This window comes from Chrysoperla carnea, chromosome 3 (assembly GCF_905475395.1).
Source record: "Chrysoperla carnea chromosome 3, inChrCarn1.1, whole genome shotgun sequence".
Classification (NCBI taxonomy): Eukaryota; Metazoa; Arthropoda; class Insecta; order Neuroptera; family Chrysopidae; genus Chrysoperla; species Chrysoperla carnea.
Window position 1 is genome coordinate 20109839 of NC_058339.1, and position 144179 is coordinate 20254017.

General features: G+C 28.5%; 7 protein-coding genes across 12 annotated transcripts; 3 read left to right on the forward strand and 4 right to left on the reverse strand.

Annotated features, from left to right (window-relative positions):
• Positions 1-19979: 19979 nt before the first annotated feature.
• On the reverse strand, positions 19980-21688 carry LOC123295717. The gene is made up of 2 exons (XM_044877149.1): positions 20678-21688; positions 19980-20362 (listed from the first exon to the last, which is right to left on the reverse strand). Exons 1-2 carry the CDS (start codon positions 21680-21682, stop codon positions 20024-20026), a joined length of 1344 nt encoding a protein of 447 aa, XP_044733084.1. The 5' UTR covers positions 21683-21688; the 3' UTR covers positions 19980-20023.
• Positions 21689-27137: 5449 nt separating this feature from the next.
• On the reverse strand, positions 27138-38507 carry LOC123295154 (USP6 N-terminal-like protein). The gene is made up of 5 exons (XM_044876385.1): positions 38377-38507; positions 37384-38303; positions 36954-37103; positions 36396-36723; positions 27138-28262 (listed from the first exon to the last, which is right to left on the reverse strand). The coding sequence occupies exons 2-5, from the start codon at positions 38209-38211 to the stop codon at positions 27718-27720; spliced, it is 1851 nt and encodes a 616-aa protein (XP_044732320.1). The 5' UTR covers positions 38212-38303; positions 38377-38507; the 3' UTR covers positions 27138-27717.
• Positions 38508-40083: 1576 nt separating this feature from the next.
• On the forward strand, positions 40084-40553 carry LOC123295817 (transmembrane protein 258). The gene is made up of 2 exons (XM_044877277.1): positions 40084-40216; positions 40279-40553. The coding sequence occupies exons 1-2, from the start codon at positions 40214-40216 to the stop codon at positions 40516-40518; spliced, it is 243 nt and encodes an 80-aa protein (XP_044733212.1). The 5' UTR covers positions 40084-40213; the 3' UTR covers positions 40519-40553.
• Positions 40554-40603: 50 nt separating this feature from the next.
• LOC123295146 (tumor susceptibility gene 101 protein) lies at positions 40604-43331 on the reverse strand. The gene is made up of 8 exons (XM_044876378.1): positions 43133-43331; positions 42980-43064; positions 42851-42916; positions 41916-42079; positions 41655-41772; positions 41143-41573; positions 40922-41052; positions 40604-40864 (listed from the first exon to the last, which is right to left on the reverse strand). Exons 1-8 carry the CDS (start codon positions 43175-43177, stop codon positions 40678-40680), a joined length of 1227 nt encoding a protein of 408 aa, XP_044732313.1. The 5' UTR covers positions 43178-43331; the 3' UTR covers positions 40604-40677.
• Positions 43332-44950: 1619 nt separating this feature from the next.
• LOC123296879 (leupaxin-like) lies at positions 44951-106721 on the forward strand. Of its 6 annotated transcripts, none has more exons than XM_044878571.1 (8): positions 44951-44978; positions 85833-86026; positions 94475-94848; positions 100060-100273; positions 103066-103329; positions 103404-103577; positions 103646-103876; positions 106433-106717. In XM_044878571.1, exons 1-8 carry the CDS (start codon positions 44966-44968, stop codon positions 106697-106699), a joined length of 1731 nt encoding a protein of 576 aa, XP_044734506.1. In that variant the 5' UTR covers positions 44951-44965; the 3' UTR covers positions 106700-106717. The 6 variants fall into 6 exon arrangements, with proteins under 6 accessions (XP_044734506.1, XP_044734504.1, XP_044734507.1 ...); XM_044878569.1 differs by lacking the exon at positions 44951-44978 and adding an exon at positions 59482-59584 and having other exon boundaries at positions 106433-106720; XM_044878572.1 differs by lacking the exon at positions 44951-44978 and adding an exon at positions 68929-68950.
• A 2620-nt stretch (positions 106722-109341) lies between these two features.
• Positions 109342-114543, reverse strand: LOC123295912 (pyridoxine-5'-phosphate oxidase). The gene is made up of 12 exons (XM_044877374.1): positions 114387-114543; positions 114161-114317; positions 113992-114094; positions 112850-112903; positions 112583-112785; positions 112360-112524; positions 112095-112102; positions 110267-110423; positions 110107-110209; positions 109889-109942; positions 109622-109824; positions 109342-109560 (listed from the first exon to the last, which is right to left on the reverse strand). Exons 1-12 carry the CDS (start codon positions 114448-114450, stop codon positions 109395-109397), a joined length of 1437 nt encoding a protein of 478 aa, XP_044733309.1. The 5' UTR covers positions 114451-114543; the 3' UTR covers positions 109342-109394.
• An 841-nt stretch (positions 114544-115384) lies between these two features.
• Positions 115385-118531, forward strand: LOC123294995 (signal recognition particle receptor subunit beta). The gene is made up of 4 exons (XM_044876189.1): positions 115385-115600; positions 115673-115839; positions 117598-117872; positions 118296-118531. Exons 1-4 carry the CDS (start codon positions 115468-115470, stop codon positions 118501-118503), a joined length of 783 nt encoding a protein of 260 aa, XP_044732124.1. The 5' UTR covers positions 115385-115467; the 3' UTR covers positions 118504-118531.
• Positions 118532-144179: the final 25648 nt, after the last annotated feature.

Genomic DNA, 144179 nt, shown 5'->3' on the forward strand with positions numbered 1-144179 from the left:
TTTACAGATTTTCGATCACAATTATAGCATAGAATTTTAATACCTAACGCAAAAATGTTTTGCATCAGACATTTCGAAGATTTGCAAATTTCATTTTTTTTTTTAGAAACGCGAATAATTAAATAACCTATTAATTACTAATTATAAGTAAGCTTCTAAATAAATGAAAAGAAATTCTTAAAGTGTAAAACTAAATTATATTAATAATTATATGTTTAATGTTTACTTTATGTCATTGAACTGTAAAATTTATAAATTTTAATATAATCATCGTTTAATTTTTAATGGAAAAAAAATTACTATAATAGGTACAATTATTTTGTGTTTATGCCACGAATATTGAAATAATGAATACGTAATTGAACACAATTCAACAAAATTCATTCATTTAAAATCAATAATTTCCTCGTAAATACTATCTATTTATAAGAATAGTCACGTTAGTATCACGTTATCAACTATGCAGACACTTGTTGATATAAGAATTAAATAAGATTCCGTTTTATCAATTCTTTATCGAAAATTTTGAAAAAACGAATTTTCAAAAGATTTAGCCTTACATCTTATTAGATATTTCTAGTGGATTTTTTACTTTAAAAAAATAATTTTTTTTGATCTGGAATAAATTTTGTATTTAATAAATCCAGCAATCAAAATTTTCAAGTGGTCTATTTAATTCTAATTAGGGTCAGATTCAATTCAATAAATGTCAGATTAAATTAAATTTTTTTTTTTAAATATATCTTTATAAATTATAGTTCATGTGTTATTCTGATGTATGAGCTATATTGCTGTACAGTTACATTAAAAACCATTCGCTAGTTTTTGCATGAAAGCGTAACAAACAAACAAACATCCTTACTTTCACATTTATAATATATAGGCGATATATAAATGGCATAATAACATTTACAGTAGATTTTGATACAGTTTTTTTAAATCAAGATAAGAAGGTTTTTTTGAATAGGATGTGTTCTTGAAATAAAAAAATATTATTGATTATAAGTATGATATTGACCATGATAAGTTTTGTGTTTTATTGATTAAATATTAAATCAGCTGTTCCATTTTTATGCAACCTTATAAAAGATTGATAATAATAATTTATAAATTCACAATCTGACATGGATTTCAAGATATTTAATGGAAATATTTGATTTTTAGTATAATTTCATAAATTATAAAAATCAGTTATTAAAATTATTGTCTAATTGAGAAGAAAAATGAATTTCATAGCCTTTGATGATAAATAAGTGTTTGTTTCCTTATAGTCTTGTAAAAAAATTTTGGTTTATATGCACAGTATATACATATAAACCAAATACATGCTTTGTAGTCATTAGTCAAGTAATGTATTATTTATAGCTTTACAATACCACGCAACTACAAAAATATATAATATATTGTGTGCAACTGATGCTTGTAAATTTGATAATATAGATATCGCTCTTCAATCATCAATACTCGAACTATAGTCGTCTTTGTTCATAAAATGATGGATCTTCGATGAACTCATAATTAAATTAAAATTTTGTTTTTATGTCATCGACAACCTTATATTTTTATGGCATTATTATAAACTACAAGATTGTCTAAATATTTTAGATAGTTTTTTATCACAATTTCTAGATTTTTTGATAAAGAAATAACCAATTGAAAAGGATAGCCTATATGATTAATCATTTTATCAGCCAACTTTGAACGATAAAATAATAAATATCTGGATGACCGAGCTTTGCTCGGTATTCTTAAAAAGACACAAATTTTATCACTACTAGAAGACCGTTTTAAATGTCTCCACACAAATACCAATTTGAATGTCCCGGTAATGTATTTTATTTCATTAACTACGATATACACCAATGGATGTCAGGAAGAGTCATATTTTGCGATGTATGTTTCAGTTTTTCATGAAAAAACGAATAAAACGGCGTTTTTTTTAAATGAAACCTTGTTAGATCGACTTATCGCCCCAAAAAACCCCTACATACTCATTTTCATGAAAATCGTTGGAGCCATTTCCAAGATCGTTGATATATATATATATACAAGAATTGCTCGTTTAAATATATAAGATAAAAAGCACGATGAAATAGGAATTTTTTGTGATTTTTGGAAACTTTGTTAATAAAAAAATGTATTTATAAAGTTGTATTGAAGTATTATTCAATCCTTGCATATACTCCTTAATAAAATTATTGTTCACATGTTTTTCAAAACTGGCTTAACTAGAACAAGAGATGTAAACAGAAAATAAGTTGAATGTTGAATAAATAAGTGGAAAGCAAATAATAAAAATTTATTCAAGGATGTTTACAGAAAACTAAGGATGTATGCAATTTTTATAAAAACAAGTGAAAACATACAATTGACTGAGTTAATTGTTGAAATACCATGTATATAGACAGTGTTGATTACTCTGTCACATTACACATAGGTTCATGTGACACATATATAACTGATATTCCCATATAATATATTCTATACAATTTGCGCATAATTTGTGCTCTCACGGGTAAACAGTGATGTTTACGAAAAAATGTTTCAAACAAAAGTTGTTTATTTTTTTACAAGGAACATTTTTTTACATTTAAACTTATGTTCTATCTCTAACGGTTTACAAGATGGGTCCTACGAACCCAAGACCCAATTGAATTATGTTGCTCATTTACGAACTCGACTTCACTTTCAGCTTGATATCTCGCTTCGTTTTTTAGTAATCGTGATGACAGACGACAGACAGACAACCGGAAATGGACTAATTAGGTGATTTTATGAACACCTATACCAAAATTTTGTTTATATCATCAATACTTTTAAGCGTTACAAACTTGGGACTAAACATAGTATACTTTGGTATATTACATATATGCATGGTATAAAAATATTCGTAGGATGAATGATTAAACAATATACACATCAAGGTGCATTAGGCAACAGACGAGCGTGCAGGCGTTATTAACACATAATTTTTCTTCAATGTTTAAATTTATCCCACACAAAAATAGGTGTCACTACAACGTCATTTTGACGTAGGTAAGTAAGTGTAGACATATAAATACTATTTAGTTCATTGTAGGTGTGACGATTTTTGTCGAATAGACATAAGTTAAAATGTTAAGAAAATGACTATTATTGTTCATCTATAAACTATGATAGTAGTAAGACAAAATTTACTATTTATAAATTTTAATTCACACGCAATTAGTCTTTTTATGCCGGATGTCTCAAATAGTTGTAATCAGGGCCGGATTTAAATTTCTGCCGCCCTGGGGCACTTTAGAAAATGCCGCCCTATGACTGAAATTTTATTTTAATAGTTTTGATATCTTATTTTAAAAAAAATAGAATAACTAATTAATTGCAGAAAATTTATTATGTATTACATATTATTTATTACTGTTCTTTTAAATTAAAATTAATTAGTATTATTTGATAATTCTCCAATTTTAGGAAAATTCATTGATCAATTAAAGTTTCTGTTATCAAAAAGACACAAAAAAAGAAAGATACATAATTTGAAAATATTTTTAATTCTTCAAAAAAAGTATATTAATTTATCAATTCCAGAAAATAAAAATATCAAATTTTATTTTTGCAAACCTTTATGGAAATAAATTAATTAAACTATTTTAATAGTTTTCACTTAAATTTCCCATATTATAATATACAAAATTTTGATTTGATACATAATGCATAAATTATATTTCTTGAAAAATAAAATGTTTATTTAAAAGAATTAGTTAATTATATATTGTATAGAAAATATTTTCTCACATTCCAAATTTTGCCGCCCTAGAAAATTTGCCGCCCTGGGCACTAGCCCCGACTGCCCCTAGTGTAAATCCACCACTGGTTGTAATAAGGTATTTATTTAGATCTACGCATGCCGACTGCGGCGCCAACTTTAATATACATGGGAATCAATTTTTTTCTGGCAAATAAAATTATATATAATTATATGGAAAAATTTTTTATATTTATAAAGAAAAAAAAGTATTTAATTATTTTTAAATATTTTGTAATTCTAATCAAGTTTGAATCGTATTTCCACAGGGCTGAGAATATGGAAACTTTTTTCGTTAAAAAGAAATTGTCGATATCTTGAGCCATCTCCCTTCTTTAAAGTGTACATTTATTAAACAAGATTTAATCAATTAATGTTTAAGAAAAAACATTTCCATAACAAAAGAGATTCCTTTTTGATTGAAGTATGTTTTGCAGCAGCAAAATATGTCCTCAAATTATTCAACCTAACAAATCAGTGCAAAATATCTGAAGGTTCAACCAAATAAAGAAATTTAAAAGATATGGTTCTGAAAAATAAAACGGCATATACACCAGGAAAACTTTCGAATGTGAAGAGTGATATTATATTTTTATTATGGCATAATTTCAAATATTAGTTCTTTCTGGCCCTTCGCATATCAAATCAAAAAATCAGCATGGACACACTTTTTCGACAATTTGAAATAGCCATACCTCCCAAAACTTACAGATTTACTTAATTTTGAAATTTAAAGTGAGTTTGTGACGTTTTTCACTGCTTTAAGAAATCGTCAAAATTTTAGAAAACTAGTACAAACAGTAGCAGGAAGCGATGTAAAGCTGCTTTTTTGGTATTATATTCCGACCCTTATGGGAGTGTGAAATTATATTTTGAAGCAAAAAAGTTGTCCTACCTACGTAATGCGTGAAAAACTGATAAAAGTCCGAAAATTTGGAGCACAACTTTTTTTATCTTGCACACTTCCCTAAGTGCTTCAAATAACATACCAAAAAAGCAGCTTAATTACATGGCGTTTTGTAATTTTAATGTAGATTTTGACTGACCGCAATAATATTATATCATTATATTCGAATGTATGTGTAATCTTAACGTAGCACAACGTTTACATGTTCTTGAAACACCCTGTCCTGTACTATATTTTAAAATATACTTTACATATTGCGCGCCAGCGACAGAAAGCACGTGCTTCTACTATAGTCACACTTCAAATACATAAGTTTAATTAATATTTATATACATTTCGTTTCTCCTGTATAGTGTTTTAAATCATCATCATACAATCTCAACGTATCAATTGTTATGATTTAGTTTGATAAAAATGTGTCTAGCTTCTATTTTATTGGCAACTTTTAATATTTAAATGTATACATGGTGATTACGGAATATTTTAATGAACTCTTCTCCGATTAAAATCAATTTCCTTGATAATTAAAAAACTTGCAATTAAAAGCGTCTTGATCGTCCGGTGGTTATAGGCTATGTACACTCACTGTCAGAAAAACTGCCACAGTTAAAACATTCTAAGCGTACGCATCATATGTTATATGTTATAATAGTAACACTTAGAATGTTTTAAAACGAGCATTTTTTGTGACATTGAGTATACATTAAAAATAATATGGTGCCTGCTAGAGCAGGGCTTCTTAAACTTTTGTAATTCACGACCCCATTTATGATTGCGAGTTTCTTGACGACCCCATACAAATATAAAAGAAAAATAAACTAATATTTTTTGATGATTTATTTATTAGGTAACAATATACATATAAATATGAAAATATATAAGTTTAGAATTCTTTTTGAAACATACAAAAATCTAAAATTAAAAATTGCACAAAAAATAATAAAATTGTATTCATTATAGTTTCAAAAATAAAAGTGAATTCTGACCGTCTTAATTCTCTCGAATATATTCAAGTAGTTGCGTGGTAAATATTAAATTAAAGTATAAGTTAAAAATTTAATGAGATAGATGTGCCTGTTTTTTATTGCATAACAAATCAAATTTTGGTGGAATGTTTAAAACTGCTGGACGTAAGACCCCTTCAACATTTTTTATCGCTGAACGATATTGGGATTTAATATGTGTTAAAGCTGTTTCTTCAGCATTAATACCTAGAAATTTTGTTGATAATTATTTCTCGGGATTATTTCGGCTTTTAGAGATTGACAAAAATAAATTTATATTTTTTATTAATTCCAATAACATTTCATAATTCATAGTAAATGTTATTCAAGTTATTATAATACTCTTAATAGAGAAATGCAGGTACAAACAATCTTTCCGAACTAGAAGATTTTATGATATATTTATCTACGATAATAACAATAATTTTACAAGTTAAAAAACATTTTCTGTTAAATTGTATTTTTACCTCTCGCGACCCCAGAATTTTGCTACGCGACCCCAAATGGGGTCGCGACCCATAGTTTAAGAAGCCCTGTGCTAGAGGATATAAAGTTATGATCGAAAACAAATTTCGATTTAATGACAATGTATTTCGTATGAATTCAAAGGGTGTAATTAGCACTTACAAAAATATATGTATTGTTATACTTAATCACAAAATTATAACCGGAAATTATGTAGTTCCCTCCAAGCTACTAAACTATTTTTTATAATTTGACAAATGAGGTATCGTTAAAAGCGTCTTGATCGTCCGGTGGTTGTAAGCTATGTGACATCACATTTAATTGAATATGGCTCCCTCTAAAGAACATAAAGTCATTAACTAAAAATAAATTTTATTTCATAATACCGTGTTAGGTATCAAATAAAAATGCGTAATTAACACTTTTCAAATATATACATACATACATGTATACTCTATCACGAAATTATTACCCTAAATAAAATAAAGTTCAAAAACTAAAACACCGACAACTAAAAAATCACGATCTTAAAAGTATGAAAAAAATAAATTTTAAATTTTATTCGTAGCATCAATATTTTTAAGCGCTACAAACTTGAGACTAAACTTATACTTTGATATATATTACATATATACAGATAAAAATGTAAAACATTCAATCAACACATGGTATATAAAATTTAATTAATACAACTATCGTTAAAATACATGTATATATATTATGCATAGTATAACAGAGTCGACCCATATTTTATAATATGATAGATTATTTATAGCGACATTTTATAAATAATTTCAAGTTATGTACGCTAATGGAATTTAAATTTTATATATCTACTGTCTTGTCTCCTTTATTTTAAGACGATCCTTCATTACCTTAGTCGGCGCGCGGTGTGTTTGAATGTTACTTTTACTAATCTACTAACACATACATGAATGTTTGGCAGACTGAAGAAATAGATCACGTATTTTGATGCAAATCACGAAAAAAAAAATGTGATGAATATACTTTCTTTAATTGTAACATCATAATTTTACAAATGGTTTTTAGAACATCTACTACGCAAGAACTGTCTTTTTTTAAACCATAGTTTTTATACCATGTATATGAAATATACTAAGGTATACTAAGTTTAGTCCCAAGTTTGTAACGCTTAAAAATATTGATGCTGTGAACAAAATTTTGGTATAGGTGTACATAAAATCACCTACTTAGTCCATTTCCGGTTGTCTTTCTGTCTGTCATCACGATTACTCAAAAGCGAACAGAGACATCAAGCTGAAATTTTTAAAGCGTGCTGAGGACGTAAAAAGTGTGGTCGAGTTCGGAAACGAGCAACATAGGTCAATTGGGTCTTGTAAACCGAGATAGAACAAAAGTCTAAATGTAAAAAATGTTCCTGATAAAAAAATAAATAAATTTTTGTTTGAAATATTTTTTCGTAAACATCATTGTTTACCCATGAGAGCGCATATTATGAGCAAATTGTAGTATTATATGGGTATATCGGTTATATGTGTGTGACATGTATGTATGTGTAATGTTACAGAGTAATCAACACTGTCTATATATGCATAAAAGTGCGTTAATTAAAAATCATAGGTACCTTTAATACCGATAACATAACCGATTTAACATAAGTATGTAGACGTTTTTTTAAGCTTCAATTTGTAAGTAAATGAATCATAAATAAATTTTTAGTGCACAAGAAATATTTTATATATAGGAAATTGTAAATTTGCCAATTTTTTCTCTTTATATACTTTTGTGAATATATATAATAAAAAATCTTTTTAATCAATTTATAACAAAGACTTTTTAGCCTAAACTATTATAAATAAACTATTAGTGCACTGTTTTATTTTATGGGATGCAAAAATAAATAGGTCAAGTATAAAAAATTATTACCAAATTAATTTATTTACAACTTGTCAAATTTTTAAGATGGTTATAACTGATAAGAACTGATGTCATTTTAAATTTGGCAAGTTGAAAATTAATATTTGAAAAGCATGGAATTCGACATGCACTTGATCCAGAATGAAATAATTATTGTTGATTGAAAAAGACATTACATGAAATCATTGTCAAGCAAAATCGAAAGATTATACGAATCTGATGATCCATCTATCTACATTTTTGCAGACCCGGAACATCGCTAATCTGTAGGTTTCAATCAGTTCAAAATCTACAGTAAAATATTATTTATGATTCAGTGAAAAAAACATCGAATGAGATTCTTCCTGGTATCTTAAAATAGATGTAATAAATGTTTTTTTTTTTAATTTTAAATTATTGGAACGGAACCCTATATAAATAAAGTATTTATTAAATAAAAAATTACACCTGTTGGAAAATTTTTTTTAAAAATAATTTAATACAATTTATGTTTACCATTAAATTATTAAAATCGATGATAATAATAATACTATGATAGTTTTTGAGAACTTAGGGCAGTATTCTGGTCTAGAAATTTGAATTTGATTTTTTCTGTGTGCATATTTTCAAAGGTTAGTTAAACGAATTTTTCAAAATTCAAATTATTTGGTGCCAAACACATACATAAGAAAACAACAGTGGCTTCTTTCAAAATATTTATCATTTGACTGAACAATATAGTTATTTGTTTATTATTTATTTCGAGGCTATCAATTTAAGTAATTGGTTTTTTTTACTGTTTTCTTCACAACTCAATTCCATTATTCCTGATTTTCGATACGAAAACATCCAAGGTGAATATTTATTTATTTAAGAATGTGTCATACACATACAAAATGTGTACAAAGTGGTGCATACAAATATTGCACACACACACAATATTAAGTTTCATGGGGTAAATTTTTAAATTCATTATCGCTACAAATTGTTAAGAGTTAACATCCAAATTTTGTACGGTGGCTAATATTATTATAAAATCAGAATGTCTTAATAAATTTTAAATATGAGTCCCAAATTCAGGATCGATGCTTCGTCTACCATTTTCAACAGCGTAGCGTCCATAACCGGCTCAGTAGTTCAAGCAGCGAAAATGTTAACAAAAATAGTTAGTGGGGTGGGAAATTGACCACACTATCATCGCTTGGATAAGAACGAAGTAACCAACTCCACCCACATCATTAAATTAATTGAATGTGTGACTGAATATTCGAATAAGTTAAATAAATAAAGATTAAAAATAATGATGGCCTCTTATAGATGTGGTCTGAGAAACGGAGGTCAAACCACTTTATTATTATTAATTTGAAATATGAACAATTGTACATTTGGCTTAGCTTCTGATTACCAATGTTTAAATCTGATACTTTGCACAAACGATCCGTGCCGTCAGTGGCGGATTAAGGTGTAGACTGGGTTGCAAAAAATATGCCAATTTATGGACGCGAATTCAACAATTTGTTTGGCCTTCAGTATATCTACAGATTTTAACTATTCACGACAGTCGACTAGACAACATAAAATAAATCTTAAATATGCCATACCTATATTACCAGTATTTCAACAAGAAAGAGACATTTGTTTAACTATCTACTACTACAATAAAATCGTTTTCCGTCCGTTTATACTCAAAAATATAGGATTCTATACCAAAGTATCCTAAAATGGATACTTTAGATAATACCTATGATACTTGAGTTATTTTGAAAGACTAAACGCCTAAACGAATGAACCGATTTTGATTTTTTTTTCTTTTGAAAGATAATTTCAATGTAGTTTCAAAATCGACACAGTTTGGAAAAGGCTTTAAGGAAAAACCTACTTCAATGGAAAGTGTTCTTAGATATGTTTCAAGTGCGAGTTTATGGTTTCGTACCCGAAAAATTTGTCGGGGGGTTTCTTAAACTTTTTAAATTATTTATTTAAATTTAATTTATGAAACCCTTCCCATTTTTATCAACGAATGAAAAAAACAACGAGTATCGAAGCTACGTTCAATTCACAGCAAGAAAACACACCCATAACACCTCTTTCTTATACGCATTGCTTAATGTATACATACGTACTCTCTCATACTCATGGAAGATATAAATTAAACAATCAGTTTAATAAAGATTATAATTATTATTTTACAAAAAAAAAATAGAAATTAAAATTATAATATCTACGTTTTTTTCTAACTTTGGAATTTGTGCAAAGTCATTATATTTTAACTTGACACGTATTTAATCATAAAATTTTCATTTTCGTCTCAAGGTGGAATATGATCAATGATATATTAAATTGGCAGAAATATTTTAATATATTTTGCAAAAAAAATGTTATTTAATGTAAGGGGTGTGGAAAACTATACGCTTTATCTCTTTATTTGAAAAAGGGTTCAGAATTTAATAAGGTTTTATCATCTCAGGAAAGGATCAACTTTTGTAAATTAAAAGAAACACAACAATTTGTAGCCTAAATGTGGTGCAGTTAAACCTGGCAATTCATCGACAGAGTTTTGGGTTGCTGAAGGTTTTAGACAAACAAATCATTTACCTCCTCATAGTTCATACTTAAGCTACATTCAAAGTTTGCCCTTCATAACTATATACATTTTTACTACAACATAATGAAATTATCGATTTCTTTTCGCAACGAAAGACCGCTATCTACCCGTATGATAAGGTATATTCTCATACTTGATCAAAGTCATTTTTTATTCTACAAGCATGATAAAGAAAAATGTAAAAATTAATCAAACATGCGGATATTTACAATACAAGAATTGTCTTTTTTTATTGATAAAACAAGCCAGATAAAAATTACATAAATTTTTTTAACTAGTTATTATTATTTATTACGTATATTATTGCTTCTAGACATGTGTGGTCTTATTTTATTAATAAATTAATTCAGTGGATAATTCGTATTATTAACAGAATTTATTTTATAATTATTAATTAAATTAATTATTTAAAACAGAAAAAAAATTGTATTATCAGTATGTGTGTAGTAAAAATGTGTAGTAAATACTAATTTATTTATTAATCAAATTAAATAAAAGAAAAAAAGTATTTACAGTTAAGATAATAAACGTAAAGAATTATATTGATTAGAAAAAAACCATGTGTGGTTTCAGAATTTTATGGTTTTGCTGAGACAGATTTCCTGTTCGGTATCCCACAATTCCCTTAGTCTAGAAGGAAGTATTTAAATGGATTTTTATTTTCGTTACTATGATGTACTAAACTTGCAACAATTTTCATATATTTCTTTGTGATATTATAATTGCATAATCGTTGATAATGTTTAAAAAATCGAAAAAAAATTTTTATCTCCAATTTATTAATACTCAGTATATAAGGTAATTTTGACCTAAAAAGTACAAAAATCGGGTGCATTTATTGACTGATCGAGTAGTTTCTGAGATACATGCTAAAATCGATCCAAATATTGCGATATCTCAGAAACTCTGCATCCAATCATTAAATTAACGTAATTGTCTCCTACCATGAGCTCATATTATCATTTACGGAATTGCGAAACCCTTTAATGTTTTATTTTCATATATGCTTAGATATTTTATTTATGGCATGGTGATGTATAGATATTTTACATGGAAAGTACATAAAAATATTCGACTTTGATAAGAGTTGTGAAATTATAAAAACCTTGATAAAATAAATAATCACAGTAACATGTGGCAAATTTTTAATATCGACATATGTTATCCAATATACATAAATATTAAAAATCCATATTGTGGGTGTCAAAATCGTAAAAACACTCTTAAAACAATTACTTGAGACTCAAGACCGTAGAAAATTCAATGATATGGAATGCTTATTATTTTATAGATGACTTATGATAACGTCAATTTTGAATTATTATAGTTATGGATCCTAAACCCATGATAAAATAAGTGAAAACAAACAATTGACTGAGTTAATTCTTGAAATACCATGTATAGATAATGTTGATGACGCAATCGTTGGTTTTTTTACGTCATGTAAGTAAAGAAAGGTAGCCACTCTTAGATAGCCACACAATCATAATTAATATTTCCATTTAATGCATACTATAAAATTTGCACCTAATTTGCGCCCTCGTGGGTAAACAGTGACGTTTACGAAAAAATATTTTCAACAAAAGTTGTTTATTTTTTTATAAGGAACAATTTTTACATTTAAACTTTTGTTCTATCTCTAACGGTTTACAAGATGGATCCTATGGACCCAAGACTTAGTTGATCTATGTTGCTAATTTTCGAACTCGACCTCACTTTTTACTATAAAAATTTCAGTTTGATATCAGTTTTCGTTTTTGAGTTATTGTGTCCACAAACGGACAGACCGACAGACGAACAATCGGAAATGGACTAATTAGGAGATTTTATGATCACATATACTAAAATTTTGTTCATAGCATCAATATTTTTAGGCGTTATAAACTTGGGACTAAACTAAGTATACACAAATTTGTTTTTGTGGTTGATTTTTAACTTATTATAGTCTGGTTTTTCCAAAAAAGTGTTATTCAAACTTGTGCTTAAAATAGAATGCATTCAAAATTAACTATTAATATATGCATAAAAATATTATGGAGTTATTTTTTAATGCATATAATTATTTTAAGAACAATTTTAACTTTGAATAACAATTTTTTGGAAAACCCAGGCTATAATAAGTACAGCCACAAAAGCGAATATAAACATTTTTGGTAAGGAATCATTTTATTATTATCACTATTTTTTTTTAATATGTTGTTTAATATAATATGTTGTTTGTTCTATGTAATTAGAATTGGCTAATTATTATTGGTAGAAAATAAAACTGATTAACTTAATTAATGTTTGAATAAAATCAATAGTTTTATTAAATTAGTAGTAACACACTAAAAAATTTTATCTGAGTTCCAATTACATAATTGCGTAGTTGAACAAAATTTAATTTATCACTGTCATTTGCGAAAGTTCCAAAAACAAAAGTTCATAAATTTTAAGGATCAAAGCCGTAATATTTAAAATCCAAAATGTAATATTAATTTTTACGAAACATTAAAAAAGCGATGTTGATATTTTTTATTGTGGTATAGTGGAACCTCGATAAGTCGACCCTCAAAAAAAAAGCAAAAATTTAAGTTAATGAGTTTTCGACTTAAGAAGAGGTTCGCGATACAGAGGATTTCATTGCTTTCCAGCACATCTGGTACCAATAAAAAGGCACCTTGCCACACAGAACGTGAAAACATGGCTTTTTGTGAGAACAATTAGGTGGAATGATAATTTCGCGCTTCGGACCGATGAGTGTTCCGCGTTGATACTGTGGCATCATACTCCTAGACATTTTCTTTTGGGATACTGTAAATATCAAAGCCTAAATGGGTAAGCCTTGTACGATTGAGCAACTGGAAGCCGACATTATCCACAAAAATCATTCGAAATGCTCGGACGCGTCATTAAAAATTGGACTTTATTCTCCAAATACCACTCGAAATGTACATATTTTTTTAGGTTTGAAGAAAGTACCCCAAGTATCAAATGAATCACCCATTATCAATACATAGCATCCGTCTTAATAAATCAATCAATCATTCCAATATTAACTAAAACAATTGATGTAAAATCGTTCTCATGAACTCGTAAAATAAATAAACAAAATAGTAACTTTCATTGAATACGTTAAAATAAAAATCAATGTTAAATAGTGATGTATTTTAATATACCTAATATTTTAATAATCAGGGCGCCGAACCACCTTTCGTATAGCTGACGAATATGGCGCAGACATTAACAACAATTTGGAGAAGGGTGTATGTGTGTGTGTGCGCGCTCGAGGTGGACAAGTATCGCGTGAACAAAAAATAATATCGACTTCGTTGGGATGCCGATCGAATTGTATTAGTGGTACTATCGTACGAAAAAAATTTCATAGCATTCAGTCGAGCCATTTGAGTAGGTTTTAAATTTTTTATTATTTAGTTGGGAAGTTATTCGAGTGGATCTCTAGATTCGCACTAGACTATATCCATGGCATCTTTATAACAATTTTTGACACTACTTTAGAGCTAAAAACCTTCGAAAATTATATAAAAATATGAAAAAGAGTCACCCTATTAGCTTAGTTGGTTAAGGCGTAACCAATTCCGTCCGCGGTATGCTTAGGTTAGCGGGTTCGATTTCCGCCGTCGCAACAAAATTAATTTAATTAATAGTTGTGATGGGCTGGTGTAGTGCATGGTATATGCATGAAGTAGGTGCATTCGGCCTCTGAAATTGAGGAGCTGATAAATGAAATTATCAGCGGAAAGATGGTAAAACACATATATATGGTATAACAATAGGCTCTATAACCTAACCTAACCATGTAAGAAAAACTTTGGTGCAAATTTGATATCCATTAGCTATAAAAAGTGGTTGGGCGCCTAGATTATATTAATATAAGTACTGTATAATAATACAACATTAGTTTTTCCATTTGCTTGTATTTATTTTATATATTTCTACTACTTATCTATTTCTGGATCGAATTTCATTCATTTGGATATTTTAAACATACTCACGTTCATTTACGTAAATATTGCATCAGATTCTATAGAATTAACAACGTACAACTAACTGTATTTTATTTCTGAAAACTTAAACAATAAATGCCTTTCTTATCTTTTTTTTTACCTGTGTCATCACACCTTTTTTATCTGAATAGGCAAAATTAAGTATGTATAATAATATTTTGCAGGTAACAAAAAAATGTGTACGCATAAATTTACATACATGAGATGGTATCAGGGAAAAAAACGGGATTGTCACATGTTGTTTTAATGCCAGTTTTTCGCTAACTATCACTTGCTTAATCCCGGTACCAGGATTCCAAATGCTGGAAACCTATTAGAGCTAGGTTAATTTTGATCAGAAATTTGAAGAGTATGACCCATATTTAGTAGGATTACATACTTGGTTTGTCAAAATTGTATAAAATTTGGATGTGATAGAGCAAAATTAAATTATTTGGATTTTGATAACGTCATAAAGTTAAAAAAAAGCGTCTTATTGATAACACAGGCTAATTTGATCCTATTTTATTCGAATTTTTTTGAAACCCACTAATATTGGGTCATTTTTTTCAGCTGTGATGCCAGTTCTTCGCTAGCTATCGTTTTTGTGCTTAATTCCGGGAACAGGATTTAAAATTCTAGCAACTTATTAGAGATAGGATAATTTTTATCAGAAATTCGAAAAGTATGACCCAAATTTAGTAGGATTACATACTTGGTTTATCAAAATTGGATAAAATTTGGGTGTGATAGAGCATAAATAAATTTTTTGGATTCCGATGACGTCGTAAAGTTAAATAAAAGCGATTTTTTTGATAAAACGAAAAACAGGCAAATTTGATCAGATTTTATTGGAATTTTTTTTGATACCCACTAATTTTGGGTCATTCATTTCAGCTGTGATGTCAGTTTTTCGCTAGCTATCACTAATGTGCTTAATACCGGGACAAGGATTCCACATTCTTGAAACCTATTAGAACTAGGTTAATTTTGATCTTGAATTTGAAAAGTGTGACCCAAATTTAGTAGGATTACATACTTGGTTTATCAAAATTTTCAGTATGGTACTTTTTGATTCCTTTTAATGGCAATACCTCCGATATGGCAATACTTGAATAAAGAAACCAAAAATATTTCGACGTTATACATATCTCGAATAATTTGGCTATAATTTACATTTTTTCAAAATAATTTTACGAACTTTCAAATTGTATTGCATTTTTTTAGACTGTCTTTGGTTTTTACCTGTACCTTCATACAATAAAAAAAATTTATATTGTTATTAAATATGCCAATATTTCAAGAAAAAAATAATAAATAATGCATAATTGAACTTTGTACATTTTATTTATTTTGAAAAATTTTTACTCAATATTTACATATTTTTATTATGAAACTAAATTTTTTTACATTTATTTAAAATTTTTGTGCATTTAACATAAGTCAAAGTCTTTCACACATGATTCGTACTTTTAAAAGTTTTTTCTATCTCAACACATTATACCACTTAATATATGAGGATAAGACTGTACACTTTAATGGAAAACGGACATTACGTATTTCCATTTGAAAAAATAGAAAGAAACGAAAAAAATTACACAAAAGCCGGGGCTCGAACTCGAGTTCATCATGTATGGCCTTATGGGAAGTACATACACAAAAATTTTGAAATCCATTGAAAATTGGTACGTAGCTTCAATTAGTGAATTTATTGATTATAATTTCATAATAAACCCATCCGATAATATTAAGGGGGTTAAATGGATCAATTAACGGGGAAATTTTATGTTTAGGTCTCAAAAAACGGAAATATTTGAAGAAAAATGCCTGCCATATTGTCCTTCAAGAACCTTTTTGTTTTTTTGAAACTTATTTGTAAAAATAATACAAGCACTGATATTCCACACTATATATAAATAGGGTATTTCAACAATTAATTCAATCAATTGTTTATTTTGACTTGAACCGACACCATAAATTTATTTCGAAGTGTAGTTTTATTTCCGATAAGGAAACGGAAGGATGACGCAATAGTTATAACTGAAGTCGTTTATAAAAATGCTAACAGACACGAAGTTTCCGGAAAATGAATTCAATATTTTTACTGTACATACGCACAGTAAATGAAAAGCTTTTAGAAACTTAAAGTAAATTAGTAAACGGAGAACTTCTCTTTTTTATCGCTTTTGTGCAAACGCGTTGCATAGTATACAAATTCGATTGATCATAACATGAAGAAAGGGATAAAATACCTGATTTTAGCATAATTTATGAATACCCATATTGTAGCGATGATTAATACTTTATTGGGTAGATTGTACTATATTTTGACCCTTCTGGCGTTGCAATTAAGTTAGACCGAAGGACTGAATTGTAAATCACTAAAAAATTTCAAATTAAAAGAAAAACTATGGACATTTTCCAAAATTCAGAAAAACAGCCAAAAATCGAATAAGAAAAACTTGCCAAACATATTTTTTAACTAGACAGAAAAAACACGCGCTTAAAAAATTTTTAAAAAAGATTTTAGAATGTAAATAAATGACCTAGACAATTCAAAAATTAAAATAGTTAAAAATCTTAATTTGATTGTATAGTGTAAAAATAATGTGTTAACCTTTTGACTATGTGTCTAGGTAGTAATTATTTTAAATATCCTTGAACTACTCTCTCCAACATATCATTTCATACTCATAAAAAAAAAAAACCAAGACAGCTTTTACCAAAAGATGAATAAAAAAAGGTTTAATGCAACATAATATCTCATAAATTATTAAAGCGAACCTTGAAATATTAGGGATTCCTTACTTTAAAAAAACTATTCCACACATTAATTGGCAAAACGCCTAACAACCGTAATCACAGCACGCATTAAATAATTTATTAATTTAACAAACAAAAAAAACGGTAAATTTCAATTAAAATTTAAGTAATAAACAATAATTAAATTGTTGAAAAAAAATTTCAAATCAATCAAATCATAACGGTTCAAAAATTTAATTAACAAACCTTTTAATCACTATTGTAAAAGCACAATAATTTAAAATTACCAAACATCAAAAATCAACCACGGTTATATGCAAATAAAACAATACTAATATCATGATGGTATTTATATCTCACCATCACGAAACACGAATAGTGAAAATATGATGCAACTTTTCGACCCTTTTACACAAAAATTCTATGCGGTCTACCTACCCCCTTCCATATAAACAAACACTAACAACTTTTAGAATACGAAAAGTAATGTAAAATTTTAAATATCATTTTTTTTCATTGTTAGACAACAATTTTTTCTTACAGACGCAATCCGACATGTTATAGAAAATAGTTTCTAAGACACATAAAAAATCAATTTTTCTATTGTCATTCTATATTATTAAAACTATATACAATCAAACTTTCAATCTATCTATACACGTGTTTAAATATCGAATTACATTATTAGAATAAAATTTTAAAAATAATAAATGAACATACCGTTTTATAATTAAAAATCAATATCCATAAAACATTTACAACAATATTTAATTGATATTCACTTAAAAATAAATAATTTTATTATAAAGATTTCAATGTTGATATTTATAAATATATTCGTATGGTAGTTTATATGAATGAAGCACATGCAAAACTGTCGACGTCTGAAAAGAAACCGCCACGATAAATGTGAACTATATAGCGCATGCGTTTAATAGTATGGTATTGCGCCCTTGAGTTTATTCATCATGCAGCATGTGTGTTTTAAAAGATGCCGTCGTTAAAACATTATGATGTAACAATAATTGCAGGTGAAATAATCGTGATATATGTTACCTGCAGAACTAATATTGTTATTATGTAAATTTTGTTGAAGCCAATTTTTTTTTATAGTAAAATAGAATCATGCTGTACCTATACATTGTTGATAATTATACATCATTGATTACATGCGTGCGTTTATTAACCAACACTGACCATATCAAACCGGTTTGTTCTCATTTAACTATCGTAATGAAAAAAAAGGCCGGTGTTTTTTGGCACTTAAAACTCATGCATTCTCTTTATTCCATCTTATGCTAAAAAAGGCATAAAAGTGGTAACAATCAATTACGTATTTGAATATTTTATCATTTAAAATCCTTGCCGTAAAAATTTCAGAATTTGTTTTAAAGCGATTAAAGTAACTAATTATGAAGCTATAAACAAACATAAAGACTACAAAGCAATCTAAATAATACAATTAATTTAATATTATATTGGTAGAAGCGCAGGTCATATTTAAATGTAATTGTAAATATATATGTTAAAACATTTATCTGCGCTCCCACCAACTTATTTAAGAAAACTGATAACAAAATAATCTTTAAGTGGCTATACAAATCAAACATAAAGAATCATCTCAATTAAACAGCTTCAAAAGCAGTAGTAATATTTAGGTGGGGTAGCAAAGACATACGCAGACAATTGCATCAAACTTTTAACTCCTCTTATGACCTCTATATTATACTCGTTTTATGAAACATTTTTCTTCCTTTTTAAGCAAAGATGCTATTCCTCTGTTTAAACCGTTGTTACACGAATACGTATAATAAATTAAATTCAGTTTTTAATTATTTTTATTGAAAAGAAAATATAAATCTTTTTAGAAAAATTACAAAAACAATTCTTAAAATCTTACAAGAGTAGTAATTTGTTTTTTAAACGGATCATTTTGTGCCACTTGTGTCAAAATTTTACTTAATTCAGAAAAAAACCTTCCATTATTTCTTTTTACCTTTTTTCCCTTTCTTTACCTTCCCCTTGTCTTTTCCTTTTTTCGTACTAGAGCCGTTTGGCTCGACCATCACAGGTGGATTACCACCAAAATGACAATAAAAGTATTGAGTTTCCTTTGACTCTACCATTGGTTTTTGTATGAAAGGTCTCGGTTTTGGTACAACAATATCGAATTCAAAATCCGCAGGTTTTTCTCCAACACAAGTTCTTTCTAATTGTAATGCAAAGGTTTCATCATTTAGATCTGTAATTTCTGTATAAACCATTTCGGAAAGTTGAATGTACAACAATAATGCAAAAAAAGAATTTTAATTATAATTATCAAATAAGAAATCAAACAACCATGTTGCTATAGATAGAATTAGTATTTTTGAAAAATGAATTTATTTAGTTGCTAGGCAATTTGTGAGACATTCATGGACACAGCTTTGCATCTATCATTACTACATCTTGTTTTTTCTTATTTGAATACAACATAACTGTTTCTTGAAAACTCCATGCAATAATTAAAATAACAAATATTTCAGTTTTTATTTACAAAATAAAAAATTATCATTAACAAGTCACTTTTAAAATTGCCAAACAATAAGTCAAGAAAATCCATAAAATACGGTAATTAAAATATAAAAATTATTTTTTCCCTTTCTTTCCTTTTTTTCCTTTACCCCCTTTTTTTCCTTTTGCACCTTTTGTTGGTACTGGTTCAGTCACTGTAGTCGGTGGTCCAGCATCTTGCTCATCATACTGAGTTTCACGTGTTTCTAATTTGGGAGGCGGTTTTCGATCAATTCCTTTCGGAGTTCTAAGCTCCAATTCTAAGTTTGATTTCTTTTCCGTGCCCTCAGATTTTTTTCCTATACGTAGGACGAAAACATCTCTATGAGGATCTTTAATTTCTGTAGTTTGTAGCCCTCCCACAGGACGTGGTGGTTGGACTTTAACACCTTGATTGTCACAGCAATTGTTAACCTAAAATTTGTAAAATTAGTGGGCAAATGATTATGAACTTTAAAGTGAAAAAAATAGAAAATCAAAAATTGAATCTTTTCCGTTCTTTTGTATTTCAACAATGAATGTTAAACCCTTTCCTCGCAGTTTATATTGTTTGTAGATTATAATAGGAATGGTTTTTTTGCTCTCTCATGTATCGAGGGGTATTTAGACGTATCAGAGTCTTCCTCAAGACAAACTTTTGGGGTGAGCAACTGTGACGCAAAGTTTCAGTATTGATTCTTGCATTTCAATAAAAAAGATAAAGACGTTCTTTTTTTATTTTGTTTGTACCTTAAAATTCAGCGATGGTGGATTTGGACCTTCAGGAATCGCAGATATACCAGGAGTATTTGACGGACAACACTCTCCTGCTGTATTTGCATCTTGAGTACAACAGCAGCCTTCTTCAGTTTCCTGCACAATTTTCTTTCGATCTTTTAATACACGAATAGTTAGTGCATTTCCATTCATTTCTGCTCCAATTTCTTGATAACATCGATTATCGGGTGGTGGTGGCGGAGGTATACAGCAAGGTGCTACTGGTTGATAGCATGAAGGGTTGCAGCCATCTCCTTCGCAGCACGGCGGAGAAGGTGGGCAATTTGGTATTGCACATGGTTTACCACGTATCGCATCATTCCAATCTGTACAATTTGGTGGCGAACATGGTTTATCATCTTTTGAAGTTTTTCGATATCTATACATAGAACTTCCTTGATTATCTTTAAATAACACAGACCTATCTTCCAAGTTCATTTGAAATTGTGTAACGATAAGCTTTCCAAAACATGATATACGAATAAAAACGCTAATAGTTCCCATTGGCGTTTCTCCAGGGCCAATTAATTTGAAAGTATCTTTTATTACTTTGGCTGCAGGTTGGCCCGTGGAATTACCACTAATTTGCTTTAATAACTCATTAAATTGATCAACAATCTGTATATCAGTCTCTCCAACGGGCATTTTGTCTGGCATAGCATTTCCTTCAAGTTTTTTAAATACATATACATGAATCGAGAAATCTTTTACTGCTTGTTGAGCTTGATCAGGTGTTAAAGAAAACAAAATTGACTTTCCACTCTTAAAAGTTCCACCCTCTGCTGCGTAATTATTTTTTGGAGAAAAATCTGCCTCGCAGACATCTAATGGTGCATTATTCAAAAATTGAAATTGTACGCAACTTTCACCGTACAATCCAGCCAATTGACTTTGGCGTGCAGCAGTTGGATCGATATGTACTTTATCTACTAAAAACTCGAGGAGGAACAAATTTTCCGTTGCTGCATTTGCTACCATTTTGTATATTTTAGTATTATTTACACAATTTAATTTAATTATTCATTCATTTTGATTCAAATAAAAAATACGAAAATTTTTTTAAATGAAATTTGACATATTTGTTTAAAAAACTAATTATGTAGGCTTGGTATCCAAGAGCAAACTAGCTGTTGTCTGCCCGCTTTGCTGGATTGAAAAACTGTGTGTCCATGACATCATTTAGTTCAAAAATTCGATTTTTTTATAGTACAGGCAAATTTAATCCGATATCTGAATGGAATTTTTTTGAAACCCACTAATTTTGGGTCAAATTTTTCATATATGATGTTAGCTTATCGCTTCACTTATGTGCTATATACCGGAACCAGAACTCCACATTCTTGAAACATATTAAAATTAGGTTAGCTTTGACCAAAAGTTTGAAGATTATGACCTAAATTTAGTAGTATTACACATTTGGTTTATAAAAATTTTTGGATTTTGATGACGTCATTAAGTTAACTTAACGAATTTCCAGTAAAGTATAATAATATAAAGAAAAACGAATTGAAGGATATAATTTTTATTATGTAATTACAAAATGTTTTTATAATAACTTTAATAGAATTCTAGGCAACGAATATCATAGTCTTCCTAACATGTTAGAAATAAGAAAAATTGATGTCGATGTCTTAAATATGGAGATTATTCGATTCGGAATGCGAAGGACGAGCACTTTATATCCACGCCTGGGGAGAGTAAAGTAGATTGGAGAAGTTGTACCCAATAGAGCACGAAAATTATTCTGTGTTTAAGAATTTATAGATTTTTTTCTCACATTTTGTCTCTTCATTTTCAATTATTAGCAAACAAAAGTATCTTCATTTTCCAACCCGAATTCAATAAGACCTCGATAATATATTTAAGAGACCGATATGTGTTTTTCTTATTTTCAACCTATAAGATAGAAGACTATCAACACATTGTTCTTATTGAGTATTGATTTTGCCAACTATTTCAGTTTTATTTCGTTTATAAATGAAATTCATAAATTCATACACACCATTTTGTTTTATTTAAACTTATATATCAATATCTTTTCAAATTTCATATTAAAGACTATGCAAAATACTACATTAACGTCATCTATAACAAAACCTTATCAAACCTCACATTTTATCAATAGTAAAAATAAATACGTTTTTCTTTTTATCATAAACGAAAATTTAAATTGTTAATAATCAATTGATTCAAAGGCAGAGCATGGGACAAAATGAGGGGACTATTCAACATCATGATTAACATTATACAACCTTTTCAACCTTAAAATCTAATTTTTACAGTTATACAATCAATTTGTAATACCTTTACCTAGTTTTAAGTTGTAACCTTATGATGAAGCTTGACGCTGGCTTTAAGCGTCAAATTATTGTTCCGCCTTGCTGAAAAAAACAGAGTTTTGCCCAGCATTAGGCGTCAACTAACGCAAGTTAAAACTTCATTGAACTTTGATCTTCAAATAACTTAGTTTTTAAAAACAAGCACATCTATTATTGCGACACTGATTCACATCAGGCTTACAACTGCGTTTTTGGAGTCGCTGACCATCGAAAGCTGACTTGACTGACTTGTCACAGTCTCTCTCAAAGAAATTGGAATTTAGGAAATTTCATTGCCATAGTTTGTATTTCAGTACTGCAACTCTTGCCGTGAAAATCCGTTTTTAATAATGTCATATTTAGTTCCAACTTTTTGTCACTACACTCGTCCATTGTATAGAAACATCAACAATATTGTTGCTTGCAGACGCCATATTGACAGTGTGTGGGCTTCAGTACCAGGGGGGAGATAGTGAAACTAAATTTAAACGGCTAGGTTAGACAAGCAGCTAGTCTTTATCAATCCAAATCATTTGTCTAACTGTAGGATTGATTGTTATATATCTTCTAGGCTGCTACTTGAACGGCGACGTTTAGTAAACAAGCTATGCTGTTAATTAAACGGCTAATTAAGCTAGTTGGCTGAGACATATTCATTACCTTATTGCTTATAATTTGCAGACCAACATGAGTAAATTTTAGCTGACGATACCTATAGTGTTTTGCACTGTCCTTTAATATAGGTACACTTTTAATTCAATACAAAAATAAAATAATAAGTTAAAGAACTACTTTTAGAAAAAATACATTAAGCACATTTGTCTTTTTTTTTTTAATTGCAACAGGAATAACAAATTTGTTTTCATTTTTTTTATTTATTTTGGCAATAATTAATAAAGCTAAGTAAGTTATAAATTTGTTATATTAAAATAAAATTTACAATTCGAGTTTTAATTAATAATAATCAATAATAATAAATGTTTGGCAGAAACCAACAAGTAAATATTTTTAGGCAAGATATATTATTTTTTTCATATTGTCAGTAAATTATATAAACTTTCAGTTTATTTAAATTACGTTAAAATTTGAATATTGAGCTTTTTTTTTGAGTCCTGCTCACTATGGTATGCAGACAAATACTACTTTTTTAGTTAAAACATTTAACTAAAAACTATTGAATTAATGATTTTTTTTAATAGACTAGAGGCGTAAAAAATAATAAATATCTTTTATTTAGATTATCTTTAAAGTTAAATAAATAGTTAATTAATTATCTAGTCCTTGTTGATAGTAAAAAATCAAAATTAAACAATATTACATTATTACATTAATCTAAATAATATATGATAAACAGGAATGAAATTTTAAAGTTTTTGAGAATATTGAAACGAGTCATGAATTTTTTTACATGATTTTTTCCAGTTCCTAGTTTAAAATGTTATTTAACTAGCCAATGAGATGATTATTGAAGCAAAGGTGGTTGACTAGGTCGATAGCAAAGTGGATTTAAAATGTAAGACATTCTATTTAACGAATTTCAAACTAATTCGTAGTCTAAACTACCTTTAAACTCTAAAGGCTGTTAGATCTAAAACTTACAGCTTTTATTATAAAGACGGAATCAATACCAGAATCAGGACCGAACTTACAAAGGTTACTTAAAGTTCTTTCGAATTAGAATATAAAAATTTTGTTTAATTTTCATAAATCGTTTCAACTGTTTAGTCGTTCAATTTAAGTCATGTAATTGTGAAAATTTTTCAAAATGAAAAAAATTAATAAATCGCAAAGAATTCATTATTTACGTATAAAGAAAATAAGTTTAAGGACACATTACTGCAATTAAACAATTTAGTATTCACCAAATTTTTCACACATGATAAATCAAGTTCCAAAAATAATATTTAAACGTTTTCTTTTAAATAAGTTTTTTTTGTATATTTAAACATTTACAAGAAAATAAAATTATTTATAGTATTTATTTTTTTAATATCAATGCTTTAACCGAATAATTCCAAATATAACATAATTAATACTTTTACCAATACTGTAAAGCAAACACCCTAAGTATCAATCTGCGAAATTGCATTAAATAAAAGAATAGAAACACAGGATTGTTTAAGTGTAAAAGCCTCAAAACTATTTTTTGATAGTCTAACAGGCAGAATAAGGTCGACCTTCATACGGTATGAACAGGTAAGTTAATATAAGTAATTTCAACGATCCGTTAACCAAACAAAATGGATATCAGAAGAAAGATAATTTAATAATTGAAAATAGACATGAACACTTTTCGATAAACAAGCTATCATAAGCGTGTATATCCATAAATAAAATTTCATTAAAAAATATGATTCATCTGGTTATCAGGTAGGTGAAGCTCGACCTTATAACGTCTCCTAGGTACTATGAGCCTTACAGCAACTAAATTAATGCAAATAAGTATCTACGTAGAACGACAAAGCAATATTAGAAATATATTTTGCATTTATACTTTTCTATATTGCACAATTTTGCGGACTTAAACGTGGTGGGTGAAAAGCAATCTAGAATTATTCAGTTAAATGAAGAGTTAAACATATGAACCTCGAACACATTATTCAACAATATATTTTTTTTAAATTTGTAAACTATACATTAGCCATTTTGTTAAATATTGCATAAAAATTATTTACAAACGACTTTTTTTTATAGATAATATTACTTTTGTTTTTACTGTACATTCAATTAACGATTTACTTTTTTTTTTACTGTATATAATGACCGACGAACTAATTTTATTATTATTCTTTTTATACATTTTAATATAGTACGACTAAATTTGTTATATCTAAATGACATGGCTGGACAGTATTTTAATGTATATAAACATATTTCTAACATTTCTCAAATTTATATGAGAAATACTATAATACCCATTTAATTACCATTGGATTGTTTTACTAAATTTAAAATTTATTATTACTTTTATCATGAATTGACAAATTTCACTGATATTTCAATTTAAATTCATAATCGAATAGACTTACCGAGTACATTAATTTCAGAAATCATACAGAAAAATAATTGTTAAGGTAGAACGATCAAGCTTCCCAATCAACGGTAACGATAAGTGAGTTCGTTTGGGATAAATAGATTATGATGAATTTTCACGAGATTTTAACACTAAGATGTCAGAACCATGATTAAAAAAAATGTAAACTATATTTGTTAGGCTGATTTTTCATTGAATGAAAAGACAAAAGATGTATGATATTTGTAATATGATATACATACTTTCCATTTTTACTTTTTCACTAGACTTTGGGAATTTATAAAAACTTAAATCGGATTTTACGCTTTTGAAAATTTGCACATTCAGATGAGACAAAAACATTTGTACATCACATTTTCTTGATCGAACTACCTAAACCATTATTTACGAAAACAAAAGAATAAACTTTTCTATTATTTTATGAAAAAAAACTCCTTAAACTTACTATAAAAAATAAATAATATTTTTCAAAAACATTACACTTTACGATTCATCACTGCATCACAAGAATAAATTGTTTATGAGATTCTTCTTTTTTTTTTCTTTGTAAAATAATTTTCAGAAATATATTTTGTTTCAGAATTCAAATAACTTACTTAAGAGCCATTCATCTACAACAAATGAATTAGGAAGGGATAGAGTGTTTCTAAATAAATGTACAAAATTTCAAGAATAGCATTTCTAGATAACTCTATAACAATTTACTCATTTTATGCTGTTTCTACAAATTTTTTTTTTCTATTTTAAATACATAGCGGTAAATTTGTCTTTTAATTTAAGGTTGGTTAATGGATTATTAACATAATCCATTTTTAAACATTTTCGGATATATTTAGAAACACCTCTATATTAAATAATTACGGAACAACACTATTATCTAATATTAATAACTTATTTCGAGTATATTATATTACTTTCCTCTTTAGAAACGAGTATAATTATACTTATATTTCAAAGTTGATAACAATTTATAAAACATATTTTTGAAATAAATCATATTTGTACACTCACCACCATAACTTTTAGAACCAAAAAACATTGTCAAAAGGGAAAATTATAAAAATTTTGTTATTATCGAGTCGACAAAAACTTATCACAAAAAATAATTTTTTGTAATATTAACTTTTCTCAGAATAATTAAAGAACCACGCATATTTTATATCTCACGATCTCGGTCATTTGCCAAAAATTGATTAGTCTGATCAAAAATCCATACACTGTGGTAATTTTAAGTAATATTTTAAATTGGGAAGCATTTTTTCACAGCTCAGAAAAGTAATTCTACGGAATATTAATCAAATTAAAACATATTTTATAAAAACATCAGACTTCATTTTATCGGAAAGCCCTTTTAATTCATGTTTATGCGTACGATTCTGCATGAGTGCATCTGTGTACGTACGTGAATCAATGTCGCTTACATCGAAAACATGCAATAAAATATGCCTGAAAGTTTTCTAAGTCTCGGTAGAATTTTAACAAATCGCAAAAGATCCTATCTTCACATCAAAACATCTGGAAATATATTAATTTTTAATTTCTACCCGTTAGACTTTTTGATCAGAGTCATATAAAACAGTACAATTTTAGGCAAATTGATCGATACCACTGTCTTTGTCGTTTTATAACTGTGTTGATCAATGAACTCTAACCATAAATAACTATTTCAAATCAATTTCTGGGCTATCAATTCTAAAATGTTTAATTTGATTATGTTCAACAAGTGGAGTTTGTAGATCATCCTGTGTAGTATCAATTCGTATCCTAATACGATTATCATCTGTAGTATTAAGAGTTTTTGGTGGTGATCTCGTTATAATTATATCACCATTTTGTGGCGATGCAGTTGGTGTGATATTATTATCTAATGGTGACGTATAAGGAACATATATCCTAAGAATATCTGGACTAGGTGCATATGATGGACCTGGTGTTGCACGTGGTGTGGAATGTGTTGATGGAACTCGCTGTATACTACCAGTAGCGCCACCATCAAAACTTGTTGCTCCAGTAGACCCATCGGACATGTTACTATGTGAATCTAAACTATTTTCATGTGCATGAGATCGGGTTGCCGCTGAGAATACAGATAAATCTGCTGTAGATGTAACACTTGTGTCTGCCAACGAACGTCGTGAACTGCCATGATGACAGTCTAGGAGCGAACTGGTGTCGTCCATGCTTGGATCAAATGAAAATTTGGATCCTATAAAGAAATTTTTATGTGGACATGGATTTTACTCTTTCAGCTACGATTATAATTGTGTATATTTTGAAAGCAGTGCTAAAATGTATCTAGATAACTAATTATTTCTCGGTGAATCGTGAACTAGTACCTATCATAAAATTTCAAATTCGCCTCAATGTCTAGATCAATTTTTTAAAATTATAAATACGTATTTCGACTACAATGCAGTCATCATCAGTATGAAATAGCTAATTCATTCAAATAATTAAATAATTTCACCTAAAACAACTTTTAAAATTTGAGAAACAAGAGTTAACATATAGAATAAACGTATATGATGGAATGTCTTTATCTAAATACATTTTACAAGTATGTATGACAGCACTGTTTAAAAGATATTCAAACATTCTTCTTATTAATTTGTTTTTAAACAGAAAATGAATTAAATACATTTTTAGGTAACAAAAAGATCAAATAATCCCATATACCATTATATTGTAAATTAATTATTAGGATGCAAATCAATTTTTTTTAAATTTTATTCCAAATAAAATAAATAAGGGGATGCAAAATCATCTAAACTAAAATTGTAATGATAAATGTGCAACATTGTCTATAACTATAATACAATCAGGTTAAAAAATTCGGAAATAATGCTGGAAATTTGTTTTGATCATTTTAATTTTCATGTCTCATTAATCATACTAATTTTAAGTCTATCCTTGCGAGCAATGTCTTAAAAGATAAAAAGATCAAAAACATTTTTAGCATTCAACAACTCATCGATCGCACAGTGTATAAGTGTATAAATGATTAAACACAGATTTGTTTATCATTTGAATTATTTAAATTGAAGGATCTTGTTAAAAAAAAGAAAAAGAAAGTTTAATATTCTTTACAACTTCGGTTTTTTAAGAAACGGTACTGACATATTATTACTGTATACCAATTATTCATGCATACCGAAAATTAAAGCAGTTTTCATTATTAAACAAATAATCTTAGTTGAGCCCAAATGCTTTACAGTCAAGTAAACAAACATCAATAAAAGGGATGTAGGCTAATTAATTCACTCTATACATTTTGAATTACGTAGTCTTTTAACAAATATGTGAGTTTAAAAATGATGCACTTTGGATTCTGGATGTTAAATGATTCAAACAGTATATTCAGTAATTCACAGTTAGTTAGCTCTAATTATTTCAAAGGAGTTTTAAAAAGTTAATAAAGAAAAAGTTATTAAAAAGATACTGTAGCGTTATTTTAAATATCAAACCTCCATAATAAAATTTTCATTGAGAAAATGAAGTTTCTTTTTTTTAAAAATGAGGTAAATAATCATTTTTAAACTCACATCATTAAAAACTTGGCGGAATTCAAAATGTACATTACTTGATTGATTAGTATCGTATGTAATTTATACGTCACAGCTAATTAACTTAATTAGTAATTAAATTAACAGCCTTTTTACTAAAGCGACGCCATTCAACTGGGAGCTTGAACGATATTCAGCTATTCAATCAAACAGCAAGGCAAACGACATGAATCGATAACGTTTATCTACTTTCTTTTCCGACTGAGACATATATATTAAATTTGAAATCAATCAGAATTGTTTATTAGGGGTATTGTCTCTATTTCAGTCCCTCCAGAATTCGACATTTTTCGTCAATTCTACCATATTGAAAATTTTAAACTATCTACATTTAAAAAAAAAGTACAATTAAAATAGTATCAACGGGTTTGGAAATAAAAGATTTTCTACATTCTCTGGCTCTACCATATACATAATATTCAATTAAAATGTGATAATTAGCTTCTTTTTTACGAATCGAACGCCCTGTGTCGGTTCCGTTTCCATAAAATCAAAATTAAGCGAAACAAGAAGGGAGCTTAAAATTATAAAAAAATATACATATATTTAAAGATTTACATGCAATTTACAAAAGCATACTTCTATTATCACAATAAAATTAAAGTATGAGATTAATAAACATTAAAGTTAAAACTAAAAATAATTATTTGTGATTTTCCTAAATTCTACGATGTTTTTATAATTCTCTAGGATCATTCAACATATTGTGTGCACTAGGATTTCTATGTAGTGTCAAATGATACGTTTCAGAAGAAGGTGGTGGACGCATGCTATGTTTAAATATTGTAAACTCTACTTTTTCACTGCTTGTATAACCATTTGACATCCTCTGATGGTTGCAAAAAGGTAATGTTTGATACTTGTAATTAGATGTTGAAGAATGTAATAAATCTTCAAGAGATACTTTTGAAAGGCTTTTAACATCTGTATAAATATTAAAACAAAATATAAGTTATTTATTAGAAATAATAATTGTCTAATACTCAAAAAGGCAACCCATAAGAATGGGTATTCAATCATTTGAAATTGCACCAATTTTCAAAACATCCAAATTTCTCAATAAAATCATTTTATCTGAAGTGAAAGTTCTTTATAGGTAAGTAGTTTCAGTCAGGTAAACCTTTTCCATCGGGTCCCATAAAAATCAACTGACGAGGAGTCGATTCCTGAGTCAAATATCATTTTTCCTCAACTATTTTATACTAAAGAAGGTAAATAACGATAACAAGTCAACAGCAGCCAATAACCATGCGTTTCAGACCGATTTTGTTCCTTATAAGAAAGTCTGTCTACCTGATAAGAATGCATAGCACACTATTTTTCTGTTTAAAATGAAGGAGGTTGTATAAAAGAAGTTTCACTTCAAGTACTTAATTTGATGTTTAACACTTTAATTAAAAACCCTGGAACCTTCACTTCCCACCCCTTTAGATTGAAATTAAAGATTATCCATCACCTTTTTAAATAAAGCTAGAAAGTGGAATAAAAGTGGTGTTAGTAAAAAAAACATATTTTTGTTAATAGAAAAATAAATGCATTAAATATGTTTTGTGAAAAATCATGTATTTGTGTATTGATTTTTTTGCAAATAATAAAATATATAATTTTTATTTCTTAAGTTGTTCATCACTTCAATTAATTAAGTAAAAATAATTTTAAATACCGAAATAATACTTAGATTGACAAATCCTTTTAAAAATGTGCCAACTGTTATTTGAAAAGATGCAAATGGAATGTAAACAATACTGTTGAAATAAATTTGTAATAAAATACTTTGTGATTTCTTTGAATATTCACATTCACATTATGTTTGTATAGTACAATTACTTAGTGATTTCTCTTCGAACTAATTCTATGCAAATTTTATATATTTAGATAAAATGAGCCAAATATGAAATTTTAAATAAAAAGGATTCAAAATGCTTTTCCGTTGGGGTGAATCTTAATGGAAGACTTAAACATTATTGTTATTAATACTGCCGTGTTGTAGCGACTTTTAAGAAAATCTCGTTTTCAGCTGTTTTAATTGTTTCAAGTAAATTACTCAAGGGGGCGGAGAAAAATAAAATAACAAAAAATAATTTCTGAAGAAAATATTTTTTAGGAGCATCGTTGCCGAAGATACAATTGTTTTCAGGTGCATTTGAAAGTAACTCTGAAGATATGACGCTCTAATATGGTCCTCATTCTAGTTTAAAAATTCCTGTGTACCATAAACTAAATATATCCAAGCTTTTTGTCTCGTAGACCACTTGGCAATTTTTGACCAATTTGGGAACCACTATAATAGAGGCTAGGCAAACCAACCTTGAGCTTTATTTTGCTGAAATGTAATTTTGCACACTATTAGTAGACAACCTAAGACTAAAAATTACTCTAAAGAAGTGATGTCACAATTGTAACCTTTGGTTGTCTACCTAAAAATAACTTTTTCACAAATAGCTTGAAAACTATATTTTAGCTGAAAATAAATTCAATGCAAAGTTTCAGTTTTTTACAAATTTTGGATTTTTTCTACGATAAAAATGTTCTAAGATATACTACTTTTAAGCGAGTACTATTTTCATTTTGTGCAGTTTTGTGCAATAACTCGAAAATCTTACATATAGCCGCTATAGAATTAGTTTTAAAAGATTGAATACTTTTGGACACCAAGTGATCGTATTAATAAATTTATAAACAGAGTTTAAGATAATACAATTATTAAAGTGACGAAATTAAAATCACATCATTGATTAAAATAATTAAAAATATAAAAATATTACGCCTAAAGAAACAAATAAAAATTTGTTTATGAATGCAAAAGTAAAATTAAAATAAGGGGTAGCAAATTTCGTCTAAAAAAATAACTTAAAATTTTAACTATAAATATTGCACCGAAATAATTAAATTAATCCCATTAGAATTGTAAAAACAAAAAATTAACCTAACTGAGTATTTCTAACAAAAAAATTTCAGGCGTAAGTCCGATAAGAGACGCGACACCTATAACCCTTTTTCATCACTCAAATATCCTTCACCACACTAATTATGTAACAGTTATTATACAAATAATAATCCTATTGAAATCACGCCGTTCAAAGTTCGACTTACACCTGATCAAGGTTTATTAATTTCCAAAATTTAAGAAATTTTTGTACCTTGAATATGGTTAACTGTACAGTGTACATATAACTTTACTTATTTCTAATGGTATGATTCACTTTTGAATAGTTTGGCACCTTTGAATATTTTTCTGATTAGTAATACAATGGATATATTTTACTATGTGAAATTTAGTTTTCTTTACTCTTTAAACAACAAAGGCATATTATCAAAAAAATATACTTCATGTCATCAAGGTATATTGCGAAATATAATCTCGCCATCTGTGAGTGAATGATACGAAGTTATCAGCAATCTTAGTCGATAATGTTGGTGTACAGATAGACACATTTATATGAATGTGTTGGTAAAAATAAATAGAACGTGAGACACCACGGTTTTAAAAAAAATGATGAATACATACTTGAAAATTCGTGAGTGGCTTCCTTTTGACAAAACTATCAAATTTCCTTCTACGATTTTTTTCGAAAAGGCTGCGTTTTCAAATGAGCATGATGACGTCATATTTGAGTTATAGTTTTGAAAAAACGCAACAGGGAATTTGTTTGGAAAAGGCTTCGTTTTCAAATGAGCATGATGACGTCATATTTGAGTTATAGTTTTGAAAAAACGCAGCAGGGAATTTGTTGGATACTATGGCTACTTGATAACATTAGTAATTATTAAACATAATTCAGCAAAAATGAACTATGTACGTACTTAAAAACAAAGTACTTAAGTACAGCATGTTCGAGGTGGTATACAAGCTCATCGGTGAAGTATTTTTCCGAGAGGCATTTTTATATTAAGCAATACCTTTATTAGTTGAAGTTATTAGAAAGAAACATATCTATTCACTGGAAAAACATATAACGAGTTGAAGAAAAGTAAATTTCATATAGCCATCAATCGACGATAGAGAAAATTTAAAATTTAGTTCGTTTGTAAAGGTTATAATTTTATTTGTTATAAATTTCAAATTATATATTTACATATTATTTAAGGAAACCCAAAATTAAACCGAATATTAGATGAATGTTGGATGAATTTATATGTATGTTTCATTTTTATATGGCCCACGCCAATTGTTTGTGTGTGTTGTGTTATGGTTTTCTTTTCAATAATCTTAGTTTTTTGTGCGCACAATTGTATGAATTAAATATCTAAATTTAATGCATGGATTTGCATTTAAATAATTTTAAGAGTTTTTTTAACATTTACAATTATAAAAATATGGTGCTATAGTTTATTTTTTACATCAAAATTCCATAGTTCCTTACGAATTTAAAAAAAATTATATTTGATACTTTGTTTAATAAACACAATACAATGCAAACAAATTCTCTTAATGTTTAAGAGTAGTCATTGAAATATTAATTATTGTTGTATTAGTTGTTGAAATATTATTTCATTCTTTTATTCTTAAGAGTAATTACTACTTACTACTACTTAAAAAGTTTTAAATTACGAATGTAGTTGTACGTCTCATGATTTTATCAAGTTCAAATGTACAAAATAAACTATATTCAATAATTTAAATTAGCAATACATATTTTATGTAGTTACTATTAAAATTTTTATTGACGTAAAATCATTATTTGATTGCCGTGGAACTTTTGGTCTTGGGTACTTTTATTTTTCGAAAATCCTGGTAATTTTCTCAATTTTTATTGTTTACACCCAGGTACTTTTTGTTATTCCACTGTACCTGGATGTAAACAATGAAAATTGAGAAAATTGAAAGGATTTTCGAAAAATAAAAGTACCCATGCCAGGTAGAATATGAATACCTATAACATATCCAAATTTATAGAGTAAGAGTATAATCGCAGAGTTTAAAATTCAATTGTAACTTTAACATTCTTATCTGGATAACTGCTTAAATAAATTTTTCCCACCAATGAATATTTAAGAGAATTCTTAAAAAAATTATAAAGTTTCATACCAATCAAAGAATGATTTCACGCCAATCAAAAATGTATATAGAACAGTCTTATAGTCATAAATGACGCATTCTGAGCAACATTTGGTTACTACCTTGTTACGATACAAAGGTGTACTTTTAAAAGGTATTATTCTATTTTGCATTCAATATCACTGTATGTAAAATATAAAATAGAATACTACTTGTTTTTTAAGATACGCCTTTTTGTTCCTACATTGCCATTGGCTCAGGTCACTGTTGTACTGATATCAAATATGAGTCTACATCAGTTAGAGCAAATTTAAACATATGTAAAACCAACTTAAAATATTGAAAGCAAATCCATATTTAATAATAATTACAGACTCTTTTCATAACAAAAATTTTTCTATCACGATTATCGAATATAAATTTTTGATACTGACATAATTCATACAAATTTATTTAAACTAACGAAATCCTACTGTACAAATTAAATTGACGAGATTCTAGAATATACACACGTGTTCTGCATCTATCTAACAAGCATAATAGCACCGTCTATTTCAATATTATAGAGTTGGAAAAATATTAGTCTTTGAAAAACTTATAAAAGTATAAACATTGAAAAGTTAGAAATTAGTCACATAATAATTAGCTTATGGCATAAAAAATTATTTATCAGCTATATTTGATATTACGTATACAAAATTTAAAATACTCATTGACTCATAATGTGGGAATTTTGATAACGGAGTTATCAATTTGCGTTTGTTCTACGCACATGATCAAATTAGACAGAAGAAATCAAAGAAGTGAAGTGAACATGATATAAAATACTAAGCAAATTTAAGGAACTGAAACCTGCTCAAACGGTGGGATAAACTAATTTTTATAATGATGTCGAAATAATCAACATAGATTATTAAAAAGTCAAAGAAACTTATAATCAAACGGTGGGATAAAAAATCAATTTTCACAATTGTTTTAAAATACTTTTCATTCTGATATGGAAGACTATAATTATATTATTATAATTATTATAATGATTATTATTAAACTATTTTATTATACAGGGTTACTACAAAAGATTAACCATATTTTGAAGTGTTAAAATTGCAAAAAGGTATTTGTTTGTACCAATATTGTAACGAAACAGTATATTTTCCAGTTTTATTTACGTTATTGCATTGAGTGTCTGTATGATTGTGTAATAACGTGAACAAAACTTAAAGATATGCTCTTTTCATTAACGTTAACCATTTGTAGTAGCCCTGTATTACTATTTTTAATTAAGAAACGTAATCGTGTTTCTATTATACACTAAACATTAATTTTAGCGTAAAGGGGGCAAAATTTCATTAATACTACAGTACTTAAACATAGGCTTATAATTAACCAATTAAATATATGGCAGCTCCTCTCACGATACACTCAAGATTATTTCCATACTGAAGATTGTTAAATAAAGTTTGTTAAAGATTCAATGGTAAAATATGGCAAAATATGAAATAATTATTTGAGAGTCTATACAGAACCTAGAGCTATGTTCGGGGAACAATTTATAGAAAGAGAGTCAATAGACAAACCTTTCCACAGTGTTAGCGTTTCTGTTAAGTTAGCATTACGAACTCTATAATATGAAATAGTACCGTATTAAAAATAAATAATAAACACACCTACAAAAATAAATTCTATAACCGTGTGCATTCAATATCACTATCATACCTATCAAAAATGCTAGAATTATCATGACTATCAATGTCTGAACTATCCACTGATTCCGTACCTGCCAAACCGCTGCTATTATCTCCCACCGAAACATGTGAATCACGTTGTGTAATTGTTGTCGCTGCTACTTCGGCTGCAGCTTTTTCACGACGTAATTGTACAACGGCTTTTGTTGCATTTTCCTTGGCAGTAAATTCTTCTGCCCGTCGTCCAACTTTACGTTCGAATGTTGGCTCTGTAAATTTACCAAATGGTTGTTGTGGTAATTCATTAGGCATTGGTGGTCCAGGATAATCCAATTTTGCACGTTTTAATTCTTCCATTGATCGTTCTAATGTTGTTATAACTGTATCATCATCGTATCCAAAATCCTTATATAACTTCACCTAAACAATTAACACATCAGATGTAGAAAAATGCTACTGAAAAATTGTATTTCAACAATATACTCGTAAATTCTAATAAATCTTGGACAAAAACTCCACCTAAACAATAGTTCCTTATTTAACTATGGATATTGTAAATTATATAAATAATTAATATTCTAGAAAATTTATCGGAATTAAACGTAACAGACAATTTATTAAAAGCAAATGTAAAGAAAAATTATACGAACTTGTATAAATTGCACAATTAAATCCATATCATTCAATTTCATAATATTCCGTTTATGCAATTTTAAGACTGTGTAAGCCATAGCTGTTATAGCCCGTTCACCATCAAATAAATAAATATCCCATATTCGTAAACATAAGCTAAAGGGAACCTGCAATAAAATATTTACAATATAACATCAAGATATTGTTTGTTTAACGTTCAAATTGTAGATGAAAAGTTACTTTCCGCTGGCCTGTAAAACTAATCAAAGAGACCATAAAAATACCTATCGGTTTTATCTATGGAAATTGTTTGTTCTGGAACAACTTTATTAAACATGCAGAGTATATTAAAAAACTCCAGGGAAAAGTTTCATATTTTTGTCTTTTCATTTACAGACTGGCAGTAAGTAAGCTTTTGCAGAATATATAAAACAAAACAAGACTTACTCTTTCTACAAAACAAACGAAGAACCATTTTAAAGAATACAAAATTGCATCTAAACCATATTTATCAAAATGTTTTTTTAATTTGGGCATAAATTTTGTAAGAATTTTATCATGATGTTCAAGAAACCTAGTTAATTTTGGAAATCCTTCAATATAAAGGCCATGCATTGCATATTTTTTATCAGTTAACAGTACAGATAATGCCCAAAATGCGTCCTCTTCATCCATATACATGAGTAAAACTCCAGCTAATCCGGACATACCTTGACAATAGCCCACTTCCATATTATACATACCATAAGCGACAAGTACATTGAATAAAGATCTTTGTTTTAAACTATAACGTTCTCTATAATCAATATGCTCACGAAACTGACGATTCACATCAGAATCAATTTGTCGTGCATCCGTTGACCATAGTCGTGCTAACTTCAGCATATTTTGATATACTCCAACATTATCTTTTTTCTGTTGTTCTAAATTTAATAATTTGCACCAAACTTGTGACCTAAGTGAATCAGGTATTCCTTTATAAATTCTTCTATGTAACTTATCTTTAGTGGCAGGTTTATCCCAATTCTTCAACATTTTCATCCATTTTGCTACCCTAACCATTTCAACTTCTTTCATACGTTTCTCATTTGGCTCAATCTTTTGAGGTAGACGTTCATCATGGATGAATCCATAACGATCCGCCTTATGATATACCTCGAATCCAGGATCCTCCCACGCATCAATCTGTGCGCCCGGTTCCCTACCTCGCTCATAGCGCTGAAATATTTTTTCTCGCTCTTCAGCTGATCTTTTTAAAAGCTCGTCTTCATTCATTCCACGCGTACTAGCAACTTCAATTTAAATCTAAACTGCATGCCGATCAACTCACTATTCTTTTTCCAAATCCGTGGCTACGTCTACTGACACTTGTATAAGTAAAACACTAGGATTTTAATAGGCGGATCAAAAACTTATCTAATGTTAACCAAACTAACAAACCTTGTTATGAATGTAATACGACACTAAACTCATTTTTGAATTAAACCAATTCACTTTTTATAGAATTTTAACTGATTAAACATCGTTTAACATATGAATATTATTTGAATATATTTGTACGAAATTTTTCACTATTTTATTATTTAGGAATTGTGGAACTATAATGTGTATTTGATAAAAAACAAGACATTTCATTTACTGTATTGGATTTACATGTACGATATTTGTCTATGCTGTCATACCGACAGATTAATCAGGCAACTTTAATGCAGTGTTGCCAACTCTCAAAATTTTTTCCCCCTAGAGCTCCAACCAAAAACCCCTAAAATCCCCTAAAATACAATTGCTGCGAGATTCCCTTAAAAAAAAAAAAAAAAAAAAACATTATTATAAAAATATAAATAAATGTTATTAATAAAATAAACAATTAAGTATTATTACATTAATTACATAATCGTTTATAAATAATTAATCAATAATCAAATACCAAATTGAATTATTTAAATAATATAATTATTCGTTTTTTAACCTGAAAACCTTAAAAAAGTGAATATTCGAAGTTGAAAAAAAAATCCCTAAAAATACCCCTAAAAATATAACACCCCTAAAAAAACCCCATTAGACTTTTTAAACCCCTAAATTTGGGGGGAAAACCCCTAAGTTGGTAACCCTGCTTTAATGCCATTTGAGAACATTTTAGTTCAGTCCATAATAATAGAGAGCACTGTAATTAGAAACGCAACAGTGTACAATAAATTTCCATGGGCTTGTAAAACATGAATTCGAATTGTGTACATCTCTACACCTACGTCATACATGTAATAAGTAGTTTTTAAATCTATTTCGTTCATTAAGGTTTCATTTTCAGAACCCTAATCCAAGTTTTTAGAACCCAAAAATCTTATTGAATTAAATATGTTATACTTTACCTGTTTGGAAACCTGTCAATTAGACACAAATATCTAGATATGCCGACAAAAACAAAATTTCCATATTCATCATATAGCTAACTAGTACTATTTAATATCTAATAAACTGATAACATGTAATATGCATGTGTCCATTTTAGTGTTATGGAATTTTAATCATAAATGGTAAAGTTAATTTTTACGTTAGTTTTCAATAGAAAATAATTCAATTTTCAAAATAGACTTTGAAAAGCCTGAATATCCAGGAGTTTGATTTGATATCGCATACAGACGAATTTCGTAAAATCTTATGGCACGTTGATATAACAATATAAAATTACCATGATCAGTCATATATTTATATATACATACTATACTTGAAGTAACGAAGATATTGTAAACTTATGACACAATACTGTAGTCCAGTACTCTATGTTAATGATCCATACTTTAATTCAATTTTTTCAAATTAATTTGGGCCCAGCCGAAGATTTTAAAAATAATTTTTAATTGATATTCATTCTATATGAATACAATGTTTCGAAGTAATGATAATTTATTCTGTTATTAACATTAAAAAAATTATCTTATAATTATGAACAACAAAAAGGGCGTACTTTTGCATTTATAAAAAAAGTTTAGTTAGAAGTAGAACTTTTTCTAACAATTTAAAATTTTCGAGATAAAATAAAGATCGATTTATAAATTATTAACGTTTAGCTTATAAGTATACTTAAACAAATATCCATCAACTGTAACTGTTAAATCAAATCATATTACAAAATTTAAACTTTCGCGCCATGAATACGTGTCAAATATTGTTTTGTTACAATTTTACATGAAAATCAATTGTAAATTGGTAGAGGTTAGCTTTCAGGGAGTAATCGACACGTATATTTAAAAAGTACCGGAATTAAATTATATAAAAAATGGTAATATATTGTATAATTAAAAATTTGTAGCATACTTTTTAATATATAGTTTTAAATTTAAGGTTCAACAAGAATTAATGACACGATATGTATCACCGGTAAATCCGGCAGTTTATCCACATTTGACATTAGTGTTATTGGGAATTGGTGTATTTTTCACTGCCTGGTTTTTCGTTTATCAAGTTACAAGCACAAAGAAAACTCGAGATATCTTCAAAGAATTATTATTATCATTAGTAGCAGCTTTGTTCTCTGGTTTTGGTGTATTATTTTTACTACTTTGGGTAGGGGTTTACGTATAAAACAAACCAAAAAATGTTGTAACATAACTTTTATTAATTCTATGAATATAATTATTTCTTTATAATATAAAACTTGCATAAATCATATTTGTATTTTTATTTATCATCATTAGAAATTAAAAATATGTATTTATATCATCATCCTTTGAAAACAATCCTCTAACCAGCAAGACCTGCTTTTTGCCGACATTTTTGCATTAATGCTCTTAACATGAATTGTTTGTGCGATAATGTTCTAACTTGTTTTAAGAAAACATCCAAATCAATGACACCACGACGTAATGCTTCATCCATATAGTAAATTGCATCCTCTGTTGCCGCTTCTTCGGCGAATGCATTCAACAACCTTAAAAATAACGATAGATTAAAAACAGGATTTGAATTACAAAAGAGAACATATTACTGTTTATATAACGGAGTAGTAGTAGTTACAGCATCTTCAACATTAAATTCTTCAGTACTAATTTTTTCAATAGCTGTTTCTAATTCTTTTTCTTTCTCTTGAAGAATTTGAAGATTTTTATCCAATTCAGCCTAATAAAAAATAATTTTGATAGTAGAAAGTGCGGATTTTCAATTACTGGACATTTTCAAGACTCTACTATACATAAAAATATTTAATACCTGTTCTGTATCCAAACGTTGTAAAATATCTTCTAATTTCGCTTTTCCTTGTGTCAATTCTTGTTGAGTACGCCGCAAAGTATCTAATTCTGCTTGATTTTGCATAAATTGTTCCCTTAAACGTCGTTTTAATTTATCTTCAACTGCAGAAAGCAATGATGCTCGTATATGTTCTTCAGTGATAGTTCCAGTTCCAGTCGTTGCGTTTCCAGATAATGGTGGTGACTGGCCAGCGGGATAACTTGGGTAATGTGAAGGGTACGCATTGCCATACATTGAATAAGATGGAAAGTTTGTATTTGCTGGCGGCTGTGTTGGGTATGGAGGATATGGTCCAGAGCCACCATAAGATGTTGTTGGTGGATTGTATCCTCCACTAGGAGGATATGGCAAATAAGACGATGTAGATGTTGGAGGCATCGGCATATACGCTTCAAAAATTTCAATTGTTAAATTTTCTCTATGTTTAACTAACAATTTCAAACGACATAATATACTATATCTAAACTTACATGTTGCTGGATAAGGCGGCATACTTGAAGGCTCATTGCGTGACTTAGCATATACAGGAGGTTGCTCACCAAAAGTCACAATCATGACTTGAATTAAACTTAATAAATCTGAAGCATTCTATAAAAAAAATGATTTATTATAATTTACAATAGTAATAGTAAAGGAGCTAGCAACGATTTTGAGAGAGAATAGGGTATTATCGTTAGTCAAAAATAAATCATGAAATTTGTTTATATATTTTAGTACCGATAGTTACTTACTGGTGTCCAATCGTGTAAATATGGTAAATAAATTTTTCCATTATAATCCACGTATCTTGATATTTTAATCTGCATATCTGCTGTAGGTTTTACGTAACAAATTGGCGGATTAAATGGATGCGTATTAACTAACCATATACAAACAGGAATGTTATACGATGCACCTAAAAATAGGGTATATTCATGAAATTTATATTTGGTTCAAATATTTTTCTTCCTTAACCTTAATGACTGGACATTTCAACTAAACCATTATTTTAGTAAATAATATCTTTTTAATTACTTAAAATTAATTGATAAAAGTACAAATTTAGTGAGGGCATTTAAAAATTTCTAAAACGGAAATTCAAATTTTTATACGGACGTGACATCATAGTACGGGCTTGTCAAATTTGTTGACATACTGTGTGATATTAATTACTTACATTTTATAAGGTATTTCATTAAATCATATTATTCTACGGCTCTTTATTAGAAAACTTAATAATAACGAGTGTAACGTCTGTGTTGTAAATTAATTTTTTTAAAGTGTAAATTATACATTGAACTGTCACCAATTGACAGATCACGTACTTATACGTCAACAACAGAGAGCGCCAAAAAACTGCGTTTAAATATCTCAAAATTATAATGTATTTTAAATATTTTTTTACACTTAAATACAGCATTTTTAAGCAGTATTTATATTTTTTACTTTATTACAACGGTGTAAACAATGAATTAAAATTTTAAAAAAATACATGAATATTCCCTATTGATTAAAAAATTGACTACTGAACATTAAAGTTAAAAAGTACTCCGTTAATATACGTTGAAAATACACAATCATGTTTCCGGTTATTTAATCAAAATATTTATCAATGTATCGGTATCCAGTTTTAAATTTTAGATTTAATTTATATCTACTATTTAATATAGAGCAATAAAAACAATACCTTTGTACATCACCGGAATTGTACCAGCTAAATTTACTAAGTCCATTTTCGTTCCATCATTGAAGACTAAAACAGAAAGAGAAATTAAAATAACTAAATAACTAAAACAATTCTCTCAAAAATACTTACCGTATGGTTCTAAATGGGCAGCTAATCCATTGTAATGATTTAATACACTCAATATTTCTCGACGAGTTACGTCTGGGTTTTGATACTAAAAATACACATTAATATTAAACACACGGTAATATTAATACATAGATGTGCAAATGTTCAACTTACCCTTACAAGACATTGTTTAATTTTACTCTCATCTTTTGCTAACATTTCCAATTAATATGTTTAATAACTTTTATTTAAGTTTAATATAAAGAGGGGTAATTATTCAATTACGAAGTTTAATGAACAACAGAGACCTGTCAAATTTTTAATTAATACACGTTTACACCATAAATTATAATAGTTTAAAAAAAAGTTTTATGGACTAAATTTTTAGAAATAGATATTTTGATTAAAATTTTTAATATTATCCTAAAATAATAAACATAATAATTGTTTTAAATCACTTCAACAAGTTTAGTAATAAGTTCCACTATTATGAATGACTAACATCAACATGACAATTGTTCTTTCAGTGTCGATAAAATAGACATCTGGAAAAAGAATTGAAAAATACTTTCATATCAAAAAGAAATTAAATAATCTGTAAAAAGTTAATAAAGTTTTTCAAATTTTATCTCGAAAACTAAGAACTGGCCGAAAATTTACAATAGTACTTTTGGGTTTAAAATTAGTCAAAATATATGAAAGTAGTTTTTATTTAAAAAAAGACTGCTCAGTCGTGAACTGTGACTGAACGGTCATCTAAATAATTCGCAGAGAATGTATCGGTTAAGGTTTACTGATATAGTCTCTGTAATTCGTGTTTAAACGGTCAAAAAGAAAAGGTAAAATCTGGATAAAGCCATCGTAATAACGTTCAGCAAACTTTATGATATCTCATACTTAAATTGTTTAATTTTAAAATTCGGTCACTCTTAATGAGAAACCCTTTATATCAAATTTAATTTAAACAAGTGAAAACAAACAATTGACTGAGTTAATTGTTGAAATACCATGTATAGACTAAAAAAGATATAGCCACACACACATAACTGATATTCCCATATTAAAACATACTACAAAATTTTCACCTAATTAGCGCCCTCGTGGATAAACAGTGATGTTTACAAGAAAATGTTTCAACAAAAAGTTATTTATTTTTTTATAAGGAACATTTTTTACATTTAAACTTTTGTTCTATCTCTGACGGTTTACAAGATAGGTCTTACGGATCCAAAACCCAATTACCCTATGTTGCTCATTTACGAACTCGACCTCACTTTTTACGTCTTAAGCACACTATAAAAATTTCAGCTTGATATCTTTTTTTGTTTTTGAGTAATCGTGATGACAGATGGACAGACGACAGACGACAGACAGACAGACAGACATATGGAAATGGACTAATTAGGTGATTCTATGAACACCTCAACCAAAATTTTTTTCCTAGCTTCAATATTTTTAAGCGTTGCAAACTTGGGACTAAACTTAATATACTATGTATATTTCATATACATGGTATAATGAATTAAAATAAAAGTTATCATTGAAGCATTTTTACGCAACATTATCAATTAATTTGAAAGAAACTCGATGATTGAAAACTAATTATTTATTTCACTGGTTTCACTGTAGGCTAACGTGCTATAAATAAAACCGCTGTTGTAAAAATAATATACTTGCAAAAACATTGCAAACATGAAAAAGCAATTGCCTATATAAACAAACAATCAAAACAACTTGATAGATGTTAGTGACATTTCACTCTTATAAATGAAATTCCAATAATAGTTTTTCTCTTAATTTGGACTTTATTGGATGGTTAAATATTTGTTAACAAATAATGCGAATATATTTAATGGCATCTCTGTCTAATCAACGTTAATGTTATGATTTGGCAGCTAATCAGAAAAATTTTGTAATATTTTTTTAAGGCTTATCATTATGAATTTATAATCGGTTGTGATATAATTAAGTGTTGTTTAGTGTCTTTTTAATAATTTTATAATAAAAATGGATGATTTAGGTAAGTAACCTTTTGTATTCAATTGTTTTATTAAAAATAACCTATAAAAGTGATGTCATCAGGCTATTTATATGTGGATACTGTGATTGTAAAAATGTAAATAAGACGACAGTTTGTTTTCATGAATGTATTCAATTTGAAATTGAAAAATTATATTGATAGGTTTAATAGAATTATAGTAAATAGAATATAGATTGGTCACATGTAATCAGTAATAATAATGTAAATAGATATTTTCATTGATGAATTTTTGTAAGGTCATTTGAGTTTATCATCTGTTTGATGTGATTCATTGAAAATAGTAATTTGCATGATTTTCGAAACAATAGACATTTTCACATTATAAATAAAATGTTGAATCTGAAGATATATTTTTGATATCGCTATTTAATGCTTTTAATTATCAATTTGTGTACCTACTTATAGGCATAATTGAAGTTTTCAACCTTGTAAACGAAGTTTAGGCTTAGTTTTCTAAAATATGTTGTACAAATCGTCACAGCTAAAAATCTTAGGGCAGATTGGGGATTACAGAGTTTAGTTTTAGGTTTTAGAAAGAAGGATTATTATTATAATATCAATCAACGCACTCAAGTCTTCAAACTGGTACTTCTGTTTTATTAACATTCCTGAATTTGAAATTTTGCCTTTTACCCTTTGATAAATCAATTCTAGAGTTTGCTACACTAAATTAAAAACCAAGACCAAGAATCTTTTGATGTTTGAAAGGTAACTTCGTCTTTAACCAATTGGGGGGCAGTGAATACTTTTTATTTCCATGGGTATTTACTCAGAGTGGGTAATACGAAAGATGGGTCTGTGTAAACTCGCTAAAATTGTTCAGGGGAGCAAATTCCTAATATTGGGTCAAAATAAGAAAGTCACACGAACAATTTTGTCACAAAAATATACAAGAAAAGTTATACTTTGTTGGTTTGACTTTGAGCTGAATGAATAAGTCCATAATTTTATGTAACTTGATTTTTGACAAACATTTTTGGCATAATGTTATGTTAAAACACCTACAAGATGGTATATGTTGAATGAATGAATGAAAAACTTTGTTATGGACTAATTTTAGCATTTTTTTAGAGCTCATGTTAATTTTATTATGTCATGAAGGTTATTGTGCTTGATTTTTTCTATTATTAGATCAATAATTTTACATATAAAACAAAATTAAAAAAAATAAAAACTGCTACACTTCTTGAGTTACTTTCAAAAAAAAAAATCACTTGTTCATAGACGCTTTACAATTTTTGTGCATACATATTATAGGAAAAGTTGATTCTCTAGTAAGAGTTGACTCTCTCTAGGTAAAGTCGATTGTTACTGGTCTTTTCAGTAAAAGTTTATTGAAACCGAAAACGGAAAAGTGTTGTAAGTGATCAACATGTACTAGTCAGAGTTGACCATAGCTTGGTAAAGTAGACTATCACTGTCTTGAGGTAGTAAAAGTTGACTTTTTGCAAGGAAACGATCTACCAGCTAATAAAAGGAGTGTCTCAAGAGTAACGGACGTCCTTGTTGCATCAGGTAGCAAATAAAATTTTAAGACAAAAATCTTCTTTTCCTTTTTGTTCCGATGCACGGATAATGAGCTATTCATTAAAATAGGCAACCAATCAGAAGCACGTTACAGCGGGGGTTGGGTGTAGTTAGAAACTAAGAGAGTGAAACGCGAAAGCTTCAATGTTGTACGTATACATACGTGTTAAATTGTGTGAATGTGTAGGAAGGGGTGGATATCCATGTATCGGATCAAAAAAATGGAATAAGACTTTTCGTCTTAGAATTTTATTTTCTATCTGATGCAACAAGGGCGTTCCTGGGACACCCTGTATAATCAAAAAAATTAAAATCTAATAGAAATGTTGTAGACTAAAATTGTTACAACAAGGAAAAAAATTTATGGCATTAAGTCTGAAAACATGCCAATTTTTTAAGAAGTTCATACACATATCGAGCTAAAGACCAAAAAACACTACATTTTAGGACTGGTACTTAAGTCTTTCGTTCGATTGATTTAGGAATACGTAAGGTTTTTGTTCCAAATAGGTATTTGCTCTATTTTGAACTTCAGTGTTCAAATAGATCAAATTGCTTAAAAACAATTACTGTAACAATTGCTGTACAATTCTCACCTCTTTTGAAGTTCAACCGCAAGTCTGTCTTCTAATACCACATAATGAAGAAGTAATATCTTCGGCAGAATCAACTCCTGTGAGCTTCTTATTCCGTATCCTCTTTGTGTTCTTATCACATTCTTCGACCATTTAGAGTTTCAAAGCTTGCTGTTTATATTTATTAAAATATTTCCCTTCCTGCGAAAATTATATGAATTAGACTGTCATACATTTGATTAACTGTACAAATATCAATATCATCGAACTTGATTGCATACTTACGCATACGCCCCTTTGTAACCTCATGCCTGTATATGCATGCCTACTTTGCCTTGTGGATTGTCCATGTATGCCACGAAGTGTAATACACAATACTGGTGCTTTAGGTCGGAACTTGACTGGCGCACTATCGTGCACCTATATTTCGAATAAGAATAAGAATAGAATGAATCATCAAATAATATAAATTAATATTACTACCAGTAAAGTATAAATAATATTTATAAATCCATGTCCAATTTTGAAAGTAGATTATTTAATCGAGTTTTATTAAAATGTTCCATATAAAGTCATAACAAGCCTATATCATATTTTTAACCTTCTCATCCATCGTTCAAGTAATGCGGTCAAGTTTATATTTAAACATTTGGACAAAATTATAAATATATCTACCAAATATAATAATTTTACAAGTATATTATATACCTATATTTGTGTTTTTTAATTATTTGGAAATTGTGTTAACACAGATGTGATTCAGAAATCATTATCAATTTTATACTACAAAGAGCGAAAAATATGGTTTGATTCAAAAAAATGATACAACCAACATAAGGAATATAGTCTAAATATTGCGTGGACCTTCCTTTATTAAACATTAAAACAATAAAAAAATTACTCTATGGTAATTCAGAATCCAAAAAATTTAATTTTGCTCTATCACATCCAAATTTTATCCAAATTTGATAAACCAAGCATGTAATTCTACTAAATTTGGGCCATACTTTTCAAATTTGTGATCAAAATTAACCTAGCTATAATAGGTTTCCAGAATGTGGAGACCTGGTCCCGAAAGTAAGTACATAAGTGATAGTTAGCGAAAAACTGGCATGACAGTAAAAAAGAATGACCCAAAATTAGTGGGTTTCAAAAAAAATTCCATTAAAATCGGATCAAATTTGCATGTGTTATCAAAAAAATAAAATTTTTTAACTTTATGACATCATCAAAATCCAAAAAATTTAATTTTGCTCTATAACATCCAAATTTTATCCAAATTTGATAAACCAAGGATGCAATTCTACTAAATTTGGGCCATACTTTTCAAATTTGTGATCAAAATTAACCTAGTTCTAATAGGTTTTCAGAATGTGGAGACCTGGTCCCGGAATTAAGTACATAAGTGATAGCTAGCGAAAAACTGGCATCACAGTGAAAAAGAATGACCCAAAATTAGTGGGTTTCAAAAAAAATTCCATTAAGATCGGATCAAATTTGCCTATGTTATCAAAAAAATCGAATTTTTTAACTTTATGACGTCATTAGAATCCAAAAAATTTAATTTTGCTCTATAACATCCAAATTTTATCCAATTTTGTTAAACCAAATATGTAATCCTATTTAATTTGGGTCAATTAATTCATTTTTAGTGCAATATAGCATGCTTTTAAGTTTTTAAACTAGTAATTTTTATCCATACATTTACGGGAGTAAAGAAAATAACAAATGTTTTTTTGTATGTAATTTTGGCGATGATTGTAGAAGTTAATGAGACACGTTTTTGAGTTTTGTTAAGAACTCAACCTTGAACTGTTAAAGCAACTCAATCATCAAAATCAACAATGTCAAGTTACCAATGTATTCTTTCTATTAAACTTTTTATAAAAACGATTTTGCAGTATTAATAATAATTGAATTATTTATGCCAATGTCTATCTTTCACTGGTGATTCAGGTTGCTAATGTACCATTGATTACATCAATATGTTTTAAACAAACAATTAATTTTTTTTATTATTTACCTTCATACAGAGTGGTTTTTTAATCCGTGCCGTATTTTATAACCGAAAGCTCTAGAATTGGTCCCAGTTCTTCTCTTGTCATTTCTTCTTTTATGCTCGTAAAACCGAAGATAAGCATTTACGGACTCATCGTTTTTAGACCGAAATGCTTGTTTCGGTTAATGCTTGTTTATAATGTTTTAATCTCCTGTTTAGGAGCTTCGATGGCTCCAACGAGTCGATCAAACCTGATTTTGTGTCGCGCACTGACCAAAAATTCTTAACACCAACCCATATGAGATTGTCTCAACCTCATTGCGAGATCATATATGGCGAATGGTACACGAATGTGATACAACTACCGTACGGGCTTGAGTGATGAATTTGACACAAACGCATGAGTTGCCAAAAACCATAAAATATGGTAAAATTTGAAACCAATGTAAAAATTTGGTTACAAATATAAATAAGTATACTAATAAAAGGTCCAGCGGATGAGAAGTAAGCAGTGTCGACTTTTAGTGTAGAATATGAAGGTAGTGACCGTATAACTTTAAACAATAATTATTATGTATTACAATAATAATTACTTCATACAAAAAGTTCATTATATTATGATTACATGTAGTGTGATGTCGTTTGTGTGATCGGTCCGCGAATATATCACCAATAGATTTATTTTAATCATGAACTGATGACTGTAAACAAAACAACGTGCAACGTGTTTTATTTTAGTGTCTTGACTTAACACTTTAATGTTATTATTAATAATATAGTGCAGATTATGTGTATTGAATAGTAAAAGTGTCATTTTTAATAGGTTTTTCTATTTATGATATATTTGTGATTTTTTTTTAAATAATTTATGTTATTAAATGTTTAGTGTATTTATTGTGAAATTTGTAAGTGATGTGTTCGTTTAAAATACATACAGGCTGATTTTTTAAAAAGTTTCCAACTAATTTTTTCCAAATTCGATTAGAATATTAAAAAACGGTTAAATACTGGTCTCCTTATCTTCGGGAGTAATAATAAAAAAAAAAAAACATAAGGGATAAGCTTTTATTGTTCCTACTAAAAAGTAGAAAATAATTTTTCTATGAGTCACTCATACACGACCATTTTTCCAATTTGAAATATCGAGAATGAATCGTAACTCCTCAAGCTTTTACGAATAGTCGTGTATAAGTGAAATAGAAAAAATTATTTTCTACTTTTTAGCATAACAAAAGCTTGTCCCTTAAAAAGTATTTAGAAGAACAAAAATACACATTTTATTCATTCCCTCCAAAAATAGTACGAGCCGCATTTTACCGTTTTTGATATTCCAATCCGTTCAACAAATGACCATGTATAAATTAATGGTAGTATTATCAATTTGATTGTATGAAAACTGAAAACTTTCAAAGCTATTAGATGGATTGTCAATAACGGTGTTTTATAGTTTGTTCTTGATTTTCTTCCTGAACCATCGATACGCCGAATATGATTCTCAGTTACTTTCTATTCTCCAGGCATACGAGAACCGTGAAAGGATTACGTTTTGCTACCTTTGATCTATATTTTTAAAAGAAAAAAATCGCTGATCGAACTAAAACACAACATAAACTAAATATTCAAATATAATCATTGCTAAATATAAACTAAATTTTCAAAATAGCTGCAAATGTAGCAGATTAAGCTCAGAAGTGCATTGAAATAAAAATGAATGTGTGTGAATTCTATAATAGGAAAAATCAGCATATATGCGCTAGGCAGATATGGGAATATATTTTTCTTATAGTGTAGTCAAGTATACAAAAAGAAAATTTCAATTATGTGATTTATAAAAAAGCTTATCTTCAATCTACAGTGATGGGAAAAAATTTCGACGTCCCTCAAATTACTTTCAAACGGTTCAATATAAAGGACTGAAATTAATATAAGTTTATGGGGATTGTAAAACGGATTGTTTAACGACAATACCATTAAGGCAGCTTAGAGAGGCAGAGGGTGGTGAAATTAGTTTTTTTGCGAAATAGAACAATTTCATGAAAAATGGTCGTAGCGATGTATGACACCTACAAATGAGCCATCACTCGACCATCATACGTTTTCGCTTCCGTTTGAAAATAATTTGAGGGCTGCGAAACTTTTTCCCATCACTGATCATTTATCAAAATTTGTTATCTGAAACCAATCAAGGGGTACCTTTGACGCCGTTTTGTTGTATTTTCGCTACTCATCTCCTCTATAAAAATCTCGCTCTAAAAATCTCCTGAAAACCTAAACAAAAGTGCGTTCTCATTTAAGTAGAATACTTGGGCTCTAAATTAAACCAAAAAGTCTATTAATCACTCATAATTTTGATTCTAGATTGCTGAATTTGTCAGTGCAACTATATTGATAACTATAGCTATAAAACGAATAAAAATTTTTATCTGCGATTGTCAGAAGTGTATTTATCTTTTTGACCTTAATAATTACTGTAATTAAAAGCATAAACAAAAAAAATGAGTAAATCATATTAATTATGTAAAAAACAGGTCTGGTGTATTTAAATCTGACATCAGAAATTAATTCGATGAATGTCAAGTGTCTGACGTAATTTACTTATGTTTACAATATTTTCCATTAATATTTAAATATATTTTATTATGATCTTTTTACAAATAGACAATAAAGAATATTATACAAAGATAATTGCGTTTACAACACCGTAAATTACTTATTAGACACAGCACACATATATCGAAAAATTTTTTTCTTATTTTTCGTCTACATTCATGAAGTTATAACAAAATTAATGATCAAAGTTGAAAATAAGATAAAAATAATTTCAACCCTAAATCTACCCTGCTCTTACATCCTTTATATGGACGGAGCACTTGGTTTTTTTCTTTTCTATGCTATTGCTTAAATGTTTATTTTCTATTAAAAAAATTTTTTTTTAAATTTGTTTTCATTAATTCCAAGTGAAAATTATAAAAAACTTTCAAAATATGTCGTTTTTTGAGATTCCTCCATAAGAGCCAATGTATTTTCTATCGATTTTCAATGACTTTTCTTAAAAATTTGCATGGATACCTATGCTGAAATTTTAACCACATATTCTTTGAGTAAAAGTCTGTGTACTTTTTATATTTTTTCCTCGGAATATCTTTAATAGTCATATCTTTACTAAAATCAATTTTTATAAGAATTCTGCAATGTCTGTTTAGAGAATTTTTGTTTATTACTTGTAAATTGATTATGATACATGCGGTATTAGAATCATAATATTATGGGTATTATTAATAAAAAGTATAAATCGAATTCCAACAACATAAAGATATTAGTTAAAAATTGGATAAATGCCCAAATTAATGTATATGGAAAGTAACTTTTGTACAGCAAACCATTTATTAAATCATAATAAGCCAAAATAAATATGTTTGAATCATGTATTTGATTTGTACCCGAACATAAATAATTTATATTTCAAAATAACGATTAATTTCCTATTTGATTGGGGAAAAAGTTTTTAATAACAAAATTAAATTTTTAATCAAGGTTATGATTTATTACAAAAATCGATTTGTGTTCTAAATAAATTGTGTTTTTTACATTCTTAATAATTGTGCTTGTATGAATTATACATGGCTAAAAATGATTAATAAAATATGAAGTTCACTTAAAAAATGTTCAGCGATATTTGTAGTACAGGTGTTGGTAGGCTCCATTGTTTAAGTGCCTTAAATACTTTTGTCAAAAACCCAATAGTTGAGGAGTGCCCAAGGATTGGCACTATATAAACAGTAAAGTAAAGGCATTATTGAATAAAGTAGTTTAATGTTTTAATAATTCTCAAAGATATTAGGTTTTCTGAAATTTCGTCGCTATAGTTTTTATCTGAATACTGCACTTCCATTGTACTTTTAACACAGTAAACCGTTATGTAAACGCAGTAAACAGATGTGCACACCAACAATATTGCTGCTTTCCGACGCCATATTGACAGTGTGTGTGTTTCAGAGCAAGGTGGCAGAAAGTGGAACTAAATTAAAATGACTTGGATAGGAAACTAGTAGTTAAACGTTATTGACCATAGTCCTAAGCCTAGCTGTTTGATTGAACGGCTAATTAAGCTATTTGGCGGTGACATATACATTATGTTGAATTATAGTATAATTCAATATAATGTAAGAGGTATTATTTTCTTCAATTGAATTCTAAAAGATAATAGAAAATTGCGTCATAAATTAATGACTTTTGACACCGTAGGTGTTTAATAAAAATTATGCTAAGTACATTTATTATTGTATTTTGTAACTACATGAAAATTATTTTGTTCTAAATTTTGTGATTTACATAATCAGGCTGTGATAATAGTATAAATACTTTACAAGGTTTCTAGCAGTGCATCTCTAAAAACCGTAAAACAACGTTGCAATACATATAGAATCCAAAAAATATCTAGAAGTAAATTGTTCTTATCGAATGAAGTCATATTTCGCTTAAATAGAGCACACTTAATAATTTCATCCTAATTAACGCTTTCAGAGCGTATTATTATTTTATTTAGCTATTTAAAATTAACATTAATTTAATTATTTTAAACTTTTATTATACTTTGTTTTAAATCAGTAGGGGTACCCTTAAAAAAATTGCAAAAAATCGAAAAAATTTTTGTATCTCCAATTTCGATAAAACTCAGTATATAAGGTAATTTTGACCCAAAAAGTACAAAAATCGGGTGCATTTGTTGACTGGTCGAATAGTTTTTGACATGCGGAATAAAATCGATCCGAATATTGCGATATCTCAGAAAATCTGCATCCAATCATTAAATAAACCCGATTTTTATACTTTTTGGGTCAAAATTACCCTATTCACCGAGTTTCATCAAAATCCAAAACAAATTGTTTTTTTCCGATTTTCACGATTTTTTCAAAGGTACCCCTTAAAAAAATTGCAAAAAATCGAAAAATTTATTATACCTCCAATTTCGATAAAACTCGATATATTAGGTAATTTTGACCCAAAAAGTACAAAAATCGAGTGCATTTGATGACTGGTCGTCTAGTTTTTGAGATCCGGATTAAAATCGATCCAGACATTGCGATATCTCAGAAACTCTGCATTGTAACTTGCAAAAATTTTAAGTAATTAATTCAAAAATGACGAATTTTCATACAAACTATCATCCCCTTTTTTTTTTATTTAAACATATCTCATTCGGAGTGTGTGGTTTAAGTTTTACCGTCGATAACCTTAGTTTTGATAACAGTAATCGTGCTGTTAACTTCTAATGATGGTGTTATAATAATATATTTACGCAAGACACTTATATTATAAGTAGATGATATTTATTTTAATTCTATTTTCAGAGTTGATGTTAATGTTTATTTAATGTGGTTTTTTTCTAATTAATGTAAATAATTTAAGAAATTCATCTGTAACCATTTGACAGAACAGTATGATTCATTTTGTTTTACAAAAATATTGATGCTACTTTTAAAAAACTTATTTTTTTACTTAAAAAAATTTTGTGCTCATGTCACATTAGTGCTCATGTCACATTACCTCTATGTACAGATTACAAAATCTAATTTGATTATTATTGATATTATTTTTTATTACAAGTGAAAACAAACAATTGACTGAGTTAATTTTTGAAATACTATGTATATACAGTGTTGATTATTCTGTTTCATTACACATACATAAGTGTCGCAAAAGAATACTATGTATCTGTATTCTTTGGTGCCGCACATATATAATTGATATACCCATATAACACATACTATACAGTGTGCACATAATTTGCGCTCTCACGGGTATAAACCGTGATGTTTACGAAAAAATGTTTCAAACAAGTGTTGTTTTTTTTTTTTATATGGAACATTTTTTACATGTAAAATTTTGTTCTATCTCTAACGGTTTACAAGATGGGTCTTACGAACCCAAGACACAATTGACTTATGTTCCTCATTTACGAACTTGACCTCAATTTTTACGTCCTCAGCACGGTATAAAAATTTCAGCTTGATATCTCTTTTCGTTTTTGAGTAATCGTGATGACAGACGGACAGACAGGCGACAGACAGACAGACAGAAAGACAACCGAAAATGGACTAATTAGCTGATTCTATGAACACTTATATAAATACTAGCTGTTAAACCCGCTTCGCTGGGTTGTTGCACATTTAAATATCAAAATTGTTAAATGAAAGACTTTTTTTAATTCTCTCTGTGTGTACGGAACAGTAAGATTTTTTTGGCCGATCCCAATATTATGTCTACACTCTCTGTGTGTACGGAAAAGTAAGGGAAAGATCGATAGAAACCCATGGAACATTCCAGAATATTCGAGAAAGTTCTAGAAAATTCGATAGAAATCCATAGAACATTCCAGAATGTTCGAGAAAATTCTAGAAAATTCGATAGAAATCCATAGAACATTCCAGAATGTTCGAGAAAATTCTAGAAAATTCGACAGAAACCCATGGAACATTTCAGATTGTTCGAGAAAGTTTGATAAAATTCAATAAAAATCCATACAACATTCGAGAATATTCGAGAAAGTTCTAGAAAATTCGATAGAAATCCATGGAACATTCCAGAATTTTCGAGAAAAATCGAAAGACATTTGCGCCAGTAGCGCCATCTAGTGAAAATTGTACTATTGACAGTGGCGCCATCTATTGAAAATTATTAGAACTAAAAAATCGAAAGACATTTGCGCCAGTAGCGCCATCTAGTGAAAATTGTACTATTGGCAGTGGCGCCATCTATTGAAAATTATTAGAACTATTTTTTAAAATCTATTTTCTATGAATTCCTAGATCATTTTTAATTCCACCCCCACCAAACTCCCTTATTCACAATGCACCCCCACCAAACTCCCTTATTCACAATGGGAGCCTAAGGGCTACCCAATGACATAATCCCCTACCGAAGGTCAATGGTTAGTTTTAGGGAAAATCGGGGACATACAAACAAACAAACAAACACTCTCTTTTTATATATATAGATTCAAGCGTTACAGCGTTACTTGGGACTAAACTTAATATACTATGTATATTTCATATATACCTGGTATAAAAAACGGCTATTACGCTGTTGGTATACCTCTAATATCTAAAAACAGATGTAGATTAATTTTATGGTGTAAGTGACAGTTAATACAATATAAATTATATTAATTCATATATGAATTGTATTTATTAAATGTAATTATCATATATTAAATTTATTATTACATAAACTATCTCTTAAAACAGAATTTATTGTTGAATATTAAACGAAATATTATTTGAAACTGTACGCTTTTGTAGTGAACTTTATGCGTTGCGAATTTTCAATTATTTTGGTATTTTTATTAACTATAAAGTGTAAATTTTAAAGTGAAATTGTGTACGTATTTTCTGTTTCTATAATAATATACACTTTGCTTGAAGTGAAAACGTAAATAATTTTAAAAGAAAGTGAAAGATAAAAAGTTTTTTTTTTTTCACTTAACGTTAAATTAACGCATATTTTGTTTTTTGTTTTCGAATTTTTTTTTGTATAACTTATGATCGCATATATTTTTTTATTTGAGATTGAACCAAACATTAATTTTAGAAAGTTTGTGGCTTAATAATTAATACAGCGGTCAATAATTTTTCCCATTTATTAAAGCCCTCGACACGTTAATCGTTAATTAAAGAATTTTACTAATCAAATCCTTACCTACTATACTTTCATATTGCTAGTACTTTTTGGTCTTAAAAATTATAAAAAATAAACTAACCCGGGCGAAAAGTGCAAAATAATTTTAATTATAATGTAAAATTTAATGTTAATATGCGTGGGGTGCACACAACATGTATTCTAAAAAGTAGTGCCTAACAGATGCCGAGCAATCCACGGTTTGTAACATTAACATAAAATTTTACACTAAAATAACATATGAAAATTAATGTAATAATAATAATAATGGAGTTAAACCTCCGTTTATCTGGCATTTACACCTATAACAGATTCCACCCACATTATTAGTTATTAAACTTCATTCAAATTTACAATTACAATTTTTGATGTGGGTAGAGTCGGCTACTACGTTCTTATCCAAGCGACGACAATGTGATCAATTCTTCCGCTGCCTGGATTCGAACCCGCAACCTAAGTTTAACTAGACAAACGGTCAAAGTCTATCGCCTTAGACCGCTTGGTCACTTAGGCTCTAAAACTTAATGTAAGAAGCTAAAACTTGATGAGTCCATGTAGTAAAATAATTATTTTTTACCAAATATCTTCTTTAAAAAGGAAATGATAACATTATTAGTATTTTCCTCTTGTTTATTGAAATAATAAAACAACAAAAATACCGAAACATATACACGCAACACGTATGTGTAAACACACGCGAACATAAAATATGTCTGCTTTTTTTTCATCATCATCCCACCTCTTCTAATTTTGTCACATTCGTTAAAATTAAAATCTTTGTCTCTGTATGCTGTAATATATTTTGTTTATAATATGTGTTGTCTTAAAACAGATTCGCGATCAAGTTTAACTTTACCGGTCGGTCATATGTAAATTTTTTTTAAAATAAAAACAATATGGACTTTTATTATTTATTTATTTGTTTAATTTAATAATTAATTTAAATAGACGTTTTAATTACTTTTATAAGTGAATGTTATGTATGCTCTAGAAATTTGATCATTTTGTTTTGATAATAAAATTACGATACTTAAACAAAAAAGTGTATTTTTAAATACAGTGAGCTTTTAAAATATTGTAGGTGGAATTATTTCTCATGATTTTCGATTGGTTAATTTAGTGTTTTTACATTTATCACATAGTCACTGTTTTTTAAATTTTTTATCAAAATATTCAGTTTTGTTATATGTGCATTTTTATGTTGGTTCGAGTGTCACCCACGAAAAAAAAATTTCTGAATAAAAATTACACAATGGAAAAGAAAAAATTTCTATTAACATAGCGAAAGTTTTACTTTAAAATTTAAGAAAAGTCAAAATAATAATTTTTAGTGCAATTAGAGAAGAGAAACAAATAGGAATCAGTGTTTTTCTTACTAAACCAGAATGGCCACGGAACTGGAAAGTCGGGATTTATCGATGACAATATCAGGGGGAAATTTAAGAAGTACCAGAATAATTTAATGGAAATTTAATTCGATATTAAGTTAAAATTATAGTGGCCATTAATTGTGTTGAAAAAATAAATATAAAAATAATAATCATAAAAATTTTAAAGCAGGGAAAATTATGTTGAATTTTACTGAAATACCGGAAATTATCAGGAAATTTTAAAATTCGATTTTGTGGCCACTCTAAAAGATAAATCGAACTTTTTGATTATATATACATTTAGATATGGAGAAAAAAAATTTATTCTAGTTTTTTCCGGTCGGCTTTTCTGGTTTATTGCATACAATTTGTGTCTTTCAGAATATTTTAATTAATTCAAGTCAAATAAAAAATACTGAGGAACATTTCGGCAATAGACAGTTTTCCCATCGTTCCAAATAAAATTTAAAACACCAAATTTATTTGTCATACTCAAATTACCATTTGCGTATGATAAGTAAATTTGCGCACCCAATAGGCAACTATCTATTTTATTGCAAGGAAACTCGTGCAGAATGAGAGAATTAGCAACAAAATTTCGATTTTTTTAATATCGAGAAATTAAATTTATTTTTAATTGAAGAAAAATTGAAAAAAATGCACTCGAACCAGGACTCGACCCCGAACTTCTTCTCCCAGAAGTCTGGGTTCGAGTACTGGTTCGAGTGTATTTTTTTCAATTCTCTTTAATTAAGATTACTAGACAAGATATTTGTCAATATTTTGTTTACGCTGTATGTATCATATTAAAAATCATCAATTATAATCGAGACACCATGATGTAAATAAAAATATCGTATACATGATTAAAAGTAAACAAAAACAAAAAGTAATAAATTTATTTAATTTTACATTAATGACCGAAAAATTTTAGTTATAAAATTATAAATTCTAGAATAAAGAAAATTAGATTGATATTTCTATCTTCAATTTAATACGAATCATCTTTATATAATTTTTTTATTAGTTCATTGACATTAGCCTGTCATATTAAACTGCAGTTTTCATACACAAATTGATGTGGTATATAGTTTATGCTGAAAATATGACGTGATAACAATTATTTTTTACTATCGTAGAACAGAAAATATATTGACGATTGAATTAGTGAGTGTATTAAATATTGTGTTGTTATTGAAGAAACATGTTATGCCACATGTGTAACACGAATTTTGATGACACAAGGTCACATCAAAAGTATTTTAAATAGATAATGTTTTTGAAAATTGTATCGTTTTGTGAATGAGTTTTCATCTATTATAAATAGCTGTGTTATATTTGTTATCAATATGGATCGGACTATGTATGGAAAAGTGTTGCCTGGAACTTATTATCCATATCGATGTACGCTTAAAAATGGATGTGAATCACCTGGATGTAAGCTTTATTTATATTATTTTTTTGAAAATTTATTTAAAAATTATTGTCTTATGTTTTATTTTATTGTTTGCTGTTCTAAATACACAAAAATCAAAAATATAAAAAATATTTACTCTCATAAAGAAGTATTTAACAAGTGAAAACAAACAATTGACTGAGATAATTGTTGAAATACCATGTATAGTCCCTACCTTGGGTCCTACCTTGACCTAAGTTGCTCTGTTCGTTTTTAAGATTTCGCGTCGACAGTCGAACGGAAGGACGGACGTACAGACAACCGAAAATGGAATAATTAGGTGATTTTATGAACACCTATTGGTCCAGTCATTATAGTAAGTTCACCTCGGAATTCGAGATACCCAGCTGTAAGTCTGTAAATAGTTGTATATTGACACCCTAAAAGTTATAAATATTATCGAAGATAATAAATGAGAACTCTAGGATATGTCGAAATAAATTTCGATTTTTGCCCCAATTCCTAGATCAGTTTTTTGTATTTTTAAAATACGTATTTTCGACTACCAAGTAGTCATCATCAGTAAGAATTAGCTAGTGAATGTTACTCTTTGCTAATTTGGTGGCGGACTGCACACTGTTACATTCGTGTTTTTACAATTTATACTGTTCACAGTATCTGTCAAATTGTAGTGTCAGTGGCGCTAGCCAATCAACTGCCATCAGTTGACTAGTCTGGCCAATGAGCATGATACTTGTGCGCAGGTCCATTCGAGTATTTTTTGACGTTTAAAATAATAAATTACAAATCTAACCTAAATTAAAAAACTATAAATAAATCATAAAAATAAATAATCCTTTATTTATTATACCAACTTACATATTTTCAACCATACGTCAACAAATTAACAAAAGAACTTGGAGAACATAACCTAAAAATAGCACCCATTAGTCGAACAAAATTAAAACAATTACTTGGAAATCCCAAAGATAAAATCAACATGGAACAACAATCGGGAATATATTGCATTGGATGTCAAAATTGTTCGAAGAAGTATGTAGGTCAAAGTAGAAGACAAATTATCACAAGATTCAAAGAACATATGGGCCATTTAAAATATGGAAGAATTGAAAAATCATGTGTAGCCGCTCACGTTATCGAAAACGACCACAAAATCGACAAATCAAACCTTAAGCTCTTAAAATCAGTACCCAATCCTTGCGAATTAGACGCTTATGAAAGCATCTTCATTCAAAAGATGGGTAATGAAGCAATGAACTTGGACAAAGGACCTATTCCAAATTCGGATTTAATAAAAATTGCAAAATCAAGGTTGAATTTCTAAAAATTGTCAATACGTTATAAAAATAAAGGATTATTTATTTTTATGATTTATTTATAGTTTTAATTTAGGTTAGATTTGTAATTTATTATTTTAAACGTCAAAAAATACTCGAATGGACCTGCGCACAAGTATCATGCTCATTGGCCAGACTAGTCAACTGATGGCAGTTGATTGGCTAGCGCCACTGACACTACAATTTGACAGATACTGTGAACAGTATAAATTGTAAAAACACGAATGTAACAGTGTGCAGTCCGCCACCAAATTAGCAAAGAGTAACATTCACTAGCTAATTCTTACTGATGATGACTACTTGGTAGTCGAAAATACGTATTTTAAAAATACAAAAAACTGATCTAGGAATTGGGGCAAAAATCGAAATTTAACCCTAAAAGTTGTCTCAAAACCTACATATGGTAGGGTGTAAGCAACTATTAAATTTCAAGGTCAAAGGTCACAAAAATCGGTTTTTTGCGCTTTTTTGGAAATATCTCATTTCCTATGGGTTTTTTGCTATTTGTATTTATTATCAATATTGTAGAATACAAAATTCTCTACAAATTTTGTTTAAAAAAATTTTTTATACGGTGAACCGTTTTCGAGATAGAAGGCGGAGAGCGCGCGGTCACCGCATCACTTCAGGTCAACCGGTGCCTCCGGTCGAAAACGCGCCATATATAGTTGATGAACTATCTATAAATCAATGATTATAAATATTTGTCAATTTTTATTAACTATTATATTATATTTTATCATTTTCTTCATGCATTAAATCTATATCTATTCAATAATACTGATAACCGTTTACTAAAATTAAAAAATAATTAAGAGAAAAACTTAAATCATAATATAATTATATTCCCATTTGACAAATTTGAATGACTGACAAATTTGGATGAACTAGCTGCAGCATTTGAGGAAGAAAATTGTTCGGCCCAGAGATTATTAGAGAGTGGAACTCAAACCTTATTGGCAGTCTATAATGCTCCGAAATCTGTGAAAAGTCTCGATCATCTTCGTTATACGCATTACGTCAAGTCTACAAAACTTAATAAATCTGTGCAGCTTTCAAATATTCCACCAACAAGTGCAGCTGCTCATCAACATTTCAACCGTGTATATTATCAAGTTCAAACTTGGTTAGGACATGATTTGGAACCCCAGGTATGGGGTTGGGCAATGCGAAATGATTTTCTGGAGCCTATCATGACAATTTTACCACCTGCTCCAGAAGATTTGCTAAATACAATTTTCTGCAACTGCAAAAGTGGTTGTGGTTCGCGATGCGGATGCAGGAAAGCGGGCTTGCAATGCTCTTTAGCTTGTGGCCAATGTAATGGGCAAGCTTGTCTCAAGGCTCTACCATATCAGAGCGACATTAACGAAGATGGAACCTTTGATCCCGAAATCATGGAAGAACTTGAGACAAATGTCGTTGAAGACGATAATGAAGACCAGTTTGAAATTTACCAGCAGCCAGAAGACGACGATGAAGAGGAAGAAGATGTTTAAAATTATAAATTGTAGTTTTTGTACCCTTTATTCCATTTTTTTACTTTCAATAAAAAAAAATTTATTCAATGATATTTTTTAATAAATAGATTAATTCATAATTTATTTGTTTTTTTTTTCATCATGTAAGAAGTTATTAATATTAATTAGGTTAAAATTCAAATATAATTATTATATTTTCATTAACAATTCTGTAATTACATGGGCAGGTAAGTGTTGTTAAATAAATTAATACTGAATAAAAAGTGGATAAGTTAGGAAAAAAATGATAAAATAAAATATAATAGTTAATAAAAATTGACAAATATTTATAATCATTGATTTATTGATAGTTCATCAACTATATATGGCGCGTTTTCGACCGGAGGCACCGGTTGACCTGAAGTGATGCGGTGACCGCGAGCTCTCCGCCCTCTATCTCGAAAACGGTTCACCGTATAAAAAATTTTTTTAAACAAAATTTGTAGAGAATTTTGTATTCTACAATATTGATAATAAATACAAATAGCAAAAAACCCATAGGAAATGAGATATTTCCAAAAAAAGCGCAAAAAACCGATTTTTGTGACCTTTGACCTTGAAATTTAATAGTTGCTTACACCCTACCATATGTAGGTTTTGAGACAACTTTTAGGGTGTCAATATACAACTATTTACAGACTTACAGCTGGGTATCTCGAATTCCGAGATTCTTACCTAATTTAAGCTTAAATGACTGGACCAAAAATTTTGTTGGTAGCATCATTATTTTTAAGCGTTACAAACATGAGACTAAACTTAGTATACCTTGATATATTTCAAGTATATACATGGTATAAAAAGAGAAAAAACAAATTTCATCTTCCAATATAATCTGTATTCTGTAGTATATCAACTTTGAATTTACTTCAAAAACGTTACTTCAAAAAATGATCAATGATTTCGGAAATTTTATTCTCCAACAAGAGAAAAAACTAACCAGAGTGGACAACCGCTCTCAGTGGACAATCTTGGCGACAAAGGAGGCTATGTGTTATTTTTAATTTTTTGTGACACTGAGTTTATATGGTATAGTAAATGTCTGATTAAAATTATTGAAAAATAACAATAATTAAACTTGCTGCATTAGAAATTGTAAAAATAAGAGCCACAAACAATGCCACCAATGACATTGACAACGATACACACTTATATCATTGAAAATCATACCTGTTGTAAAATTCTCTTTTAGTTGAAAATATTTTAAATGTCGAAAAAGGAATTACGATGAAACCTCCTTAAGCCATAACACGCCATGTTACATGTGCTTGCTATACCTATAGTCAATTTTAGTCTATAATGAGAAAATATTATATATCTTTAAATAACTTAAATAACATCAATTACTTTTATCGGTCTTGATAAAATGTATATTATGTGTTTTAAAATAATGTTTTTAACGAAAGATCACATCATTCATTATTTAATTTTTATTTATTATTACTGTAATTTAAAATATTTAAGTCATACCACACATTCTTAACATCTAATAAATTTACGTTTAGTATTATAGCGTGTCTACTTTTTATTCTTTCGAATTTAATTAATGACTAGCTTTTACCAGCTCGTTTTGTTTGACAATTCTAAGTCTGAATATTTTACAGCGAAGAATTCCAACTGTGTGAAATATTCAATTCAAATTCAAGTGTGAAATAGTAGCCTGATCTATGCCGAAAAAAAATTTAATTACTCTATACAAATTTCATTCAAAGCGAGTGAAAAAATTCAATCAAAACCTGAATAAATCCCATCAAAATCCTTAAGAATTAAAAGAATGCGAGGAATAATTCAAGAAAAGATATCCTATTTTGAATAAAAATATTCGTATTTCAAGTAACCTATTTTCAGAGTTTATGAGTAATATGTTTATGTTGGTTTATGCTTAATCCGTTAGCACTCCCGTTAATCGTTCACTAATCTTTATACGCGTGATGAGAGACGTGCTCAGGCGTTGTACACATGCGTCAAATATTCCGCGGATTAAATATTCTTTCACCTTGTAATTCATAATCTCTACATAATTATACCATGTATATATGAAATATACATAGTATATTAAGTTTCGTCCCAAGTTTGTAACGCTTAAAAATATTGATGATACGAAAAAAATTTTGGTATAGGTGTTCATAGAATCACCTAATTAATCTATTTCCGGTTGTCCGTCCGTCCGTCCGTCTGTGGACACGATAACTCAAAAACGAAAAAAGATATCGAGCTGAAATTTTTACAGCGTACTCAGGACGTAAAAAGTGAGGTCAAGTTCGTAAATGAGCATCATAGGTCAATTGGGTCTTGGGTCCGTAGGACCCATCTTGTAAACCGTTAGAGATAGAACAAAAGTTTAAATGTAAAAAATGTTCCTTATAAAAAAATAAAAAACTTTTGTTTGAAACATTTTTTTGTAAACATCACTGTTTACCCACGAGGGCGTTAAATAGGTGCAAATTTTATAGTATGTATTAATATAGGAATATCAGTTGTGTGTGTGTTGTGTATTTAAAAGCGAATATCTTTTGTTATTTACGTGACGTCAAAAAAACAAACGATTGCGCATCAACACTGTCTGTACATGGTATTTCAACAATTAACTCAGTCAATTGTTTGTTTTCACTTGTTTTATATAAATTTATTTTTTAATGCACTAGCTAGTTAAAAATAGTTTGATTACGTGATTATTGAATGATGTTTGAGAGTGAAAATATTAGAGCAAAGAAATAATCTAATTTATTTATTTTAACTAATTTCACCATATTTTTATGACAAGTTTTTTTTTTTTTTTTTTAATTTACTGAGTATGCTTTATATTAAACTAACGAAAGTGTACGAACAGGCTCAAAAATATCCGAAGCTAATATTCTTTTGCTTACACCTTTACTCTCGCGATGAGAGAAGCTGCCATAATTTCTGAAGGGCTTATTTTTAAAAATTGTAGGTAGTCTGCCGGGTTAAGGAAAATATGCAACATAAGATACACAAAATTAAAAGATATAAATTTTAAAAAAAAGTTATTAACTTTTACCAAGCTCAGTTGGTAAAAGTCTCAGCTTATATTAATTGATGACCATAATTAATGACAGGAACTAATGAAACACATGGTAAAAATTATATACGATTGTTGTGTTTCTAGACGATAAACATTATGTATAATACTAAAAGTATACAAACATAAGTCAAGTGTGATCGTTGATATATATTTATTATAATAATTTGTTCACTATTTTAGACTGATCTCACCGTCACCAGTGCGTAGAAAATATCCGGCGTTTATCATGGGATTTCCAATGAAAGGAATGTCTTTTATCTTAAACACACCGTAAAGTCTTTCAACCTTTCTAAAATAAAGTTGTGTGTTTAAAATGTATTACATATTGAATGCATAGGAAAATTGTTCTTCATGTATAAGAAATAACATCTTACTTGGCATATTTTAAGTGTTATTATTATACGCGATGTTCTTACAGTGTCATTAACTAAATCTCTTATTTATGAGTTAAAAAAATATTCGAAATGGTTTTTTTTGATTAAGGAGGTCACCCTGTGTGGCAGCCCAAAGTTTTTATAATTTATTAATTATAATTTTAAGATTATAGACCCATCGGAGCTGGGAAAAGATTACAAACATAAATGTTGTGGGACATGGAATGTTAGACAGTAGTGAAAAGTTAGTGTGACGTTTAAAAGGCAGCACAGTGTATTTTAAGGGGAATTTAGACATCGGTGTTCGAAGATTTAAAGAAATGGGCTATATATTTAAGAATTTTTTTATTGTTTAGGGACAGGAGGTATGATATATTAATAGGAAGTGTCACATTTTGGGATTTGAGGTTTCTAATAAAGTGTGGCTCTTCTTAAAGGGTGGGAGAAAATTACTCTTTAAAAATTTTTGTAGCCGTGAGAACTTTTCAGAAATATGAATATCCAAGAAACATTTTAGGGAGGGTTAGAGACAGTTTCACTGAAAGCCACTTTCCTATCTGATATTGCGGGGTCCTTTAATTTGGGACATCATTCACTTGGTTGGTTATCTTCTGGTGAGAAGGAATTGCTTTCTCTTAGGTATAAATTCTTAGTTTTCAAGAAATAAGAATCTTATTTAACAGTTGGAACAGTACAATTCATTGATTGAATTGTAATTAAAATTAAAGTTTTCATAGACTCAAACCATATGAATAAGACGATATACATGCGATGCAGACATCTTAATAAAAGTTTGTAACTGATTGAATAGAGGTCAGTCATTGTACGTTTCTGTGAAAGTATTATTTATATCAAATTTTTATTAATAAACACTTTGTTGTATTGTAGGTAAATTGAACAACTGATTGTTGTGATCAAGGAATTTGATTTTATTTGGATTGGAAAAAACGATAGTTATTTTTTACAATAAGCAACTATTTTCATTTTTCATTTCATAAAGTAAAACTAAAAATAAAAATGCTAAACAAATAATTTCTTGTTTTTCTAATTTAAAAATTCGATAGATCAATGTTGGAAAAATTTTCTTGAATCATACATAACAGCACTCTCAATCTAGTTGCCATTCAACAAAAAAAAAAAAAAACAATCAAAATCAGTTCATTCGTTTAGGAGCTACAAATCTCATTTTTGTCGAGACTATTTATTAATTTTCTTCTAGACTATTAATTATCATATTTTTTTCTTCAAACTATGTAAATAAAACAAATTTGACACTTGGATAGTGCTAAGAACGTGCTCTAAGGCATATTTTATTAGTATGGAGTAGGTGCTATCCGGTGTTCAGTATGCAAAAATTTACGAGGGTATAGATTTTGAAATAAATATAGTGCTATTTATTTCAATAACTTGAATTCTTTTAGGCTATTTATGGGAAATTGCATGCTATCGGCTAGATACGAATGTGTTTTTCTTAGTGGGTGTAGTTTGTCAATACTTGAAGTTATTGATTTCATGCAATTGTGCAAGAAAGCGGAAATAAGTGATGGCAAATGAGGTGAAGTTTATAACGAAATAGTCTTTATATTTAAAATTACAGTTGCCCAGCGAAGTTGCCCAGTGGGTAGAGTTTCTGAAATATCGCAATGTTTGGATCGATTTTAGTCCGTATCTCAAAAACTGTTTGACTAGTCAACAAATGCACCCGATTTTTGTACTTTTTGGGTCAAAATTACCTAATATACCGAGTTTTATCGAAATTGGAGGAACAATAAATTTTTCGTTTTTTTGCAATTTTTTTAAGGGAAAAATCGAGAAAATCCGAAAAAAAAAATTTGTTTTGGAATTGGATGAAACTCGGTGGATGGGGTAATTTTGGTCCAAAAAGTATAAAAATCGGGTTAATTTAATGGTTGGATACAGAGTTTCTGAGATATCGCAAAATTTGGATCGATTTTAGTGAATATCTCAAAAACTAATCGACCAGTCAAAAAATGCACACGATTTTTGTACTTTTTGGGTCAAAATTATCTTATATACTGACTTTTATCGAAATTGGAGACAAAAAAAAAATTTTCCTTTTGAAAAAATCGAGAAAAACGCAAAAAAAATTTTGTTCCAGAATTTGATGAAACTCGGTGGATGGGGTAACTTTGATCCAAAAAGTTAAAAAATCAGGTTAATTTAATGATTAAATGCAAAGTTTTTGAGATATAGCAATATTTGGATCGATTTTAGTCCGTATCTCAAAAACTATTCGACCAATCAACAAATGTACCCGATTTTTGTACTTTTTGGGTCAAAATTGCCTTATATACTGAGTTTTATCGAAATTGGAAATAAATTTTTCGATTTTTTGCAATTTTTTAAAGGGAAAAAACGAGAAAATCGGGAAAAAAAATTTTTTTTGGAATTTGATGATACTTGCTGAATGGGGATTTATGATCCAAAAAGTATAAAAATCAGGTTTATTTAACCAAATATATTTTATTAAACATATATCATATCGTCCAGCGCTCCGATAGTTTTGACTACAAACCTTTTCATAAATGTCCGGTTACATACTCAATTTTGGTTAGTATCTCTTCTTGTGGTTACACAGTTCTGTTTGGATTATTAAGAATTAAAATGCACGAACTATGTAATGTAAGTACACGCATGACGTCATATCTTCATATTTTGATTATTGAAATTGAAATATAAAATAAAAGTGGTTTATAGTGACGTCACAATGTGGTAAATGTATGTACATGTAGGCGAGACGACGTTTTGCATTTATGATGATAACTAAGTGACACATGTGATCAAATATCAACATTACTTGTACTTGTTAAACGTTTAATAATATAATTTTCCAGAAAAGTTAATTATATCATGTTTTTTTATGTATAATAAAGCTACTGGATAATATTTTTTTATTTATTTTTATTACAAATAAAATATTAATGAAAACTTTGCACACGCTTCTTTGTTCTACTTAATTTTGAAGCAAATTTCATTGTTTTATAAATTGTTTTAAATTAATCATCAACCATTGTTAAGTTAATTGTTTTTTATCATTGTACAATTAGTTGTTTGTGATTTTTTAAATTGTAGTTTCTTTTTTGGAAAATGACTGGTAAGTTTTCAAAATTTTGTTTGTAAACAAACTTTACTAACGACTCAAAAAAAAAAAAAAAAATCAAAATTAATTTCAGTTATTATTATTACTTTTTCTCAATTTAGATTAATTAAGGATGTTCCCTCGCCAGTAATAGAAAAAAATAAATTGGTAGATAAGGATCCGAATTCTTAGTATGTTGTAGTTAACGATACATTTAAATAATATTTTATTAAGGAAGTTCCCTCACCAGCAATAGAAAAAAATAAATTAGTAGAAAAAGATCCAAATTTTTAGTATGTTGTATAGTTAACGATACATATTATTAAATAAAAAAAAAATTTGGGTATCTTATCGATCAATTAAGAGAGTAATTAATTAATTAAAAATACACTAAATAACATACCATCCTCATATCATGCTATGTTATGTAGTGTATTTTTAATTAATTAATTACTCTCTTAATTGATCGATAAGATACCCAAATTTTTTTTTTATTTAATAATATGTATCGTTAACTATACAACATACTAAAAATTTGGATCTTTTTCTACTAATTTATTTTTTTCTATTGCTGGTGAGGGAACTTCCTTAATAAAATATTATTTAAAGCTTTATTATATTAGCTAAAGCTAAAGGGTAGTCCATTTTAAAATATTATGGCTTATAAACCCCTCGAAAGACGATAATCGAGGAAAAATTTAAATATAAAACTTTTTCTCTGTCACTTCTAGGGGTGGTTTAAATGGGGTTGGAACGACTTTTAGTTGCTTTTTGACCTCAAATTCATGATCAGCGACTCTGAAAACCATAGAGAGACGACAATTTCTTAAATTTTCAAATATGTATGTTCTTCCTAAAACGTCCATCTTGGTGATGATGGCAGAACTTTATTAGTCTCTAAAATATTCCAGAATTCACTTTTTAAGGCTATTTTATCCTAATAACAAATAACCTTTTCATGATATTTGGTAAATTCTCGATTTATAATAGAAAAAAGATAATTGTCATCTACTCTTCTAAATAAATAGTAATCATCCTACATCTTTAATTAGGAACTGGTTTTATCCACCTGTTAAATTTTGGATTATTATGTATGGAATTGGATTCCACTAAGCGGAATTGAGTACGCAGAAGCCATTGAGTAAATTTTAAAATTTCTAATAGATGGATACTCCATAATATTTCTAACTTTATGTTCCCGGTTATGGATTCATGCTTATTATATAACGCTACGTTTGGTAGGAAGTGAAGGTGTAATGTACACGATTTTAAAGATTCAAAAATGTAGTTTGACGAAGATATGTAGAGGGGCTGTGAAAAATGAACTGGGAGACACAGACACAAAATTTCAATACATTTGTGATAGTTATAGTACCATTAATACGGCGGCGTGTCATTGTAATTATTGTGAGAAAACGATTATCACATCACTGCTTGTTGGGGCTTGATCGCAGGATGGTTAAAAGAACTTTCCTAAGCTTTACTTTATTTATTGCATGCTAAAATAGTCACTATACCACCGCAAAGATACCTCTTTGTGACGGTATTGTAGCATGATGAAACACTTCCATCGGTGCATAAATGTTGTATGGGTACTGCAAGAACTCATTTAGACGAGCTGTTTTAGAATAAATTCGCTCAACGGTGATTTTGTATATGCAAGTTTGACTAGAGCCGCTCAATCACAAACAGATTATATTTACTAGTAAAAATTTATTGAAAAGTAGGTACTTACATATTATAGGCCTACATTGCATAGTACAAAAATGTTGATATGATCACCTACACACGTGTTGCTGTGGTCTGTTTAACCCACTGTTTTAAAAAAATATCTGTTTACTTATATGGAAGACAAATGGAATAAATTGTGTCATATTTATGTTGAAAGCATAAAGCATATTCCGGCAAATACTGATTTGACGAAGATTAGAATAAGTGCTGTAACAACTATATTAGCCTTGTTACTGGGTTGAATTTTGCATTTCATTCTAGCCAAACGGCTTTTTGTCCAAATTAAGTACATAGTCTAAGGTAACTTTTACGAAGTGTAACTATGTGCAATTCCATGACCGGAGGGATGAGATGCCTAATTTTGGCCCTTAATAAAGGTACTAGTAGAAAATAATGGGTAGTAATATAATATTATTACTTGGGGAATTGATTTTATGAAAGATTCGAGGTTGCAGTAACTTAACTCCAACTATTCCCACAAATTTAACTGAGTACTATATTACTTTAAGAGAGGTAAATGACAATATGTCTAAATTTTTCAACACTTGCTGTATAATAGTGAAATACCTGGAATAGTTAATAAATACAAACAATCGTTTTCAGTTTTCACCTTTTGAACACGCTTTTATTAGCTTGGTATGTATCTGTATCTTTGTAACGGAATGTTTGAACGTGATTTTCAAAACGTTATAAATTATCGTTAATTAATTTCGATCGATGGATTTCGACAGTTAAGATATTGTTATATTCGCCTTATAAACCCAAATGTTCTTAGATAAGTGTTTGAGAAAAAGGAAGATTTTGGCGCGAAATGTTAATGCGTTACTAAAAAAAATTAACCAAACCTACTGAGTAAAATATCAATATAAATATAAGTTATACGCTAATTAATGACAAACGGGAAACTAAAAAAATTTACTTTTTTTTAAAATTACGCTCCAAATAATATCAGAAATATTAAAATAAATTCAATAATTATATGATTTGTTTCAATATAAATTTTCTTCAATTAAATAAATGAATAAAAAATCAAACATTTGCGTGTTTTACATATAATAATAATTTTAGCATGGATCAATTTACATATTATAACAATCCCACAATATTTTACCATAATTTAATTAGATGATAACCTTCATGTTTTTCAAAGGTTTTCACTGATATATAGGTAACAAGAACACACAGGTAACATTAATTTATCATTATAATACGTTCGTTCTATTCTTTTTTATTGATAGCCAATATTATAAATATCTATTGATTGAAAGAAAACGTCTTGCATGAATAAATTTTTTTTTGTGTTCTAATTCTTCAGTTGATTATAAACAATCATTTTGCATGTGTTTTAATATTTGTGTTGCTTGTTGTGTTAGAGTGTTCAATAATTGTGTCATTGATTTGTTAAGATTGAAAACAAACATATCAATTTGTGTCATACTAATCAATTAGTAATTATTTTATATAGTGATGATCATTGAATTAATTAAGTGAGAATTTGTAATTTATTAATTACAGAATTTATCTTTTATCTAATTGCAATTTAAATTACTAGTTCTTGAAATCATTGATATGTGATATTATGATTAAGCAGAATTGTATGGGTTTTTAACAGTTCAAGAGGTTTTAGTGCAATTTCACTGAAAATTAAAATTTTTATTATGAAATTAAAATATTTAATGACCACATTTTTAAGAAATTATAATTTGGAAACAAGCTTAAATCGTTCAAACTAATGTAAATCAAATTATCAGAAAAGCTATCTTTGAGGAAGGTTAGTGTTTTCAGAAGTTGGTTACACATTATTAGAAATTCTTATAAGAAAATCTAGACATTCAACACGAAATTTATAAAGCGTAGCGTATAAAATACGGAATTAAGATTACAGAGAGTGTAAACTTCTTAGTAAGGCTGGCGATTTTCAGCGACCAAAAGCAGCGTAAAGCTATTCATTCAGAGAATGAATAGCGAAATGTTTACTTGAATAAAAAATGATTTTTTTTGGAATCACATATATCATTTTTTCTTAAAAAGTTACATTTAAATTTAACTCTAAACCATATTTCGCCACATCCTCGAACTAGATTCTTAATATAAAGAAAACCAACCACACGATAAGAACTTTTATATTTGAATTTAAGTGACACAGACAGTAATGATTCATTCATGCTTATTGTCAGTTTTATCAAAACAATTATTATCATTTGAAAATGTATAATAAAATTAAAAATTAAAAAAATCAAAAACCAGACTGCATTAAATAAAATATAAAATACAAGTCTAGTAGTTTACAGAGCGACTTTAACAGTCGGGGCCCATTATTGGAAAGATTTGAGTCGGTCTAGATTTTAAAGGCCTGACGTGAGTCTGTTAAAGTCGCTACGTAAACTGCTGGATTTGTTTCAGATTTTATTAAACAGTCGGTTTTTAGTTTTTCAATTTTTTATCTCAGCTTAGACTTAGTGTCTTATAGTCTGTAATTTTGTAATCCTCATTTAGTTTACTTTCTTTTGATTCCCTATTCGATAGATTTGGTTAATATTTTTTCAAGTTACGGCTATTTCGCGCCAAAAATCCACCTTTTTTTAAACACTTTTCTAAAGATACTAGGGTTTTTAAGACGAATAACGATATCTTAACTGTCGAAGTCTATCGAGCCGTTTGGAAGACACGAGGTAGTAAAGTTTACAATCAAATATGCAATACTTTACAAAATACGCGCAGAAAAAATAATCACTCCTTGAAAGTCGGGTAAAAATAAATACAATATTTACAAAATATACAAATGGGTGTGGAATCTTTAACCGGAAACTTAACGTTCCATTGATTCATTTAAAATATCATGAATACTTACAATAGTACAAGTACTCTCTCATTATTTATGTAATATCAAAATTATTATAATAGTGACAAGTATTCTGAGAACTTGCTATTGATTATCAATGGGTTTGTTGAAGAGTAGATAGTTATTTTGATTAATAATAATAAATAATTATGTAATTAAATACAAACAAGAGGCCCTTGATTGAGGGAGTTGATTTTAAGTTTTACAAAATAAATAATCACATTTACAGTTGAATTACAATAACAGCTTGATGAAAAAATCAGGATTTTTGAACAAAATTTTCGAAGTGAAAGCTTTTGTAGGCGCGTTGATAGACGATATGTAATATATTTTACCCTACCAAATATTTTAAAATATTATGGTTTCGCGTCATCAACATGCTTTGAATATAGCTACAGATATAACATCGTAAGCTGTGAAACTAAAACTTTTTTCAATCGGAAATCGACACCTAAGTATTAATAATTAAAGCTGTAAAATTACCTATTAACTAAGTGATTATGATCTTTGGTAACTTCTGATTATTATTCATAGATGGCGTTTGATTTTTATGATTTGTTTTTATAATAGTTTTTTATAAAAATTTTTAAATTTTAATTAATCATACCATAATTAATTAAAATTTAAAAAAACACAGTTGTTTCAAAGTTTTATGTATTCACTTCCGTCAACACTCCCCATTATCACTATATACATATTTTTTTTACAAAAATGGAAAGATCGCATTCATATTCATTTCAAAGTTACATACAGTTTTAAAAAACTTTTCTTTTGGGAGCTATTGCTTCATACAGCTTCTTCAAATTGTGTAGGAAAAGTATTAAGTGATCACTTTATCTAATACCATTCCAATTTGAATTTTTTCAAATGTTCATAATAATGCAAACCTACTTAAGAAAATATTGAAGATGATTTTAATAAAAACTTTGACTTTTTATGTGTTTTTTAAATAGTAAATAACAAATTAATTAAACATAGTTCATAAAAATTAAGGCGCTGATTGTATGTATGATTACGTCAACAAATCCTACACGCCTTTACTTTATTTAACCTTGGCATCCATTTTCATCGTTAAAATTTATTTTTAATATTGATTTTTATGATATGTATATTTTTACAAATAATCAAAAGATACTTGCCTCTATATACAAATTCTGTTTTTAATGCGTAAACGAAGCGATTTCTCTCGCTTAAAAACTCTTTACAGGAACCTAGATTCAAAGACTTTAATGTGTTTTGTTATGTTTAAGACTCCTCTTTAAGTTTAAAAAAATGTGCAATCTTGTTGAATAAAAATGCTCTTATATTGAAAATAAAAAATCTGAAATGAAAAACTCAACGTTCTTTATTTATATCGATAATACAACTTTTTATTTTTAGAAGTTTTGGAGATATTTGCTAGTTTTTCACGTTAGAAATGTAAACTTTATTTTATTGGGCTCAATAAATTCTATGTGTTATCAAAACTTTACCGTGTTTGCAAAAAGAAGGAGATTGGTAGAATAATCTGTTTAAAATGACTTTAGTATAAGTCTGTCAATTGAATCAAATGTCGAACGATAATTTAATTTATATCTGTATATAGATGTCGTGTAATCACCTCACACCAGGCTTTTTTCACAAGTCATTAATTTTATTCAAATATCAAAAATATAACTGACAATTAAGAGTTTTTCCATATGATTTTGAAATATTTTTTATTATTAAAACAAATGAAGTATTTTGAAAAGTTTCGGCTTTAATTAATGCTGTAGGTAATAAATTACTCAAAGTCATTAGTAGTTTTGATTTGATGAGTATTCTATTTTTAAAATTAAATGTTTCTTTAATACAGGAAATTGTACACTTTAAAATAAACGTACACAGAGATTGTTTAATTGAAACGAAATTATTAATTAATTTAAAAATGAAATTAAAACGTAACATAATTTATCTTAAAAATTTTTCTCGCCTACGATTCAATCAACTATTGTAATTTTAATCTATTCATCTATTTAAAATTAAGTTGTTTTATAAGTTATTTGGCCTCGAACTTTTATTAAGATTTTATTAGGGGACATCCATAAATTACGTAACACATTTTGAAGATTTTTTAGACTCCCCCCCCCCTGGTATGTAACAGATCGTAACAAATTACCAGACCCCCCTACCCCTAAAGGATTTGTTACGTAACATAATCATTTTGTCTCAACAGAAAAAGTTATTGAATTATTTAAATTTAAATTTATTGCACAAAACAATTGCTACATATTTAGTTTATTAATTAAAGAAGTAATATGAAAAATTAACGTTCACTTTTTAATTAAATATAATTATAAAAGTATGATTAGAAATTTTTTTTTCATTTTTTAATCCAAGCAATATAATAAAATTTTTGTTACGTAACATATGTTAGATTGACACCCCCCCTTAACGTAACAATGCATAACAAATTGAAATACCCCCCCTCCCCTTAAAATGTGTTACGTAATTTATGGATGTTCCCTTACTCAAAATATTTCTTGTTCATTTTAATTGAAGACCTGTTTTATAAGAAACATTTTTTTTACATTTAAACTTTTATTCTATTTTCCTCATTTACGAACTCGAGTCTCATTTTTTATGGAGAGGGCTATGTGTTTGACCGGTATGTACGTATGTTCATCTATTCCCACCTGGTTTCTAAATTACTTATCCTAATTTGACAAATCAGGTGTCGTTAAAAGAATCTTGATCGTTCGGGGGGGGGGGGGTCAAATTAAATTTAATATTGCGCCCACAAAAGAACATAAAGTTATGATCGAAAAATAAATTTCGATTTAATGACAGCGTGTTTGGTATCAAATGAAAGGACGTAATTAGCACTTTTCAAAAATATATATAATGTTGTACTTAATCACGAAATTATAACACCAAAATAGTTTAAATAAAATAAAGTTCAAAAACTAAAACCCCGACGACTTTAGAATCACGCTCTTACAAGTATGAAAATAAGAAAATATTTTCGTCTGAAATTGTTATGATAAGTAAAATTGCCAATACAGTCGGGGGACCTCTTTTCTATCCTGTGGAAAACTGTTTAATCTTAGAGGTCCCCCGACTGTAATGACGGATCTGTAGTCGTCGGAGTTTTAGTTTTTAAAATTATTCAATCCTGAGCTCATTATAAAAATTTTAGCTTGATATTTATTTTCATTTTTGAGTTTTCGTGTCAACGGACGGGCGGAAATCGAAAATGGGCTAATTAGATGATTTTATTAACACCTATACCAAAATTTTGTTATATTTCTAAGCGAACAAACTTGGAACTAAAATGAGTACTTCTTGATATACATATTTAATATATACAGAGTATATCAATTTCACATCTTACAAGTCTCATTAATAATTGAATGTGGGCAATAACTAAATTAATTAGAACAAAATATATTTTAACACATGCCTTAATTATTTGTAATAAATTGATTAGTTAATTGTTATAAAACCTATAAAAATTAAGATCATCTGTTTTATAATTTCAGTTACACAATAAATATTCGTAAGGACAAGTTATTGTCAGAAGTAAACATACAATGTTCGTGAAAATTTAATTGTATAAATTTATTTTTTTGGTGAATAGCCAAAATTCAACGGACGTATGTATATTATTACAGAAACGAATGGTAATGTTGCCAAAATATATTTTATTGGTATCAAGCCATGATGGTTCTCCCCCAATTCTATCTGCTTAGTCATCAATATCGCATTTTCTTTTAATCTGGGCTACACTTGTAAACACACACAGAAATTTACTTAATTTTCGGTTGTTTAATTTAGTAATATTTTGATTTGTGCAAATTAATTAGTGGTGTCAAACTCTTGGTATTAAGTGTTATTGGTTTCAGTGTTTAGTGAAAAAAATCTTTAGGTTCTTATAAAACAATTTTGTTATGTCAACATCATCAATAATGCGTGTTCGTGCGAATTCACCACGTTTTGGGGGCAGTGTACCGAGTACGCCTCCGCCCCCATCTCCACCGCCAACATTACGGCGTAGTAGTAGTCGCGGAGCACTTAATGCATTGCAACATAATATCACTGAGCGTAAACAGGAACAGTTTGAAACTTATGTCAGTAAGTATATTTAAAAAAAAAATTATGCGAATTTTTATTAATATGTTTTAGATCAATGATCTTCTTATGCGCATGTCTAGATACAGTGGTAATAATATATAATGTGGTAATAAGATAATTACTGAATAGTAGCGCTACATTTTGACTAATTATGTAGTTGTAGTGTTCGATTTTAAATCACTAGATGGTGTAATTTGACTGTGAAAAATCTCAGTTGATTGTATACTTGTATACTCGATGTCAAAAAAAAATGCTCGTTTTAAAACATTCTAAGTGTTACTATTATAACATAACATATGATGAGTACGCTTAGAATGTTTTAACTGTGGAAGTTTTTTTTTGGAATTAAGTATACGTACGATTAATCATTAAAAATTAATTGTGTTTATTACCAAGTAATATACTTCAGTTTTTATTCTTTGAGTTCTTGAAATATAATAAGAAGCCAATTGATAACTAAATACTTCTTTATCTTAATATCATATTAAGGTTATAAATAAATGACCTAAATCTTAGAATTATTTGAAAAATAATTATTTTTAAACAAAATTTTTGTGGCTCCAAGGGTTATTAAAAACTCAACTTTTGTTTATAACTATGAAGAGACAGAACAATTTAAATTAAAAAGTTGTTACTTACATAAAAACAAATTTTGTTTAAACTATTTGATTCGCAAACGTCACAGATTAGCCAGGAAATTAAATATTGTATATAAACAAAAGAAAACAAACAATTGACTAAGTTAATTGATAAATTCCCTGTATGTTTTGAATCTCATTGCTTGCATAGTTTGAATAATTTATAATTTTTTTGATCATTAGTTGAAGCAGCTACCTGCAAATTTCCAACTGTCTATCTTTTATAACCTTAGAGAAAACGGACACGAAAGTTTTGTCCTAATTTGCGCCCTCACGGGTAAACAGTGATGTTTATGAAAAAATGTTTCAAACAAAAGTTGTTTATTTTGTATAAGAAACATTTAGATTTTTGTTCTATCTCTAACGGTTTACAATATGTGGTCGATGGACCCAAGACCTTATTCACCCATGTTGCTCTTTTTCGAATACAAACTCACTTTTTTCGTCCTGAGCAGGCTATAAAAATTTAGTTTGATAGCTCTTCGTTTTTGGGTTATCGAGTTACGGACAGGCAGGCAAACGGACGGACAACATGAATTAATTAAATGATTTTATGAACACCTAAACCAAATTTTGGTCTTAGCATCAATATTTTTAAGCATTACAAACTTAGTATACCTTGATATTATACCCTTTGGGACTAAACTTAGTGTACCTTGATATATATTTCATATAGACAGGGTATCAACAAAAGTTAAAATTTTTCTAAATGCTATTCTGAACACGTTGCAAAAAACCGCATGTCGATACGACCTGTATTTTAAAACTTATAACGTTATTTTTATGTTTATTTCCTCGTCTGGTATAGTTATGCTTTGTGGCCGACTTAAGAAAAGACGCAGCTGTTTGATATCAACTATGAATTACTGTGGAAAGCTTTAACAAAACTTTTTTGTTTTTGAAGAAAATGAACAAAATTTTTATTGAATATGGTACCTAAACGAAATCTTAACTAAAAATATATGAAGCATATTCTCAATTTTTAATGATAATCTTAAAATAAATCATTTTTCTTAATTAACAAAGTTCAGTCTGTTGACGATGAAACATTTGCTGCTTCGTGTGAAATATTGTTGAATAAATAAAATCAAAGGCTTTTATTTTAAATACAGTAGACATATTTATGTTTATTGAGATAATATGTCATTTATTTTAGAATATTTGTAATTAATAAAAATAAAATCTCAAAATAATATTGATTACATTGGAGTAGTTTCTTCATAACTATACTAACCCGAAGAATTAGGCCCAATCTGATGTCAGAACATGATGTCCTCTATAAATAACTAAGTTATCCTCAAAAAATAACTTAAGTTATTTTTTGATTAGTTAACTACTAAACGAGATATTCAGATGCATAAATTAAAATGGTCCACCCTGTATGTTTTTTAGATTTCGAATAATATTTTATATTTTGTTTTCATTGATGCTTCATTAAATTAGATAGTCTAAACCATTACTAATCATTATTTTTAAGCATAACAAATTAGGTCCATATAATAAAAAACGAATTTACGAACTTGGCATATACAACTTAATTTGCATGAATTACATAAGCGTGAAAATATATTTTAATTTTTAATAGTAAAAATTATTTATACTAAAAATATTAGTAGCTAATACTGGGTGGATCATTTTAATCGATAAGTTAAAAAATACTGTAGTGCAACTAAAATACAGAAAAACTGTTAAAATAGCTGAAAAGCATGGCCCAAGATCGGATTCAATTTGCCTGTGTTATCAAAAAAACCGAATTTTTTAACTTTGTGACGTCATCAGAATCCAAAAAATTAAATTTTGCTTTATCACATCCAAATTTTATCCAATTTTGATAAACCAAGTATGTAATCCTACTAAATTTGGATCATACTTTTCAAATTTGTGATCAAAATTAACCTAGCTCTAATAGATTTCAAGAATGAAGAGTCCTGGTCCCGGATTTAAGCACATGAGTGATAGTTAGCGAAATATTGACTTCACAGCTGAAAAGAATGGCCCAAAATTAGTGGATTTCAAAAAAAATTCCAATAAGATCTAATCGAATTTGCCTGTGTTATCAAAAAAACAGAATTTTTTAACTTTGTGACGTCATCAGAATTAAAAAAATTTAGTTTTGCTCTATCACATCCAAATTTTATCCAATTTTGATAAACCAAGTATGTAATTCTACTAAATTTGGGTCATACTTTTCAAATTTGTCATCAAAATTAACCTAGCTCTAATAGATTTCAAGAATGGGGAGTCCTGGTCCCGAATTTAAGCACATAAGTGATAGCTAGCGAAAAATTGACATCACAGCTGAAAAGAATGGCCCAAAATTAGTGGGTTTCAAAAAAAATTCCAATAAGATCGGATCGAATTGCCTGTGTTATCAAAAAAACCGAATTTTTTAACTTTGTGACGTCATCAGAATCCAAAAAATTTAGTTTTGCTCTATCACATCTAAATTTTATCCAATTTTGATAAACCAAGTATGTAATCCTACTAAATTAGGGTCATACTTTTCAAATTTGTGATCAAAACTAACCTAGCTCTAATAGATTTCAAGAATGTGGAGTCCTGGTCCCGGAATTAAGCACATACTGATAGCTCCCCGTTAAGCACAATAAATTTTTTTTCAGTATTTTAGCATCCCTTAAAGATTTTGCAACTTATCGATTCAAGTGGTGCTCCCTGTATACATAAATATTATAAAGTCTGTAACTCCAATATTTTTTAGAAACATAGAAAATACTTGTTTATTAACATAAATTGTTCTAAATATGTATGTCTTTATAACACACATAAAAGGTAAACGTTCTTAATAAAATTGCTTATTATGTGAAAAATTTGTTTTATGTTATTATTTTAGTTTGTTATTTTATTATTTATGGATAAAAAATGCACTTTCTTTGTTGTCGGACAGTTTTAAAGATTGAAAAATGATGAATTTCCTAGTTCATTTCGCTGAGAAACAATCTTGTCATTCTACGGCATATAGCAAAGCATACAAAAGACTGTTGTACCTTGGATCACAATTTACATTTATTATTTTAAAGTCACTTTTTAAAATATAATAATGGAAAAAGTTTTCTCTTGCAGCACAATTATTTCTACGCACTACGTATTTTTTAAGAATTAAATATATAAAAATTTGTATATTATATAGCTATCGATAAAAGCTGTATTTGTATTTTATAAGTATGTGATCAATGATACAAACGTACAATAAACAAGAAATCATTCCCTCATGTACCTTGGATCATCTTCACCAATTGCATTTGGCTCCCTTCACCTGTAATCTATATGTATATCCAGAAATCTATCTATAAGAAATAGAGGCGCGAAAAAACGTAAACGTGTTTGATACGTAAAACAAAAAGTTAGTAAAGAATCCATGTAAAAGGCGCTCATTAATTTACATTAAGTCATAGAGTAAAAAAATTCCATTTTTTGATAACACAGGCAAATTTGATCCTATCTTATTGGATTTTTTTTTGAAATCCACTAACTTTGGGTCATTCTTTTTAGCTGCAATGTCAGTTTTTCGCTATTGATATCTTTGGTAGCTAATAACATTCTAGAGCACAACATCAAAGGATGTATGTGTAAGGCATTAAAAACGCTACAAGTTTCTCTTGAAATTCTCGGGCTCGGAGTATCCTGTAATGACATCAACTGCTTATTTCATCGACTCACTACCCTTTTAGGGTACGTGGCATATGACAATGGACAAACTAATTTTTACATTAAGTGATCACTGAAACAGAACTTTATTTTGACTCAAGATATAAAACGATGGGTTGCAACGTTTGCAATCTCATAGAAAAAGGTTTTAAAAAACTGTGATCAAAGATACATTACCATCTAAGAAACAACACTATACCCTACACTATGAATAAGAAAGTTTAGATCAATTTTGGTACTATGAATACGTATTTCGACCATTGTATGGTCATTATTATTTTGAATTAATATTTCAATCGTAATTATTCTCTGGAGATTTATTAAATTACTTGTCGCTAATTTGGTAACTGTTACATCATCAATAATTAAGTTCATATTCTGTTCCATTCTTTCTTGTTATTGATTAATTATTGTGTAGGTATCCATGCATTTTAATTAGTTATTAGTATTGTGTATTGATTTATCAATAATCAAACAAGATAATAAATACTTTTTAAGTAAAAAACATTGTTAGATATAGAAGAATTTGAGATAATGAAAAATGACTCAACTTGGATTTTTCAAGAAGAAACTTTTATCAAATTAGAATATGCATAAACTTACCTATTCAAAACACTAGCCGTATCGAAAGTTTCAAAACTTTTTAGAACAGATTTTTGACCGCTGTTAAAAATTCAAGAATTTTATCTTAACCATCCACGAGTTACGTCTCAATACTGAGCTATTGAGTCTTTTCTTAAATATTCTGAAATGGCTATGTGACTTACATTTTCCTAGGCTTTCTACCGCTTCCAATAATTTGTTAAATGAAATGTTTATCACTTACCCACACAGTCTTACCCCCCGTGCATAAATACTGCCACCAAAATGCTTTATTAAATTATCTGAAATCAAAGTATTCCTAGAGCAATTTTCAGATAAATTTTTTTTCTTATTTTATTACATCATCTCGATGTTTTGGAACATAAAATGTGCATAAACATGTTACAAATAAAAACATAAGTAACATGTGCAAAAATTTCAAAATTTCAGTATGTTCATTTTTTTTCGCTAATAAACTTCCACATAACTATTTATAAACATTAATATTTTACTAATAACACACATAACAACATCAGAAGTTATTATTCTGTGAATTAATATCATAAGCGTACACACATTTTGCAATTGCGAAACTATTTTTTAACAAAATTTAAGAGGATAGCAATCCTTTCTCGTTAGATAATTCTCCTTAAGGTATAAATAAAAGTCATTTTTTGCAAAATAGCATTTTTCTATTATAATATTCTCAAAATCACTTATCATGTTCACGAAAATTGTAAGAATTCAATTGGTTTCTTAATTTTTGATTCAAATTTGTCCAGAGAGACCCAGGAAACTTAAACCAATAAATTCATGTGGAGGATTTTAATCGATTAAAATCTTCAAAACCTGATTTCTAAAAGTCATCTCCGATTTGTAAATGATAAGAGAAAAAAGCAAACTTTTTTCGACAATTACAAAAAAAAAAACAGGTTTTATAGTTTCGAGGTAGCCCAAGAATCGCGTAGCTTTATTTAGCGGGAAGGGGATTGTTAAATATTATTGCCTCGTAACAATTTTCTTGTAAGATACTAAGATACTTAGCTTAATGATTTTATAACGAATTAAGTTAATTCTTCCGGGATATGAAAGGAATAGTTGATTATACATCTTTTTAGATAAGTATAGTAACAAAATATACAAACCTGCTCCAATCGTAGAATCTATATTGATTTTTGATATTACGCTTAGCAATGTATGGCGTTTACTACAATGCTAGTATGGTATGGAGGCAGATACTATAGTATCTATGTTAAAATAAGTAATATTACATTAATGAGTTGGGCTATCCACCAGAAAACTATAATTGAGAATGTTATTTTTCCCTCAATGCTCAAATCAGTATGGCGTTCACAGTCACAGCGATACTGATATAGTGATATTCACAAAAAATTTCTTACCGTGTATAAGCCGATTTAAGCCTGGAAAACTTTTATAGCTTATTTAACTCTCCTAGCATACTTCTTGTACTTGAATTTAAAGTTTAATGGATAAGAATTTCAACAGGCAACAAATTGTCTGCTATTAAATTCTCTTTAAATATAATTAAGTAAGTAATTAAAGTACGCCACTGTGAAATAGTACACAAATTAAAAATAATTCTAATACATTTTGCTGACCTTTCAGGATATAATATAAATTAAAATATGTATCATTTCCCAGTTCTATGCTGTTTAGGATTGTTGTTCACCATTAAGAACAATTACCATTCCTGGAAGTGATTAAATATGTCTTGATGTATGATTGTGTGAATGTGTGGAGGTGATATCAAAATCAATTCCTGTGTGAATGTGTTTGCATTTCACTTTTTTTTTGTATTTATCTATATCATTGTGTAAATCCTATTCAAACAGACAAGTGTTGTTTGTTATTCTATTTTTAATAAGTTAAACTAAATTAAATTTCCTCATTTCATTTCATAAAATTTACAGTGTTATTTATTTCGTTTTCTTATTCAACTTAAAAATGCAAGTATCAAATGACAGTAATTACTCAAATATACGAAAATCGTATGATTATAATCAACAATTTGATAATTTTCAAAGTAATCTTCAATCTTTGGGTAAGAACGAAATATTTTATTGAAAAAATTTGTGCATTTTTTACTTTTTGAAAAATAATTATTTCTCAAATATTCGGAAAAATCTCTTGTTTTTTCATCAATTCGGATACTCTTTAATTTTAGTTTTACGTCAGTTTAAAATTTTAGTTTATAAAAAAAAATAAAGAAATTTTGTCAATTGACATTTTTCAATTTTGTAACACTTTACCAAAACTAGAACTCTAACTTTTCTAGACGAACAAACAGATAGACTCCGAATTTGTCTTCAAATAACCAACTTTTTGGATTTTTCGAGAAAGTTGATATCGTTACGTTTCGTGGTTACGACAACGTACGTACGTTCGTGGTAATTGTTTTCGTAATCGATACCGCACAAACAAAAGATGATCTCGAATTCATTGAGAATTTCATAACATTCAGTCGAGTCGGTCGAATTGTTTTAAAAATTTTTCCTGATCGATATCGCGCAAAAAAAAAATATCGATTTCGTTGAGGTGTCAATCGAAGCTTATTACCGGCAGTATAATCCAAAAACTTTTCGAAAAAAGAATCGAAAAATTTAATTTTTTTTCTGTTTATTTTATTGAGAAGTTATTTGTGGTAGGTCAAGGGTCGCACCAGACCCACTACATCTAAATTGTGTTTTAAATTTTACTTGATATATCATAAATTCAGATAAATGATTTGTTTTATAAAATAGAGACCAATCACGTGTAGCGAAAGTTTGGTTTGTTTTATTATCGTCAAAAAAGGGAATTCTAGTGTTTTTCATAGAGCATTTGATGTTTCATATTTAGTCAAAAGGAATTCTCATTAAATTCAACCTTGAAAAGTTTTAGAAAATGAAAAGTATAAAATTTAGGAAATTTAATTGTTATTTTTTTAATTAACTAAAAGCTGGAACTTTTTATAGCTTTCAATGAGAGGCAACGCATTTCTTTTTGTTTTGATATAAAAACTTTTCTTTTTTCCATTATTTCTAAAAACAAGAAACAAACCTCAAATAAAGTGGCAAAATACAAAACCCAAAACATAAAAATTTTAAAAACTTACATCATTGACCAATTGTCATATTTTATAAAAACAAATTGTGAACAAAGTATTCTGACCTGTTATATTAAAGTTATTCTGGTGTAAATTGTTGAAAATTCGAATATATCTCTTCAAAAATTAAAAAAAATCTCTGAATAACCCACTTTTTTGAACACCAGATTAAGGATAGTACCCGAAAGATTATATCGATTCAAAACGTTAATTTTAATAAATTGTATTGCTTTTTTACAGATGCATTATTAGCTGATTTACAAAATACGATTTCCCCACATGGCAGTAACGTCGGGTCGCCAGTGGGTGGCAGTAGTAATTCCGGTGGTTATGGATCGTTAAATGGTTCTCGTGGTACACAACGACCTTATTCAGCGTCACCATCACGCGGTGCTGAATATGGTCGGGCTGCAGATCGTTATGCATCACAATCGGTGAGTAAAATAATTTATATTTTGAATTGAGCGCCTTTTTAAATACATTTACCGACTGTGACACATTTAGTTCCACTATATTATAAACAGATGTCGACATGTTAAACAATGTTTGAAAAGATGTCTATGAACTTTCCACCTTCTGTCCTGTTATACAATGACGATTATATATAGAAGTTATACAATTTTATTTAATTTTCATGTCAAACAAATGTAAATTGGCACAAATATTATTTATATTTGAGTAAAAAATACCAATTTTAAATGTTTGCACACGATTCACTTAACTCATAACGAAAAACACTAGTGTGTGTATATTAAAAACTTAATAATTATTATTATTAATTTCTGATATAAAGTCATTGTTTTAATCTAGAAAATCGAAATACAAATGATGATGAATACAAATCGATGTTCTCGATTCGATTCTTTCTCATAAACCACCATATTTTAATAGAACGTGTGGGATGGTGACCTCTTGAATATTTTGATTAAGTTTTCTAATTTGATTTCCAAAAGGAGTGAACTCAATTTCAAATTTTAGGAGTAAAGTTCATTATTTCGATAATTGTAGTACAGGCCCAAATTTTTTACCACAAGTGATAACCTGAAAGGGGAATCTAATTCCTATGTCGTTTCGTAATGATGAACTTTAGCATTTTTTTATTTGGGAAAATTTTGGAAAATGAGAGGACATATTAAGGTTCTAATTGCTCCACAATCAAAACTTGGTGTTCAATATTTTACAAAACAGGGTGTCCTTGACACACTGTTGGGCGAAAATGTCGAGTACCTTTACTTTCCACCTCTCTTACACACAAATACAATACATGTATACATACTATATGTTCCTAACCTAATTTGTTCTATCTCTTACGGTTTACTAGATGGATCCTACAGACCCAAGACCCAATTGGCCTATGTTGCTCATTTACGAACTCTACCTAACTTTTTACGTCCCAAACACAGACACACGGACAACCGGAAATGGACAGTGATTTTATGAATACATATACCAAAATTTTGTTGAGAGCATCAATATTTTTAAGCGTTACAAACTTGGGACTAAACTTAGTATACCTTGATATATTTCATATAATGGCATATCAATTTGAAAATCTTTTAAACAAAATCTAAAAGAAAAACCAATTGAACTGTTGGCGCCTCAATGCTAATACCAATGGGAATAGTAGTACTAATCTGCTGGTAACATAGTAAATTGCCAGTGCTGAGTTTTATGCTAGAAAATAAATTTCTAGATTCCGATAATATTGAAAATATTGGTCACCGGTGCCAATTACGTAGACATTTCGAATGAAAATATTTGTCGTAAGCAAAGTTGTGTTTTACCTAATCAGAAAATTGTTGGTCAGGTATCTAAAGGTTACATTCACTTCATCTTATTTGATGTAGTTTTAGATTGTAGAGATTAAAAATATATGTCGAATATCTTCACATCAAGGTCTAAATTTTGATAAATATTATTGTTATTTCAAATATATGCGAAAAGCTCAAAATTTCTAAATATAAATTTATATTTAAATTGTATTCTAAATGTACCTTACATAAATTTTCTTTTAGTTTTATGAATCGGTTACAAGGTCTAATTTTAGAAAATCTATTTATTTTTATATTTACACATTTAGTAGTACAAGGTTTAGTTTTTACTTTTTATTATTATTACTTTTCTCTTTTGTTTGTAAATGGTGAAAGTATTTTCTCACATGAAAGATTTATTTGAAAATTTCTTTCGTATGTGAACCATTTCAGACATCAATCTTATAACGAGTAATTTTTAAGGAATGATTGTTATAAAACATAAATCATATTATTTTATGCAATTAGTAGCTTGATACCCGTCCGCTTCACTGGGCTTTAAAGTAAAAACCACCGCTTTATAGCCTCTACCTCACTTGATCCCACTTATTTCCCTTCCATAACATTCGAAAGAATTTTTAAAGTGTAAAATAGTCATAATTCATTGAGTATATCAGAAAAGAGGCCATAAATTGTTTGACATTTACTATTAAAAATTTTGCCAGAAATCTTTAATATATGGTTTAAAATTATTATCACAGATGGAGCAGTAAAATGTCAGAATAAATTTAATTTAACAGCTCATGTGTTATTCTGATGTATCAGCTATATTGCTGTACAGTTTCATTCAAATTCATTCTCTAGTTTTTGCGTGAAAGGGTAACAAACAAACAATCAAACAAATATCCTTACTTTCACATCGAAAGCAAACTAAAATACTGTCAAAAATATTTTGTTTTACAATTTCTTATTGCTTATCGAAAAACAAATTAATTTTTCTTACACTATTCCTATAATTTTTAGCCATATTTGGCTGTAAAATCATGTATCAAAAATTGAGACATGAAATAAAATTTACCAAACAAAAGTTGATTTTTCGAGAGAAAGAATAAGAAGCTGTGAAATAATACGTGGTTCCCTTTAAAGCTGCTGTCTTGTTAAAAATTGTCAAGTTTTGAATTATTTGCGTGGTAAGTGTATATAAGCTTGTAGTGAAATACTGTATAATTGTGTATGTCAATCAACTTCACCACTCAATTCCGTACGGTAGTTGTCTCATATTCGTGGCCCCATTCGCCATATTTGATCTCGCGATGAGGTTGAGACAATCTCATATAGGTTGATATTAAGAATATTTCGCAGTGCATGTTCTCCCATTTTTAGTAATCGGTTCAACACTCGTTAAGAAAGTAAAATACCTCAGAGAATTTCTTTGTAATTAACAATTTAATCTTGTAAATCGTTTATGAAGACTTGAAATAATTTTGAACTCAAGACACTACACTTGAATCGCAAATGCTTTTGAACGACTCAGTTCATAAAAATGCGAATTGATGACTGATTGATTATATCATAAGAGGAACAAAATTTTATTCCAATGTCAAAAAACACATTTACTTTAAATTTTATGGTTTTTTAAATTTTTTTTATTTATTTCTGATTATAAATAGCTCCTCTTTAAAATCCGTGTAAAAAGTCTTTATATTTTTACAGCAAACGCGTAACTATCATAAATTATAATTTAAAAATTTTCTTTCCTTTTAACTCATATCTAATAAAATTAATTTTTCGCAATTTTAATAGGCATTTTGTTTTCAATAATTTTTATTTAATGTTTGTCACGTGGCTGCGCCATGTGGTGTTGATTCGTGGCCCAATCATTTCATACTTTACTCCTTTTTTTTTTACATCAATAGATTCCCAGAATAACTGTACGAAAATGTGGGTGATTAAATACATATGGTGTAATGTAAATACATAATGAGACATAGAAGTGTGTGATTTTGAAAACTTCCTTTTTTAATATCCTGAAATACATAAAAAAGTATTTCAGAAAATTAAACCAATTGTATTTTCAAGTAAATTATAAGTAGTATTTTTAACTTAAAGTTAAATTATGAAATGTTGTTTATGGGAATATCGATTTGAAGTTTTGCACAGTCATACATGGTTATCTGAAATCTGAACTTTAAACTCAGCCCACTACAAATTGACAAATAGGCCCGATTCTTAATATTTGGCTAGCGTCAGAGATGGTTAGAGATATCGAGGAAAAAAAACTCTTAGAAAAAGCTGCATAGAATTTTTTTCATACCAATATACCGATTTTCATGACAAAATTCACCTTAGGTCCACACTCTTAATTATTACAAGTTTCTTGAAATATTTGAATACAAAAGACTATTAAATTATCAATTTATCCAGTTTTTATATTCCAGAGCAAACTAGTTATAAAAATTCATTGCCTAACTTTGTAACTAGTGTGCTATGGAATGTAAGAACTGGAAAAATTGATAATTTAATTGTGTTATGTATGAGTGTGGATCAAAATAATAAAAAATTAAAAATGCCAATGTTGATTTGTAGGAAAAATTGATGGGTTTTTATTTTATAGCGTTTTTAAAATCGCACACTTCTCTGTCCCATCCTGTACAATAATACATTTGTATGATTTAATGAGGACACTTCATCAGGTAAATTAGAACAAAATATTTGTTTTCATGTAACATTTATTACTTTATTACATTATTAGTATGTTTGTTACATGTGTTTGTACAAACTATTCCAGATTGATTACTTAAAAATATAATATCTGTTTATTTCTAATATATCTGTTTATTTCTTAGCTGTCACGATACTATAACTATATTGGAAATGCTCCCAAAAAAATTTTTTAATATTCTACAGATCCAATAATAACTTTTTCATTCATTTTCTTTTAAAAATGAATTCTCTTGAAATAAGCTAAGCGCACACTAGTCTAGTGTTTACTTAAAATTAACCGGCTAGCATAGTCTCAATCAGTTAATGAAATCACTAAGCCTTAAGCAATACCCACCAGACAAGATTGGGATGAAAATTTTATTAATTCAAAGGACGTATTCTAATTGGTATTCTAAACCAACGGATCTAAGTTGAAGAGGGAGGTAGGTTGTGAGATTTTCTATGAAAATCTTGATTTGAGACTATTAGCCCGGCTGCCGGATCACTGTTAGACCACAAGCCCATGCACAAAAAATTTCGGGTGTAATGGCCCACCAGGAAACGTTGAAAAAGATACTCTTATGCGTCAAAGTAAGTTTAAGCACCATGGCGTCATTTTTGCGTGGTACAGGTGAGTACCCGTAAGAATATGGGCGTCACAACCCTTGGTATCTCCCAACTCCACCAGCAAATATATACGGCGTTGCAGGATACTAACTTTTCATAAGTATTCGAAACAAATTACATAAATGGATTTGCAAACCGGATTTGTTTCTGTATGGTATTTATGTAATTCTTGGTCCCTAAAAAACTATCAAAACAAATTGTATCGCAAGACAAATCGCGAAGATTTTTATACAAAATAACGTAAAATTTCGTTTGGTGGGTCAAATAAAATTTTCAAATACTGCATGTTCAGCTTGTTTTTTATTTCATTGTGCATTGATTACATTTAATATTTTTCTAGTTCAAGGATATATTTAAAAAAAAAAACTTTTTTTAAAAATTCAAGTTCAAAAATATGTTATGTATTATTGTAAATACTTAAATATAATTGATAATTTTAATTTTTGTGTTTTTGTTAAATTTAAATGCATTATTGCAGTGGCGTCGTATTTGACAGTCCCCCTAAACTTGGTTTAAAGAGAATCTCTGAAAAATAAAGTTCAAAGTTCAAAATGAATTTATTAAATCGTCAAAATATATCTTACCAAAATCTTAATACCTAGTCTAAACTTTACCTATATTCCATCGTCAAGCCATATTTACAAAATTTAAAAAACCCCCAAAAATTTTTTCGGGTATGGAACCCTAAACTAGCATTTGAAACTTATCTAAGATCACTCTCCATTAAATTATCTTTTTTCTTAGAGCCTTCTCCAAACTGAACCGAATTTGAGGATCTTCGCCTATTTTGTAGTTGTTTCAGGTACCCTACAGTAAGCCCTACAGTATGCTACTGATTTTTTAAAATTCTACGGTACGCTACTGATTTTTTAATATTCTATTTGCCCTTGACTATTTTAGAAATTGTATAAGAAAATATATAAACAATATTTTTTTCAAAGTAAAATGAGGCTGTTTATAGATTAATTATTTGATACTTAGTTTGATTGTAATATTGCCAAAACATTGAAATTTACTTGACAATGAAAACAGAATTATGTCCAAACAAAATTAACTAGTTCTCGTCACACTTTTGTAAATTTTACATCTGCTTACTTTATTAAAATAATAATTTTATACTAATGTTTCAAAGATAATCACTCAAAGATATTAAGACTTAATATTTAACGAAATTTTCCGTGTATTGATTGAAAATTTCGAGTAAACCATAATGATAAAGTAATTATTATTAATATATTCGCTGATCATTAAAAAGTACGATATTGGCAATTTGGATAAACCAAGAATGATCCAAAATTAGTGGGTTTCAAAAAAAAATCCAATAAGATCGGATAAAATTTGCCAGTGTTATCAAAAAATCGAATTTTTTAACTTTATGACGTCATCAGAATCCAAAAAATTTAATTTTGCTCTATCACATCCAAATTTTATCCAAATTTGATATACCAAGCATGTAATCCTACTAAATTTGGGTCATACTTTTCAAATTTGAGATCAAAATTAACCTAGATCTAATAGGTTTCCAGAATGTGGAGACCTGGTCCCGGAATTAAGTACATAAGTGATAGCTAGCGAAAAACTGGCATCACAGTGAAAAAGAATGACCCAAAATTAGTGGGTTTCAAAAAAAATTCCATTAAGATCGGATCAAATTTGCCTGTGTTATCAAAAAAATCGAATTTTTTAACTTTATGACGTCATCAGAATCCAAAAAATTTAATTTTGCTCTATCACATCCAAATTTTATCCAAATTTGATATACCAAGCATGTAATCCTACTAAATTTGGGTCATACTTTTCAAGTTTGAGATCAAAATTAACCTAGATCTAATAGGTTTCCAGAATGTCGAGACCTGGTCCCGGAATTAAGTACATAAGTGATAGCTAGCGAAAAACTGGCATCACAGTGAAAAATAATGACCCAAAATTAGTGGGTTTCAAAAAAAATTCCATTAAGATCGGATCAAATTTGCCTGTGTTATCAAAAAAATCGAATTTTTTAACTCTATGACGTCATCAGAATCCAAAGAATTTAATTTTGCTCTATTAAATCCAAATTTTATCCAATTTTGATTAACGAAGTATGTAATCCTACTTAATTTTGGTCATTCTTTTCAAATTTGAGATCAAAATTAACCTAGCTCTAATAGGTTTCAAGAATGAAGAGTCCTGGTATTTAAATTAAGCACATAAGTGATAGCTAGCGAAAAACTGATATCACAATTGAAAAGAATGACCCAAAATTAGTGGGTTTCAAAAAAAATTCCAATAAGATCGGATCAAATTTGCCTGTGTTATCAATAAAATCGAATTTTTTAACTTTATGACGTCATCAGAATCCAAAAATGGACTATTCAGTCAAAAAACTATTGTCGAAAGCCTGCGTTCAAAAGTACTTTGTCTGATTTTGTCGGTTAAAAGTAGTTTTGACTGTAAGAAATATAATTACAAAATGAAATTTAAAAAAATTGTGGGTAGTTCGTTTATAGTTGCTTTTACAAAGTGTTTTCACAAACAAACAAGCGTTAATGTAATAAATTACCACAAAAGTTATTTTTCATATTGTGACATAACTATTGTTAGACATAACAACTATTTTTATACTTTTTACAATATTTTCGTAAAACAATTTGTGAATTAAAATTAAATTTTATGTCATCTTTCATCTAATTTTAAACGAATAGAACATGAAAGAGATTCATCTAAAACATATTATAAACATTTTTTTTAAATGTCAAAAAAAATCAAACATTTTTCTCATTCATCATAAAAATCGGATTCTAATCATTTTTTAATATTTAGCAATTAATTTTCTTCAAAAATATTTCTGCCATCTTTATATTTGACCGAATTATCCTTGAAACTTTCAACATGATTTTTGAAGTACAAGCACAGACAGATACATCCACACATAGCGGTCAAACTTATATCACCGCTTTTTTTTTAGTTCGGGGTATGGAGGGTAGAGATAAGGAGAACCATCTCTGTATATAAAAAGTGTCCATCGAAAAGCAGCAAATAAGGATGGCGCTGCTGTAGCAAAAGTGTAAGTTTTAAAAGAAGTGCTCAAAGTAATAAGAGTATGATAAAGATCTAAACAAGTTGTTCGAGAAGGATAGAGAATTTTACATAAAACACCTCCTGTTGCACAAGCGCCATTCTGGTCAATTATGTAACTGTTATTTGCTGTTTTTAGGGGGGCACTTTTTTACTTTAACTCCTATTTAAGATAGTTCTCCTTATCTCTACCCTCCATAGTTCGGGGGGTTAAAAAAGGGAAACAAAGCAAAAATAATTAGTTGCATGTGCAATGAAAGACAGAAATAAACAACCGACGTCTATTATTAAATCAATGTTGGCTAAAATAGTCATGGTAAACCTTTTCAAGAGAGAGAGTTGAAGGAAGTCTGGTTAGAATGCGCGCTCTCACTTTTTGATGGTTTCAATAGTAAAGATAATTCAGCGCATCAAAGATAATCCTCTAGCTTGAAAAACAATAAAAGAATGAATCTTAAACTGGCCGAAAATGTAACAGATCAACAAATAATTGATATTAACTCCACTCATTTTATGACATCACTAAATCTGCACGTATAGCCGTTTTTTCTCGATATTACGTAGGAACCATCTTTAAGGAAGAATTAATTGCGAATCCCAATTATCTCTAAGTCAAAATTAAATAATCTCATTAAGCATTTCTCAAAACAAAAAAAAAAAAAGGCTCAATCCATGTAGGCTCGCCACCCTTACTCCCCGGTAGTTAAACAATTATTTCAATTGATATATATTTTTTCATTTCAGCCCACCTATCAAAATCAACAACAAATTGTTCAAGAAACAATCACAACAAAAACATCACATCATGGTGCGAACATGGCACCATCGTATTCACCAAACTCCACCTTAAACTACAGTAATCATCGTTCGACAACGCCGAATAATAAACCACCAACGTTAAATAATAATCTATCTGAATTGGATACATTATTACAAGATTTAAGTAATGCACATTACAATTCAGGTGGTAGCTATGTAGATCGTCGAAATGTGAATGGAACAACTAGTCCAGGGTATGGATCAACACACCATCAAACGAAAATATTGAACGAGTCTTTTAAACGTCCATCGGTTGATAGTCTACTGGAGGAGTTAAATACCGCCGTTCCAACAAATGGGTATGTCCAACTTTTATATGAATTAATAAAAAAATTCGTCAGATATGGATAGAAAAACGTAACGAAATATGTCCGATCTCTATTTGTTATCCATGAAAACTTCGAAAAAGAAACTTCTTCGGTTAAATACTTCTTCGTGGATACTGGAATACTGACACCTATTAGTTTAATCATTAAGGATTTTCACCTCTGAATCGACAAGAACTGTTCGAATTCGGGCACGAAAAGTTTTGAAACTTTTCTATCCAAAAGTTTTGAAACATTTACAAACTTCCTGCTATTTTTTTATTTGACGATTGATTACCCACAGTTAAAATTTCCGTGGTGACCACATTACTAGAAAACCTAGAAATGTCAGGAAATTCAAATTCAACTAGAAAACCCAGGAAAATGTCAGGAAATACCGTGAAAAAAAAGAAAAATTAAAGTTTTTAATCATTTTCGTAACAAACTTCTAAAAGTATTTTATAGTTTGATTTTTCTATTCGCATTATTTAAAAAAATCCTGCATATGATCCTGATATCTTGAGTCTTTAGTATTCAGATTTTCCATGCTTGTTACTTGTAAAATTTTCGATATAATTTCTTCCAAGACTATTTAAAAGAAAACCGGGAATAATCAGGGAATTTCCTTTTGGAAAAACAGTGGCCACCATGACCTTTATTTATCGTTAAAAACAGATAAAAGGAATCATCGAAGTTTCGCTTCCTTATGGGCTCACGGTCTATGAGAAACAATGTTCTCTGACAGCTATTTAAAAAGTATTTTCAGTTAGTAGACAATTGATTTATATTTATCCCTGATAGATGAGATATGTGACTTTGTATACATTTGAACTGATTGGAATGCAACAATTAAAACAAAAATCTCGACAATTATCCATCTCACTACGTTCTGAATGTAACGTGCCATCGTTGTTATTTTTTTCAATTTGACAGATAATTAAGTACTTGAAATGTTTTATAAAATTAATTGTGCTGTTAAATTAAATTTTCGCTAACATGAATTGGCACAGAAGTTTATAGTGCAATTATTTATTTTAATTTTATAATTATTAATGTCCTGATTTCTAATTTATATGATGAATATTTTGTATCAAATTGAAATATGTCAAAATTTATGTTTTTACTTTTTCGAAGGTAATCAACATAATTAGGGAAAGAGTAGTTTAATTTAGGTACCAAATATCTGTTCAAACTACAATGGAGAAAAATATTCTAGTCTGATCAGAACGATGAATGAAGAAAGATAGTTGAAAAATAGTGACCTAAAATTATGATCGAAGACAATTGAGCTCCGATTATCAGAATCAAAAGCGTTGTATATTCGGTTTGGTAACTGCGACACTCGAATCTAAAAATATGGTAGAGAAATCATATACAATGACCAATTTACGGTGCAATCTCCCTAATACGGTCCTTCAAGAGACTGATTCGTCCAATAATTGCGCATGCAAACGATGACTAAAATCGATCCAAAATTGTGATATCTCAGAAAGTCTGCATCCAATCATTAAATTAACCTGATTTTTATACTTTTTGGATCAACCTTCTTTTCCACTAAGTTTCATCAAATTCCAAAACAAAATTTTTTTTCCGATTTTCTCGATTTTTTTACCCCTTAAAAAATTGTAAAAAATCGAAAAAATTTTCTTGTCTCCAATTTCGATAAAACTCAGTATATAAGGTAATTTTGTCCTAAAAAATGCAAAAATCGGGTGCATTTGTTGACTGGTCGAATAGTTTTTGAGATACGGGCCAAAATCGATTCAAATATTACGATATCTCAGAAAGTCTGCATCCAATCATTAAATTAACCTGATTTTTATACTTTTTGGATCAAAATTACCCCATCCACTAAGTTTCATCAAATTCCAAAACAAAATTTTTTTTTCCGATTTTCTCGATTTTTTCAAAGGGGTACCCCTTAAAAAAATTGCAAAAAATCGAAAAAATTTTCTTATCTCCAATTTCGATAAAACTCAGTATATATGGTAATTTTGACCCAAAAAGTACAAAAATCGGGTGCATTTATCGACTGGTCGAATAGTTTTTGAGATTCGGACTAAAATCGATCCAAATGTTGCGATATCTCAGAAACCCTACGCCCAATCATAAAATTAATTTTATACTTTTTTAATCAAAATTACCCCATCCACTGAGTTTCATCAAATTCCAAAGCAAAAAACTGGTCGAATAGTTTCAAAACCATCCTAACTCGTACTCTAACTCAATCGAAGTTTGAATTCGAAAATACGCACAATAAGTTATTTTCATCACAATAAGCGTAAACCGATTTTTTAAATTTATCACGACAAAAACTAGGATATAACGAAGAATCTAAAACTCTAACAAAAATTAAAATACTTATATATTGCTTATCAAGTAAAGAGAGAAATGAATATAATGCTTGCGTTTCCCCTAAATACGCCACTGTATTTTATTAGTGTTACATTAAAGTTTAATTTTGATATTTAAAAGCATGTTTTTGTATTATTATGTTATTTCGGTAAATGTTATAATCTATTTTTATAATGACGAGTGTATTTTGAAAAATATTCAATTTGGCAAAATAAGTAATGTCACGTATAAATTTTTTGTTATGTTTTCATCTACGTTGTCTACTCAAACGTTAGCTAAATGATAATTATTACTATCACGTCTAATCGATCAACGCACAGCTGAAACCGCTGGGTCTAGAAGCCTGAAATTTTGAAACACGTGAACTATATATGTAAAAATCAGCAGGTTAATTTAATGATTGGATACAGAGTTTCTGTGATATCGCACCAGTCAACAAATGCACCCGATTTTTGTACTTTTAGGGTCGAAATTACCTTATAAACTGAGTTTTATTGAAATTTGAGATAAAAAGTTTTTTGATTTTTTGAAATTTTTTTTAATGAAAAAGTATAAAAATCAGGTTAATTTAATGATGGGACCTACAGAAAGCTACACCAGCTTCATTTTCAAAAAAGTTCCCCACCGAAAAATTAAAACCTTAAAAATAATTTTAAACAGAACTCCAATCTTTAAACTTACTCCATTTTCGCGTGAATGAAATATAAATTATTAATAGACTATCTTTTGAGTAGACCTATAGAGTATGTAATCTTATTCATATCACGAATATTATTAATTCATTTAACTAAGCAATACTAAAGATGCATAATTTATTTATAACGATAATCTCTTATGACAATTGTAATTATTTACAAATTCTTTATCCGTTTATGGAATAAGTATCTACGTTTTGCCCCGCTGTTCAAGTCCTACATCCCATCAAAGAAATCTAAAGACATATACAAACTAGTTAATTTTGTTTTTGAGAATTTCTGAAACATTGTTACCTCCGATAAATTTGATCAAATTTGGTGCAAATCAGCTTTAGTATAATCAATTTCCAGAAATATCCAAAGACTATATAAATGTAGGTGCAGACTTGTCACGCCCGCTTTTAATACTGAAATGTTTTAGAAAGTATTCCAGCATATTTCCTGTCTGTCAGTTGATAGGCACTAGAAAAAATAGTAGAAGAATTGGCGTAATTTGCCTTTCAATTAATAGACTAGAATTAACAGACTTTACTAAACGGCGCCGTTCAACTAGTGGCTTGATCGATATTCAGTCACTCAATCAAACAGCTATGGAAATTGCTTGGATCGATAACATTTAATTACTTGCCCAGCCTAGCGCTATAAATTTAGTTCCACTTTCTGCAAACTAGCCCTCAAACTCACACAATGTCACTATGATTGCGTTTACGCAAAAAAAAAGTATAATGGAAGAATATAGTGACAAAAAGTTCGCTTTATTGAATCGGGTCTTTTCTGGTAAGCCCATGTACGAGTGTATTCATTCTGGTTCTATTAAAATGAAATTTCCATCAGAATATGCCCTAACTCTTGTTTCAAAAAGTTTTAAATCGGAAAACTGAATTTTTGATACATTTTAATCTACTTGCCTTTTTTACTACGGCGCAGAAAAAGCGTTGTGATTTTAGAATGGCATATATTAAAATGTTTGTAGGTGTATGATTTATTTGATATGCAAATCATGAAGGAATCAATTGGCATAAACTTTTTTTAATGTTAGTTGTCAATGACTAAAAATCAATAATTTTCGTCAGCTGGTACCTTTTCGCATCACATGTGTTAATCATATACCTAATATTAAAGTACTTGGTTTTATTAATTGTAAAGAAAAAACTCAATTTCTAATAATAATTTTTTTATTATTATTGAAAGATAATATCACACTTTTTTACATTTTTCTGGATTCAATCCAAATTTAATTTTATATTAAATATATTAATAAAACATTTTTATAGATTTTCTATTAATCCTTCGCTTTTATGAAATTAGCACCTTTCAAATTAAAGCGACTAATGATCCAATTGTAATTTAAAAATAACATTTGTAAAAAATTTGGTATATACCAAAACTTTAAGGGATATCTTGCGGCCTAAATAAAATTCAATTGCTTAAACATGATAATACGTTTTCTATGATTATAATTAATAAAAAAATGAAGGGGTTAACTTCATAAGCTAAATTTATTTGTTTATATTTTTTATTTTAAGAGAGTAATATTCTAAACAAATACATTGTCGTCATACTTTTACGCACGTTCATAATTTATAGCAATAATGTATTTTTAATTATTGCTTTTAACTATTCTTCCATGTGGATTCACTATTTATTGAAAACCTGTACCAGAGGAGCACTAGCTATGCCAGAGGCAAAAATGGACAGACAAGTAAACTCCGAGAAAGTAAATTCACCTATTGTCTCTGTTGAAATTCACCTTTTAGATTGTTTCTCTTGCGCTCAACTTTTTAAATCATATTCTTCAATTTTGCACAATGATTTCCATGACATTTGGGTCGATGAAGTAAACTTTGCGAAAACCCATTGCCGAACAGGATGTCAAATGTTTCGTGTTCTGGCAGTTTTACCTGTGACAGCAGTGACGAATGATAAACATAATAAAACGTCCACTTACTCGAAAAAGTTTCTTATTTTTTAAAATGTTTGAAACCCATCCCTCTCTCTTAGATGAATCTTGCTCGCGAGTCTGCAGATAATTGTTATACTTTGCTGATGGAAAAATAGTAAATGATTCCCATCAACGAATTCAAATACATTTTTACAATAAAGTTTACTAGTAAAATTTAAATGTATCTCGAATTTATATGAAATTTCTTTCTAGTGATGTTTCTGGTGCAACGCATACACTACCACGACAAGTAACAATTACTGTTAAAGAAACGAAAACGGAAACAACTGGTGGTTATCCAACAACACCTCGATCATTAGAAACGCAACATCATGTAGCATCGTCAAATTATGTGACAAGTACACCAGCTGCATCGTCAGCTACAAAAGAATTAGATGATTTAATGGCATCTCTTTCAGATTTTAAGGTAAAGTCATCATTTTATTTATTATATTAAGTTTTTTATATATCCGAGACTCATAATTTTTGCAATTTTAACTAATATTTAATGTGTTTTTGCAAATCCCATTATAAAAGAAGAGATCATTGTCAAGTTTCATCTATATTTAGAATTTGTAATAAGGTTCACTACCCGTGTTTACCCGTGAGGGTGCAAATTAGGTTCGAACATTGTCTAGTATGTATTATATAGGAATACCTGTGTGACATGTATATATGGCTGGCTCTCTCTTTACTTACATGTCGTGAAAAAACAAACGATTCCGTAATCAACACTCTCTATACATGGTATTTTAACAATTAACTCAGTCAACTGTTTGTTTTCACTTGTCTCTTATAATTTTTGATAAGAGCACCTGCGATTTAGTTGTTATATCTTTAGTGTGAACCAACATTACAATTCATAATGTTGCTAAACAAATATAACATTAGAATTCATATTATGAATATTTTTCATAATATGAAAATTCATAACATTCATCTAAATAAAATTCTTGATATTACATAACCACATCCCTTTGATTGATTAAAATTTAGTTTATTATCGAACGAACTCTGGTTCTAAATTTCATTTCAAACAACCTATTTTGTTAAGTGACTTATCTTTTTTCAAAAGCGATTATTACACGCACAAATATAAAATAAATTAAATTAAAATGAAATGAAAAATATATTTATTAAAACTGTGTTTCTAGCAATGTAAGTTTTTTTTTTTTTAAATTTAAATTTTATTATTTTTGTGTAATTGTGCTCGTGATTTAGCGCGGCGAATTTGTGGGCATTTATTTGTATATTTACTTATACAACTTAATTAAAATAGAAAAATTAAATAGATTAGCCAATTATCAAAAATCAATTATTAAGCCAAATAACAATTTTTTACTTGATTAGAATCTTTAGACGTAAATATAATATTCCAATTGGATACTGTCCCAATTATTATGTATAATTTTTTATTTTAATATTTAAATTTTTTGTCTTATTATATCTAATTGTTCACGTGGGGGCCCCTCGTCAAATTTATAGTTGGGATTAAATAAATTTAGATGCTTTAAAATAGTTTAAAATTAGAAAAAGTATAAATCTTAGATTTTGTTAGTTAACATATTATTTTGAGTTTTTATATTATTATGTTCCTAATTTAAATTAATCTCTTCTACGGTTCCCAATGATTTTAACGTCATAAATATAACGAAAACTTACTACCGTATTAAAATGCGTAAAATATTTGTATCTTTTGTGATTTGTTAATAATTTTTAATATTAAGATCATAACGCCATTGTGGTAAAAATAGAAACAAGTATTGACGAGCACTCATGATTTTGACATCCGTCAAAATATTACGACTTAATTATAATTTAAGTCAAATTCATAGTTCTTTTAATATGAAATGTATGTTTACTAATTATATACTTTCTGATAGAATAAAAACTGTGCCCCGCATTGTAATATCTCCTAGGATTTGTCTTCTAACTCTTTGGTAACAAAATTGTGCAATATAGCAAAATTTTCCGAAGACAAAAATTGTACCAATACCTAGTCTGCACTCGGTCAATTTTTGATTCCGTAGATCAAATAAAACTGTCGCAAGGAATTTGAAAGCAAAGGATAGGGTCTCGATCAGTAGATATGATAATTCGAGCCATCTCAATGTCAAAAAAATTGTATTTTCATAGCTATTTTGCCAAAGTTATATAGCGTTGTCATAATTATCCGATTCAAATGAAATTAGTCAAAAAATTGATTTTATCTTATTTTAATCACTGTACTATAACTTCAAAACAATCAATTTTATGACATATAAGGATTTCGATTTAAAATGACCATGAAACCTTCAATTCCAGTAACAATCGTAAAATCAGGGAAAATTATTATCAATCATATTGAAAAATCAAGAATAATGCTAATTTTCCCATGGTTTTCCCAATAGAAACAGCATGGAGCTCTTTGCTTCATAGTAGATTTTTCTAACAAAGTTATAAAGTAAAAAAAAAAACTTTTACTGTATTCGTGCTCGTTAAAAAAAATTGAATGTCATTAGTACCACGCGGGCTAGGTGCATTAGTAGCACTGCTTTGGATCCATCTCTCACCTGTTCGTATATTATTTACTATATTATAAGTTTTTCATGTGACCTTCATTTGTACTACCCTTTCACTAAAAAATGAATTTTTGGTCCATAAATGTGTGTTAATTAAAATATTGATCAAATAATTGATTTATTAAAATCAACTATAGTAACAGGTACAAAAATTATTGTAAAATTGTAAAATTTTCACCCAATCCCACTAATCGTTTGTTTAGTAGGTGTATTCAGATCATAAAACGTGAAAAATATAGTTGATTCTAGTGTCACAACTTAAGAAAAAACTGTGCATCTCTTTATTTTTCATTTATAAAATGAAGTTATTTCTGTCTTCATTATAAAATGTTGTCAAACATACATGAATACGTTATTGTCCGTCATTCACATTAGTAGTCCAATATATGTGTCTCGTGTCCTTTCTTGGTGCCATACTCCAGAAATAGAAGCGACTGATTGTAGAAGGGGATATTCTGGAAGCATAGAGGGGGAAATTCTATGTTATACTAAGTTGTAAGTAAATATCAGTTTGTTTTCAGTTTCGAATTTGAACATCTTAATAATAACATCGGGCTTAACAGGGACTACACTCAATTACTCGCAATGTATACAATTTTTTTTTTTTGTAATTATTTTTATTTTATATTAAAATTTATTTACTTTTACTTTTTTATAGATCAACGCGGGAAGTCATCAACTTCAAACTGTAACAGATTCACCATACGCAAAGCCCAATAAAGCAACAAAATCGGCGGGAAGTCCACTTCCACAACAAAATCAAACACAATATTATACAAGCACAACAACCACTAGCCACGTGGTAAAACAAAATCAATTGGATTCTATGTTAGGAAATTTACAAGCCGATATGAGTCGTCAAGGAATTAATACAACACAAAAAGGATGTTGCAGTGCCTGTGATAAACCAATTGTTGGCCAGGTCCGTCATTAGTGTATTTAAAAAAAAAAAAAAAATTGTGCAATAGTGTTTCTTATTTTTTATTTAAATTATAGGTCATAACAGCATTAGGCAAAACCTGGCATCCAGAACACTTTACATGTACGCATTGTACTCAAGAATTAGGAACACGTAATTTCTTTGAACGTGACGGTCATCCTTACTGTGAACCTGATTATCACAATTTATTCAGTCCACGTTGTGCTTATTGCAATGGTCCAATTTTGGATGTAAGATAAAATATTTTGCTTACATATGTAAAATTTTAATATTTAACTTTAATATTTTTCCTTAATAGAAATGTGTAACCGCTTTGGAAAAAACATGGCATACAGAACACTTTTTCTGCGCGCAATGTGGAAAACAATTTGGAGAAGAAGGATTTCATGAACGTGACGGCAAACCATATTGCCGTGAAGATTACTTCGATATGTTTGCACCAAAATGTGGTGGATGCAGTCGTGCTATTATGGAAAATTATATTTCAGCTTTAAATAGCCAATGGCATCCAGACTGTTTTGTTTGCAGGGTAAGGAATATAATAATTTAATTGAAATATTTTTATATGTAATACATTTTTCAGCAGATTATTTTTTATTTGTTATATTTTAAAATAAAAATATGTGTAATTTAGGATTGCAAATTAGCTGTCCAAGGAAAATCATTCTATGCAATGGAGGGAAAACCCGTATGCCCTAAATGTGTTGGTGTTGATGAAGATGATGAAGATTAAATCTTCGCCCCTCACCTCATATTATGACAGCCTTTTTAATCCCTTTTGTATAAAGAACAAATATGCTCCAAAATGTATGCCACTTTTTTCTACAAATTTTCAGAATCCCTGTGCAACAATTAAATTTCCCAAAAGTTGATATTTTTGTAACAAAAAGATAAAACCTTAGATAATGTAAACAATTATTTATTTTAAGTAACTTATTTGTAAAAAGATGCAATAAAGATTATTAATATAAAAAAAATAATAAGAAAAAAAAACAAACAAAATATAAATAAAAAACAAAACTAAAATGACAAATATTAAAAAGCAACTTTGTTGGTGGGTTGCTATTATTAATATAGCACATTCCAAATGTGGAAGAAGTTGCAAATGCGTCAAATCAAACACCAAATACGCTTGTAATAAATTAATTTTTTCTGAAATACCAACAAAAAAAATTATTTTTATTAAAATATTTTTATAGTTTATTTTTTCTAAATAAAGCGAAATTTTTGCCTTTAATTATCTATATTTTTATAACTTGACCTAAATATAAATATGTTTTTTTTTTTTTCAAATCGAATAAAATCAATTTGAAGTAGTATTTATTTTTAATTTTTTTTTTTCTATAAATTTTTTTGTGTTGTGCTCTACTATTATATTAATTTTGGTACCTTGCCAAACAGTCAGTAGAGCAGTGTGCAACATAAAAAGACCGGCATATGTGAATTTCATAATTGCATTTAATCTAATTTCTTTTATTAAATTTATTAAAACTTATATTTTCTTCGAATTGTTACTTAAAATAAATAATTTTTTGCATACATTACAACGCTTATGAAGATGATACCCTCGTTCACATTCTTCAATACAATAGCAATTGCTAATAGAGATATATGTTGCTATACATTATGGAATATTCTGAGTTATGAAGTTTTTTAAAATTTTCCATGGTATAAGGTTACCTCAGAAAGGTTATCAGCGGATTATTATTAGTTCGCCGGTTAAATTTAATGCATTTTAATCCACAGTGTAAATTATTACATGAATACATGCCACCCATAAGATTTACTAATCGAAAGTTCATATGCATAGATTAATGATTCGTAAGTATTATATAATCCCCGGCCATTGCAGCTTACTTCCCTCAAATTCTAGTTAGAAGGGAAACCATATTCCCGCAATGATAAATTGCAGTTAGTCACATTTTTATGAAAGAAGATATGTCAACAATGATCGCCCTTTTCAATGCGAATTCCAACTCTATTCAAAGTTCATTATCTTTTTTATCTCTACCTCTGCTGCATCCTAGATCTTTTAAGATAATGTATTTGTACAGCGGGTGTTCAATTATTTCCTTGCCTTCGATACATTACAGTAGTTCTCATTCCAATTTTCTATTTTCCATGTTGCAGCTATTCATATCCAGCGCTTCTAGTCTGCTGCTCTCTCTGTGATTAAAAATATCCCATTGTTCTTTGTTTCTTACTCATTCGTATCTGGAAGATGAGAAAACGCTAACCACTTTTTTCAAAATTATGCTTTGAAACTAAATAGTCTGTCTGTTTCGACAGTAACTCACAGTTTTTGCTTTCCAAGAATAAGTCGTTTTCTGCATTCTAGAGCTTTCTACAATAAATTTGTACTTTCGACGTCTTTAGAAAAGACTTTAGCTTTCAAGAAAACTTATATTTTATATTACCCTTACATTTATTTTGAAGAACTTTCCCAAAATTTTTTTATAATATTTTGAGTTTGACCTCTCTGATAACATTATCTTAATTGATAATTCAGTAAGATAATTTTTATTGGAAAAATCATAGAAATTCTTGAAACTTTGTAGTAAATGCATTAGAAAATTCAAAAACTATACAGAATATCATCGAATTTTCTAGAATATTCTTCAAAAAATCAAACAACTCCTAGAAAATCTAAGATAACGTCATAAAAATTGATTTATAGATGCACAATCTTGTTTTTCCTTTACTCCCATTTCAAAAGTATGGTTACTTATATTCAAGACTGTCAAAATCAGACCCGTCGGACATCAGACCTGTCGAACTATATTTGTCCCAATTAAAAAGGATTATTTCGGTTACTGATTCGTCCCTGCATATGAAATCGTTACCTCAGACCCGTTAGTGATTGATAGATTTATTCACTCTCTCATCATTTTTAAGTGATTTTTTAAAGTCAAATCATTTCTAAGATACCTTTTAAAAAATGTTCTTTTCTTGGTAGTTAATAATAAAACAGAAATCCTAATAAAACAGCGACATTATCTTCCTTCATAGAGAATAAATGTTTGATCTTACCGAAAATATAGATTCGAAAGATTAAAATTTAATTTCTAATTTTTTTTGGTTTCAGGATTGTAGACAACCTTTCCATGGAGGATCATTCTTCGATCATGAAGGTTTGCCATATTGTGAGACGCATTATCATGCAAAACGTGGTTCATTATGCGCAGGTTGTCATAAACCAATTACAGGTCGTTGTATTACAGCCATGTTCAGGAAATTCCATCCAGAACATTTTGTTTGTGCATTTTGTTTAAAACAATTAAACAAAGGCACATTTAAAGAACAAAATGATAAACCATATTGTCATACCTGTTTTGAAAAATTATTTGGTTGAAAAATATTTTTAATTATACGAGTTTCTAACTACTTAAAATGTTTAATAATAAAGAAAAAAATATTAATATTGAAAGGATAGAATGCAATTCTAAAATAATAGGTCATAATCAAATTATGATATACACAGTGAGAAACGAATTAATACGAATTGCTTTTAAAAACTTCCATAGTCCAGAAATGTAACGCTTATGCGAAGCTTGACCATGTCGTTAAAACTATAAGACCTCTTCTTACAGACTAATGGTTTATATCAGAGATTAAAGGGACGAATGTGTGTGATTCATTGACATATTGCAAGTTTGCAAAATACCAAGAATTAATATTAAGGAGGGATTGAGTTAACAGTTTTAACTTCAAAGTTACATACTTCGCAATAAAGAAGCACTAAATAGTTTATGGCGAAATACTTGAAAATATTATTTGTCTTATATTAAGTCAATTATTAAATAATAAAATTTGTTTTAAGTACACTCAACACTATAACCCTTTTATCCTTCTACGTACTGCTTTATTATTATAAAACTAATTAACTGAATACTATAAGGATATGATGTCCCTATGGTCACGCCGTATTGAATTTTTTGGGACTTAAGTTTTTTTGTAGTGAAGTGATATAATCAATTCGCGTAACACTAATTTTGTGTATTATTATTATTATCATTATAGGCTTGCGTAAGATATAAAGTTGCGTGTAAAAGCGTGAAGTATTTAGCCTACAAACGATTTTCCAAGCGCTTTTATTATTATTTCTTTTTTAATCCAACATCAACAAAAATTTATAACTCTACATTTGTTAAATTTAAAGAAAATAATAGACAATGAGGCTGCTCTGGACGTCTATCCGGATAGTATTCAAATAATTGGATAAAATTAAACGCACAGTGCTAATAACACAAAATAGAATTTTATTGCAAAGATGTCAATATTTCTAATTTAAATAATATATAATAAATAAATACTTTTTTTAAAACAACGTAATTCAAAAACTTGAAGTCAGTAGCCTAATTAGTCGTAATCTTAATTTAATGTAATATTTTGGTTTGGGTATACAATTTGTAAAATACAAACTTGGGGATTTAATAAGTAGCTAAATTATTGTAGCTTAACGATTAAGCTGAATTAAAATTAAAAACGTCCAAATTTTATTTTAAATGTTTCTTTCGGATTAAATTTTCAATGTTTGAATATATTAAATAATATAAATAATATTTCTTGTAGAAAATAGGACATTAAAACTTATTTAGATTATGGTAAAACAATAAATTAATCAAATTTAAATATAAAAATGGAAAACTCATGAGTGTACCCAGTTTTAGTTCAATTGGGGATACATTCAGATCTGGGAGTGGCTCTCGCCCTAGTTACGCTCATGGGGATTTTTAATTTAAATAGTTTTGAATGCTATTGTAAAATGCAGGAAATAATTATTTAGAAAGTTTTTCAAAAATGATTATAAGGAGTACATTATTTTGTTTCTTAACAATTATAAATAACGATATTTTAAAAAAGCGTAATTTGTTGTTCATGATCTGTGGTTGTGTGTTTTTCTTTAACGCAACGACTTTTTGAAAAACTTACATAGTGAATTATTGGTATAACAATTTTGTAGTATTGAAAATATTGCTAACAAATAGTGTAAATTTTACTATACAACTAATCAGTGACGGGTTAACAATCAAGCGGATTAGGCAACTGCCAAAAGACCTTCCATCGGCTAGGGGCTTCAGGGAATCAGGGAAAGGTCAAAAGAGAAAAAGACAAATCTTTACGAGGAGGGCATCATAAAAACGTGCCAAGGTAATTTGCGAAGATTAAACAAAACACGGCGCGATATGATTTCCACATCACCAAGGGTCCTTTTGCATTGCCTAGGGGCCTCGATATGGGTTAATCCGACACTGCAACTAATATATGTTGTTACTATGCAATACATAAGTCGTAAAGATAATCCTAATAAAATAACAATAATTGTTAAAAATGTATAATGATTTTGTTTGTATTTTAAAAAAAAATTTCAGTCATTATTTCCATTTAAAAAAATAATAAATTTATTCGAATTGAAATACTGTTAAATATTTTAGTTATTATAAATAATTTGGTGCCAATTTTTCAATTGTTTATAAAAATTTTGTGCTGTATAAAATAACAATGCTTTTAATAAAAATATATTAATTTGTAATAAAAAAAAAGTGATTTTTGTAGTATTAAGGCAAAGGTACGTATTATGAAACAGTTTACACTGGTTGTATAAAAAAATACATGGCGTATAATGCTATTATTATGTAGGGTGTTTCAGACAACTGGTTAATATTCGAGAGACTAATAGGGTATACCAAAACAAACATTTTAGCATTATAAACGTGTGTCCGGACACGGCCCGTTTGCAGTTGTAGACCTCAGTATTAATAAATTTTAAACTAAACAGATGCCGCACTCAAACTTTAAATGCGATGTCTTTAAAAATCTTAGTGTAACAATGCAATGCGACCATGTACATAATTTATTTATGATTAAAATATCTTATGTTCAGTCATAAATCGTTTGTTTAACTAGAAATCTTTTTAGTATTTTTGGTATATTTGCTGTAAGATGTGAAAATAAAATAATACATAATTGACATAAAGAATTATTTTATTTGAATGTCAAAATACATGTATTAATTGGAAACTCTACAAAATATTTATGTGTAAAAATTACGATGATAGACGTTCGTATACCCAGCCATCTTCACCTTGATGCAATAGTTTACCATCAACAACTTCATCTGCTTTTGGACGTCGAAAACGTATTCTGTCATGCAATCGATCAGTTTGTCCTTGCCAGAATTCCACACATTTTGGTACAAGACTAACTCCACCCCTACAAATAATCAACAATCAAAACCTTATTGCAAGATAATTTAAACAATTAAAAATTTTACCATTCAGCTGGTTTCTTAATACTGTCTTTATTAGGAAACTGTTTTTTCAATTCTTCGCCTCGTGTAGTTAGAACATCTCTACTGGGAATTGGACGACTTTGATTACTAGCTAATGCTCCAATTTGACTTTGATAAGGACGTGATGAAAAATATTCACTTGATTCTTCTTCTGATAATACTTTCACAGTACCTTCGATTCGGATCTATAAAAATATACTTCAGTCAAATATACTTCAATTATCTCTTGACTTTAACTAAGTAACTTACGGATCGATTATGTTTCCCCCAATAGAAAGCCATTGCAGCATTTGGATTTTCCAGCTGAAACGATACTTGTAATTATATTTTGAACATTTTAATTAAAATTTTCCTTTTTTACATTTCTTGATTTCTAGATTTTGCACTCCATTGAAAAATATGTACCTATCATGTATTATAAGCAAGACTCAACACACATTATATGCTGTAAAAGACTATTAACTTACTAATTCTAAGCCCTTTCGACTTTTTAAATTAGTGAAAAATTTAAATCCAACATCTTTATCGAATCCTTTTAATAGAACATATCGACACGATGGTATGCCATCTCTGCAATAAAATATCAGTTTAGATTCAGTTAATAATTAAAAATTTATACCTTCTTACTTGGATGCAGTCGCCAAAGCAACGGCATTTGGTTCAATAACATCTTTATCGTTTAAGACTTCCTCAAACCATTTCTTGAAAAGATAAAATGGTTCTTTTATTGTAATTTGATCTTCAGTGAACGCCTCTTCTCTCCCCTTGAATTTCAATTGTATTCCTAAAAATTTGAATTATAGATTAAATTATTTAATAAATGTAAGTATATTAGTTAATCTAAATAAATTGTACCTGAAACATCCATTGAAAGAAATTAATGAACACCCACAATTTTTTTTAATGATTTTTATAAATTGGTTTATATTTATCTAGTTTTCAATTTTCTGATAATTATTTATCTTTATGTATTTATAACTTTATCTAATGTTTGACGTAAATATTAATATATCAACACTAGAAAGTACAAAATAAAGACCTTCAAAAAAATCCCCACTGAATTAAATGATTTTTAATAAATGGTACGAGAGCTGGCAACGTTTTCGAGAATTTATTTTCGGAGAGGTGAATTTCAGATATTTCTTTCCTCATTGAAATTAGCAAGAGATAAAGTACGCATTGCATCTGAGAGCAGTTGTGTTAATTAACGATGGATAAAACAACCGAATTTCTGCCTGGCAAATTAAAATTACATTTTTTACAATAATTGAAAACGTTTTTTTTAAATTACTAGATTAATATCTGGCGCGGTATTAGGAATGGTAAAACTGTCTGACAATTATAATTTATATTCTCTAAGGGCATTAATTTGATAAAAATTTTCTTAAAATAATTTTAAATTTATCAGCAATTTCGCTACTTTGTTCGGTAATGCACGTTAGTAAACGCAACCGCTTGCAGATGCCAAACATATTTCATTCCTACCTAATTTCAGATACAAAATAAATTTCCAAAATCCAGCTGTCTTGAAATCAACTTTTTCTTGACGTTGCTGTCTCTTATACTATAATATTTAAATGATTCATGCGAAAGGTGAATGCGTTTTATACCTTAGCAATATTATTGACAAAAACCAACTTGAGACATAGTTTTATCTCAGATACGTGGTGCTTGATAAAGCTATCTCACTATTCCATTCAATAACATTATTTTTTACAAAATTAGTTAATCGTAAATTTCTCTGTAAATATTAAGCCTAGTGACAAATGGTCTGGATGGTAAATAGTAGTAAATTTTATTTTCTACAAATTGGCTTTCTCTGTTCTATTTCAATTTCATTTTATCTTATTCGTTTTTTGTAAATTTTTTATTATTCATATTGGTTGGGTCTAGAAATTGCGATTTTACATATGAAGGAGAGGGGGGGGGTGCAGAAAATCTTTCGTAACTTGATGGGTCGGATTCAAAAAGACGAAATTTTACATGATGGATAATCCCCAAGATTAATTGAGAAACTCTTAAAATTCAAACCGATATTAACGAATCCTTAACTCTTTAACGATGCTTATATCGAAAAATGCTTAAATACTTTCTAAAAATAGTGACGAATAGAATAATGGAGTTCTACTAGTCAGTATTTTTAGAACACCCTGTATACATTCCCAAACACACAATGAAGTAAAATTTTCATTCTAAAAATTCTTTTATTTAGAGGTTTGATGATATACCAATTTTTGACCCAGTCAATTACAATAAGAATTAGCTATGTGAAATACATGCGTACATAGGAAAAGGTCACGCCGAAACTGATCAAAATGAATTCAGAGTTGGTATAAATAGATATTTACATTGAAATCTGAAAACCGAATTTTTTCACGTTTACAACAACACTCCCATTACTTCGTACTATTACAAATGCAACAAAATATTTATTCAGGCTTTTGTCATGCATAACTATTGGTACTGTGATAAATCCAAAAAGGAGATAATTTAAGAGTCAAAAGTCATATTTTGTTTTAATCTCAAATGCTTCGAATAAAAATGGATACTATGGCGATACGTCAGAAATAAATTGATTCAATTTTAATGTACTCCAGGTGTTAAATAAAAGTACAATTTAGAAATTAAGGTGTATTATTTTTAATGAACATAGTGAAAACATCTTACAGTTATTTGTAATTGGAAGCCCTGAAATATTATAATGTACAAAATAAACAAACTAAGGTGCTAAACGTTCATAAACCCAACCATCTTCACCTTGATGTAAAAGTTTACCATCAATAACTTCACCATCTTTTGGTCGTCGAAAACGAATTCTATCATGCATACGATCACTTTGCCCTTGCCAAAACTCTATGCATTTTGGTATAAGACTAAATCCACCCCTAAAACATCAACAAATTCATCAGTAAGAAAACCAATAAGTTATCTTGAAAGTTTTACCATTCAGCTGGTTTTTTAATATTGTCTTTATTGGGAAATTCTTCCTGTAATTCGTCACCGCGAGCAGTTAGATGATCTCGACTTGGAATGGGATGACTTTGGTTACTAGCCAATGCTCCAATTTGACTTTTGTATGGGCGTGATAAGAAATATTTTGTTGCATCTTCATCGGGTAAAACTTTTACAGAACCTTCGATTCGAACCTTTAAATAGTGTTTTAATATCAATATTAGCTCCAATTGATAAGGTATATACTATGTAACTTACTGATCGATTATATTTGGCCCAATAGAACGTCATTGCAGCATTAGGATTTTCAAGCTGAAACATTAAATGATTCTAAATAAACAGTATTTTCTTTAATTCAGTAATTTTCTTTCAGGTTAGTAATTTCACAATTTGTAACAGTATCAAAAGTAATCAAAGCGCGATACTTTCTCCTCATCATTATTTTCTTCAAAGCAGAGGCTTGCTTCTTTCCGTTTGATTTCAAATAAAAGGTTTATAGTTTTGTATTTATCGAAAATGATGGGTTTCCAAACAAAGGGGATATAATAACAATCCTGTGCAGTCAGATAGCATTTTAGTTAGAGAGATGTACACTCACTGTCAGAAAAAGTGCCACAGTTAAAACCATTCTAAGCGTACGCATCATATGTTATGTTATAATAGTAACACTTAGAATGTTTTAAAACGAGCATTTTTTGTGACATTGAGTATACATATGATTTACTGATGGTCATAGTAACCGTCTGCTGAGCCTTAAATATGATAGTAGGTAATGTTCCAAGTCGCCCTGTAAGGTTCCTCGAATTTCTATGTGTCATACCCCCCCTCCAGGGGGAGATTTGAAAAACTGTCACTAAGTGATTTTCTGGAAACTGTCTGTTTGTTTGATAATTCATTAGATGAGATTCTGACATCCTGCAAAGTTTGAGCTCAACAAGTCGTCCCATTCCCGAATTATGCCAAAAAATCGAAAATGTCGTTACACAGTACAAAAATTTGAAGTGATGGTTCTGGAAACAGTGTAAACTTGTTTGGTTGTGTTGAGGATGTCAAATAGATCAGGAAAATATGTCTGGCAGAAAAACAAGTGGTCAGGGATTTTTTTGGCAGCACTTTGAAAATCACGAATTATTCCCTGGGGGAGGGGGGGAGTATGACACATAGAAATTCGAGGAACCTTAAAGGGCGACTCGGAACATTACCTACTATCATATTTAAGGCTCAGCAGACGGTTACCATGACCATCAGTAAATCATATGTACATCTCTCTAACTTATTTGGCTAGATTTTTAACAACAAACGACTAATTTGTTTTCCTAACTGCTGAACACAATATCCATGGAAGCCCAAACTATTTATATTTAACACATTAAAACTAATTAAAATAAAAGTTCACTTACTAATTCGGAACCCTTGCGACTATTTAAATTAGTGTAAAATTTAAATCCTATATCTTTATTAAATTCTTTTAGTAAAACAAATCGACACGACGGTATTCCATCTCTAAAATATAATTTCAAATTATAGGTATATTTAATCGAGGACTAAATTAAAAATTTTACATCTTACTTTGTTGCAGTCGCTAAAGCAACGGCATTTGGTTCAATAACATCTTTATCATTTAAAATTTCTTGAAACCATTTCTTAAAATGATCAAATGGCTCCTTTACTGTAATTTGATCTTCGGTAAATGCTTCCTCCTTTCCCTTATACTTAAATCGTAAACCTAAATATTTTTTAAACTTAGAAAAGTTTTATACATTTCAAGTATGTAAATTAATTTTATAAACTGAACCTGAAATATCCATTGAATATAACCGTGGCAAAGTGTACAAAAGTTTTAATCTTATATTCCTCATAAAATGGTATCCTCACTCTGCTGCAGTATTCTTCTATTATCTACTAAAATTATAATATTTATTTGTAACTTTTTGATATTAGAATGTAAATAGAAATTTTTATTATCACGGTCACAGGCGATATCAACAATTTCTTGTTAAAATATGTAAAGGCTTATTCACACTTACGTGCTTCTTATATATTTGTCAATACGTTATCGCAAGTGATACATTTTATAGTTGAGTAAATTATTGAACGATTAAATATTAAACTAAATTTACTTAAACTTAATTAAAAAATAAATTGAGGTGTTAAAATTTTGGATTCCACAGAATTTTTGGGTCACTTCTCTCAATTTACGGTGTATGCAACATTCGACTTGAACAGTTATATGCGCAAAATTTTGTATTGGGTATTACTTATTTTAATTATTATAAGGTGGAGTGAAAGAAATGAATAGAATGGTTTGAATTGTTTACAATATTTTTATTGGGGAATATTTTTATTAACTTAATTAAAATCCATTATGTCATTTAACTATGAAAAGATATATCGCAAATGGTCAAATTTTTTGTTCCAACATTTTAATGCTTATTGACGTAACTTATTAGCATAATATACTTTTCTTTCAAATATCTCCAAAGGATACGACAGAGTAGTAATTATACTAATGAACGCGGGGAGGAAAAATATACCCTGGTAAATTTATTGGTAGTAGCATATGATTTGTAACAACAATCAATTATTTTTGGCGATTTTATATTTTTGAAACTTTCCATTGTTGACATGTGAGGTTCCAAATATCAACAATGATATATAAATCCAAACTAGACGAAAAAAAAATTGATTTTATTTTTAAAATTCTGAAAAAATCCTATCTATTTCTAATTTTTAATTAAATTACATAAAAAACAAGAGTGTATGGAAATTGTAATCAAATTGATGTAATTTGGCACACGTTGATCGAAGTGATGTGATCATTAATAAATAATATAGATGGCAGATATTTACAGACTGGATAAAACGTCAACGTGAGAATGGAAGAAATAAAAAATAAAAATGAAAAACCTTTGGCAGAAAGTTTATTAGAGAAAGATTTTTTTCATGTACTTAATAATGAATTGTGGGCACAAATTCTTGTATCAGTAATTGTGATTTTATTTACATTAGGTATATATAATTTTTATTTTTTGAGGTTATATTACCTCCATATGTTGTATTAATGTTAGCTATTTTTTTTAGTTCCTGTATATTTATTTTTATCAAAAAGAAAGTCTAGACGTGATGTTCTGTTTCTTGGACTTTGTGATGCAGGAAAAACTGTACTATTTTCACGATTATTATATGATAAATTTGTTCAAACACACACATCAGTTAAAGAAAATTTGGGAGAGTATATAAAGCCATCGGTATGTATGACTTAACATATTTTTTTCACGTTTCGGAAAATCAGAAAAAATTAAATACGTTAAGGAATGACCTTATATACATTAAGGTAGTACCTACACGAAAGTGATATTTCAAGAATTTCTCAAAACTCAGAATATAAAATATTTAATTCATAATACACATGCTGTTAAAATTAGAAGATGATTTACCATGCCATACATGAGATATTAGCAATTAAAAGTGACGCAATTTGTACGTGTACATGGGAGAAGCGTATAAAAATACACAAATTTACAAATATTATATTTATTTATCAATGAATGACGTTCACCATCTCTATGAAAAACTAATATAATGTAGAATACTATATTTAGAAAATATATAAAAACAAGTGAAAAGAAACAATTGACTGAGTTAATTGTTGAAATACTATGCATAGTCAGTGTTGATTTCTTTATCACATAACACATACAAAAATGTATAGACAGTGTTGATGCGCAATTGTTTGTTTTTTTTTGACGTCACGTAAATAACAAAAGATATTCACTTTTAAATACACACACACACACTGATATTCCTATATTAATACATACTATAAAATTTGCACCTAATTACCGCCCTCGTGGGTAAACAGTGATGTTTACAAAAAAATGTTTCAAACAAAAGTTGTTTATTTTTTTATAAGGAACATTTTTTACATTTAAACTTTTGTTCTATCTCTAACGGTTTACAAGATGGGTCCTACGGACCCAAGACCCAATTAACCCATGATGCTCATTTACGAACTTGACCTCTCTTTTTACGTCCTGAGTACGCTGTAAAAATTTCAGCTCGATATCTTTTTTCGTTTTTGAGTTATCGTGTCCACAGACGGACGGACGGACGGACGGACGGACGGACGGACAACCGGAAATGGACTAATTAGGTGATTTTATGAACACCTATGACAAAATTTTTTTCCTAGCATCATTATTTTTAAGCGTTACAAACTTGGGACTAAACTTAATATACTATGTATATTTCATATATGCATAGTATAAAAAATAAAAATTATTTACCATATAGTTTCGATAAAAAACTTAAATAAATAACTCGTTTTAGCGATGTTTTTTTGTGGAAAGGATATGAAGACTAATGTTTAAGTTATATATCATAGTGTGTGTCTGTATACGTATAGGAGATAAATTAGTGTGTAACTACAGTCTCGTGAAAATAATATATGGTATATGTATAATAGTCATAGCACAGTTAATGCACTGAATGATAGTATTAGTCCAAAACTTTTTGACTGGACTGTCGCGGAGGAACTACCTTAACTTCTTTAAAATGAATTTTGATACCAAGTGCATTTCTTTAAGTTAAATGTAATTTAGTAAAAGTCTTAATAATACTTTTGAAGTTCATTTTTACGGCTTCAGAACACAACATGATTTAAACAGACATTCTACGATTTTTAACCGACTTCAAACAAAAAAAGGAGGAATAACAATAATTTTCACTACATTATATTATCGTTATTTTTTACTTTTTAGTGCATATTTATTTGTTTTGGAAAAATTTTTCTTTTGAAGGCGTTTTTTTTTTGCACCTTACTTTGAGCTTAATTTTCCATGAATACAAATCTAGTACTTTCCAGTATTGGATGTTATTAAATAATCCAATTAGAGTTTGCGTTTAAAAAAATGTTTAATTTTTGCAGTGTTTCTATTCGAACATTTTGCGAAAGTGCGAATAGTGTGAACAAACAAATGGCTAATTTGTTGTTTGTTTTGTTTTAGGGTGGATCTTTTCGAATTGTCGATATTCCTGGACATGAACGTTTACGTACAAAATATTTGGATCAATTTAAATCAACAACACGTGGTATTGTTTTCGTGATCGATTCAGGAACTATACAGAAAGATGTGCGAGATGTTGCAGAATATTTGTATACCATTTTAACGGATAACGTTATGTTATCGTCATGCCCTAATATTTTAATTCTTTGTAATAAGCAAGATTCAATTACAGCAAAAGGATCAAAGGTTATTACGCAAATTCTACAGAAAGAATTGTAAGTAATCGAATAATGGGAACAGGGTGAATATTGGCATTCTTTAGTTTTTAGATCTTTACCTCGAAACTAAGTTTCTGATCAAATATTAAAAAAGTCATAGAAAATATTATGATTATTTTTGTCTGCCGTTTAGAGTCTTGTGAAAGGTAAGTTCGGTAATGAAGAAAGATGAAATGTGGCTCGAGTTTCAATTTCTACAATTTTGTTTCTTTCCGTTTATGTTCAAAAATAGTCATTGGAAAAACAATACAAACAAACGTTAGTTACAAACTTTGAAAATTATTCATTTCATTTCATTTTTCTTCACTACTAAACTTACTTTTTCATCTATCCTCTAAATGGCAGACAAAAACAGTCATAAAAATTTTGTTCCATTAAACGGTCTAAAAATTAAAAATCGTATAATTTTGTTTGTTTCAGAAATACTTTGCGTATAACGAAGTCAAGTCAATTAGAATCTACAGACTCGTCCCAAAATACAACACAAGTTTTAGGTAAAGATGGTAAAGAATTTGAATTTTCTGCTTTGCCTTATAAAGTAACATTTGCTGAATGTACTGCTACGTGTAAGGATGAAGATAAGCCATATGATATTGAACCACTTTATAATTGGTTACAAAAATTATGAATATCAATAAATTATTTCTAAATTTTTATTAGAATATTTGTTTTTTACTTGTCATGTTTATATTTCATAAATCGTATTGTTTTTTTTTTTTTACAAAAATAAATTATTTTGAATCTAATAAAAAAATATTTTTATTTAACAATTTTCCAATTAACTTATCACTAAACTTATGTATGTCGACTTATTTTCGGAATAGATGAAAAAGAGATTTTGAATACTCGAAAGTACCTCACAGAATCTTTATTAAAAACTGATGTTGTTGCATTATTAATTTTGTAATAGTAATTTTGAGAATAGCTTGGCTAATGTTACTACAAATAAAATTTCATGAGCCGGAAAATGGTAGAAAATAAAATTAACTGTTCAAAATTTTTAAATTAAGTTTTGGCAGAATTTAGAAGTAAATTAAATGAAAATTTATTATATTGAAATTGTTAAAAAACCACCATAAATAAAAAAGAAAAGAAATATCTATGTAAATATATACATATTTTTTTATGTTAGGCAAAATGCGTTTTATAAATGTTGTAACATTTGCCTAAGTTTAAAAAAAAATTCAATAGATTGAATTTTATAAAAATATATACATATTTTTTTGTTAGGCAAAATGCATTCTATAAATGTTGTAACATTTGCCTAAGTTTAAAAAAAAAATTCAATGGATTGAATTTTATAAAAATATATACATATTTTTTGGTTAGGCAAAATGCATTATATAAATGTAGTAACATTTGCCTAAGTTTAAAAAAAAAATTCAATAGATTGAATTTTATAAAAATATAATTTTTTGAATCCGGAATTAAAATATTTGTTTAAATATAATAATGGGTGGCCTTTTTGTGGGAAAATAATAACCATTTAATAAATGAGCTCTCATAATTTATAATCGCTTATAATTTTAATCTGTGTGACATAAAATTAAACATAGGAAACATATAAACAGGAAAAGCAAAGCAACAGTCAAGACCTTAATTGCTTGATCTTTGGAACACGGAATTTTTCGGTGGTGGGAGAGGAGCCCAAAAATCCTCTAATACATCATTAAAAATCTTAATTTGCAAAAAACTGGTCTTTTTCATTTTGAGAGTCTTTCAGACTCCCGAAAAGGAGGGGGCGGGGGTGTATAAAGAAGTTGCTGAATAAAAATATCTTAAATTTATTCTATTTGATTTATTTTATGGATTAAAACTGCTTCTCCCTAATGGCGCGGGAGTTAAAACTAAAAAGTTCCTCTTTAAACCATATTTACTTTTTTTAAGATAATTTTCTGAAGCAATGCAAAAAACTGCAAGTAAATACGCACAGCAAATAGCTTTTATTTCTGATTTCTCAACCTGTTATAAACCAACTATAAACAGATTCTGTAAATCACGCAGCAACGATTCAGTTGGGGCAGTTATTATTAAAACTTACTTTTACATTCTTTGTAGAACCTACGTTACACATTTTTTATTAGGATTGAAAGGGTTTTATATTATTCTTCGTTAGATACTATTAAAAATTCTTTAAAAATCAAATTGACTATTATCTGAATACAATATAAACAAAATTTAATAAAATGAATTTTGCTTGATCATAGTCTAGAAACTTATTTTTTATACTACCATTCTATACAAAATAATTTTTGAATATTCATATTCTGTATTACATAATATTATTGTTACTAATTACTATTGAAAGTTTTTTTAATAAAAAATATTTTTTATAAATCGAACCCTTTTTTAAAATGATTTATCTTTTATTGTAATGATTTAAAAAAAATGAATATTCAAACCTTTTGGGAATAAAATTAAAAAAATAGTAAAATATAACAAAAATCGATCAAAAGAAAAACCCTTTTTTTGCAACAAGTCATCGTTTAAAAAAATGAATATTCAAACCATTTGGGAATTTAAAAAAAAAACAGCAAGTAAGGTGATTGATTTTAGAAGTTTTTATGAAAGAATAGATAAATTTTTTATATACCCCGTGATATTTTTTTAATTCATACAAGTTGGAGTGAACCATTTTAATCTATTGAGATTGATAGGGTACTTTAAGTTCTGAGATCAAATTGACCCTAGTTTTCCGAGTTGTTTTGTTTTCCGCTTTTATATAGTCAATTTAGATCCTAAAAGGTAAAAGATAGAATAACATTTTAAATTATAAAGTTGATAATAAAAAAACTGACATTTTTTATTTAAAACATTTTTTCGTAAATCATTCCTGATAAATTTTGAAGAATAATGTATCATTGCTCTTGACAACTTTTGGCTAAAGCATTTTTCGGTAGCTAGCGTGTTTGTTTTCGATTAAATAATGACATATTTTTCCGTAAGCTAATGTTTGTACTAAATATTTTTTCGTAAATTGAATATATTTACCGTCAAGCTACAGCAAAAACCTTTGTATTTTTATTCGGTGTCTGTAGAACCAAGACAATTTTCAAAAAAATAATCAAAAAATATATTTATTATATTTATTTTATAAATGAGTGGTGAAAAAATATGCTATATATTCACAGGGTACAAAAAACCCCTTTAACTTTTTTTTTGCAACAAGTCATCCTTTAATGTTTTTTAAAATCAATGAATATTCAAATCCTTTGGGATATTTTTTTATTCATTTAAAAAAATAATGTAGATACACATACATTGAATTATTTATGTTATTGATCGATATATTTGATCAATGATGAGGAACTTGGGAGATATCTTTTACACTATTGATTTTTATTTAAATAATTGCTGTGTCATTATACGTTCATCAATATAATCATGAGTAATGCAATTATTTAGATTCTTGTTGCTGATATTTGATGTGATCAAAAAAAATGGTTTTAGATTATAAATTGGGGTAGGATTATTGTGATAAGAAATTTCAAACGGTTAATAACTGTTACAATTTATTAACAATTTTTGATATTGATGGTTTTCCGTTCAGAAGGGTTACTTAGAAATGGTTTATGGATTTATGGTAATCATATTTATTGATTGTGTTAAATCAAGTTTAAATTATAAACTTAGATATTCAAAAATTGTCGAAGGAAATGGAGCTATTGCTTTAGTACTGATAATGGAATTTTGAAAAAAAATTTCTTTAAATGTTCATCGATGCTACCTTATAGATGTCAAAAATGACTATCGTTAAAATTTATATAAAATTTATACATATACATAAGTATATGCATGTATGTGTATAAATATGTATATACTTCTTTAATGAGAAAAATCGATAGATAAACAAAGGACGAAAGGATGCGCCAAGTACAAAATTTTGAATTTGTTTCAAAATTGAAAATATTTTTGTACTTTTTGATCAGTTTTAAGCAAGAAAGTACTCTTATGATTTTTTATCTAGACGCTTAGTTTTAGAAATAAAATTTTTTGGAAAGTTGTTCAATCTGTGAAGCAAATTCTGCGATATGAATTTTTTAAATTTTGTATGAATGTAATGGAATTTTTCAATTCAGTTGCTTTCACCCACTTTCAGATGTCTGAATTATCTGAAATTTAGAAACAAAAACGGTGCAGGTGCAGGGAAGAATGATTTTAAGTATAGGAATCCAAATTTTAATGTTGGAGGTACAGGGAAGACCTCCAACAATATACCTCATGTAATTTAAACAAAAATATATATGTATTCCCTGCACTTCCATCATTCAAATTTCTATTTCGTATCGTAACAGTGGGGAATTATTGAAATTGCCGTTTGAGCAATTACCTATAGCTGACTATAGCCTTCTCATATTTATTGAATCCATAAGAACATGATGATATTACTCGTTTAATTGCATCACAAAAGTGGATCTCTTAAATTTTACACTGACAACTGAGCTTTTAGTTAAAAGTTTGAATGAAATCTATCGAATAACTTTATGAATCCTTGTTAAAAATAATTCAAATCTATCTGTAATATCAATATCATACATTTATAATAAATAATATGTACACCTGAAATAATGATTCATCTTTAATTTAAAAAAGGAGTATATAGACATACATTTATTTAAAATGTAAAAATATATTTATTTATTAATCAATCGCAAGTGGTAAATAATAAAGCCGAAAGAATTATTTAATTTGAATTCTCAATCAAGCAGAACGTTTAATATTAAGTTACAATGTATTTGAATATTAAACAATCCGATTTCAGACATAAAAAAATTGAATACGAACGCCACAAATTCTCTATATACAGAATAAAATTCATTTTGCTCAATCAAAGAGAATTGAAAAAAATACACTTAAACTAGGACTTGAACCTGAACACTAGACAAGATATTTGTCAATATTTAGTTTACGCTGTATGTATCATATTAAAATCGTCAATTATAATCGAAAGACTTTGATGTAAATAAATATCGTATACATGACTAAAAGGAAACAACACAAAAAATAATTAATTTGCTCATTTTTTATAATGTATGTCCCATGCTCGTGTTTATACTAGTGTTAGAAAGATATTCGTATTTGCATTCCGAAGGATAACCAACGAAGCTCTATTATTAAGACTCCGCTGTCCATCCACCCGTTCGCCCGTATGTCTGTCAGCTGTATCCCATAAACCGTATTAAATAGAAAGCTGTAGTTTTGAAACAGTGTGTTCGCATGAAATTTTTATTTTTCGATTTAAAAATTTGCGTTTTAGGTTGTGTGTAGGTATAAAATAAATTTCGAAAATTATCCGATTTGTAAAAGTAAAAACATGTTTAATCTTTATACAAAATTTCGTTGGTAGGCACATTTGAACAAATACTACTGCTATATTATTTTGGATTTTGGACAAAGTTCAGAGAAAATATCCATAAGACACGGCTTAAGAAAATTTAAGAAGCGCAGAAAAGTTTAGATTTTATTTCAATAACAGTAAATAAACAATCATCAATCAATAAAAAACCCCTTTTGATTAAACACCATTAAAAAAAGATTTGTATAAACTTTGTCGTTAAAAATTTAGTAAAGATCACAGATTATTGCCAGTCATATCATAACTATTATTGTATAATGATGCTTTGAAAGAACTGCTGTTCAGATAATGCGTTATACTTTCTCATGAGAGAATCTTGTAAGAAGTGTAACAAAAAAAATTTTGTCTTGGAATTTGATGAAACTTGGTAGATGGGTTAATTTTGATCCAAAAAGCATAAAAATCAGGTTAATTTAATGATTGGATGCAGAGTTTCTGAGTTATCGGAATATTTGGATCGATTTTTGCCCGTATCTTAAAAACTATTCGACCAGTCTACAAATAAACACGATTTTTGTAATTTTTGGGTCAAAATAACCTTATATATTGAGTTTTATCGAAATTGGTTATGAAAAAATTTTTTCGATTTTTTGCAATTTTTTTGTTTTGGAATTTGATGAAACTCAATGAATGGGGTAATTTTGACCCAAAAAGTATAAAAATCAGGTTAATTTAATGATTGGATGCAGACTTTCTGAGATATCGCAATATTTGGATCGATTTTGGCCCGTATCTCAAAAACTATTCGACCAGTCAACAAATGCATCCGATTTTTGCACTTTTTGGGTCAAAATTACCTTATATACTGAGTTTTATCGAAATTGGAAGTACAAAAATTTTTTCGATTTGTTGCAATTTTTTTAAGGGGTACCCTTTGAAAAAATCGAGAAAAACGTAAAAAAAATTTTGTCTAGGAATTTGATCAAACTTGGTAGATGGGGTAATTTTGATCCAAAAAGTATTAAAATCAGGTTAATTTAATGATTGGATGCAGAGTTTCTGAGATATCGGAATATTTGGATCGATGTTAGCCCATATCTCAAAAACTATTCGATCAATAAACAAATGCACCCGATTTTTGTACTTTTTGGGTCAAAAATACCTTATATACTGAGTTTTATCGAAATTGGGAAAATTTTTCAATTTCGACTCGGTGAATGGGATAATTTTGATAAGTGGGAAGAAGATTAGCTGACGAAACAAGCTCCTTATTACTTAAGATAATAAAAGAGAATTGATTAAATAATATGTCTATGATTTTATGATCCAAGATTATACCCATAGGTATCTTCATTATAATATTTAATTTAAAATAACATGGTCTGATACTACAAAAACCAAAATTCATTTTTACCATTAAAAATATGAGTACAAAAAATGAACAAAATGATTTAAGTAAAATAAATATTTGCTAACTATTCAAATAAAGATCTTTAAAATTAATGAGGATACATAATATAAAAACATACGTTAAGTTAGTTAATATGTAATATCATAAGTAAGGTATCTTTAGAAGCAATAAAAAGTAGTATGTAATTTAAATTTTATGTAAATAAGAAATATTCTTTAGTAAATATTAAATAAAGTTTTTACATCAATGTATATGATACGAAAATCGATCTTTATATTACATGGTTTTTTTTACTCTAGTTTACTCTATAGAGCATTGTTAAGAGATATTCAAAGGGATTTTATACGAGTTGGTGGCACCTTTAATGATCACTTTTCATGTGCACGTTCACTGTTTTCCACTCTTTACAGTCGTGGTACGGAGGTGGATTTTTGGTGAAAGCCCCCATAAGCAACCTATTTGTCATTTTTTTCAGCTGTGATTTCAATTTTTCGCTAGCTATTATTAATGTGCTTAATTCCGGGACAAGGATTCCACATTCTTGAAACCTATAAGAGCTAGGTTAATTTTGATCACAAATTTGAAAAGTATGACTCAAATTAAGTAGGATTACTTACTTGGTTTATCAAAATTGGATAAAATTTGGATACGATAGAGCAAAATTTAATTTTTTTTGATTCTGATGACGTCATAAAGTTAAAAATTTGATTTTTTTGATAACACAGACAAATTTGATTCGATCTTCTTGGAATTTTTTTTGAAACCCACTAATTTTGGTTCATTATTTTTAGCTGTGATGTCAATTTTTCACTAGCTATCACTTATGTGCTTAATTCCGAGACAATGATTCCACATTCTTGAAACCTATAAGAGCTAGGTTAATTTTGATCACAAATTTGAAAAGTATGACCCAAATTAAGTAGGATTACTTACTTGGTTTATCAAAATTGGATAAAATTTGGATACGATAGAGCAAAATTTAATTTTTTTGATTCTGATGACGTCATAAAGTTAAAAATTAGATTTTTATGATAAGGCAGGCAAATTTGATCCGATCTTCTTGGAATTTTTTTTGAAACCAACTAATTTTGGGTCATTATTTTTAGCTGTGATGTCAATTTTTCGCTAGCTATCACTAATGTGTTTAATTCCGGGACCAGGATTCCACATTCTTAAAACCTATAAGAGCTAAGTTATTGATCACAAATTTGAAAAGTATGACCCAAAATTAGGAGGATTACATACTTGGTTTATCAAAATTGGATAAAATTTGGATACGATAGAGCAAAATTTAGTTTTTTTGATTCTGATGACGTCATAAAGTTAAAAATTTGATTTTTTTGATAACACAGGCAAATTTGATTTGATCTTCTTGGAATTTTTTTTGAAGCCCACTAATTTTAGGTCTTTTTTTCAGCTGTGTTGTCAATTTTTCGCTGGCTAACACTAATGTGCTTCATTCCGGAACCATCTTTTGTGAGGCTCGTAGCAGCTAAAGTTAGAATTGCTGTTAATTAAGAAGCTATTTAAAAAATTTCGCACTTTATAGTTCTGCCAGTTCACTTCACGGTGGAAGAATCTGCCAGCTTGAACGTATACTTGTATATAGAGGTGATGTGAGTGTTATAAGATCATTATGTACATGTGTGTAAATTGGTTGATGAGTTTTGGCAGATCATAAGAGACCATTATAAATATAATAATGGATATGCTGGCTCATTTATTGCTATAATTATTATCATTGGATTTGTACCTATATAGAATTGCACGTGGCTAATAAAAAAATGAATAATCAAGACATTAAAATAATCTACTTGAATATATTTATTTAGTTATTCAGGTAGATTTTTTACTCTTTTTTTTTTACATTAATTAATGATAGTGATTATTGTACAAAGTCACATTATTTGAATTACTGATTTTATGTTTTGTTGTACATAATTTTATAGATATTTTAGGCATTAAACGTCATCGTTAAGCTCCTTTTTTGTTAATTATTTTGAAAAAACTATGCATATTGAAATGATCTAAGGGGGTAGAATTCTTATTAAAACGTCACTAGTTGAATTCTTTGAAAAATGTGATATATTTTACTGTCTATTGAAAGGTACATTAATTCTTCAACAAAATCAATTTACAATCTTGATTTCCCAAACAGATTCACAACTAACGTATTCAATAATAACAACATTTTCCTCTATCTATAAGTTGTAACTCGAGTGTCTCTTTCAAGCTAAGGATCCAATCCAAGATGCCTATGAGATGCCCACCTTTTATACGAACAATTTCTGCTTAAATCATTATTTTGTACCTGAGGAGGAAGATTTTATTAAATGGTGACTGGATAATTATGGAACATACTGTATAAACTCGATACATAATCAATACATCTATTAAATAATCGAAACAGAAGCCCATAGAAAATCAATTATTTGCATATTTTTTTAATATGATTAATATTTAAGATCAATTATTAAAGATAAATTAAGATCAGAAATTAAACTCAAGCATGAAGCGAATAACCAGAAATTTAAACTTTTGCATTAACCATATTTGTACATTTCATAGAATTTTATTTTTTAGTGATTAAAAATAGTTTAAAGAACTTCGAATCCAGACAGAAAACATGACTTTATTGATTATTTTTATTGTGGCCGTCAACGTTTATCGTGAGAAAATATAATTTAATAAGAAAAACATTGTATATATGACTTATTAATTCATAAATCATAAAGTAATAAACATTCCATTTTATTATTGACGACAATAACGTCATACGTAAATAAAAAATGTAATATAAGTGAATAACCATAAAGTGAGATTAGCTCATAAAGTCATAAGTTACTTAGGTGTACTCACTTTAAGAACTTTTTAAAATAAACTGTGATGAATGTGACTTTTAAAGAACAGTCATATAATTTTAGAGAACATGCGAATAGTTCAGTTTTTTTTTGTAAACTTCCTTCGGTTCCTCTTAATCTAAGCTTCTTTTCCGCCGTAATTTAACTGCACGTCCATATAGTAATCTATTATTGAAGCTCCATCGACTTGCAGTGCTACATCGTAATATAAGGATGTCATAAAATATTTGCTATTATTTTCGAGGTGAAATCAGTAAATTCAATAGAAAATTTAATGAATAATTCTGTAAGCGATATATTTACCAGCGTTGTAAAACGTCTGTGTTATCTACTTGTCATAATTTATTTTCTGTAATAAAGGTAAAAAAATATATAGGTATCAGTTACCTAATTATTATAATGCATTAACAAGTAAAAATAAACAATTGACTGAGTTAATAGTTGAAATACCCTATATTGGCAACGTGGTATTTTTGTGTTTAAAGCGTGCTTTTGACCGCTAGCTGATTCTTTTCGAGATTTAAAAAGGTTACTATCCTGTGTTGTTGATATTTGCAATTTTTGATAAGTACTTTTCTTGTAAATTTTGTACTTTTCGTATTATCGTTATCCTGTAATAAGGATCCAATTAAAATCGGTAGATAGAGTTTTCCTTAGTAGGATTGTCAGATAGTATATACTCTGTGTAAAGGTTTTCTTTTGACTGCTTGATACAAAACTATGTTCAACATTTGAAATATTTAGACAATATAGACAATATTTGCGGTGAAAAGAAATGTCCAAAATATTTGTATAATGTATAATAATTAAGTTTTCTTATACTTCGAATTATAAAAATAAAATATATATATACGGGGTGTTCCAAACCACCCGTCCAGGCTGTTTATTCTGAATAGTTTTCAAAAAAAATTGAAACGAAAAAACACGTATCAAATATTTTTTGAAACTCTATCTAACCATACCAAAAACACCCTCCACCCTCAACCCCTGTTAGGGGTAGGGGGTGTAACTTGAAAAAATCAAATGGAAACCCCTATTTTTTTCTGCAGATTTGGATTCTTCAGAAGAAAAGACAAACATTTTGTCTAAGAAATTTTTCCCGATTTTCGGTAGATCACGCTACAATCGACAAAAATCGTTCTTTTAGATTTGGCATTAGAATTGCAGTTCAAGTGAAGGCGAGAAAAGTTTTTTGAGTCGAGAATAGTTATTTTCAATTTTGTTTTTGTTTTTTTGAAGAAAAGACTATTCTGTTTTTGTTTTTCATATTTTATTATGATTTAGAAAAATTATTTTTGTAAAAATGTTTTTTTTTATTTTGGAAAGTCTGAAAAAAAATTAAATCTAAAATGATTCATATCTAATTCTTTCTAAGAGCTTTATTTAGCATCCTCCCAATTGTCTAGTGGTTTACCTCAATTACCGCAATTCGACATTTTCGCTTCTCTTTTATTTTCGTTGAATTTCTAACTTTTGTGTTGCTTTTGTTTTGTTTTTGTTTTGGTTCTGTGTGTTTGTGTTTTTATTTTTTTTTTTTACTTTTTCGTTTTGATTTTTGTCATTGAACGGCGCAATTCTTATGCCAAATCTAAAAGAACGATTTTTGTCGATTGTAGCGCGATCTACCGAAAATCGGGAAAAATTTCTTAGACAAAATGTTTGTCTTTTCTTCTGAAGAATCCAAATCTGCAGAAAAAAATAGGGGTTTCCATTTGATTTTTTCAAGTTACACCCCCTACCCCTAACAGGGGTTGAGGGTGGAGGGTGTTTTTGGTATGGTTAGATAGAGTTTCAAAAAATATTTGATACGTGTTTTTTCGTTTCAATTTTTTTTAAAAACTATTCAGAATAATCAGCCTGGACGGGTGGTTTGGAACACCCAGTATATATATATATAATTTTTTGAAAGTAGCTGCGATATCACGCATAAAAATATTTTTGATTGTAGTAGGTGAGGCAACTTGATTCGGCACGTGAATAATATCAAAGACTATAGGATAGACAAGAAGCAGCCGTATAATTGTAAGCGACATCTGGTTTTTCAGGATATACACTAACGAGCTTGTTGGCTTTTGCGGGGGCGACGATGAAGGAGGATTTTTGAAATATGACAGATAGTCTTTGTGACAGATATCTACGCTTGGGTTTTTGATGATTTTGGTTTCTTAAGACGTAATACTTAATAAATTAATAATTTTAAAGTAAAAATTAAAAAAAAATGGTTCGTTGTAATGTGAAAGGTTGTACAAGAACACAAAAACAAAATAAAAATCATTCATTCTTTTCTGAGCCGAAAAATTTAATGATGTAAGTACATAACAGTCAAGTAAATGTAAAATTTATTTGGTGATCTATTAAATTTGGAAAATATTAATTATAAAATAAAAGTATAGTGAAAAATGAATATTTTAACAAGAATAAATAGTAAAGATAATGTAATTAATTATTAACTGATTTATTGCAGACGAAAGCAATGGAGAAAATTTGCTGGTATTACGAATAATCCAAAAGATTTTCGAATAATCCAAAAGATTACGAATAATCCAAAAGATTATTTTAAATTGTTACAAATTGTTGGCAAACTAATTATAATTAATTAATTAATTAGTAATAAAGTATGCAACAATAATGTAAAATATCAAACTTTAAATCTGTCTGTGACGGTACATATTGTATTAAAAAGTTTACTCTGTCGGTGACTGTACTTTATTTTTTTCAACTTTGTTATTTATTTTTTTTTGCAACTGTTAGTTCTAAAAATTGTCACCAGTCACCCGAACAGAGCTCAGTGCAATTTGAGTTAAAATAATTCTCTTTAAATTTTAAGCGTCATAAGGAAAACATCTTGGAATAATTAATTTAAATTATTTATTCCAAGATGGATACTCTTTTTTTTTTTAACACACCTTTAGTGTGTGGCAATAATTAAATTATTTAATTTTTATAATTTATTTAATTAATTCTTATCAAGAATTTATATTTTTGAATACGACAGTTTAAACATATATTTTTGTTAAATGTCGTTTATTGAAAACACACAATTATACAGAGTGTAAAAGGGACATTCTGTAATAATTTAAAAATTGTGTAACTTTATATTATTTTCCTTTGTATGTTTTTTGTGGCGTTTGGAATTTTATTTGTGAGCACAATTCCTTATAAAATGTAATTTTATGGAATTGTATTCACTGTGATCACAAACTACATACAGGTAACATTTTATTATATATTTAGATATGTTAATTTTTTTTCTAAATTTATATCGAAAGATGTTTTTCAAAAACTTTGTATTTTGGCTTTAAATTCAACATGTGAAATTTCATGTAAGTTTCAAGTTCAATTACGTTATGTAAAACATTTTATATTTTTTGAATTAATGAAATAAACAAACTTTATATTTTTTTTTATTTTGAACGTAGACTTTTTTTTATTTGTATTGTTAATACTTTCTGGGGGGTAATCGCCTTCGGCGTTATCTTTGGGCCTAGCACGCAGTTTGATCTGTTTCGGTTTTATTTTCAGACCGGGATGTTTCCCTTTAGTGACACTGTTTAATATTTCTTTTCTTTTTTTGGATATCGTAAATATTAATCCGAGTGTTCTGGGGGTTGCGAGGAATTTTGGCTGAGGCTCACTTCTTGTTCTCGACGCAAGTCGAGAATCAATTAAGTGTTTAAATTTGGGAAGAAAAAAAAATACGTTTCTTTTTTTTCTAATTACCTCACCAAAACATTAATTCCCGCACCACTTGGTAGCGAGCGTATCACTTTGTTAGCAGAGCTCCGCGATCTACGATTTTCGTACATTTGGTAGTGAGCGTAACACTTTTTTTAGTTTTTTGCGTTATATCTGGTTACATTACTTTAAAGAATCTACGTTTAATTTTCTCTAAAATTTTTTTGACTAGTAGAGTTTTCTTGTATGTAGTTTGTGGAATCACGTAAGTTGAATATTTTCGTATATAAATTTGAAATTTTGGAAAATTAAAAAATTTTTACGTAATATTGGATATTAATTAAAATAATATCTAATATTTTTTTTGGTATTTGTTCAAGTAATTGACATTATAAATCCAATTATATAACATTGACTAGTTTGAATTAATTAGATTTTGTTTTTGTCTTTTTACACATTTTATGTAATCTTAAAATATATTGCTATTTTGATTACTATTATTGGTCTACTGTTTACGTTGTAAATCCAAATTTTATTTCATAGTTTTTTTTGTATGTTTCTTTATTGGCTATTTTTAAAAAAAAAAACTTTACATGAATATTTATTTTGAAACAAGTTCATATTTCATCAAAATTAATTCAAACGTTTGTAATTTTTACTTTGTTTAACTTTACTAATTTCTTTTTTTGTTTCGTTTCGTTAATTTTTTTTTTTTTTGAGGAAATCGTATATATAAAAAAAAAATGTCGTCGGACGACGAGGATTTTCTTGGTTTTCCAAAGCCTGTTAAAAACGAACAAGCCAACAACAAAAGAATACAAACAGAATTTGGTTTAGTGGACAAAGATGTTCAAGTATCAGTTCAACAAAAGGATAAGACAATACAATGTTTAATAGATCCGGTACCGTCAACGTCGTGTGAAACTATGCAAGCAACAAAATATATTCATGTGGATCATTTAACACACATTATTTCATCACTAAATACCAAGATAAGTAAAGAGAAATCTCAAGATTTTAAATTTAGATTTGAATCTCTTACAAATAACATTAAAATTTTAGATTTATTTGATACAAGTTCAATTATTAATTTTATTATTGAAACCAATAGTGTTGTTTCATTAAGTTTAGTTGATGAGAATTCTCTTATTAAATTTTTAATTACAAAATGTAATTCAAATACAAAACACTTTTGGTCAAAGCAAATTTCAAATAATAAAACTTGGACTTATATTTCAAACATTTTATTATCTGAGTATATATCTCCTGCACAATTGCAAATTGCAATTGATAGATACATTAGAAGAAGACAACTTCCAAATGAAAAGTTTTCTGATTTCGTAACTGATATTTTGAAATACTCGCAAATACTAATGCCTAAAGAGGACATTAAAATAGTTATACAAATTATATTTGCCCATGTTAATCAGAAAACCTTTAATTTGATTAAATTGCTTCCAATTCCTGAAACTTTAGTTTCCTTAAATTCTTTTGTAAGAAATTTACAAGAAATAATAACAAGAGAAAATTCATTTAATAAATTTAACTTGTATCAAAATAGAAGACAGAATAGTTTTAATGATCAAAATTCTAGTTTGGTTAATATTGAACAAAATGTTCAAAATGTTCAAAATGTTAAGGATCTTAAGCCTGAAACTACAGGGCAAAATGATAAAAAAGCTTCTGTTCAGATAGCAAAATCAAATTTAAATAAAAGTAAATCTATATTTTGTGTTTATTGTAAACGATCAGGACACAAAATTCAACAATGTATAAAATTAGCCAATAGAGACACATCAAGTTCAAAAAACTTGAACCATGCCACACACTAGGTTCTTCAAAAAATGCATCTTCGATGCCCTTAATTTATGTTTCTGTGAACAATATTAAAATATTATCTCTTTTAGATTCGGGATCAACTATAAATGTTATTTCTAGAAAAATGTTTAGTAAATTAAAAATTAAGAAAGTTATTTATGAAGATGAAAAAATTACTGTTACATTACCGGGATCAAATTATGTAACTATGAAGAAGAAGGTTACGTTACACGTCAAGATTAGTAATTTCAGCTGGAATTTAGAATTTTACTTAATGGAAAAATCCATTTTTGATATGATTATTGGAGCACCGTCTCTCAACAAATGTGGTATGATATTAGACCTTAGTAATAACAAAGTATTTTTTAATTCATTTAGAAATATTGAAATTCCTTTTGAAAAAAATTGCACACGATTTTTCGTTAATATTATTTGTGAATTACCACTAAATTTGTCAGAAAAGGATAAAGAATTTATGGATTCATTATATAAAAAGTATAAGTCAGTATTTTCTGAAATTCCTGGGAGAGCAAAAAATTATGAATATCATATTAAACTTAAAGATGATACACCAGTTTATAAAACTGCATATTTTTTACCAAAAGATAAATCTTTACTCTTAAAGCAACATTTGGATGAGCTTTTGAAATTAAATATTATAGTTCCTAGCCAGTCTAGTTATGCATCTCCTGTGTTTTTTGTTAAAAAACAGGATGGTTTTCGCATGGTAGCTGACTATAGGTTCGTTAATAAAAAAATTGTGTTTGATCCGATTTCAAATGTATCGATCAATCACGTATTTTCTAGTCTAGGAGGCGCAAAAGTGTTTTCTACCTTGGATATGTCAAAGAGCTACTACCAGTGTAGCTTGAGTAAAGAGAGCAGAGATATTACTGCTATTAATACGCAATGGGGACAATTTTCTTTTGTTTGTTGTCCGTTTGGACTTAATATTAGTTCTCAATGCTTATATCGTTTTCTAATTAAAGAATTTAACGATTTGTTGAATGTGTGTATCTTAATTTATTACGATGATATTATAGTTTTTTCAAGCTCGATTGATGATCATAAAATTCATTTAAACCAGGTATTAAGTAGATTTAAAAAACTTAATTTAACTTTAAATCCAAATAAAAATAAATTTTTTATGGCACGTCTAAAAATTCTTGGCCATGTTATATCATCAGAAGGTAGACGTCCTAATCCTGACAAAATTAGTGCTATTTGTGACATGCCAATTCCAAAAAATATAAAGGAGTTGCAAAAATTTATCGGAATGGCAGCGTTTTTTGCTCGCTATATTGAGCATTTTAGTTCTATTGTTGCACCGTTGAATGAATTAAAAAAGAAAAATGTGCAATTTAAAATAACTGATGTACATGTCGAGGCTATTTCTAAATTAAAAAAAGCTTTAACATCTGCACCAATTTTGAAATTTCCTATTTTTGACGATAAATATCCCTTTGTTGTGAGAACGGATGCGTCATCTGTTGGCCTAGGAGCCGTTTTATTGCAAAATATTAATGGGAATTTACACCCAATTGAATATTGTTCTAGAAAATTAAATCCCGCTGAAATGAGATATTCCGCGTATGAGTTAGAGCTTTTAGCTGTAATTTTTTCATTAAATACTTTTAGTGACTACCTTGTCGATAGACATTTTTTCTTAGAAACCGATAACAATGCTTTAGTGTATCTTTTTAATTCACCACAAAAATTTAACAAACTTTCGAGATGGATTTTGACACTGTCAAAATTCAATTTTACACCGAAACATATTAAGGGCATAGATAATACTGCAGCAGATTGTTTATCTAGATTGTTTTCGAATGGTAATTTCTCTACAAATAATTTTTTATTAAAAAATGATAATGGTAGTAATTATTCGGGTGAAGATCCATCTTTAGTTGACAATAATAATTTGGTCAAGGATGAATCTTTACAAAACGACCCGGTTTTTCTATTAAATACTTTAGTTACTGAACCTCAGGGTTTTCTTTCAATTAAGCTTGCACAAGAGAATTGTAATCAGTGTAAATTCATAATGGATCAATTAAAAAATGGCCATAATGTTAATAACTTTTCACTTAAAGACGGTCTTTTGCTGCGCGAAGTTGGACGAAATAAATTGAAACGAATAGTTCTACCAGATTCAATGCTTGAATATGTCATTAAATATTATCATAATTCTTTATATGGTCAGCATGGTGCTGTAACTAAAACTTATAGAGAAATTGCCAAAAGATTTTATCATAATTTATTATATAAAAAAGTTGTAGAATTTATTAAAAATTGTACAGTTTGTCAACAATTTAAACCTTATAATAAAAATACGAATGTGCACACAAAGTCAACGGTTCCCACTGGTATTTGGGATAAACTTTACATAGACTTTATCGGTCCTTTAATTCCATCTTTGGATGGTGGAATGAAATATATTTTAGTTATTCTTGATTCATTTAGTAAATTTGCTATTACATACTCTACACGTAGGGCAACGGCGGAAGTGGTTATTAAATTTCTTCATAAAACTTTTATGCAATTTGGTTACCCTGCATGTGTTGTTAGTGATAATGCCAAATGTTTTGTGGCCCAAAAATACAAAAATTTTTTATTCAATCATGGTGTTAGAGCAGCTTATATTTCAAGCTATCACGCATGTGCTAATATGTCAGAGAGATTAAATAGAAATTTAAAAATTAATATGGCGTGTATTATAAAGCAATATGCCTTGGAGCATAAAGCTTGGACTAAAGTTTTACCATATTTTACTTTTCAATATAACAATAGTTATCATACTTCTATTGGAACTTCTCCAGTCGAAATTTTTTTTAAACGACGTTTAAATAACACCTTGGATTTAGGGCTAGAAACTTATAATTATTTTACGGCAGATAAACCACCAACACATGAAGAGGTTAAACAAGCATTAGTTAAAATGAATCAAATTATAAATAAACGTAAAGGTAATACTGTAGATGTTAAATACAGGGTGGATCAGATAGTCTGTGTGAAGCTTCCTAAGTATCGTGCGACCTTTGATACTGACAGTAAATTTCAACCTAGATATTCAGGTCCAAAAAGAATTTTACGTTTTACTGGACCAGTGTCGGTCGAACTTTTTGACGAGAATGATAATACTTTATCTCGTGTGCATGTTAGTCATCTGAAGCCTTATCAACCACAAATAGTGCAAAATTAATATATTTTTTTTTTTCCTTCTCTCTCCGCTTTATTCTCTTTTTCTTTATTCTTCGAATTTTTTTAGGGCGGGGGAGTGTTACAAATTGTTGGCAAACTAATTATAATTAATTAATTAATTAGTAATAAAGTATGCAACAATAATGTAAAATATCAAACTTTAAATCTGTCTGTGACGGTACATATTGTATTAAAAAGTTTACTCTGTCGGTGACTGTACTTTATTTTTTTCAACTTTGTTATTTATTTTTTTTTGCAACTGTTAGTTCTAAAAATTGTCACCAGTCACCCGAACAGAGCTCAGTGCAATTTGAGTTAAAATAATTCTCTTTAAATTTTAAGCGTCATAAGGAAAACATCTTGGAATAATTAATTTAAATTATTTATTCCAAGATGGATACTCTTTTTTTTTTAACACACCTTTAGTGTGTGGCAATAATTAAATTATTTAATTTTTATAATTTATTTAATTAATTCTTATCAAGAATTTATATTTTTGAATACGACAGTTTAAACATATATTTTTGTTAAATGTCGTTTATTGAAAACACACAATTATACAGAGTGTAAAAGGGACATTCTGTAATAATTTAAAAATTGTGTAACTTTATATTATTTTCCTTTGTATGTTTTTTGTGGCGTTTGGAATTTTATTTGTGAGCACAATTCCTTATAAAATGTAATTTTATGGAATTGTATTCACTGTGATCACAAACTACATACAGGTAACATTTTATTATATATTTAGATATGTTAATTTTTTTTCTAAATTTATATCGAAAGATGTTTTTCAAAAACTTTGTATTTTGGCTTTAAATTCAACATGTGAAATTTCATGTAAGTTTCAAGTTCAATTACGTTATGTAAAACATTTTATATTTTTTGAATTAATGAAATAAACAAACTTTATATTTTTTTTTATTTTGAACGTAGACTTTTTTTTATTTGTATTGTTAATACTTTCTGGGGGGTAATCGCCTTCGGCGTTATCTTTGGGCCTAGCACGCAGTTTGATCTGTTTCGGTTTTATTTTCAGACCGGGATGTTTCCCTTTAGTGACACTGTTTAATATTTCTTTTCTTTTTTTGGATATCGTAAATATTAATCCGAGTGTTCTGGGGGTTGCGAGGAATTTTGGCTGAGGCTCACTTCTTGTTCTCGACGCAAGTCGAGAATCAATTAAGTGTTTAAATTTGGGAAGAAAAAAAAATACGTTTCTTTTTTTTCTAATTACCTCACCAAAACATTAATTCCCGCATCAAAATATTTATATAAAGTATGTAATATCTTTTTACGCTTTTGTTTTTGACAGCTAAGAATATATAAAAAAAAAAAATTAATCAACAAGTGCGTTATAATTTTATTCTTTTACTTTCATTAAATTATTTTTTAAATTTAAACCTGGCGCCGATTTAAGGTTTTTCTTAGTGCCTGACTCGGTAGAGGCGCTGAAACTCGTATACTACTATTTTTCATTAGCTCTTATGGCCTGCTTCTCCTCTATCCTATACTCTTTGAATAATATCACATTATTTTTTTTTTAACTTGAATAATATTTTTGGTAAAAGGTGTGTTTGTATGTTTGTATAAGGTTGTTTATTCATTTGACAACAGTCTTGGTAAGTATTTCATTTAATGACCTATGATATAACAAGTTTACTTGAATTTTTTTACAGAAACCATAGATTTTATAGTAGCATTAGACTGCTTATAAAAATTTCGAAATGTGTTAATATTTAAGGTTATTTGCTTATAGACTGGAAGATAGAAATTTCACAGATTTCACCCGCCGATTATCTCAGAAAATGCTGGACGATATATGAAAACTAATATAATTGGTAAAAAATTTAAGGAGTCGTGATTATCTATTATCCAGAAAGGGGTACGTAACTCAGTATATAAGGTAATTTTGACCCTAAAAGTACATAAATCGGGTGCATTTGTTGACCGATCGAACAGTTTTTGAGATACGGGCTAAAATCCAAGGCCTGCCCAAGAGATAGTAATAAAATTTGTATTTAGCGGGCGGACTAAGCACAGTAAAGCTATTACAGGTAAGGTTAATTAGATAAATAATCACTGATCAATAGGTACAATTAAATAAATTGTAGGTGAAACGAAGTTCACCGGGGCATCTAGTATCCAATAAAAATAAATGACAGTTATTATCGCACATGTTCCTATTCTTTTTTTTTCGTTTAAAATAAATTTGAAGGTAGTTTATTTAGAATTTAGAAGGTACAATTATTTATGATGTTAAAATAAATTGCATATGATGTTAATGAACTGAAGACAATTTATATCTTATATGCTAACATATTTATACATATAGACAGTATTTAAAAAGTTGTTATTTACAAGCAAAATAAATAGTACAAGAATGATAGAGCGAAAATTATTGTAAAATAATTAATCATTAAATAGTGTTTTAAATGCGTTATTCAAAATGCATGTGCTATCTTTATTTATAAAATATGCAATTTATCTTTCGTGTTCTTGAAAATAAAATTAGTTAAATAAAGTTGATACTTAAGTTTAGAAATTAAGATTATTTGAAATATTAGACATCATTTTAAGAATGGTCCCAAAAAAATGATTGTAAGAAAATTTTTGAGACTTACGTTGAAATTTTCAGATTGGGTTCTGTTAGAATTTGGGAAAATTAGGCAAAATTTTTTTGAAATATTGATGTCTAAAGATTTAAAGAAAATCACTTATAGTAGAAATACTCTTAACACGCAAATGCCATCACTTCTATACTTTAACTTCTATACTTTGTAAGAACATATTTTTTATGCTTTAAACTAATATATATTAGCTTTTCAAATTAATCTTAAGAAAATTAACCTTGTTACATAATAAAGCATACCTTTAAAAACACTTTAATATAGTAATTTATATGTTAAAAACGCATGATTCTTTTGCGTATTATATAGGATAAGCTGGATTATCGACAAGCTTTAAGCTTTAAAATTTTGCTTGAAATGATCTATTACATACAAGTTCTACATATATATACATAAACGCCAATCAACAAAAACGAACAATTTCGCTAATTGTTTTTTTGTTGTGTTAATTAGTGTTGGGATAAGGTTCTTATGAAGTAAAAAATTAAGTTGAGTGGAACAGCAGATTTAAGACAAAATATTAAATGCAATAAATGGTGGAAACGCATAAAAATGATGTATTATATTACCCTTACCATATACTTATGTACTTATTTGCGCTCCCACCATATTTATCTAAAATTATGAACAAAATAACATAAAAATTAGGAGTGAACTTTATGATTGCCAATTTGTAAATGTATGAATTATTCATTGAATTTTCAGCAGATGGACTTGCAATTCTTTAGTAGTGCAGGAAATTGAAATTGTAAATGTATTGGATTAAAGAACTAAATTTCCTGCACTATAAGAGATATATCTGAGTACACATTATTATATTAATATACGAAGTAATGTCATGTTCTCATGTTACGAGTTTTATTAAACCCACTGTGATGTCGTCAAGCCGTCTACGATTAACAGCCGCGGAGTGAAACGTGCCCAGCAGCTATAAATACACAAACAATATTTATACTATAAAAGACAACTTTAAGATGAATAATTTTTTTTATAAATTGCTATTGGTATAGGTAATAATAAATGACTGAACTAGAGATGAACATAAGTTTAGAAATTTTATAACTATTTATCGAAATACATCTTATTTTTTGTTGTCGTTTCATGTTTGCTTCAATTGACTTATGTAACATTCATTTATTCTCAGATATTATTTCTATGAATCTGCAATCTGTTTTTATTTTGCTGTAAAACTTTGTATGCATATGGTGTTTATATGTAGTATTTAGTACAGCGGCCAGATGGAGTTTTGAATCAAATTGTGCATAAGTTTATATTTAAAAGTAATGATTGATTTTTGAGAATTATGAACAGGGCCGGATTAATCCTCAACGGGGCCCTAGGCAACCATCAATTTGGGGGCCCTTTTTTCACGCCCGTTCCCTTCTTTTTTCGATTAAAAAATACAAACTTAATCTGACTCAATGCAAAGTATACCTAACATCTCGAATCGCTCTTGTCGCGTTGTAGCTCTTTCAGCAGCTTTGATTTTTTTTTAATTGCGAGAAGGATCGTTCGGCAGAACAATTTGTGATCATTAATGTTAAAAAAATCCGAAGAGCTATTTCTGTGTTAGGAAATACATCGGCTAATTGATCTTCCATTAGAATCTTATACAAATGACTATAAGTTTTGTCAAAGTAGTCGGAAATGTCCTTTTTAGGAACTTTGTCTAGTTCGTCGGTCGTCGCCTTTTGAATGCGGCCAATTGAGTTTTATTTATTTGAGTAAAATTTATTTTCAGTTCTGATTATATTTCCTTTCACTCTCTAGAATTTTATGTTTGTAAGAAAATTTTAGAAGTCTTTTTCATTTTTTGGGGGCCCCCTAAAATCGGGGGCCCCAGGCAACTGCCTTTTCTGCCTACTTGTTAATCCGGCCCTGATTATGAAGGACATCGTTCCCTAATTTAATACAGCTAAAGAGTAAAAATTGTATGAATATTTCAGTTAGAATGCCAAATCAATAATTTTCCAATTTTTTTTGTAAAATGCAAAGTTATTAAAAAATAAAGTTATCATGCATGTGTTACGACGACTAACTAAGAAATACATGATTAGAACAATTTTTGATAAAACATTTTTGATTAACAAAGTTTCCAAAAAGTTCAAAGTTGGCTGAAAATATAATGAATCATATAGGTTATCCTTTTCAATTAGATATTTCTATATCAAAAAATCTGGAGAGTGTAATAAAAAACTATCTAAAATATTTAGACAATCTTGTAGTTTATAATAATACCATAAAAATATAAGGTTGTCGATGATATAAAAACAAAATTTAAATTTAATTATGAGTTCATCGAAGATTTATCAATGATAAACAGAGACGACTATACTTAGAGTATTGATGATTGAAGAGCGATATCTATATTATCAAATTTACAAGCATCAGTTGCACACAATATATTATATATTTTTGTAGTTGCGTGGTATTGTAAAGCTAAAAATAACACATTATTTGACTACAAAGCATGTATTTGGTTTATATGTATGAACCGTGCAATAAACCAAAATTTTTTACAATTGTAGGGAAACAAACACCTTAAATGTAGCTTATCGTGACGTTTATGACTTCTCTGTACTTCATCATTCAACTTCCTATTTGGTATCGTTTTTTTAATGGTAGATGATACAACAGTTTTATCATCGATTCTTAATACAAAGCCAAATTAGTCTGATTTCCGGAAGTAGCTTATTTAAGAAACTTATAATATAAGTATAAAAGCTTATTTAAGAAACATAATTTGTAGAAAAGTTCCTTCAAATCTCAAATCATTAATCAACCAGTGAATCAGTATACAAAGGATAAATTAGAGTGCATTAGAATATACGTAATTCAGAACGAAATTCTACCAGGCCGCGGCTGTAACAATTTACAACGTTTTATATGTGCCTATTTATTCAGATTTCAGAATCAGATAAAAATATACATTAACTAAAAAATAAAATGTCTTCGTTGTATATTCATTAATAATTTAAGAAAAAACATACAAACATATTTTAAACTTATAAAATAATAAACTATTATTCATCATGTAATGTTTATTGCGTACATATTGAATTGTCGCTTCACAGTTCCTTTGTTTGTGTTAAAACCAATATTTATTATTACCTTTGAAATTGTCCCGATATTCCTTCTTAAATTTTGTTAAATTCTTGAACACAAAAACATATCTCATTCGATATCTACAGAAAATAAGATAATATTTAAAATTTTTGTTTTAGTCAACCATCCGTATCAGAGAAGGTGTATAAATATTGGCCTGTAATTTAAAAAAAGCAGTAAAGGCACTTTTAAGCAATAGAAAAAAAGGTAACTATTTCATTTTGTTTTAAATCACTATGTTGAGCTGAAAAAGACCAACAACATCCGTAAGTATTAAAACTATCATCTCTTGTAGTAAATCAATCCATAATACATAATGAAGTTGCAAATTTTTGGAATAATTTAAATTTTGGCGCCTTGGTACGTCAGAGCAGAAAAATTATTTGAAATTCTAAGCAAAGTTTTTCTTCCTTATACCATTGAGTTTATGGTGTTGGTGAAATCTTGAGTAGAAAGGTGAATGATATAGATTTATAGCAAAGTCTCACTCCTCTACGTTAACTTTCGATGCAGTACATTAGTGTCTATTTTCGGGGAAAATATGACTGACTTAGAAGTGGGTCAATCCCTTCATTTTATTCTCACTTGTACCTACTCTATAAAATTATTTTAAAATTATTATTTGTCGCTCGTTTTACCAAAGACAGAAGTAAAAAAAATTTTCATATATCTGATAAAAATTATTTATTTTGAAATCCAAACTTAGATAGGTAGATATAATTAAAGAAATTATCTGGGAAATTAAAAGTTGAATGTTTTATTTTATATTTTTCTATTGCAAGCAATTCGTATATAAAGTGTTTTCCATTGAGAACTTAAATTTAGTAACTTGTGTATGAGATGTCATAAAAGGGTTTATTTTATTATCCCCCGGCCTTAAAGAAAGGGGTGTTATAAGTTTGACCGCTTTGTGTGTGTGTGTCTGTCTGTGTGTCTGCCTGTGGCATCGTAGCGACTAAACGGATGATCCGACTTTGATATTTTTGGTTTCGTTTGAAAGGTAATGTAATGGAGACTTGTTCTTAGCTATGTTTCAACTGCGGGCTTAGGGTTACGCAACCGTAAAATTTGTCGGTGGTTTTTTAAATTTTGTAAATTTCATTTGTTTCAAAGTGTATTTTATGCCAATTTGTTTTATCGATCACATATTTATCGATTATAAAAAAATAATCATGCAATTTAACAACCAATGTTGAACAACTATTGAACTTCAAATCCTTACCGCGTACTACATGATTTCCATTGATTTATATCGTCAATATGAGTCAACTAATCATTGATTGGTAAGAAATTTTTAATAAACCAGTTCAGTAAATAATCCGATAACTTGCGAATAGTGTTCCAAATATGACGATTAATCTAGTGCTCCTTATAGTATGTACGGTGGTGAAATCCTAGCGAAACTAGCGGATTACATTTGATTGGGATCTTATATCATACAAATTGCCATACAAAAATTTCTATCATATTTCATTCACAAGTTGTTTAATTTAAATTTAAAGTTTTATAATTCTTAATGGAAGACCTTTTGTTAAAGTCAATCATTTTGCTGGATATATTACATAGGTACATATAAGTAGTAAGTATAAGTTTAAAGATACTTAGTGATTCAATAGTATATTATCGTGACAAGATTCCCACAATAAAATCGATTTTAAAAGGTTTGCTAATAAAATAAATACTTGCTATGAGCTATTTTGTTGTTTTTCCTCCTATATCCACCATTTTTGAATGCATTCACATGTTGTTTCTTTATACTTTGTTATTGTTTTTTTTTTTTTTGTATTTTTTTTTTTATAAATAAATATAATCAGAAACATTTATATATATTTAACAACAATAAATTCTCTTGTTTCAATAAAACAATAAACGATTAAAACAAGTACACAACCAGGTAAGAAATGAAATAAATCAACGAGAGAAATCAATGCCGCGCGGCTGTCTTTTTTTGTTTGTTTGTGCTTTGTATTTTATACTTAAAACATAGTTATTTTGTACTATTGGTTTTGCAAAAATATGTGAACTTAAAGTAATACAAGTATTTATATAATATACTTTTCGAGTGCGTTAACATTCATAGTAATTTTTTGCTTTTTTATAGAATTTACCAGTAAACTTGATATAAAATTTAATAAGAAAAAGTATTTATATAAATATAAAATTTTGAAAATTAAACCTTTCAGGATAAGTAAAAATTTAATGGGGGTTTATATTTAAATACATGGAGCTTATCTGGCACACAAATAGACATTAAGTTATAAACGGTTTTTACTGTATATATTATTTCGCCATTGTAATAACCTGTCTTTA

What these genes read in the sequence shown, in the direction of transcription:
- LOC123295717 (XM_044877149.1), bottom strand. Translation starts at nt 21,682, where the DNA reads ATGGTAGCAAATGCAGCAACGGAAAATTTGTTCCTCCTCGAGTTTTTA. An exon ending in CACCATCGCTGAATTTTAAG is followed by an intron (nt 20,363 to 20,677) that starts GTACAAACAAAA and finishes TACAAATTTTAG; the next exon opens with GTTAACAATTGCTGTGACAA.
- LOC123295154 (XM_044876385.1), bottom strand. Translation starts at nt 38,211, where the DNA reads ATGAATGAAGACGAGCTTTTAAAAAGATCAGCTGAAGAGCGAGAAAAA. An exon ending in TCGTTTGTTTTGTAGAAAGA is followed by an intron (nt 37,104 to 37,383) that starts GTAAGTCTTGTT and finishes ATTTTATTGCAG; the next exon opens with GTTCCCTTTAGCTTATGTTT. An exon ending in TAATTGTGCAATTTATACAA is followed by an intron (nt 36,724 to 36,953) that starts GTTCGTATAATT and finishes TTAATTGTTTAG; the next exon opens with GTGAAGTTATATAAGGATTT.
- LOC123295146 (XM_044876378.1), bottom strand. Translation starts at nt 43,177, where the DNA reads ATGTTAGCAAAAGATGAGAGTAAAATTAAACAATGTCTTGTAAGG. An exon ending in AACGTTTGGATACAGAACAG is followed by an intron (nt 41,053 to 41,142) that starts GTATTAAATATT and finishes ATTTTTTATTAG; the next exon opens with GCTGAATTGGATAAAAATCT. An exon ending in ACTACTCCGTTATATAAACA is followed by an intron (nt 40,865 to 40,921) that starts GTAATATGTTCT and finishes GTTATTTTTAAG; the next exon opens with GTTGTTGAATGCATTCGCCG.
- LOC123296879 (XM_044878567.1), top strand. Translation starts at nt 77,417, where the DNA reads ATGTCAACATCATCAATAATGCGTGTTCGTGCGAATTCACCACGTTTT. An exon ending in ACAGTTTGAAACTTATGTCA is followed by an intron (nt 77,601 to 85,832) that starts GTAAGTATATTT and finishes GCTTTTTTACAG; the next exon opens with ATGCATTATTAGCTGATTTA. An exon ending in ATAAACCAATTGTTGGCCAG is followed by an intron (nt 103,330 to 103,403) that starts GTCCGTCATTAG and finishes TTTAAATTATAG; the next exon opens with GTCATAACAGCATTAGGCAA.
- LOC123295912 (XM_044877374.1), bottom strand. Translation starts at nt 114,450, where the DNA reads ATGAGGAATATAAGATTAAAACTTTTGTACACTTTGCCACGGTTATAT. An exon ending in GGGGGAAACATAATCGATCC is followed by an intron (nt 109,825 to 109,888) that starts GTAAGTTACTTA and finishes ATATTTTTATAG; the next exon opens with ATCCGAATCGAAGGTACTGT. An exon ending in ATTAAGAAACCAGCTGAATG is followed by an intron (nt 109,561 to 109,621) that starts GTAAAATTTTTA and finishes GATTATTTGTAG; the next exon opens with GGGTGGAGTTAGTCTTGTAC.
- LOC123294995 (XM_044876189.1), top strand. Translation starts at nt 115,468, where the DNA reads ATGGAAGAAATAAAAAATAAAAATGAAAAACCTTTGGCAGAAAGTTTA. An exon ending in TGTGATTTTATTTACATTAG is followed by an intron (nt 115,601 to 115,672) that starts GTATATATAATT and finishes TATTTTTTTTAG; the next exon opens with TTCCTGTATATTTATTTTTA. An exon ending in GAGAGTATATAAAGCCATCG is followed by an intron (nt 115,840 to 117,597) that starts GTATGTATGACT and finishes GTTTTGTTTTAG; the next exon opens with GGTGGATCTTTTCGAATTGT.